Below are 144,179 nucleotides of genomic sequence, written 5' to 3' on the forward strand. Positions count from 1 at the left end.
GCTTGTCTTAACATATCATTCAATAATTCAGTTGAAATTTGTTCATCTACAATAAATTTATTGATTATTTATAACATTGAAGTATTGTATTCACGTTGTGCTGTGTATCACTTGATAATTGTTAAAAACAGTATTTCTTTTCTTTATTTTCTACAAGTTTTACCAGGATTAATCGATGTTAGTTTCAGTCACGTAACAACAGAATATAACATAATCCCATTATTTACAAAATAAATAATCATGGGAGCTCCAATATGAGTTTCCTAATGTTTTAACTATAAAATTCAAAAACATTTGCACATCAAAAATACACTTTTTTTGGATAACCTACCTTTTTCGAGTGTCGCAGGAAACATGGGGCACCAATATAACGTCGACTTTGGGGGAAAATAAATCACCATAAACCCAAAAGACTAGTCGTGGTAATATGTGTGGGCCATTTCTGCATTAATCAGTTGAATCGTCCAATTTTAATATACTTTATTATATAAAGTTTCAATTGTGTTCCAATAAATATGAACAATATATTTGACTAAAATATTTGAATGCAACGGAGCTGTATTCTGACCTTAACTTACATACCAAAATCCGGCTTTCAAGCCATACTGAATTCTATATATGAAATACTAAAGTAACTTTACTTTAATTGAAACATTTAAAACATGGCTAATAAATAAATAAAGTTACAAGTACCTGCAGCGCTGACTTTAGTCTTCCGCCCTCCTGATTATAATAGTGACCAGTGACTAACTCGAATAGTGAAATTATATTACTAGTAGTATATATATATATAGTTTATATTGCCGCGCTTTGAGTTCATGCATTTCTCATGCCATTTGAATATAAATATCTATCATTTAGATAATAATAAAGTATCGCTTTAACTTTCTATTGTACTAGTTTAAATATTCAGTACGTAAAGCACAACATAGCGTACAAAGCTATATAGATATAGGAAGATGTGATGTGAGTGCCAATGAGATAACTCTCCATCCAAATAACATTTTTTTTTAAAGTAAACCATTATAGGTCAATGTACGGCCTTCAACACAGAGCCTTGGCTCACATCGAACAATAAGCCATAAAGGGCCCCAAAATTACTAGTGTAAAACCATTCAAACGGGAAAACTAACGGTCTGATAGTCTATTTCAAAATACGCAGTGCAATCGTCAAGAAACATGAATATGAAAAATGAATATTATATGAATGAGAAACATATAATACTGAAAACACAAATAATATAAAATGCTTTTAAAGTACAGGTCTTCCTAAGAATCAAGCAAATGGTGATATAATTAAATTTTAATATTCAGTAAGAAATGTGGTTTTCATATCTATTTAAGTGTAAAATAAATCGTTGCCATGGTAACAGTGTTTAAACCATAAATCCAAAAAATTGCTGTTTTTCATTGAAAAATCTTGTTTTTCATCACTTTTTAAACATAAAAAAATCAATTTATATCTCAAATATTAATCTGATTTGGGATATAATATCATTTAACAACTTAAAAGAAAACAAAATGGATAAATATATCCGGTGACAGAAGTGTGAAATGAAACTTACACAGCAAATGACATATAACTTAGTCTCAAACTTAACATATATATTCGAATATGAGTACTGTCCTTTTTTGACTGGATTTGAAACAATTTATACGTGGTACTGTGGTAAGTAAGCTTTCATATATACCAAAAAATAAGCTGAAGAAAAACAATGACGAAAGAAAAATTAAGATCTGTATTTTTTCCAAAAAAGTCAACTATGTACATAAGTAAGTATCAATTATAACAACGTATATTTTCCTTCTATTTATAAATAGTTCAGGGCTATTGATCTATAGGGATTAGATTTGAACTGGAATCAAATATTTTTTTCCAACTATACATTCAGAAATCTTACAGTCGTAAAGTCGATTGTTCGTTAATAACTGTTGCTTTATCGTCAGTTTTTATGGCCTGCTTCTTTTTGGATTTCCTGTAATGTTGACGTATCAACCGAAAATATCTGACACCACAATTGAAAAGTGATTGTTGTAGGACGTCAAAATCTCGAACGGGACAGATTATCTGTCAAGCGGGACATTTTTCAATATAGCGATAAGGTGTGTTCTCAGATCAATGATGATTGAACATGAACTCTAAATTAAGGAAACTTCTGCTTTAAATCAACCATTCACAGATATATTTTAGTGATCCGTTCAGTTATTGTACACTGACTTTTCATTAACAAGGTGACAATAATGCCAATGGATCATGTACGTTTGTGGAAGCTTATTTTGAAAGTAACCAATCTATTGAACGTTGTGTTGACTATGAATTGGTAGTTCTACTGATCGTTGCCTTGTACATGTTGTTCACAAACCTCTTGTTAGTATTCTTAAGGTGGTATTGCTTTATTAAGGTGAGTATATATTTATAGATACATACATATCGATCCTTGTTACATATTGTGATCAATTTATATGGCAATCGTCCATGGCAGTCAGCAGGGTTTAAAAACATCAGGTGTTATACTTGTTAGTCATATGCATTTGTAAAAATATACTTTTTCACTTTTTTTTTGTCTTTTGGAAAATATTGTTTGTCCTGTATTTAGACACCTCTACCAAGAAATATAGTTTACATGTACACATAATAATATAAACATTGCTTTTTTTATCCAACGTTTGAACGTTGTTTTCATTTTAAACTTTATTATGTTTTTTGCTTGGCCTTGTATTCTATTGTCCATCGGGTTTATCTGATCTGCTCATACTATTTCGACTCTTTCAAATTGAAGAGTCTACCAGGTGTATTTAGGGGAATTTATATGGCCTTCCAGATACCTTTTTATATCCCTATTGTCACTGAGGAGACATCAATTGTCGAAATCCTGAAATGGTGTACAAATGTTTGCAGCTCTTGTTTTCGGTGCATTTTTTGATTAAAAGATCTGTTCAACTGACCAACTTCAGCAAGATGTTATTAGGTATTGCTAGTTGGAAGTCCTGATACAGCAATTTTAATTACAGAAAGAAAGAGAAGTTTACTTATGATAATAACATAAAATGAAAATTCAAGAAAATTCTTTTTAATAGTTTCATGAACTTTTGATGAATAGTTCATGAACTACAAGTGGACAAACAATGTTCATGAATTAAATTACTGATGAACAGTTCATTAACTCAGTAGTTCATGTGTTCATGAATGGTTCATGGACTGGTATGATTCATGAACAAATTCATGAATCATTCATAAAAAATTCATGAACAAGACATGAACTACAAATGGACAGGCTTGTTCATGAACTATAAAATCATGAATAATTCACGAATAATAAGAGTTGACGAACACTTTCTGTTCATGAATAGTTTATTATTCACTGGTTCATGAACATACTTGTCCATTTGTAGTTCATGTCTAGTTCTTTAACTGTTCATGAATCTTAAATGAACAATTCATGAATTGTGTTCATGAATTATTCTTGAATCATCCATGAACTATGCATAATCATTTCGCAGGGGAAGTTACCAATTATAATAATCTTATATGTAAAACGCGCATTTTATTTACATAAAACAACTCAACATTGACGCTCGAATCAAACATTTTAAAAGGTCGAATAAGATATCCAGTTGAAGGGCATTGAGGAATCAAAACTTTGTTGCTAAATTTTGTGTTTCAGCCTTTAATATCTGTAGTTCCGAGGGTACACAAATCTTAGTTTTTCGAAGAATTCAAAGTTTCAAACATAGTACCTTTTTAACGATAAAGAGACGAGGAATTCTGTTTTAGTTTAAACCAATTAGTTTTAATTCACAAGCAACAATAAGACACATTAAAGTGGTATGGGAGTCTAAAATAAAAATGATAGAATTTGTTCATACTTTGCCAAACCGTAGTATCTATTGATTTATAATTAAAAATATAATAAAATTGATAGGTCACCGTGCATTTTTAAAGCTACCGGCGGTGTCAAAATGACACATTTAGTATGGATTATACAGGGAAAAACAACATTTTGTGATTAGAAACTAAACGAAATGATAGAATTGTAAAATATATAAAAAAAAAAGAAGATAGCTTTCAGACAATGCATTGAGAAAATCAAAAGAAAAGATTAGTTCACCGTACGTTTTTTTTCCGGCTAAAATACTTAATAGGAAAATTCCATGAAGAGTCCTTCGGAAACTGTACTGTTTTAGAGTTACTTTCCCTTAAAAATGACAATATAAAAACATTTAAAATAAACAATCAAAAGTAATCAACATTTGTAAAAATACTTATATTTATAAGTTATATTCTTATTAACTGGTTCTTTAAAATGAAAATTCATATTAAATATCTGCATTCCTGCATCAAATTTTGCTAACTTGAAATATAGACCTTATATTCTCTAATTTTTACACCCATACCACCTTAAGAATACTAAATGAAAGTTTTTTTTATTATATATTATACATGATATTGAAATAGCTCAGTAATGGCTTATCTATAATGTCAAATTCAAATAAACGTCATTGTGAATGTACTGAATTCATCGTCATTTCGCTATAAAGACGGCTGGTGGCATACTTTTCTTGTAACTTCTTTAGTGTTTCAGGTTTGAGTGAACATGCTTCAATGCATTTACCTGAAAAGAATAAAATTTCTATGAATATAAAACGAATGTACTTGAAGCATATATTTGCTACGACAGAACGGCTGTCTCCGTCATTAATTGATCACAAAAAGAGTCATAACATACTATTCAACAAAATCTTTAATTTTTTCATCAAGCTTTGAATTTTATCAAACCCATGTTAACATATGCATTTTACATAAAAAGAATTATTCCATTTTGGAAGAACTTTAAAGGTGTTTTCTTTATAAATTGGATTTTTAAATAATAAAGCATATTCACCTGCTGAAAATGTTTGATAACGGTAAAATTTCGGACATAAAATGTGTTGCTGTAAATAACTGCAGTGTGAACGATACTTTATTTGACGCCAGTGCGTCCGTGGTTATAATTCAACTTGACATTATATAGAGAATAATACATGGCAAAATCAGTATCATATGTCGTATCATCCCAAGATACCAATATCAGCCAGAGGGCCTTTAGGCCCGAGGGATGATATTGGTCGAGGGTGATACGGCATGTGATACGGATTTTGCCATGTATTATACGCTTTATCATATATTTCAACAGAAGAGTATTATATTATATGAAGTGTTTTCTGATCCATAGCACTAGGTTACCTTCAGTTCTACTTTTGTCTTGTTTCAAAGGCATTAAAAGAACAACTCAATTACTTATTCGAAGCCCTGTTGTTTTTAAAAAATATTTTGTTTATGATTGTATTTATTTGTGTGTTTTGGACTTTTTATAGTTGCATTTAGTGTGCCAAAAATACGAAAACGTGACGTTCGTGACGTCACATACAATATAGAAAACTTGACGTTCGTGACATACCAAACAATGACTTCATTTAACAAATTGACCTATTTTGAGGAAAATTTTTCTTGAGCAAAAAAAAATTAAAACTGACTTTATGTAAAGTAAAAAGTAGGGGTGTGATAAAGGGTAGGGGTGCGATAAAGGGTATGCGATAAAGGGTAGGGGTGTGATAAAGGGTATGCGATAAAGAGTGCGCATCAAAGTTGGGCGATATTGATTAAACAACAGGCTATTTATCACATATACAAAACTACTGTATTTACTACTAAACATATGATAAATTTTTATATCTCCCCTGATTTTTATTCATGTTGTGTATATATTATGTCAAAGAAATTTATTCTTTCGCTGTATATTTACTTGTTGTTGTCTTTTGAGAGCTTCCAAATGATATTGCATAGTGTTGCTTTCTATGTTGTAATGTTACAATACTGTTGCAGGTTAGAGTGAAGGCATACACCTGTTAAAATGTTTATATCCGCGTTTAAATTTTTGCATATGAACCTGTTGTTCGGTGATTCTCATTTTTATATACATTTCTGTTTGCGTTGTAATACATTAGTCATTGAAGAACATTTATAGCTTGTTGTTCGGTGTAAGCCGAGGATCTATGTTGATGGCCGTAGTTTGACCTATATTGTTTACTTTTACACAATGTGACTTGGATTGAGAGTTGTCTCACTTTCACTCATATCACATCTTCTTATTTCCACACACTATTAAAACGCAAACAGTCATATAAAGATCAAATAACAGTCTTCAACGAAGACTTGTGTATATAAAACAAGTAAGATAACAAATCAGACTCAATGTTTAACTTTCTAAAAAAAAAGCTTCCCCAGGATAATATGTTTACCAATTAAATTTTGATACATACTTAAATCTTTATTCTTTTCTTCTGGATTCTGATCTTCTCTGTCTGCAATAAGATAAAACTTCGTTACTATTGTAAGTCAAAGAATGCAGTTCCCAAAAACTGTTTCCCTTTTTCAAAACTTCGAAGATCATCCTGAACGATTTTTCTTGGCTGACTTTTGTTGTCTTTACCAATTTGCAACCACATACTATAGACATAGAGTCATATGTTGATATTTCAAAAGTCAGAAGAAATGTTGAAATAAAAGAAAATCGAAGATCTGATTTTTATTATCTTTCATGCTTTGTATCAATAACTCCTCCATTGTTTCCGTCGTTATTATATTCAACGAACTAAGCATAAAAGATAATCACGACAGATCTCACCCTTTATGAGCATTGAACTCATTCCTTGTTTATTTTAGAGGGTCTCTAGCTGCTAATATTTAGTTATATTACATAAGGTGTATCACTCTCCTGTTCTTATTCGATATTACGATCACATGTTTCCAAAGAATTGTTTACGTATCCGAAGCCCTGTTTCTATTTTATAGTATATTGACCCCATATTTCTATTTATATGTATATTGACAGTCAATACAAAAAATATTGCTAGATTTAGAGTTAAAAAAATTGACGTCATCAAGTTACAAAAAATGGCCATAGAGGAAAGAGGGGGGATAGGACCTTTATCTGGACTCCGGGATCAGGTGTTTTTAAGCCCGGGTTTTCGGAATTGACCCTTTCAGGATCCGGGAATTCTTTATTCGAATTTCTGTACCTCGGGATTATATTGTTTTTAAGCCCGGGATTTCGGGATCAGGACCCCTACTACCCTCATTCAGGAAAGGCCGCAGTAGACACAATGAAAATTGTAAGTTTATCGGAAGGAGATATTAAGAATTTTATATTAAATTCAGACATTAAAAAGTTCAAAGAATGTTGACATTTTCAATAACATGTTAAAATTGTTTCAAAATGCAATTAAGACATACACAGAGAGAACATTGAACGCCATTTTCCTAATAATTTTACTCGGTTAATTTAAACTGAACAGGTTCATTATAATGTGTCAGTGGCCCCGTCAAAAGTCCATAATTGATCTTGATTTCTTGTTTTAATAGCCCGATTGGTGCTTTGTTGTTTTATTATGTCGATAAATGTCTGTATTATCATAACGTCAAGTGCATGAGATGTCAATGATAAAAATAATGCTAAAAATTAACAACAAATGAAAAAGTACTTACAGCTGTATTTAACGGGGAAACAAAATGCACTTCCTAAATCACTATGTGCAGTGCGAAATAGTTATCAAAAGTACCAGGATTATAATTTTATACGCAAGACGCACTTTTCTAATACATTAGTCATTGGAGAACATTTATAGCTTGTTGTTCGGTGTAAGCCGAGGATCTATGTTGATGGCCGTAGTTTGACCTATATTGTTTACTTTTACACAATGTGACTTGGATTGAGAGTTGTCTCACTTTCACTCATATCACATTTTCTTATTTCCACACACTATTAAAACGCAAACAGTCATATAAAGATCAAATAACAGTTTTCAACGAAGACTTGTGTATATAAAACAAGTAAGATAACAAATCAGACTCAATGTTTAACTTTCTAAAAATAAAGCTTCCCCAGGATAATATGTTTACCAATTAAATTTTTATACATACTTAAATCTTTATTCTTTTCTTCTGGATTCTGATGTTTTCTCTCTGCAATAAGATAAAACTTCGTTCCTATTGTAAGTCAAAGAATGCAGTTTCCAAAAAAAGATTTCCTTTTTTCAAAACTTCGAAGATCATCTTGAACGATTTTTCTTGGCTGACTTTTGTTGTCTTTACCAATTTGCAACCACATACTATAGACATAGAGTCATATGTTGATATTTCAAAAGTCAGAAGAAATGTTGAAATAAAAGAAAATCGAAGATCTGATTTTTATTATCTTTCATGCTTTGTATCAATAACTCCTCCATTGTTTCCGTCGATATTATATTCAACGAACTAAGCATAAAAGATAATCACGACAGATCTCACCCTTTATGAGCATTGAACTCATTCCTTGTTTATTTTAGAGGGGCTCTAGCTGCTAATATTTAGTTATATTACATAAGGTGTATCACTCTCCTGTTCTTATTGGATATTACGATCACATGTTTCCAAAGAATTGTTTACGTATCCGAAGCCCTGTTTCTATTTTATAGTATATTGACGCTATATTTCTATTTATATGTAGATTGACAGTCAATACAGAAAATATTAATAGATTTAGAGTTTAAAAAAAATGACGTCATGAAGTTACAAAAAATGTCCATGGAGGAAGGGCCGCAGTAGACACAATGAAAATTGTAAGTTTATCGGAAGGAGATATTAAGAATTTTATATTAAATTCAGACATTAAAAAGTTCAAAGAATGTTGACATTTTCAATAACATGTTAAAATTGTTTCAAAATGCAATTAAGACATACACAGAGAGAACATTGAACGCCATTTTCCTAATAATTTTACTCGGTTAATTTAAACTGAACAGGTTCATTATAATGTGTCAGTGGCCCCGTCAAAAGTCCATAATTGATCTTGATTTCTTGTTTTGATAGCCCGATTGGTGCTTTGTTGTTTTATTATGTCGATAAATGTCTGTATTATCATAACGTCAAGTGCATGAGATGTCAATGATAAAAATAATGCTAAAAATTAACAACAAATGAAAAAGTACTAACAGCTGTATTTAACGGGGAAACAAAATGCACTTCTTAAATCACTATGTGCAGTGAGAAATAGGTATCAAAAGTACCAGGATTATAATTTTATACGCAAGACGCACTTTTCTAATACATTAGTCATTGGAGAACATTTATAGCTTGTTGTTCGGTGTAAGCCGAGGATCTATGTTGATGGCCGTAGTTTGACCTATATTGTTTACTTTTACACAATGTGACTTGGATTGAGAGTTGTCTCACTTTCACTCATATCACATTTTCTTATTTCCACACACTATTAAAACGCAAACAGTCATATAAAGATCAAATAACAGTCTTCAACGACGACTTGTGTATATAAATCAAGTAAGATAACAAATCAGACTCAATGTTTAACTTTCTAAAAAAAAAGCTTCCCCAGGATAATATGTTTACCAATTAAATTTTTATACATACTTAAATCTTTATTCTTTTCTTCTGGATTCTGATGTTTTCTCTCTGCAATAAGATAAAACTTCGTTACTATTGTAAGTCAAAGAATGCAGTTTCCAAAAAAAGATTTCCTTTTTTCAAAACTTCGAAGATCATCTTGAACGATTTTTCTTGGCTGACTTTTGTTGTCTTTACCAATTTGCAACCACATACTATAGACATAGAGTCATATGTTGATATTTCAAAAGTCAGAAGAAATATTGAAATAAAAGAAAATCGAAGATCTGATTTTTATTATCTTTCATGCTTTGTATCAATAACTCCTCCATTGTTTCCGTCGTTATTATATTCAACGAACTAAGCATAAAAGATAATCACGACAGATCTCACCCTTTATGAGCATTGAACTCATTCCTTGTTTATTTTAGAGGGTCTCTAGCTGCTAATATTTAGTTATATTACATAAGGTGTATCACTCTCCTGTTCTTATTGGATATTACGATCACATGTTTCCAAAGAATTGTTTACGTATCCGAAGCCCTGTTTCTATTTTATAGTATATTGACCCCATATTTCTATTTATATGTATATTGACAGTCAATACAAAAAATATTGCTAGATTTAGAGTTAAAAAAATTGACGTCATCAAGTTCCAAAAAATGGCCATAGAGGAAAGAGGGGGGATAGGACCTTTATCTGGACTCCGGGATCAGGTGTTTTTAAGCCCGGGTTTTCGGAATTGAGCCTTTCAGGATCCGGGAATTCTTTATTCGAATTTCTGTACCTCGGGATTATATTATTTTTAAGCCCGAGATTTCGGGATCAGGACCCCTACTACCCTCCCTCAGGAAAGGCCGCAGTAGACACAATGAAAATTGTAAGTTTATCGGAAGGAGATATTAAGAATTTTATATTAAATTCAGACATTAAAAAGTTCAAAGAATGTTGACATTTTCAATAACATGTTAAAATTGTTTCAAAATGCAATTAAGACATACACAGAGAGAACATTGAACGCCATTTTCCTAATAATTTTACTCGGTTAATTTAAACTGAACAGGTTCATTATAATGTGTCAGTGGCCCCGTCAAAAGTCCATAATTGATCTTGATTTCTTGTTTTAATAGCCCGATTGGTGCTTTGTTGTTTTATTATGTCGATAAATGTCTGTATTATCATAACGTCAAGTGCATGAGATGTCAATGATGAAAATAATGCTAAAAATTAACAACAAATGAAAAAGTACTTACAGCTGTAATTAACGGGGAAACAAAATGCACTTCTTAAATCACTATGTGCAGTGCGAAATAGTTATCAAAAGTACCAGGATTATAATTGTATACGCAAGACGCAATTTTCTAATACATTAGTCATTGGAGAACATTTATAGCTTGTTGTTCGGTGTAAGCCGAGGATCTATGTTGATGGCCGTAGTTTGACCTATATTGTTTACTTTTACACAATGTGACTTGGATTGAGAGTTGTCTCACTTTCACTCATATCACATTTTCTTATTTCCACACACTATTAAAACGCAAACAGTCATATAAAGATCAAATAACAGTTTTCAACGAAGACTTGTGTATATAAAACAAGTAAGATAACAAATCAGACTCAATGTTTAACTTTCTAAAAATAAAGCTTCCCCAGGATAATATGTTTACCAATTAAATTTTTATACATACTTAAATCTTTATTCTTTTCTTCTGGATTCTGATGTTTTCTCTCTGCAATAAGATAAAACTTCGTTACTATTGTAAGTCAAAGAATGCAGTTTCCAAAAAAAGATTTCCTTTTTTCAAATTTTTGAAGATCATCTTGAACGATTTTTCTTGGCTGACTTTTGTTGTCTTTACCAATTTGCAACCACATACTATAGACATAGAGTCATATGTTGATATTTCAAAAGTCAGAAGAAATGTTGAAATAAAAGAAAATCGAAGATCTGATTTTTATTATCTTTCATGCTTTGTATCAATAACTCCTCCATTGTTTCCGTCGATATTATATTCAACGAACTAAGCATAAAAGATAATCACGACAGATCTCACCCTTTATGAGCATTGAACTCATTCCTTGTTTATTTTAGAGGGGCTCTAGCTGCTAATATTTAGTTATATTACATAAGGTGTATCACTCTCCTGTTCTTATTGGATATTACGATCACATGTTTCCAAAGAATTGTTTACGTATCCGAAGCCCTGTTTCTATTTTATAGTATATTGACGCTATATTTCTATTTATATGTAGATTGACAGTCAATACAGAAAATATCAATAGATTTAGAGTTAAAATAAAATGACGTCATCAAGTTACAAAAAATGTCCATGGAGAAGGGGCGCAGTAGACACAATGAAAATTGTAAGTTTATCGGAAGGAGATATTAAGAATTTTATATTAAATTCAGACATTAAAAAGTTCAAAGAATGTTGACATTTTCAATAACATGTTAAAATTGTTTCAAAATGCAATTAAGACATACACAGAGAGAACATTGAACGCCATTTTCCTAATAATTTTACTCGGTTAATTTAAACTGAACAGGTTCATTATAATGTGTCAGTGGCCCCGTCAAAAGTCCATAATTGATCTTGATTTCTTGTTTTAATAGCCCGATTGGTGCTTTGTTGTTTTATTATGTCGATAAATGTCTGTATTATCATAACGTCAAGTGCATGAGATGTCAATGATAAAAATAATGCTAAAAATTAACAACAAATGAAAAAGTACTTACAGCTGTATTTAACGGGGAAACAAAATGCACTTCTTAAATCACTATGTGCAGTGCGAAATAGGTATCAAAAGTACCAGGATTATAATTTTATACGCAAGACGTAATTTTCTAATACATTAGTCATTGGAGAACATTTATAGCTTGTTGTTCGGTGTAAGCCGAGGATCTATGTTGATGGCCGTAGTTTGACCTATATTGTTTACTTTTACACAATGTGACTTGGATTGAGAGTTGTCTCACTTTCACTCATATCACATTTTCTTATTTCCACACACTATTAAAACGCAAACAGTCATATAAAGATCAAATAACAGTTTTCAACGAAGACTTGTGTATATAAAACAAGTAAGATAACAAATCAGACTCAATGTTTAACTTTCTAAAAATAAAGCTTCCCCAGGATAATATGTTTACCAATTAAATTTTTATACATACTTAAATCTTTATTCTTTTCTTCTGGATTCTGATGTTTTCTCTCTGCAATAAGATAAAACTTCGTTACTATTGTAAGTCAAAGAATGCAGTTTCCAAAAAAAGATTTCCTTTTTTCAAATTTTTGAAGATCATCTTGAACGATTTTTCTTGGCTGACTTTTGTTGTCTTTACCAATTTGCAACCACATACTATAGACATAGAGTCATATGTTGATATTTCAAAAGTCAGAAGAAATGTTGAAATAAAAGAAAATCGAAGATCTGATTTTTATTATCTTTCATGCTTTGTATCAATAACTCCTCCATTGTTTCCGTCGATATTATATTCAACGAACTAAGCATAAAAGATAATCACGACAGATCTCACCCTTTATGAGCATTGAACTCATTCCTTGTTTATTTTAGAGGGGCTCTAGCTGCTAATATTTAGTTATATTACATAAGGTGTATCACTCTCCTGTTCTTATTGGATATTACGATCACATGTTTCCAAAGAATTGTTTACGTATCCGAAGCCCTGTTTCTATTTTATAGTATATTGACGCTATATTTCTATTTATATGTAGATTGACAGTCAATACAGAAAATATTAATAGATTTAGAGTTAAAATAAAATGACGTCATCAAGTTACAAAAAATGTCCATGGAGAAGGGGCGCAGTAGACACAATGAAAATTGTAAGTTTATCGGAAGGAGATATTAAGAATTTTATATTAAATTCAGACATTAAAAAGTTCAAAGAATGTTGACATTTTCAATAACATGTTAAAATTGTTTCAAAATGCAATTAAGACATACACAGAGAGAACATTGAACGCCATTTTCCTAATAATTTTACTCGGTTAATTTAAACTGAACAGGTTCATTATAATGTGTCAGTGGCCCCGTCAAAAGTCCATAATTGATCTTGATTTCTTGTTTTAATAGCCCGATTGGTGCTTTGTTGTTTTATTATGTCGATAAATGTCTGTATTATCATAACGTCAAGTGCATGAGATGTCAATGATAAAAATAATGCTAAAAATTAACAACAAATGAAAAAGTACTTACAGCTGTATTTAACGGGGAAACAAAATGCACTTCTTAAATCACTATGTGCAGTGCGAAATAGGTATCAAAAGTACCAGGATTATAATTTTATACGCAAGACGCAATTTTCTAATACATTAGTCATTGGAGAACATTTATAGCTTGTTGTTCGGTGTAAGCCGAGGATCTATGTTGATGGCCGTAGTTTGACCTATATTGTTTACTTTTACACAATGTGACTTGGATTGAGAGTTGTCTCACTTTCACTCATATCACATTTTCTTATTTCCACACACTATTAAAACGCAAACAGTCATATAAAGATCAAATAACAGTTTTCAACGAAGACTTGTGTATATAAAACAAGTAAGATAACAAATCAGACTCAATGTTTAACTTTCTAAAAATAAAGCTTCCCCAGGATAATATGTTTACCAATTAAATTTTTATACATACTTAAATCTTTATTCTTTTCTTCTGGATTCTGATGTTTTCTCTCTGCAATAAGATAAAACTTCGTTACTATTGTAAGTCAAAGAATGCAGTTTCCAAAAAAAGATTTCCTTTTTTCAAATTTTTGAAGATCATCTTGAACGATTTTTCTTGGCTGACTTTTGTTGTCTTTACCAATTTGCAACCACATACTATAGACATAGAGTCATATGTTGATATTTCAAAAGTCAGAAGAAATGTTGAAATAAAAGAAAATCGAAGATCTGATTTTTATTATCTTTCATGCTTTGTATCAATAACTCCTCCATTGTTTCCGTCGATATTATATTCAACGAACTAAGCATAAAAGATAATCACGACAGATCTCACCCTTTATGAGCATTGAACTCATTCCTTGTTTATTTTAGAGGGGCTCTAGCTGCTAATATTTAGTTATATTACATAAGGTGTATCACTCTCCTGTTCTTATTGGATATTACGATCACATGTTTCCAAAGAATTGTTTACGTATCCGAAGCCCTGTTTCTATTTTATAGTATATTGACGCTATATTTCTATTTATATGTAGATTGACAGTCAATACAGAAAATATTAATAGATTTAGAGTTAAAATAAAATGACGTCATGAAGTTACAAAAAATGTCCATGGAGAAGGGGCGCAGTAGACACAATGAAAATTGTAAGTTTATCGGAAGGAGATATTAAGAATTTTATATTAAATTCAGACATTAAAAAGTTCAAAGAATGTTGACATTTTCAATAACATGTTAAAATTGTTTCAAAATGCAATTAAGACATACACAGAGAGAACATTGAACGCCATTTTCCTAATAATTTTACTCGGTTAATTTAAACTGAACAGGTTCATTATAATGTGTCAGTGGCCCCGTCAAAAGTCCATAATTGATCTTGATTTCTTGTTTTAATAGCCCGATTGGTGCTTTGTTGTTTTATTATGTCGATAAATGTCTGTATTATCATAACGTCAAGTGCATGAGATGTCAATGATAAAAATAATGCTAAAAATTAACAACAAATGAAAAAGTACTTACAGCTGTATTTAACGGGGAAACAAAATGCACTTCTTAAATCACTATGTGCAGTGCGAAATAGGTATCAAAAGTACCAGGATTATAATTTTATACGCAAGACGCACTTTTCTAATACATTAGTCATTGGAGAACATTTATAGCTTGTTGTTCGGTGTAAGCCGAGGATCTATGTTGATGGCCGTAGTTTGACCTATATTGTTTACTTTTACACAATGTGACTTGGATTGAGAGTTGTCTCACTTTCACTCATATCACATTTTCTTATTTCCACACACTATTAAAACGCAAACAGTCATATAAAGATCAAATAACAGTTTTCAACGAAGACTTGTGTATATAAAACAAGTAAGATAACAAATCAGACTCAATGTTTAACTTTCTAAAAATAAAGCTTCCCCAGGATAATATGTTTACCAATTAAATTTTTATACATACTTAAATCTTTATTCTTTTCTTCTGGATTCTGATGTTTTCTCTCTGCAATAAGATAAAACTTCGTTACTATTGTAAGTCAAAGAATGCAGTTTCCAAAAAAAGATTTCCTTTTTTCAAAACTTCGAAGATCATCTTGAACGATTTTTCTTGGCTGACTTTTGTTGTCTTTACCAATTTGCAACCACATACTATAGACATAGAGTCATATGTTGATATTTCAAAAGTCAGAAGAAATGTTGAAATAAAAGAAAATCGAAGATCTGATTTTTATTATCTTTCATGCTTTGTATCAATAACTCCTCCATTGTTTCCGTCGATATTATATTCAACGAACTAAGCATAAAAGATAATCACGACAGATCTCACCTTTTATGAGCATTGAACTCATTCCTTGTTTATTTTAGAGGGGCTCTAGCTGCTAATATTTAGTTATATTACATAAGGTGTATCACTCTCCTGTTCTTATTGGATATTACGATCACATGTTTCCAAAGAATTGTTTACGTATCCGAAGCCCTGTTTCTATTTTATAGTATATTGACGCTATATTTCTATTTATATGTAGATTGACAGTCAATACAGAAAATATTAATAGATTTAGAGTTAAAAAAAAAATGACGTCATGAAGTTACAAAAAATGTCCATGGAGGAAGGGCCGCAGTAGACACAATGAAAATTGTAAGTTTATCGGAAGGAGATATTAAGAATTTTATATTAAATTCAGACATTAAAAAGTTCAAAGAATGTTGACATTTTCAATAACATGTTAAAATTGTTTCAAAATGCAATTAAGACATACACAGAGAGAACATTGAACGCCATTTTCCTAATAATTTTACTCGGTTAATTTAAACTGAACAGGTTCATTATAATGTGTCAGTGGCCCCGTCAAAAGTCCATAATTGATCTTGATTTCTTGTTTTGATAGCCCGATTGGTGCTTTGTTGTTTTATTATATCGATAAATGTCTGTATTATCATAACGTCAAGTGCATGAGATGTCAATGATAAAAAACTAAAAATTAACAACAAATGAAAAATTTACCAACAGCTGTATTTAACGGGGAAACAAAATGCACTTCTTAAATCATTATGTGCAGTGAGATATAGGTATCAAAAGTACCAGGATTATAATTTTATACGCAAGACGCACTTTTTCGTTTACATAAGATTCATCAGTGACGCTCATATCAAAACAGTTAACAAGCCATACAAGTACAAATTTGAAGAGCATTGAGGACCCTATATTTCAAAAAGTTTTGCTTAAAGACGGCTTAGGTAAGCTACTCCTTGAATAAGAAAATCCTTTGTCTAAAATAATCAGTTTTGTATATAGGAAATTTCAAAATGACCATATAATTGATATTCATGTCAACAACGAAGTGCTGACTACTGGGCTGATGATATATACCCTCGGGGACGAAACGTCCACCAGTAGTGACATCGACCAAGTGGTGTAAATAGGTATCAATGGTACCAGGATTATAATTTATACGCCAGACGCGCGTTTCGTCTACATAAGACTCATCAGTAACGCCCATATCAAAATATTTGAAAAGCCAAACAAGTACAAAGTTGAAGATTATTGAGGACCTCAAATTCTAAAAGGTTTTGCCAAAATACGGCTAAGGTAATCGACAAATGGGATGAGAAAATCCTTAGTTGTTCGCAAAATATCAAAGTTTCGTAAACAGGAAATTTAAAAAAAAAAATGCTTCATTACTCAAGTCGCAATATTTTAATTACATTGGTTTCACAAAATAATAAATGCACATTTACGTTATAGTATGTCTATCCTCTTAGATTTATTCAGTATTGATTTACAGATTTTGTCTCAAGTTCTGAGTTGTGTCTTTTATAGGGCCAATGTTCTTTTTTTTAAGTTTATTTTTTGTTAGACATATTCCCCGTGTTTCTTTGAACATTAATGGTATCACAACACCAAAATGGGAACTTTCTCTGTTTCGACATTTTGTTTAACATCATGTTTATGCAAAAAGAGGGACGAAAGACACCAAAGGGACAGTCAAACTCGTAAATCTAAAACAAACTGACAACGCCATGGCTAAAAATGAAAAAGACAAACAGAAAAACAATAGTACACATGACACAACATAGAAAACTAAAGAATAAACAACACGAACCCCACCAAAAACTAGGGGTGATCTCAGGTGCTCCGGAAGGGTAAGCAGATCCTGCTCCACATGCGGCACCCGTCGTGTTGCTTATGTGATTACAAATCCGGTAAATAGTCTAATTCGGTAGGTCAAATTCATGAAAGGGAAGGGGATTGTAGTTACGACGTAAGGAACATATCCGATATCATTTGTGAAACGGTTATTCCATAACGGTCAACCAACTCGTGATGGCGTCCGTAAAATTTACGAAGGGATGATTTCAACTTCACCATTTGGAACTCTTGGTTTAATAGCTTCCTTGTGAGCAGTAACCCTCTATCAAGAAAATCATGATAGGAAATGCAAGCACGGGAATATCGTATCAATTGGGAGATATATACCCCGTATGCAGGTGCTGCTGGAATGTTGCTCCAAATGTGACTCAGGCAATAGAAAAATAGTCACTAAAGGTATTCTTCCAAATGGCAGTGGAACCCTAGCCAAAGTGGGGCGTTCGTTTGGCTATGTGGGATGTACACATGCGCAGTCAAGTTAGCAAAAGACATTTAAACATCTGCTATCTCTACCACAAAGAACTGCAGATTCTGCAATATATATTTTGCTTGGAGCAGAAGCCATTGAACAACTCATCCACAAGGCAATGATTTCTCTATTCCTTAGAATTTCAAAAGATACAAATTCCATTGAGTACAAAATAGGAATCAGACAATTAGCAACAAAAGATGAGAACTCCAACAGCTGGTATATCAAAGTGGGTCATATTCTCAAGTCATATGGATTGTCCTCTGCGCATGAGATAGTCTTAAATCCAAACAAAAACTGGAAAAGATTGACCTATGATATGATAGATTCAACATGGAAAACAAAATGGTCTGAGATAGCTGAAACAAAATCATCATTAAATCATATGAAAATAAGCAAATGGAATTTCCGAAGTCCTAATAAGTGTTGGAGCAGTGTCAGAGACAACAAGAGAGATGTTGCTAAAGGCATAATTAAATCCAGAATACTTACCGGAACGTATAAAACTCAAAGTATAAACAACCGCTTTGATTCAACAAAATATGCACAGTGCAAACTATGTGTGGAAGAAACAGAAGACTATAAACATTTTCTTGTGAACTGCAAAAGCCTTAACTCTGTCAGGAAAATTCACCATATCAGACTCAAACACTTGTTGATTGAAAATCAGATCAACTACAACTACATCATTGAATCTGAAACGGATCTACTCCAATTGTTAATTGACAGTTCAATCAATCTTCGGATACCAAAATCTCAATTAGTAGATATAGAAAGAATTTGCAAAGACTGGATATTTGCATTACACACTAAGAGAGTAGAATTATTGTGAAATATACATAACAATTACACCCTGCATATTGACTGTAAGAGTTCAGAAATTCAGTGAAGGATAATGAACAATTGTACTTGACTCCTTACTGATGAACATCTCATCATCTAAAATTAGCTAGTGTCGGTCATGAGAATGGGTATAAATATTAACTTATCGTCATGGTTTATTAAGTATATGTATATTTGTTCCATTCCAACCATATAAAATTCAATAAAATAGAGAATTAAACTTGTTGCTAGATGATAATTTTAAATCTAAAACGAGCCTCAATGTTATAATTTGAACAAAATCATAAAACATGTAAAAATACATTTACAACATGAATTCATAGTTTTTTAGATTTTATATAAACATCTAATGAGGAACCTCGATTGATCTTAACTCTTTATCATCACTGCCATAGATGAACCTTAAACACATTTTATCTTTTAACAAGTGGACTCTTATAAACTTATTAACTTTAGGTTTTATCCCTTTTTTGAATTTTAAATCTAAACAGTGTTTTAACTTTGTGACAGTATGCTATGTACAGTGTAGGTACAAGTTTTTACTAAGGCTTTTATCCTTGTTATTTTTGTTTTACTAAAACTAAGTTACAAATTTAAACCTAACATTTTAATATTTTATAAATAACTACGCATTTTTAAAAATTTACCTTAAACTAAGATATTTTTTAATGCGGTGACCCTGCAAATAGAGTGGGCTTCCGAAGAAGAAGAAGAAGAAGAAGAAGAAGAAGAAGTTTGGTTAAAATGGGGAAATTACGTGCGATGCAACGTGTAGTTAGACAGTCACGTTCATTGAACACTAAGAACCCTTGTAACAACTCTTTGATGGGTCAGTAGGTAGTCTGTTGTATGACACATATCTAACATACGCCCTTTTGTCAGTGGCAGTACAAATATCCGACCTTCGTTCTAGCTGCTATCTATTTTAGGACGTCCCTATTGTATTGTGGCAATATTGGAATTAAGAGTTATTTATTAGCTCCCTTTTAAGTTTGAGCATATTTACATTTTATTTAATTACTATTGTTTACAGGAAAACTTTCACCTGTGTTTATGTACACAATAACTTTACTCCTTTTCTAAACCGGTTATTAACAGTTAAAGGTAAGATTGTGTTGGTTAAATTGCAAATCTTATTTCAAGAAAGTACCATTTGTTTAGTCATTTTGTTATTAATTATATACTGAATTCACAAAATTGTCCAGAATTCATACTTTCCTCGAAGGTAATTATCAGTATTCATTACAGCCATTCTGTTTACTATTACTGTTCTGGACCAATTCGTCTTTTAAATGTTTTGGCACTATTTAGGGTTTACACGTTAGGAATTGGGACTAAAATGGTTTAAATGGTACAATTTAAAAGCCCTACTTACAGTAAGACATTTGCCCCTTTTATTTAACTTCTGTATTGTTGTACAACTTACTGACATACTATTAGAATATTTATTGTGTATTTTGGTATGAAATAAATATGATTATTTAGGTATTATTTCTTTAAGACTTCCTTTCCTAGAATGCTGGCTTATACTTGTCCAAATCATTATCCGGTCAAGCATTAGCTTTGTCCTCCCAGAGAATTGTCCGTTACGTCGGTTGTTGTAGACACTTGTCCCCTAGTGTGACAAGGTTTCCAGGGCAGAACTGGTCTTCATAGTTTATGTAAAGAACCTGGGTTTATTTGGTTATTTCGTGGCTGCGCTAGCATTAAGTAAGAAGGTATCCAGGAAACGTTACTTCTACTTGCATGTTAGATCAGTCCGTTCACAGTATTTACTGTTAATGTGCTCTTCTCCTTAACATTACTGTAACGTGTAACCGGGCGATCAATGGATCCGTATCTGAATAAATCAGGATTTCAAGTGTTCAACTCAATGTTTCACCACAACCAGTTGTCCTATTCAAAACAATCAACACATTCATAAATGGATTCACTACGAAAAATATATACCCAGCACAATGCACATAAATCAAAATGTAAGGTGAAGTATCTCATTCACAACGCATAAACACACTGTATCATAAAAAAATATATATACACAATGTCACTTTGCAATCACTATGCAACATGTATCAGACCGATTTATTCACAATGTCACTAACATATTACTATACAACATGCTTACGGTCCTTTATTACACAATGTCACCATGAGATTACTTTGCAACATGCATCACACAAAACCACAGATATACAACTTCTATTTACAACGTCCACCAATATTTAATATCTCCTTGTTAATCGGCAATTAATTATAGGTTTCATAACGAGTGAGAATTAGATATTGCTTGATATCAACTCGAGTTATTTAATTTCAATATAATAATAAACGAGCCTGTGGCGAGTTTGTTATTACTATTTAAATTAAATAAAGAGAGTTGATATCAAACGATATCTAATTCTCCCGAGTTGTGAAACCTATTTCTCTTATGGTAAACATGCTTTTTGTGCTTAATAAAAAAAATCCGCGAAACGTCGACCCAGTCGCTTGAACATAACTGCATTGTGACGTCATATGTCCTGTTCGTCGTCAATCTTAAACATAAGACTTTTTTAAACATTGTGTACGCTTCAGAATGTAATAATATTTGAATAAGAATGTATAATAAGGTGAAAAGTTTGCGTATTTTCTATATTATTGAAGAAATCGCTTATCTCCGTTGCAATGGAGGAAATGTACATCATTGTGACCTTTAACTGTCAACAATGACCTAAAGAATAGCCAATGAAAATGCCGCAATATCGTTTCAGGAGGTTTCGTTGGCCAATCAAATTAACGCATTTTTTCGTATCACTTTTTCGTATCACACTCCGGACAGTGTGATACGAGAATTATCTATTCATGCGAGAAATAGATAACAGGCCCCAACCATAAGAGAATCACAATAACACAATGACACATTTACACTTGCACAATGCTTCAATGCACACGGAATATATATATAAACACAGCTGAACTCTCGCACTAACTATCCCTTTGAGTTCCCACACAATGAATATTATCCAACTGGTAAGGTTTATCACATTGCACTTTCACTAATACACTTCCACAATATTACAACATGCAACACCAGCAAGTTATAAACACCTTGTATTCTCACTAATACAAATCTATGAAGTATTCACACTTCCACATAGTACAACTTGCAACACCAGCAAGTATACACCTTGTATTCTCATCAATACAAATCACTTATATATATATATATCAGATTCACTTTATACATTGTATCACAATCACTATTGCAACATCCACATATAAATCCGAACACTATTTATATATATCCTTTGGAATCACTTATTTCACTCTACTTACCAGTTGGAATATTAAATCCTGATGTTATCACTTCAACGGTCCACATAAAACTGACAAAGTTTCTCTTGTCTTGAGCTGGCTTATATACTACCATATGGAACGGTCCATTATACGTGAAGGGGTGAAAATCAAGACTATACCAAAATTAGGGGTGTTTTAAGTAAAACATGGTGCTCCAACTATGGAGAAACTTATAAACATATAGAAATACAATTAACAGGGAAAGACAACTGCTGTTTCACATAAAAATAAATAAGCTATGGCCGATTTTCGTTACACTACCCACGCCTCAAAAATCATGCGTCCTCGCATGACTCCTTGAATATATCTGACATGCTGATAAATCATCTATCAAAGTGGTCATTTTTCATACCCAAACTCTTACCATAGTGCAGTCACTATTTCTATTGGACATATCTTCTGACCACAACGTCAGCCTACCAGTTTGTACATCAGGTCTTAACTGATGACATCACAAGGCACAACCCGTAGACACAAAGCCTACCTATGTCCTAATTCCTGTCAGCCATATCAAAACACATTAAACTTTCTTCCTATATAATAGTCACAGTATTTCTCTGTATTTCCGAATAAAACTGTTTAAAACTTCCTACTTCAAAATATCCCTATTTCCAACATGAAACTCTCTCCTATTACCGTCTGTAATTTTGAGTGTCACTACCAAAGAATAAATTTGACAAGTTCCTAACAAATTTTGCCTCTGCAGCGGCCCCAAGGAGCCTACTCTTATCGAAATCCACAGGAGGGGTCTTTTACATGCACAGGGTGTGACATTTTCCTGTACATTGGGCCTCGGATTTAACGTCCCCATCCGACGGACTCAAATTTAACTATGTATACTATTTACACTACAAAACTAGAAAACTATCTATATACACATATACAGTTACCCTTTCAAAATGCTTTCTCTTTTATGGCACATGACTACTTTCTTCCAAACACTACAGTATCTCTTATTAATTCAACACCATCCTTAATTCCTGAATCATTTTCCTTTTGCAAACAATAAGAAGCTGAATGAATAAAACTGTGACAGAGGCAATATTTCAATTTATCAATTTCACTTGATAAAAGTCCAATTTCCACCATTTTCTACCATTTCTATTTCAACTGACAGTCTGACTTAATGTTACTTCTTACTTAAAAAAAATGCACTATACTTTGACTACAAACACAACACACAAAAACTTTGAAAAATTCAACTGGTTCAATCATTTTCAAAAGTATTTACAGTAACGAAATCAACACAAGAAATCCCACCGCTGCCATCAAATTTGTAACGTGTAACCGGGCGATCAATGGATCCGTATCTGAATAAATCAGGATTTCAAGTGTTCAACTCAATGTTTCACCACAACCAGTTGTCCTATTCAAAACAATCAACACATTCATAAATGGATTCACTACGAAAAATATATACTCAGCACAATGCACATAAATCAAAATGTAAGGTGAAGTATCTCATTCACAACGCATAAACACACTGTATCATAAAAAAATATATATACACAATGTCACTTTGCAATCACTATGCAACATGTATCAGACCGATTTATTCACAATGTCACTAACATATTACTATACAACATGCTTACGGTCCTTTATTACACAATGTCACCAATAGATTACTTTGCAACATGCATCACACAACATAACTATTATACACTCTCATCCCTAACGAAACGAGTTTACCCGTACCAAAATACAATTAACCCATCAATTAGGAAAATTTAATACTCGAGGGTCAGAACTTGCAAACGACTCTAAAGCCCCCTGACAATTATTTAAGAAAACATTACTACATCTGACAAGTGCACTCCCTCGTGCCTGAACAAATCAAATCACTTTCTTGAGCTTTTGTATTTGGATGGAAAATACAAGGCCATGATTTAATTCTTCTTTGAATACATTGCGAACAGCTGCATTAACTCGTTTACGAGTCGAATTGATAGCCACCTGATTTTCTGCAAAGTGACAGTATCTACAAGGCAATATATCACTACATACCAAAGAGAGATTTGGCAATTACACATGTTATCGCATAATGTCCAACCTTATTTGCTCAATAAGCTCTTTTCCTCTGATTAAACCCAAATCGTAAGAACCCAAATGTATGATCAAAATTTGTGGAGGTGGATAACATCTATTTTTTTCTTCAACTGAAGGTAAAAAAAAATTCCATTTCATCCCTACTGACCATACCAATGAAAATTATAACCTTTTAACTGTAATCCGAGGTTTTAACCCCTGGTCTTCTCTTAATGGCTGCCCAATATACAAAAGATGATCACATGACCCAAACTTGACAGGGTTCTACAATGACAAGAATTCTTAAAAATTCTGTTTTGTTTAAACCTTTACAAAACATATTAAAATACAGTTTCGAAGATCTTCGAATCTATTAAATCTACCAAATCCGAATGTAACTCGTGTATACATCAGAAACCCAACGTCTCCACTTCTTAATTGCTGAATCCGAAGTCCCCATTCTGCTATAATGCGATGCTCTACCTATTCTAAACGAATGGTCTTTAACGTCACAAAAATACAGTGTTTTCTTAAGTATAGAAATAAACTGTAAACGAGTCAATTGAGACCTATTAAAATGTCAATACAAGGGTATGCCAGTAGCAGGATATTTAATTCCCAAAAAGGCACGCAACAGGCTCACATGATAAAGATCTGACTCTCTTTGAGGAATAACCAAAGTCGTTGAAATACCTCTCTGGTCAGCTTTCGAACTGCAAATCTTCAAATGCAATTCGTATTTACTATTTGAAAATTTCATTGACAAAATTGTGTGGGTTCCGATATCTGTATTCGTATCGGCCGTTAAATCACCTATTTTTAATAAAGCAAAACATGCAAGACTAAATTCAGAAGCGAACAGACAAGATTCATAATGAGTAGAGCAAACGGATGGGAGTGATCGTATAATTTTGTGCAAAATTTCTTAAGTACAATGAAGTATCAGGAGCGCGAATATCTGATAATTTGGGACTCTTCCATCGAACTCCCTCTAACATTTTAGAAACTTAAAAAGTACATGTAGTGTCAGTTACACCTAATAATTTATGCTTATGGCTAATCCCAAGCTAAGTATGTATTGATTGTAGATAATGTTAAACCATAATACGATAAGTAACCTATAAATTGAGTTAACACATCAATTTGTATAGGCCATGATACATTTAAGTCATATTCCTGGCTAAACTTTGCTATTTAACGACTCTAGTGCTGTCGAGTAAGTTTTCTATGTATTTTTCGCCATCGAAAAATGTACCAATTTTCCAACTTCCACCTCTTGAATTTCCATAGTAGGCTTGGCATTTGAGTATGTTCCTTGTCTGCTTGTGGTCCTAACTGTCTGAAGAGCTGCCAATGACAACGAGACAAAGCGTCATCAATTACATTCCGGCTACCCGAAATGTGCTGAGCCTTTATCAAAATATTATGTTTGAAGAAAATAAATACAAGTTTTCTTACTAAAATCATTACTCTAGCATTTAGATGATTTTTTATTCAAAATTATTAAAACTGACTGATTGTCAATATTGAACAAAAACTTTATATTCGCCCCCACATTGAATAGCAACGACGGCTGGAAAAAAATACAAAAACGTGATGTACAGTGGAGATCACTTCTAACCTCTCATTAAATCTGTCAGAATCTGTCAGGAGAACTGTTCTAGGACAGTACGTAGAACTGTCAGCCTGACACCTTTTAGTCAGTTCTAGGTTAGAACTGTTCTAGCTAGAACTGATTTGGTCAGTTCTACCTAGAACTGATTTGGACAGTTCTACCTAGAACTGATCCTGACAGTTCTACCCTAGAACTGATTTGGACAGTTCTACCTAGAACTGATCCTGACAGTTCTACTCTAGAACAGTTTTAGTCAGTTCTACTTCTAGAACAGTTCTGATTACAAATTCTACGGCTAGAATAGATTTATAAATTCTACGGCTAGAATTGATTTATAAATTCTACGGCTAGAATTGATTTATAAATTCTACGGCTAGAATTGATTTGTAAATTCTACGGCTAGAATTGATTTTTAAATCCGACGGCTAAAATTGATTTATAAATTCTACGTCTAGAATTGATTTATAAGTTTGAAGAACTCTTTGTCTAAATATAAAGGCTTCGGCAAAATAGCGATTAATATTATAAAGAGTTTTGCTATTTTGCCGGTTTTATTTCAAATTTTTCGTCGACAAGAGAACATGTTGAACCCCGTCATATTCTGCATGTATATGTGGCTGTTCCAAGTCTGGAGCCTGTTATTCAGTGATTTTCTTTTGTTGATGTGTTACATAAATTATGTTTTTCTTTCATTTTTGAACATAGATTAAGCCGTTAATATTGGGAAAAAGGGGGTGGGGCATTTTTATTTCAATTGTATTACATTTGTCATTTGGGAAGTCAGGATGGCTCATTTTACATAAAAAAATTATCTGACCTTAATCTTTGTGTAATATGTTATTCTGGCCCAAACCACCAGGGACGGATCCAGCAGTTTTAAAGGGGGGGGGGGTCCCGAACTAAATGGCCTCATTCAAATGCATTGATCGTAAAAAAAGGGGGTCCCCCACCGCTCTGGATCTGCCATTGAGCCACTATTAACTTAAACTGATCATATTTGATTTCATCATATAAATCTAAATACATTTAGCTGCAAACTGCAGGAATCCAGTTTATCTTTAGGCAAGGATACCATTAATGATTTCAAAATTTTATTTGCACTCAATTTATAGTACCTAAGCATGTCCTCTTTTTATTTAAAATATTGAATTGTAAACAAATGTGATATCTTATTACAAGTAGTTTTCATACCTCCGACGGACCTGTTATACAAAAATCTTTTGACCGCATCAATCTAAACTGACCTTATTTGCTCTTTCTTCCTGCAAATCTATATAGCTGCACAGTAATTCAGTTATAAATTTAGGTCAAGAGGGACTGTAATATACAAGTTACAGCAATATTGGAAAACAATGACCTCAAAATTTTGTTCACATGAATTTAAAGTGCTAGCATGACCTCTTTTTATTCAAAGTATTGAATCGTAAACAAATATCAGTAGTTTTCATACTTCAGACTGAGTCGTGTAATAACATGAATAAAAAATATTTTGACCGCACCAATCTAAACTGACCTTATTTGCTCTTTCTTTCTACAAATCTGCTTAGTATATAGCTGCACAGTAATTCAGTTATAATTTTAGGTCAAGAGGGACTATAATATACAAGTTACAGCAATATTGGAAAACAATGACTTCAAAATTTTGTTTGCATGAATTTATAGTGCCAGCATATCCTCTTTTTATTCAAAGTATTGAATCGTAAACAAATATCAGTAGTTTTCATACTTCAGACTGAGTTGTGTAATAAATTCGTTTGACCGCATCAACCAAAAATGACCATATTTTCTTTTTGTTTATGCAAGTCTATATAGTTGGACAGTACATCTGTTAGAATTTTAGGTCAAGAGGGACTGTAGTTCATAAATAACTGCAATATTGGAAATCAACAACCACAAAAAAACTTTCCCATTGATTGAGAGTGCCATCATTTCCTACTTTTATTCAAAATATCGCATCAGAAACAAACATCAGCTAGTTTTCATACCTCAGACAGACTCATGGAACAAAAATATGTGTCTGGGCAACAACAACCCAACCATAGAGCAGACAACAACCGATCACGATGGATTGTATAATTCAAATGACAGCGTGTCCTCTTTTTATTCAAAATATTGAATTGTTAACAAATTTCAGAAGTTTCGTTATATCAGACTGAGTCGTTTTAATAACAAAATTTTTTAACCGCATCAACCAAAACTGAACATATGGGACCTTTTATAGCTTGTTGTTTGGTGTGAGTCAAGGCTCAGTGTTGAAGGGCGTACATTGACCTATAATGGTTTACTTATTTTTAAATTGTTATTTGGATGGAGAGTTGTCTCATTGGCACTCACCACATCTTCATGATCTTCCTATATCTATATATTCTTTATCATGTAAATATATATGGCTTCATTGTAAACCAATAATATTTCTAAGTCAGGACAGATATTGTATGATAAAGAGGACACCAAATTTTATCCACATCAGAGCGCCATTATTTCCTCTCTGTATCGATAATATTACTATTTAAGGAATGACTGTAATATTTTTTCTGTCTATGAAGAAAAAACATAAAAAATTTGGTGCACACTGATAAATGCGCGTAGAGGGTTTTTTAACAGTGTGCACCACATTTTTTACGTTATATATATACATGTATAATATAATAGACAGAAAAAATATTACAGTCATTTCTTATAATTTAATTCTAAATTTCATTTTAACAAAATGTTTAAACCTTGGCAAAACATAAAAAAACGTTGATGATGTTACGTTCACATGACTAACTTATGTCTATGGGTGTTGATAACAAAATAACGTCAGAAGACCCGTTACATCCAAACTTAAATTATTAAATATTGAACCGTCACAAAAGTGACTTTTAAGTCAGTAGTTCATGATGTTTTTTTTAAACAAAACTATTTAACGGCGTAATCCAACACTCACATGACTGATTCATATACTTTATTTTAAAATGAAAAGTACATGTATGAGAAGTTCTCTTCTTAGACTTGGAATAGTATACTGACTATACTGGTCATGTATACTGTTAATATATAATTTGAAGAAGGACAAATGATTGGTTTTGTTTGTAGCCTAACGTCCAGTGGCAAATATTTCATTTATGTTCAATCGAGTATATTTTTCAGACTTTCAGGACTCCCAGATATTATTCATAATCGTTATGGATAAGTTTGGCAACGAGCTAATGCAAATGTACATAGTTTTTTTTTACGTTTTACAACACTGATTTCATCCATCCACTGTACAATTTTCGTTTGAACATTTGTCAAAACAGAATCCTAAGTCATGAATGTAAATCCAAGGCAAACAAGGTAAATTAAGATTAAATTTCCATGAATTAAATGCAGAGTTATATTTATGAAGAGACTGTTAAACACGGGGAACGAAGAAACGTAAACAATGATGTTTCATTTGCAATCTTATAAAAATATTTCTCCGATGAGTTGGATAACCTCCTATCCACTTCGATATTTGTACATGTAAATTTTGATCAGTAAAAATATAGAAAAATCCGCTATTATATATAGTAAAGTAATTGGAACTGATTTTTTCTAAATTCTAAAGTGCCCTTTCTGCAGTGACGTCATTTAGAACTGTTCTTCAGTCCTGACTGATTTGGTCAGTTCTGCTGACAGTTCTACAGTTAGAACTGATTTGGTCAGTTCTACCTAGAACAGTTTTAGACAGTTCTATCCTAGAACTGATCCTGACAGTTCTACCTAGAACTGATTTAGTCAGTTCTACCTAGAACTGATCCTGACAGTTCTACCTAGAACAGTTCTAGGGTAGAACTGTTCTAGCTAGAACTGTTCTAGGACAGGTTAGAACAGTTCTATGACAGATTATTCTGACAGTTCTAATGAGAGGTTAGAACTGATCTCCACTGTACCTCAAAAAACCGTTCTGACTCCACTCTCGAGGCCAACAAGCTTGCAACCATTTGCCATCAAAATAAGTCATCATCTTTCATCTCAAAATAGAGCGAAGTATATGTCAAGCTTCCTTTACGTTGCAAGTTGCATCAATTAACCGACGACAAAATGCCATTCCTGGAACAACGACCTAACAAGCAAAGTGCAATAACCCAATAAGCAACTTTACTTTTTTACAACCAAGTATAACAGTAATCCGTTGTTTTATCTCGATTAACTTACATTTCGGCAGCCGGAGCTCCATGGCGATAGTATCAAATTCTATGCCCAAAAATATTAAAATCTCACCTGGTAAAACTGTTTTCTCTTCTGCTAAAAAGACCCCCTCCCCCACACCATTTCTGGCATATATTAGTAAATGTTTTCAATAAATTGGCACACGGGTTCTTGCCTGCTTCTCCGGCGAACAACAAATCATCTAAATAATGCAGATATTCTTAGATTGGCTGCACTTTGCCGTATACTATGCAAAGCCGTGGACATTTTTTCGAATAAGGAACAACTGAGACCTGCCCCGAAAGGCAAATTACGGTCATAATAAAACTCATCATCAAATTCAAAACCCAACTGATCGAAATCATTTGGCCAAATTCGCAACAATTTGAAGGCGGACTTTACGTCGGCTTTGGCCAATTAAACTTGTGTTTTTCCTAATTTTTTAATCATCTCGACCGCATCATCAATACTCGCATAACGCACAGAAGAAAATTATCGATCAAACAGAATTACCAGTAGGGGATGAAAGATTCAACACTAAGCGAAATTCTCCGTCAGTTGTTTACGAAATGAGAGCAAGGGGGGAACAGCGAAATGGAGGAAAAGTTTGATGAGAAAATGGACCTGCAATACGCCAGAGCTCAATTTCTTTATTCAACTTCTTCCTAGTGGTCTCTGTATTCTTTAAAACACTTTTAGAAATTTTACAAGTTAGTGAAAATCTAGGCCCAGCGTTCATCTGATTCAGTTTAAATTCAAATTTAAAGCAACACGTAACTCTGAATCAATTCGGAGGTAGCAGCTATTTCCGGATAATCCAACAAACATTCTTCGAATTCACAACATTGATAGGGGAATTTTGTAATTTATATAAATCTGACCAAGTCAAACCGTCTAACCTTTTTAAGTTCTATAACTTGTAACTGGGTGTGTCCAATTACATTTTGAGCATTTGTGATCAAATTTGCATTTTCTTCCAAACGTACAAAGGCATCGGTTGAAATTCCGACATTTTTGGCGAGATTGAAAACGGCTCCACTGTAGCCACAAAAATTGCTCTGGTTATAAGGAGTCATCCCTTGAATTCTACCAGGATTGATATCCGAAACCTGACGAGATTGATAACTCGAGGAGGAATGAGAATGAGAATAATTGCTCATGACTACAGACGATGACTGACTGACATTCCCCGTCCCCACGCACAAAACCCACAATTCCTGATCAATGACACACCGGGAAGATGACGGAAAGCGCTCTTTTTTTAGACGGTACTGATCATCGTGCACGGCCCAACCGTTATTTGTACCCCTAGACGATGTTAATCGAATGCTTTACATAGATACCAAATACTCTTGGCTTCCATTTGATATCACTGAACATGATATATGTTAATATATATATATAATTATATATAAGGCATGAATATGGTGTTGATTGCATATAAGTTAAATATTTATCGTAAAGGATCGTAAGATACAGTCACAGAATAATTGTGTTCCTAAATACATCTAAACAAGACACCTATTCGACATTTCCATCGATTGAATCACCAGTGAAGGTGATACAAGAGTGAACATACATTTTATATTTATGAATACTTTAGATATCAACACAGCAACGTTAAATCTATAAATTTGCAAATCTTCCCCAGCCAAGATTCGAACTTGTGCTATTGGGATATCGATACACCGCCTGCACTGTGTGTCAGTCTTATTAATTCGGCCACCTAGCATGAACTAATAATTCAAATTTCAATGGCTCAGTGTTACCTTTCCTTGTCTAAAGAATCTAGAGTTAATTTGTACTACAGTACATGTATATAAATGAACAGTTGATTAAAATCAGGAACGAATAAAATGTTGGTCATTCGTCCATTTTCAGCTAAATTCTGCACGTGTTAACCTTTATTACGTTATATAGATACAATAAATAAGCGTTGATGCTTAAACAAGAAACCATGATATCGAATGGCGAATGGTTTTTTTTTTTATGAATCAGCGATTATCCATTGTCTATAACTTAAACCATTATTGAAATGTCTTATAAAAATTAAAGCCTTTTCTTAATCATGTCAATTAGAAGATATTGTAAGTGAGTTTGGATATGTCCAATGATGCATTAATAATTCTAAGAGCACAATAATGAGTTAGAAAAATAAAAATATAACACACAAAATCAATTCAAACTACATGTATAAGGCATCCGAATACTATCTTGTTTATAAAATAAGACATATTTGAATTCGTTTCCAATGAAATTTAAAAAAAAAGAAGTGTAGAATGATTCACGATTTTCTCGTACTATTGGAATTTGCGAATAATCGTTTTATTTTGTAAAATTTTGTAGTAAAACATATGAACTCATACTTTATTTTTAAAACAAAAATGGACAAATAGAATTTTATAAAAGACATTATCGTTTCAAAAATGTGAAATTGCCAATAAAAATCTAAGAATAAATGGTAAAGCTCGTTATAATAACAATAAAATGTTCTCAAACAAACTAAATAACAAAATAACAAAACAGGATACCTTAAGAATAAGAACAATAAGATAATACAATGATTCGAACATAAACTGATTGGTAACTTTAACTCATCTGTCTAAACTATGCTAATATCGTGGCTACCAACTTACACTTTACAAGTGCCTTTTAGGCATATATAAGGGACAAACCCTGTGTGTCCGTTGTACCGATAAATATCATATGTTAATTTATATATATGAAATAGACGTCTTAATTGTAACTCGATGTGTCGATGTCATTACACCCCAGTTCTATTGTTATACTTCATAGTTTCTATTTTAACGTGTAAATTGAATATATCTACTATTACGAATAATGGATTTTGACCATGGACTGACAAGCGGGATTTCTGTAAGCCCCTGCTTCTACATCCCGCAAACATAGTCCATTGTTAATCGTAACAATAGAAATAAATTATTCTTTAAATAGCATGAACATAAGAAATTACTAATAGTGTTCACCACAAATTGTTTCAAGATATTAAAGATATATTTTAGGAAATTCCAATAGCGAAAAAAAAATCATCTATTTTGAATGCAAAAAAAAATCCTTTAATTACTCCTTTGCTGAAAGTATTATTTTTCACCCAAGTAATATGTTTCTATTTAAAAAAAAAAAAAAAGAGGAGGGGTTTCTAACTCTCGGACCCCCTCGTTATCCTGTGGCCGATAGTGGTTCCGCGGGTTTGACCCAATTTAAAAGATCGATGTATTTGACAGATTGGAACCCCACCCCCTTTCTGTTGAGTCGGGAACTCCCAAAAGAGAGAGTTACGAAATATTAAATATGCATTTTTGTATGCTTAGCGTGTCTGGTAGTCGGATTTCTATTGCAGACACACTTATCCCTATATAGGTCCGAATATGAATGTTTATTTATTCTCGAGAAGAGGGAGTTTTTTTTTCTATAAAACCATAAGATAAAAATTATAGTTATGAATATCTTTATTAAACTGATACAGGTAAGTACTTTGGGTAATAATATTTCCTTTATCTTTTGTCTCTTCTACCAAATCCAACGCTTGCCAAAAAATGTCCGTCTCATACCCTTCCATATTGACAACTGCATGCCAGGACCATGCCTTTTTTTGTTTGACCTTGACTTGCTGATCCAGATTAACCTTAGGATTTTAATTGAATATGCAAAACAATCTTGACATTGGTAAAATATACTCATTTGTCAAAGTTTGAACGGAGATAACCAAAAACGTTACGAGTGGGGTTTCATGTAAAAAAAATTAAAATCTTATAAATCATGGTTTGAAATTGTCAATAAAATATATGCTATCGTTTTTGTTGTCTTTTTTTCATTTAATAATCAATGTTAACAATAAAGAGTTTAGAATTGGGTGTAAGTTACTTATACACCTCGGGAGACGGCGTGTCTGGATCAAAAACCTCGTCGGCCGGAGGGGTTTGTTATCCAGACACACCGTATCCCGAGGTATATAACTATTACGTCAGTTATGCTAGATTTAGGCACATACTTACAAGCCCCTCGATATAAGTTTCATATTATATACCTTTCTATACACTAACCGACACTCAAAGAAAGGTTCGATGTCCAGTGAAACAATTACAAAAACTAAAGTAATTTTTAAAATAAATTCTACTAGTTAATAGAAATCATTAAATAAGTCAATTAAAAAATAATGAAATTAGGCACACAAAGGGCACAATTACATATAATTTGGTAAGTCTATTTTAGCGGCAGATGTTAGAAGCGTTGATTCTAGAAAAAGAATCCACAGTTAATGAATTGACTGACGTCACCCCAATGGATTAACGGTACATATTATACAATGGATTTTCTCCGAAAATGGTTTGGTATTTATACGGCTGATTATATTGTCAGATTGATAAAGTTATATAAAAAGAAAATGTGGTATAATTTCAAACAAATGAAACAACTCGCCACAGAAGACCAATGACATAGACATTTACAACTATAGGTCACCGTACGGCCTTCAACAATGAATAAAGCCAATACCGAATGGCTAGCTATAAATGGCCCTGAAATGACAAATGTAAAACAATTCAAATGCGAAAACTAACCCTCGAATTTATGTACAAAAAATGAACGAAAAATAAATATGTAACAAAACGACAACCACTGAATAACACTACTGACTCGGGACATACATACAGAATATGGTGGGGTTAAACATGTAAGTGGGATCCCAACCATCTTTCTTACCTAGGAAAGTGGTGCATCATTACAACATAAGAACGAATGGTCCTTTTACAAGTTTACAAATACTACACAACTAGTCAGTGATAACTCATTTTAGATTATTAGTACTTACTACGACAATTATATATGCTATTCACGATATGAAACAACACATTCAAAGGCACAGGAAATCTTGTGCTATAGTCCCTTATGATTGCAAATCTTCGGTACTTCCACAACCTGTCAGAATTGTTCTGTACCTCCTCAAATCGGTAACTGAAATAATGATAACTATAAATATGAATCGATATCAAAATAAAAGATAAGAAGATGATGCCAATGAAACAACTCTATACCAGAGACCCAGTAACATTGACATTAACAGTTATAGTTCACCGTACGGAATTCAACTATTAGTAAAATTAATAACGAAATGTCAACCAATTTTACAGGTGCAATATTTGGATCTGAATCTACTTACCCTTCCGGATCATCTGCGATAAGCCCCAAATTTTGATGGGGTTTGTGGGTTTAGTATTTAGTTTTCTTTTTTGTGTTATGTTTACTATTATTTTTCTGTTTGTCTTTTTATTCTTTAGCCATGGCGCTGTCATTTTATTTTAGATCTGTGAGGGGGACTGTCCCTCTGGTATCTTTTGCCCCTCTTTTAGTCGTATGGGTACATCAGTTTTGTTAAAATTGCAACATAATGAAATAATCGATATTTCAAAAAGGTAACGTTCATAAACGTACGTTCACAATCATCTTATTGTGACCCTTCTTGGATACATGCTTTCAACATTTCACGAAAGTTTGAATTGATCGGTGAGATTACATTACCTATAAAGCGGAACATGACTTTGAGAGATAATGATAGATTTTTATTTCTTATGAAGCAGATCGCGCATTAAAAACACGAGTCCGCAATGGTTTCCATTGGTGTCACGAACCTAAATTATATTCAGACAAAAAATGACGTTGAATCAGAGTGGTTTCATGCAAAGTGAGAATTATCCCTATTTCAAAACAAAAATATCAATGCGATAGAGTTTCTAGTTTAAATGTGAAAAAAATTAAGAAAGGAATGCATATTTGTTCAAAGGTAAGATGAGTCAAATGTTATAAACTTTGGTTAGAGTGTTTGGGAATTGGTGGTAATTTAAATACAAAGAATGTTTTAATAATTTTTTAAAATGTAGTTTTATCATGTTTTTTTTTTTTAAATATAATCATAATTACGTGACTATTTCCATGCTTCATGTTTTGCAAAATTGTCAACCACTGAACTACAAGCTCCTAATTTGGGGAAAAGAATATGGCGTTTTAAAGTGTGCTTTAGCCGTCTCAAATCTGTATACGTTACAGTGATATAATTACACAACATAATGACAAACAGTCGCATTCAACAAATGTAACTAAAAAACCGGTACCAGAAAAAAAAAGATCAAACACAACCAACCAACTTATTTCTGACACGGTATAGGCATTCGCGACAGAAAAAGGTGGGACGGGTCTGGTTTTGTAGCTGTCAAAACAATCTGCTTGTATGACAGTTGTTTATTGATTTGTTATATTGAAAAATTGAGCCAGCAACCCAAATATACATGATAAGATAATGTGACAACAATTAAGATTCACTGTGTTTATACACTTCTCAGTTGATTGATACTAAATAATTCAACAGACCAAATTGATATAACAAAGACGCAAAACAAAACGGTGAAATGATGCACAATCTTTGAAAAGTCATTACATACGAAAATAAAAAGGTAGTATTTACCTAAACAAGGCAATGATTAAGTTGAACAACAGGAGATTTGATATCAACATATACATGGCTGCTATTACCATAATGGCCCAATCGTACTCAACACATCTCTCCATGTCTGGGTTGCTTTCCCATTCTGATTCAACAGATGTACAAGTACCATTGCTATTTGTTTCTCCTAATGAAACAATACAGTGAAAGATTTATGAAACAAAATGCAATGAAGTTTGGGAACCCACTAGTTAGTGTCTTACTTAAAATTAACAACACATGTTGTAAGTGTATGCGTCATGTAGTAATTTTCTTAGGTTGTATTTCATCATACGGCATGGCTTATATATCTCGTATAGTGTTGCAAACGTTAGGTCTATTTTTTCATTGCAATTAGCGATTTACATTAGAAATGTACTTGATGAGTTGGTCGCTGTTATTTCAAAATTAAAAAAGATTAATTTGATCATATGAAAATGCTCTTTTTCATCAATAGAGATTATTTTATGTTTTCAAAATCTGTTATTCAAGGGCAGCAATGAATCCAATTACGTAATGGTATATACTGATAACTGTATGGTGCATCAACATAAAAAAACACTTTTATTTTGTTTTTTGAATTCCTACTGAAAGCTATTTCTTTGTATAGATGTTATACATAGAGAGCTGTAGATACACTTAGATTAGTGCATTTACTTTATCCACTTCATATGGAAACAAACAATGTAAGAACAGGTTTTAAGTTTCATTTTTCACTTTTCTATAGGCTGATACTAATACAAATTATCGAAGATACTTGTGAGTGTGTGTAATACTTGTTGTTCAATCATTAAGATCACACATTTGTAATTACCTCTCAACTGGTCTAAAGACAATTCACCATAAAGTTGCCAATAAGGTAATGACAAAATCTTCCATATTCGCCAATGCTCCATGTCAGCTCCATTTTGTGGCCACATATCACGATGGTTAGGATACATATTGGAATGGTACATAACACCAGCACACACAATAAAAACAATCAGGATCCAACTAAATTGGAGCAGCTCCTTAAGCTACAACGTGTAGTGTAATGAGTTATTAATAATGAAAACATAAGTATTATTATTATTTGTTTAAAAATTGTTTTGCTTAAAACATCGTAAAACATAAATACAAATGTATGCACATTCCTTTTTTTCTATTGTCAAATTCGAAGTACAAATTTAAAAAATAAGGCGGATATTGCTGCCCATGTAATACATGTGTTTCGTGTACAAAAGACTTATCAGGTACACTCGAATAAAAAAAAAATGCTAAAAATGTCAAATAAAGTGAGAAGTCGAAGTGCATTGAGGACAAAAAAAATAGAATCCATAGATATATAAACATACCATTTTGCCAATCATTATGAGTTTAAGGCCAAAATATTTAAGGACCATTAAACTGTGAAAAAATCTCATATAGATAAGAAATAATCCAAAGCTGTAAAGTCGAATTTCCATACGCTGGCCACCATTAAAAGTTCGAACAAGTACAGCAGACACTAATACTGAGTATAACATCAATGCTAGAACATTCCAGAAGTTTGTCAGGTAACAATACAGACGAAACAATTTACGAGGGTGGTGGGTTCCATTTCTTTTCATCGTTATCACAATGTTTCTCTAAAAAATCAAAAACAAATACTCTGATTATGACCTACACTAGGAAATTACGAAAACATGGTTTTTCTCGTTTCTCGTTTTGTTTATATAGATTAGACTGTGGTTTTCCCGTTTGAATGGTTTTACACTAGTAATTTTGGGGCCCTTTATAGCTTGTTGTTCGGTGTGAGCCAAGGCTCCGTGTTGAAGGCCGTACTTTAACCTATAATGGTTTACTTTTTTAAAAATTGTTATTTGGATGGAGAGTTGTCGCAATGGCACTCACACCACATCTTCCTATATCTATTTTATCAGTTGTTATTGGACATTTATATAACTTCAACTTATTCAACAAATGCCTGGTACATTTTAGCTGCACATGATTAAATACGTCTAAAATAATGTATCATCGAAAGGCATTGGTATGCCGATAAGTTCTTCCACTGTATCGAGTTTGATGCGATATGAATCCATTCGAAACAGTTTAGTTTTCAAATTTAAAACACAAAGCTCGTTGAGTGTTTTAAATATAGTAATTGAACTGTTAAAAGTTGATAAATATCGTTTTGAATAAGATCGGGTGATGGAATATATTTCTGTAATGATTTTTAAACGACATACAGACACATTTAATTCTTTCAGTCGTATAATCTGACCTTATATGTGTTCTTCTATTTGACGCCGTCACACATGTTGTCCTTTTTTCATTATATCATAATAGGAAATTCAGGGGAAAACAAGAAGATTTCACGCCTTTAAGAGAACTGAGATCACACGATGATTTAATAAAATTATCAGCATGTCAGGAAAGGATAATATGGTTTAAAAATTTAAAAAAAAAGATACAATTTAAAAAGAATTCGTCCTCGCATGTATACACATGAAAGCATTTAGAGTATTCAAATAAATAATTAAATCCCATACATTATCATGGCTATGTTATAGGCAACTTTTCAAATCAAAAATTTGCATAATACATACGATTATTTCCTCAACAGCATCTGCAATTATCCAGATATATAGAACCAGCTCATAAACTCCTATATCATTAAAAGTTGTCATGCCTTTTACGTTAGATAAGAGGAATGCACTGTAAGCTATGATTATACCTAGCATTAAAAGCTAAGAAAGAAAGAAAAATATTTCAGTTAAAGAAAATTCTATTTGAAATATACTGTCGGATTTTAAAATTTTATGATTTTTTTTATCATCTGTCACTTTTCATGCTTTCCATTCATCTTTCCGTTTAGAAAAAAATCAATACCTGACTTACTTGGAGATAATTAAACACACCGGATCATTAATATCGTATGAGTTTATAAAAGCAAAATTTTAAATCAGAGCATGATTGCTTATTTTTTTCTTATTCGAAAAATATTTCTTTGACTGCATGCCAACTTTGTAATTAAATTTTGCATTTTCTTATTGCCAAGACTACGAAATGACTATCTGAATCTGATAATAATAATGTTCCTGTCGACATAAATGTATGTCAACGTGGTGTTTTCACGTCAGAATCTCCTCATAAAGAACTTACAACAACGGCATAACTGTCAAAACACAGTGAACTTGGTAGGACAGAGCACATAATCGTAAGAACATAACAGAACTAAAAAGATACATGAACGAACTGGCTGACGTAACGCGAATCGTTTAGGCGTTGGTTACAAATGGTCACTGTATTAACGTTCATAGATTAGGAGGAATCGAAACATATGTTTAAACATAAAACGTTTCGCTTTCATCTCAACTTTCAACCTTCGAACTTTAAACTTTAATTTGGCATTTATCTAAAGAAAGACATCTATTTATATATATATTTTTTTATGAGTATTGAATCTTTGAAAATAAAGTAATTAAAGTATATTTTGGTGTTGTGTTTCCGTAAGTACTTTATCAGACATAAAACACATATTTTATACAAGCGTTATGCATACTTTAACCAAATAAATTGATATGACTAGCATCATTATCGTGAATTCAGTTGTTTTGTCATTATGTTTCTGTCAAGACAAAATACTACTGTCATTGCCTCAAAAGAACTTGTATTTTAAATACATTTATTATTATCCCCTTGCAATTATACCAGAATAAACATGTATGTGAATAACTATTTCTGAATTTTTGGCCTGGCAAATGACAATTTTAAGATTACTTATTTTGAGATTAGTCAGGCTTTTTTTCAAATCATAAGACTGATGATCAATTCTACGTTCTTCTTCTGCTTTTTTGAAAGACGTAGTCGAATTCAAATAGAAAATGAAATTGTTAACACTGGATATTTACTGGAACTTTTTTGTTTAAAGCTATAATTATTAGTGTTGCTCAATACGGAGGAAACTAAAATACAAATATCTCAAAAGCAAAGTATACATGTAAATCTTAATTTGTTGTTTATTTTGGTTTTCTGTAGAGTTTTCCTGCCATAAAATCAATAGTGTTTCGAAAGTATTTTACAAAAACGTTTCAAAAGTCTCTTTTGATATTTGCAATAATTCAATCATGCATGTTCTATGTCAATGTTTACGTCGTATCTCATTATATAGATTACGCTTGATACAAATATGTATCACCACCCATTTGAAATTACGATAAGATAGTTTATAAATGTTCAAACCTCTTAAGATACAACGGAGACAAACCAACAAAATAAACCAAAAGTTAGCGAATATCATCATCTCTAAAAGGAACGTAAGGTATGCATGCATTTCAAGCGGACCAAATTCTACACATGACAGACGATTTCAATATTGTAAATCTAATGATCAAAGAACGCAATTATATTTTGGTAGTGAGTTTAGACACCTAATTATTGCATCTCTCAACCAACACGGAATTGTAAATGAAAAACGCATAATGAAGTCCATATAATATGAACATGCACTAATGTACAATATCAATTAAGATGTGTGAACGCAATACGATATAGCATTGAAACTGGCAGTTGTCAAATGGATCAGTATTTCATATGCATCTGCAATTGAGGTCATCAAATCTAGTATGTAAACAATTAATCTATGTAGTGATATTGTACATGTTTCAATGTCTTACAAGTGACAAGTAACTAAATTTCAAAAGCACTACGTATGTTGGAAATGGATTTTTACTCTAGAACTTGCACCTGAGAGGGCTTTTCGGGTAATGCTTAATAAAAAGAAAAACATCTCACATCGTAACCGAAACATTTAACCAAATTAAAATTATTTAAATACGTCATTGCTCTGAAACGAGTAAACAAACATATCGAATTTTACGATATGGGTAGTACCATTACCGACTAACGGAAAAGAAATTTGTCAAAGGGGAACGTTGAAATCATCACCAAAATACATATATTCAACATGATAGTTTGATATTTACACCTGTGTATAAACAAATATTTTGTTTTTTAATTAATATGTTTTACTTTGAAATATAATGTTTAAACAGAGCACAGTTTTGTCGTGATAGATTTAAAAATTGTATTCGAATTTTTTCAAAATAAAATTCCTTTACTCAAACGGCCAGGCTTAAAATATCTTACTTTTCACTCATAACGAAAAACTAAACGTTTCTTTTCATTAACCTATATGTAAAACATAGACCTACCATATTTTCATATTAAACATATATGTGTTGTCCCTTATTAAGACTTCAAACGAGATCATGTATTTTCCTTATATTGTGTTCAGTTTAAATTAACTAAATACTACATGTCAAATAGATACAAAAGGCGGCTTGAATTTGCATTTAACAAATACATTCATTCACAACATCTTACATAATGGATTAAAAATATCATAGCTGGTGAACTCCATGCTGCAAATGCACTGGAACGACGAACCAAATTCTGTAAAATAATAAAGATGAATTTAAGGACAATTTTTCAAAGAATATTTGCCATTTATAAAATTTTCAACCTCATGCAAAACTAATTGTTAATGATAAAGTAAGAAGACGTTTTATGACAGAACTGTCCGCCAAAGATTACATTTAGAAGATAAAGCAAGAATATGCAACATAACAACGGTATTCAGTAATGCCAACATGTAAAAAAATAATTGCCCTTAAATCATTTAACACATACATATAAAAAGGAAGATGTGGTATGATTGCCATTGAGACAACTATCCACAAAAGACCAAAATGACAGAGACATTAACAACTATAGGTCACCGTACGGCCTTCAACAATGAGCAAAGCCCATACCGCATAGTTAGCTATAAAAGGCCCCGATAAGACAATGTAAAACAATTCAAACGAGAAAACTTACGGCCTTATTTATGTAAAAAAAATAAACGAAAAACAAATATGCAGCACATAAACAAACGACAACCACTGATATTAAACTTTATTTGCATTTTATTCGATTTTGTAACTGATTTGTTTCGAATCTAACAAACATACAACTGCTCTTTTAATCTACTATTTTCTACATTTAAAAATGTCTGTACCAAGTCAGAAATATGACAGTTATTGCCCCTTCGTTTTATGTGTTTTACCATTTGATTTTGCCATTTGATTAGTGACTTTCCGTTTTAAATTTTCCTCTTGATTATACGTTTCAATATGATACTGAATTAAAGTATATAACTATATGTAAGCCTTATTTGAGTCTGGATTTTTAGTATTGGTATTTTTATCTAATAGAGTCATGCTGATTATTTTTTTTTTCTGCTTTCAAAACATTTTTGTTTGAACCCGTGGACCTGGAACTTATCAATCATAGGTCATAATAATTTTTTGTAAAACCATAGGGCCTTGAATGGAGTATTTCTAATCAACAGCATTGTCCTATATTAGTTTTATAAATAAAGTTGAACTCTTTGATTCGCTGTTGTTACGTCATGCCGGCTGAAAAATAAAAACTGTACCTATACGACTTATTTTAAATCCAGATTTGTAGTATTCGTATTTTTATCATATAACGTCATGCTGATGAAAATATATACTACATTAGGGAACAGTGTGACAATTATGGAATGAAGTAGTGTCAACCCTGTGATTATGAACTTATATACAGTAAATACTAAATACACCGTTAAGTGGTGCGCCTGCAAGATGCGGAACGTACAAATAAGGTATAACGTAACAGATGAATACACTACTGGTATCGATATCAGATGTGACCCGGAAATTGTTAAATATTGGCAATATATATTATGTGGAAAACAAAAGGGTCTGAAATGGTTTAATTTTTTAATTAACATCATTGTCTTGTATAAGCTATATAAAGTTGAATTCTTTTTTTGTCGTTTTTACCCCATGACGGCTAACAAATCGGCCCTCCTTATTTTAGTAACAAAATAGCTGATAAAAGAAACAATAAAAAAACACAACAGAAAATGCATGCGTCCGAATGTGTTTTTCTCTCTGCATTGACCCAGGATAAGTGTTTTAAAATAAATCATGACTTTCTTTCTTTTGTTGATTTTGTTACACAAAAATCTGCTAGGATTTCCCCCAAATACACAAAAAGTTACAACATCGTCATTCAATGACAGCAATTCATTTATCTTATACTGAACACTTCTATGATAACCTTTTTCCAGATTTGTTTTTTGCTGATCAAATGTTTAATGTTTGGGTTTTTTTCGATTTATAATAGTTTTGAAAATAATAAAATTTATGATTCAGCATAAATTCGGTTATTAGTGTAAGCAATGTGTGTCATTGACCGTGTTACTTTTTGTCTAATGTGGGTTATCACTTATCCGATTGATCACGCGCAGTATGACTGCGAATGCAATCTTTTCAATAGCTACATTCAACAATAGCAGACGTATATTTATTTTGAGGAATTTAAAAAACAGGAATTTGATTGTTTAGGTTTTTACTACTTCTTTTTCAACTCGGAACTCAGGTTGTATATCTAATATTAGTTTCCCGTATTAATAACGGGATGTTTTATTTAAATATGAATGTTTAAAAGCAAATTAAATTTCAATTAATTGATTATTTTACATGTTTTTATATTTTGTCTTATCCGGAGAGGTAGCGATCGGCGTCTTGTATCAGATTCTTTATGTTAATTAAGTAGATATCTGTATTTATTTTATTATTTTTATTTATTTCATTACCTTTGACTCCGATCTGCAAACAAATTCACTCCGGCGGTCACAGCTTATTATTTTTATGTTATTAATTTATTTATGTATCTACTTAATATTTAATTGTTCTTCGTGTTTATATCTGAGTTTATATCATCACTTAATTACTTAATATTATGAAGCATCGTTAAAGATTGTATTTTGATATACCGATGGTAATCTGTGACAGTGTCTGTCTTTATTACGAGCTTTAATACATTCAGACTCCATTATATGAAGTTACGATTATCATAAAAGTTGTGATTTGTCAAATGTATAATATTCTGGTACTTAATATGTGTATGCTGGCGTTATTACCTCGTGTGATCTATTTTTAGTGGCTTATCATTTGGTACATTTAATCAGCCTCCTGGCACGTGTAACATAGATAAGGTTGTTTTTGTTTTCGTATACTGACCGACATTTGCGTAAAGTAACCCAAATATTTGATTTACGACATTGAAAGGTTAATGTACTTGGTTATAGGCGTCAATGAACTTTTTGAGGTCGCTTTGTAATAAAAACTTTATTTATAGTATTATAAAAGTAATGTGGTTTGTTTGTTCAATTATATTCTTATAGTTTTAGTTAAGATGAACACTAGAGTTCAAAAGAAGAAGCGTAAATCCACAACCAAAACATCATCATTAGAAGCTGCTACACAAGAAGACACACCGCCTCCAATGGTGAATACAGTGCAAGATACAGATGATAATATCCCTTCTACCTCAGGAGCAGTAATGCACCCAGTTGTCACGAATCGACAAGGTAATGACGGTAATTTAATGTTCATGCAAACACCGTCCTTCTCGTCAAGCCTTGACGATGATATTACCTTACATGTTAATCAGAATTTACGACAAAAAATTCATAAGGGCGAGTATGTCGATTTGGCTCTTTTATTGCATAACTCAGTTATTGATCATGACAAACAAAATGTCACTTTTGAGCAAGGACAACTAGTTATAAATCCAGTTTCGCCCCAAACAAAGATTACAAACATCGAAACTTGGTCCGATGCCTTTCTAATTTTTATGAGTATATATTGTTCTGTGCATCCTCATAAATTCCAATAACTTGTAAAGTACATGTCTTCTGTCCGAAAAGGTGCTAAACGTCATGGGGGTATCGGTTGGAAATACTATGATGAACAGTACCGTTTGAAAAAAGCTCGAGAACCAAGTGGGTCGTGGGGTAAATTGGATTCGGAATACTGGATGTGGTATATGCAGTCCACATCGGTTCAACTCGAAGGCCAAGCCCCAAATCAAGCCTCAAATAGTCGTGCTTTATACACAAACCAAACAGCTACTACATCAAGATGTTACAGTTTTAATTTCGACGGTGTGTGTAACAAGCCTAATTGTATTTACAACCATTCTTGCTTGCGTTGTGGGCTGCATCATCCAATTATAAGTTGTTATAAGCAAAACCAGTTTCAAGGCCAAGTGTCAAATCAAACTAGGAATGAACCTAGATTCAATGGTCCAAGATTTACTAGACCAAGGTCTTATTTTCGTTCCCCACGACCAAATTACCAAAGACCAAATGGACGCTTTATGGGAGCTAGGCAGAACACCTATTAAATTTGCTTGTTTAGAAAAATACTTAAGATATTACCCTGACTCAAAAACTTCTTTATTGTTATTGGATGGTTTCAGGAATGGTTTTAGTCTTCAATATTCCGGTCCTCGTACTCCTTTTATTTCAAGAAATCTCAAATCAGCTGAAATGCTTAAGATAGAAACGCAGTCGAAATTAAATAAAGAAATTACTTTAGGTAGAATGTGTGGTCCTTTTATAAATAGGCCTATATCAACCTTGTGCACTTCACCAATTGGATTGGTTAATAAATCCGAAGGGAGTTTTCGGCTTATAATGCACTTGTCTTTTCCAAGCGGTTGTAGTGTCAATGACTTTGTGGATCCCAATGAAACATCTGTTAAATACACATCATTTGACGAAGTAATTGACATGGTGTCATCTCTTGGAAAAGGGGCCAGACTTGGGGTCCAGGACATAAAGTCCGCTTTTCGTCTTTTGCCTATTTCTCCAGGTGATTTCGATTTACTTGGAATATATTTTGATGGTAATTTTTATGTGGACAAATCCCTCCCATTTGGTTGCTCTATTGCTTGCGCCTTGTTTGAAAAATTCTCTACATTCTTGCATTGGTTGGTTGTTTCATCTGCTGGTAAGCATTCAGTCAAGCATTATTTAGATGATTTCATATTCGGCGGTTCTGCAAATTCGGAAGACTGCTTGGTTCTAATGAACACATTTACTGAGCTTTGTAATGAGTTGGGCGTGCCTATAGCTGAGGACAAGACAACACATCCTACAACAAGATTAACTTTTCTTGGCTTAGAAATAGACACAGTTGACATGGTCGTTCGTATTCCAGTGGCCAAGCTTATTAAATTACGTTCTCAACTTCATCCAATGACAATAAAGCGAAAGATTAGATTTAAGGATCTTGAGTCGCTAGTTGGGTTATTAGCTTTTTGTTCACGTGCGGTTCCATCCTCTAGAGCGTTTTTGCGGAGATTTTATGATGTTATTGCATCATTTAAGGTCAAAAAACCATTTTTCTCAATTAGAATAACCTCTGAAATTCGAGAGGACGTCTTGGTATGGTTAGAATTCTTAAAATCTTTCAATGGAGATTCTTATATTATTGGTCTAACTTGGACAGATAATGACATTTTGCAATTATATACTGACAGCGCAGGCAACGCTGAACTTGGTTGTGGATCTTACTTTAACGGGAAATGGGCACAGTTCAAATGGCCAGATTCGTGGGTCGGATTACACATTTTTCGGCTTCATATCTTGACTTACATCTAGAAATTGACAATGAGGGTCGGTTGAAGACAAAACTTTACGACAAAAGAGATGATTTCAGCTTTCCAATTGTGAACTTTCCATTTCTAAGTAGCAACATTCCAGCAGCACCTGCATACGGGGTATATATCTCCCAATTGATACGATATTCCCGTGCTTGCATTTCCTATCATGATTTTCTTGATAGAGGGTTACTGCTCACAAGGAAGCTATTAAACCAAGAGTTCCAAATGGTGAAGTTGAAATCATCCCTTCGTAAATTTTACGGACGCCATCACGAGTTGGTTGACCGTTATGGAATAACCGTTTCACAAATGATATCGGATATGTTCCTTACGTCGTAACTACAATCCCCTTCCCTTTCATGAATTTGACCTACCGAATTAGACTATTTACCGGATTTGTAATCACATAAGCAACACGACGGGTGCCGCATGTGGAGCAGGATCTGCTTACCCTTCCGGAGCACCTGAGATCACCCCTAGTTTTTGGTGGGGTTCGTGTTGTTTATTCTTTAGTTTTCTATGTTGTGTCATGTGTACTATTGTTTTTCTGTTTGTCTTTTTCATTTTTAGCCATGGCGTTGTCAGTTTGTTTTAGATTTACGAGTTTGACTGTCCCTTTGGTGTCTTTCGTCCCTCTTTTACAAGACATAACATTTTTGGAACTCATTCCTATACTTTTAGCACTTTGTATATGGGCTCCTCTTTTGAAAAACAGTAAGATTTTGTTTCGAACAGACAACATCACGTTGGTTGATATACTAAACAAGAGAACATCGAAATCAAAACGGGTAATGTCAATAATTCGACCATTCGTGTTGCGTTCCATGAATTACAACATTCAGTTTAAGGCAAAACATATTGTAGGTGCCAAAAATAACATAGCTGACGCTCTCTCTCGTTTTCAGTTAGAGAAGTTCAAAAGGTTAGCACCATTGGCGGAGGATACACCAGAAATAATCCCTCAGGAGTTCATAGACCTGATCTCCAAGGTGAAATTGACCGACTAATTGTATCAGTAGTTGCACCGAATACGTCGAAGGTTTATCAACAAGCGTTACGGTCATTTAAAGAATTTAGGACCTTGTTCCAATTTGAAGATCTTTGGCCTATTCCATTACATCACATAACTAACTATATTGCCTATATGTCATTCACTGGAACTGCGGCCTCAACTGTTAAATCATATATCTCTGGGTTGAGTTTTTTCAGTAAGATTAACAACTATACAGATTGCTTTAATACTTTTGTTGTCAGAAAGCTCCTCGAGGGAATGAAGCGTTCTCAAAATCGACCAAAGGACGTAAGGTTACCCATAACACTTGATTTATTGTTAAAAATTAATAACGTTCTACCTGCTGTTTGTCATAACGATTTTGAAACTAAACTCTTCCAAGCTTCGTTTTCCTTGGCCTTTTTTGGTTTCCTACGTGTTGGCGAACTAACCGCTGATCATAAACACGCCTCAACCCAATCCCATGCAATTGAATATAACGACATTAAAATAAATCTATCTAGTATTGAAATCCGCTTACGTTCATCTAAGACTGACCAGTGCTGTACTGGAACCACAATTGGTATTGATGTTAGGCCAGGTGATGTTTGTGCCGTTTTCGCTTTACGTAATTACTTAAAAGTAAGACCAAATGTTGCTGGTCAATTGTTTTGTCATTTTGATGGAACTCCTGTCACTAGATACCAATTTTCCGGAGTCCTTAAAAAGTCACTGAATGTTTTGGGTTTAAGTCAAGGAAAGTATAGTTCTCATTCATTCAGGATAGGTGCTGCCACAAGCGCTGCCATGAACGGATTATCTGATTCTGAAATTCAGGCTATGGGTAGGTGGAAGTCTGATGCATTTCGTTCATATATTCGAATACAACAATGTCTATAACTGTTAGATTTATTTTTAATTTTGTTTAATGAACTTGCAATCACTTTAGTGTGACTAACCGCTATTTAAGAATTGCAGGTTCACCAATTACAATTTGGATTGTTGGTTCCTCCTTAGTGAAAAATGCATTTGTTCAAGCTAGAAGAAGACCAGGTGGCATTAATCTTGGCCTAGATCACATTGGTGTTCGGCTGTGGTGGTTAGGTAAAAGCGGAATGCGGCTTAAGGATCTACTAAATAGGATCAAGCTGATGCTTAGATACAAAGAACCCCCGAACTATCTAGTTATACACATGGGGGAAATGACTTAGGAGAAATTAAGACAGGAGTGTTACGTAATAGACTAAAACATTATGTAAATAACATTACAGAACTTTTACTAAATACAACATTGGTATGGTCACAAATTTTACCAAGACTCACATCGCGTTATTCCGCTAATATTGATGCAATGGATAGATCCAGGCAGCGAATAAACAGCTTTCTAGCAAGTTATATCATTCGCCACGGGACATTACATACGATACCCAGATATATCTCCTAATTCTACATTTATATGTCAAGATGGTGTACATCTGACTGATATTGGTAATTACATTTTTATAAAGACAATTCAAGGCGCTTTAGAGGCTTTTCTTGTATACTCACCACACACTTTTCCCGAACGTAAATCATGAACTTTTAAGATATTCATTTGAAGTCAGTTTTTATTAGATATGTATAGCTCTTTTATATCTTATATAATTATTGTATTTGGCCCACATCTTTTACGCAGCTCTATCCGCTTGGAATGGCGGTTGACCCGTCAGTCATTTATGACTGCCTTGGTCAATTTGGCACATTTCGCTGCGTTTACTTTAGATCGTCATTTTGTCGCATATTTCAATTAGCATCCAAAACATTTGATATTGGGGGTCTCTGTATCCCAGGACCCACCACACAAAAAAAAATGAATGTCTGTATTCCAGGATTCATTTTATTTTATTTTATTGGAATGCCTCATTTATTGTAAATATTTAGTTATCTATCCAGTTAGTTATCTAGTTATCTTTTGTAGTCTGCCAATATGAAAGGTGACTACGTTCATTTAATTATCTATCTGTTTGCTATATATATATCTTAACTGTTTATCTAGTTATATGTGTTTATAATTTTGTAGTTTGTAATAAAGCTGTGGCCAAATACTGCCAAAACTGTGTTTCTGATATTTGCGCATCAATAATAATAAAATTTATGATTCAGCATAAATTCGGTTATTAGTGTAAGCAATGTGTGTCATTGACCGTGTTACTTTTTGTCTAATGTGGGTTATCACTTATCCGATTGATCACGCGCAGTATGACTGCGAATGCAATCTTTTCAATAGCTACATTCAACAATAGCAGACGTATATTTATTTTGAGGAATTTAAAAACCCACCCACCCACCGCTATATGTTTATAATTTATTGAAAATAATAAGCAAATAACTTTTCAGAGTCGATGGATGACTTCGGTCACGTTAAATACTTTGGTCTGCTGCTCTTTCTTGCAATTGAAACTTATGTCTATTTTATATAGACTAAGACGGCTTCATCAGGCGATGGAAAGCAAGTTAATGGAAAAGCTAACATTTGCCCTTTTGTGTCAGGTGAGCTAATCAAATAATAATCAAATGTGTGTTATACTATCATATGTGAAATTCTTCTTACTTTTTTTCACCAAATGCATTAATGGTTAAAACGAAATCTTTTAATCAGGAAACTAAGGACAAGTTCTCCAACACGACTTATTATGATAAAACTGATCAAATAGCATTGTTAATGAATGCAATACAAGTGTTTTCAATGGGTAGCTTAACGGTCAATAAGCTAAATATGCTTCAAAATATTGCATTTTTATTGTGTTATGATATGATTTAAAGGATATTTTCTCCACAATTTATTTTATTAAGCAAACGGACACATAATAGCATAACAACACAAAGACATGGTTACAAAGACACATAATGGTATCATGCATGGTTTAATAATCAAGCCATTTGAAAAAAAAAAGCATTCCTTACTAGTGAACTAAAGATATAAAAGGCAAACTCGAAAACAAACTGAAAATGCAATGGCAAAAGCAACAAATGACCATACGAAAAAAAACACGGAAAACAAAAGTTTAAGCGACACAAACTCCATTAAAACAGGTTTCGATCTCGGATGCACCGAAAGGGCAACATAAGGCACCTATCCTGCTGTCCATTTTAGTTTAGTATGGTGATAAGACTTTTTTTGACAGGTCACATTCGATGCACGGAGGGCGTTTTTGTTTGGTTTGACGATTGGAAAATATTCATTGTAATTTCAGATAAATTTATTCTATAACTATCACGCAACTGGTGTTGGCGTCCGTAATTTTTTTTCATGTATGATTTCAATTGGAATTCTGGAAGTCTTTGTGTAAAATCTACCTTATAAGCAGTAGCATTCAAGCAAAAAGTGACAGAAAACGTAAGTTCGGGATATCTTATCAACTGTGAGATATAAATTTTATATCTAAGCGCTGCTGGAATTTCGTTAAAAGAAATGGAATGATAACAAAATAAGGAAGCCGAAATCAGCTCTTACACAACTCGATGTACGTCAATAAATACATGTAGGGCAGATTTAATGGTAGCTGTTGTTGATAAGGCTTTTTGAGAAGTTTATAAGACCTCCCGCGTAATTACAGCATATATTTATGTTTTTCGTATAATTTGCAATAGCGCACTGTTGAACATTTGGTACTTCTCTGTTATCAGATAATATAATATTTTGTCTGGTTACTTATTATTCATTGTTAACAGGAAACATTTTAATATTAACGCTTTTTTATCACAAATACGAATGCACAAAACCACCAATCTTTACATGAAGTATCTAGTTTGTGTTATTGATATCCCAATTCCTCATAATTGCAATATTTGTTAATATATCGAGAACGAATATTGTTAAGTTTGCTGTCATGTATTGCATACGGATGCACAGGTGATGCGGCACCATTAATTCACATGTTTTTAATTACTGATACACTGAGCTACTAATTTAACAAAACATATTTATGTTAAGTTTTCTGTTGCTTATTCAGTGGAGAATGATTTTAGACACTGATTAGACGTCTAATATAATACATGAAAAAGGTATAGAATGAAACTATTGTTGTATTGAACTTTGAACAAATCAATATGGGACACTTTTTGTAGATTTGAGTCGCCACGATTAAAATCAAAAACAGAAAAACACAGTTTAGATTAACGAGTATTAACGTGTCTTTCCTGATAAAAACTGAGAAAACTCCATTTTTTGACATATCACGGCTTAAACTAGAAAATTGTAGCAGAACAGAAACTGACGGACAAAATTACCTTCAACCAATCAAGCCAATTTGCTACTGCATCATTATACCACACTCTATTTAATAATCTCTGTACACATGGATGTCCAACCACATCAATCATCCCATTATCAAAGGCACATTCTACTGGAGCAACACGAATTCCCCAAACTTTGTCTTCTGTATTCACCAAACTCATACAGTCCATTTCATTCTCTTCATACAATGAGTCCATCAGGAAAAGCGCTCGTTGTTCAAAAAGTCTGGAATTAATTGTTCATTCCTTTTGCTTATTTGAAATACAAATGTAAATAAAGATCGAATAACAAGGAACTGTGGTGAATCAGATAGATCTAGATTATAGAGGAATTTAGTTGGGATTTGTATGATAATAATACATCTCCTTGTACATGAAAAAGCTTTTGACTGTATGCGGATTTAAAATTGGACATAATCGTTGAAATCAAAAACTCAAGAGTTTGCATCAGGTCTCATGATTATCAAAATAATGGAGCATTGAACAAAATATTGACATATACATATTTAACGTACTTTTTGTTTTTATTTGGGATACATTAATTGCAAAAAGCAATTGATAATTATACTGAACGTATTTACAATTGTTTATGTCATTCTTAAGCTTTTTGACAATCAACAATCCAATTGAACTTGGTAGCAATGTGGCCTATTATACATCATGAATCTAATTGGAATTGAAGGTAAACTGTTGAACCCAATTTACATTTGTCGCATAGTTCATTATCAGCACTGTTATAACAAGTCAGGCGACCATATGGAGACAGGAATATTTCAAGGCAGTATATTAACGTGTTGCTTTATTTTTTTAGAGCACTTTGACGATAACACTGCTGGTTGACTATCTTTCCCGGAGTATATCATCACCACAGTATTCAGTACTTGATTTATTTAAAATGTATGATTTTAAAATTTGTAATTAAGAGCAAAATTAAGTTTCAACTCCATCAGACAAAGTTGTCCTTATGTGGGTTTGGTTTTTTTGGTTTTTTTGTTGGTCATATATATAACTCTTTTGGTTCTTAAACGTTCTCGGATTTAACATATTAGACTTAGAGCATTCCTGATGAAGGTAAATCAAGAGAAGCGCGTCGAAAGCAATAAATGATTTCTTTTCTTCTTTTTTTGTCTGTTTGTCAGGTAATTTTCTCGATCAGCCTGCCAACAATTTTGTTAGCTAAAGACACAAATGTAGATGTTGCTCAGACATAATTAAACGTTGAAACATCTATGCACTTAAAAAGCGCTAACATATAGTGCGTCGAAAAGCAGTTAAAACTGTTAGAGAACTATGAACGAGTCTGTTTAAAATTACCTTGAGTGTTTCAGTAGATCATTATTGAGTTTTAGATCTTTTGCAGCATTAACCTTTTCTGCCATTGTGTTCAATATGCTGCTTGACATTATTGCTGTTACTGCAAGAAATAATTATTGTTCGTGGATTAACCATAAATATGGAGGTAATTTATTGATGTTCATCAAATATTTTAAGTTTTCAGGTATATAATTAAGGTAACAGTACTGTGGTAAGCTGTCGTTTAAAGGTCTTAAATCCATTGCGAGAAAACAAATCTGGGTGTCATACTTTAATAGAGTGAAATACATCAACTATAACAGGAAAACAAAGGAACAACAGGAACCTTGGGTAAAACGAAACGAAACGCCAACATACATAGAAACGAGCTATTGGATAACAACTAGCATTTATGCTCTGGGTCAGTTTGCACTTGCCATTATTGCTGTTACTGTACGAGATAATTATTGATCGACGATTTACCATATATTTGTCATTCAGCATCCGTTTGATATTTGTTATATTTCTCTTTGTTATTTTATTGTTATGCATGGCTTTGTCAGTTTATTTACGACTTTTGAGTCTGCATGTCCCTCAGGTATATTTTGTCGAATATTTAATGTACTTCGTTTAACTGTATGTATTTGCAAATCGTCACGACTCGTTGAAAATTGGCCTTGTCATATTGAATACATTAAAAGAAGAATCACAACGAATGAATAACAACAAATATATCGAATTATATAACCATAATCAAGTTATACTTACGCAGTGGGTTTTCACACTTTGACCAAAAAATTGAAGCTAAGTTCTCCTTGTTTGCAAATATCGCCCAAGCTAACAGATCGTGATATGTGCCTTTTAATTAATAAGAAGTAGAACAGTTTTTTTATTTTGAAAAAGGTTTGCAATTTTTAAATGTAATGATCAAAATGAGTGGCCTAATAATACTAAGGTTCTCATAAGACAGCTACTAGGTTGATAAGTCTTATGAATTTGAACGCGCGTCTGGTGTATCGTATTACAAGCCAAGTACCTTTGATAACTATTTTCACCACTGAGTTGATGCCACTACAGATAGACGTTTCCTCTGCGGGGGAATCACGAGCCTTGTAGTCAGTGACGACATGAATATCAAACATGTGGTAATTTTCATAAATAAACTGTTGTCAAAAATATGAATTTTACCAGATTTATTTATCCCAGGTAGAGATTACTTTAGCAGTATTTAGCACAAATTTTTGGGAATATCCTCAATGCTCTTCAACTTTATACTATTTGGTCACCTTACTATCTTAATATGCGTGTCACTGCTGAGTCTTATGTAGACAAACGCGCGTCTGACATATCAAATCATAAGCCAAGTACCTTTGATAACTATCAACATTCAATGATTTTCTGTGAAAAGATAATATATGTTCATTTTTCTATTCGAGTTATAGTTCCTGATCAGAAAAGTACATCTGTATGCGTATAATTATAAAAATATATTAAAAGATTAAACTACCAGTTGTCGTCTCTTTACTGACACTACAACATGAGGGTACAACTGAACATCCTATCTTTGCCTGTTCAGAAATATCTAAAATGAAGATACGACATGATATGAATTTTCGCGACATGTACGCATGCTGAAACATTGAGTCAATTTACAAGACCTTTTATGTGCCATCACATAATGATTATACGTTTTATCTCATCACATAATGAGTATACGATTTATCTCATCACATAATGATTATACGTTTTATCTCCTCACATAATGAGTATACGTTTTATCTCATCACATAATGATTATACGTTTTATCTCATCACATAATGAGTATACGAGTTATCTCATCACATAATGATTATACGTTTTATCTCCTCACATAATGAGTATACGTTTTATCTCATCACATAATGATTATACGTTTTATCTTATCACATAATGAGTATACGATTTATCTCATCACATAATGATTATACGTTTTATCTCCTCACATAATGAGTATACGATTTATCTCATCACATAATGATTATACGTTTTATCTCCTCACATAATGAGTATACGTTTTATCTCATCACATAATGATTATACGTTTTATCTTATCACATAATGAGTATACGTTTTATCTCATCACATAATGAGTATACGTTTGAATCTCATCACATAATGAGCATACGTTTGAATCTCATCGCATAATGATTATACGTTGTATCTCATCACATAATGAGTATACGTTTGAATCTCATCGCATAATGATTATACGTTTTATCTCTCTACATATAATGTAAGTACGGTATACTTCATTAAACAAAACTTTCTCAAGAAGTGCATTTAAAATATTTGAATTAAACTAGATCTTTCATTTTTTTACTTTTAAATTAGCTGAGTTCAGTTTTTAGTGTCTGCCCACTTTTTTTTTGGTTTGCCTTTCTTGTCATAGTTTTATCTGTCACTGTAAAACCAAATATCACAGACATATTTTCATATTTATAACTATGTGGCGTAATTCAATTTTTGACCGATGAGTTTATTCGGTTGAAACCGTAAGCTATGAAATTATGACATGTGCGTCTTTTTATACGAATAATTACGGGAGAAATGTATTATTTCCTGCATCATGAATTACATTACAGTTCTGATTTTCGGATGAAGTAAAAGAGATAAACAAAGTCTTAAATGTCTTTAATGATCACCAACACAAGATCTACAAACAAATAAGCTGTTGAATCCTAATGACAGTTCTTGCCCTTTAAAGGCATTTTTTCCCAATTATTTTCCATATTTGCATACAATTTTAAAATCTGTAATAGATGAATAAAACATTTATTCAGCAAACATTATTTACCTTTCGGGTAATGAAGAAGTTTTTGACATATGTTACGCACGTTATGTAGTATATCATTCACATCTCGACTACTGCAACTACACGAATTTGTATCAATCTTTGTTCCGTTACATGTATATGTGCATGTCTGTTTCTTGTCGTCCTTTTTCTTAATACAGGTGCACCATATTCCTTTACAACATTTTTTAGACACTCCCTTGAAAAGGAAATCAACATATTATGTTCATCTTTATACAACAGTACAAATGAATTAGTAATGTATACGTTTTACTTTATAATCTATGACAACCAAACTTGGTTTATTATCTCGAGAGATTATCCTTTTAACACTTGAAAAATGGTGAACTTTCACTATTAAATCATAAGTTTGATTAAAAAAAACCTTTAAGTCATCCAACAGTTATAATAATTATATATATAAACAGTTTATCATGACTGTAAATCTACAAAAGAATCGTAACAGAATAAGAAACGTTTGCCGAGTATAATTTCACTTATTCGTGAATGGTCTGGTAACGGATTGTGAAAATCATTAGATACAAATCAATTGCAAAATTTGTAGAAATATATATTGTATTATTAAAGCCTCGGTCACACCTTATACCCTCGGTCACACCTTATAGCCTCGGCCACACCTTACCGGATTGCTCAAACGGACGCCTAACGTATAACTTTTTTTCAATCCGTTCATGTCCGTTAGACGTCCGTTCTTATTCGTTAGGCGTCCGTCCATATCCGTTAGGCGTCCTTTCGTTTTATCCGTTGACGTCCGTTCTGTCCGGTGGAAATTTTTAGGCATGTTCCAAACTTTCAACGGACGTCCAACGGATAAAATGCCCGTTACACGTTCGTTAGGCGTCCGTTTTGTACGGTACTCGTCCGTTTTGTTTTCGTTATGTATTCGTTACGTGTCCGTTATACATCCGTTGGATGTCTGGAAGATAAATTCACCAACGGACTTCTATCGGACGTTTAACGGATAAAACGGATGTTGATCGGATGAGAAACGGACTTCTACTGGACGTATAACGGATAAAACGGATGATGAACGGATCTGAAACGGATAAATGCCAAGTATTGGTATGGCGGGTTGCTTAAGGTTCATGATTTTTTTATTATTCACAATCGATTTTAGAGTATAGGCACGTCTTCACAATCAAGCAGTTCTTATTCATGTCAGTCACTGCCCTTTGGTGGAAATTTGAGGAACAAACCAATACCAGTAACACAGAAACATTTTGAATATTTATGCGATTTACATGTATTATTATTGTCGCCTTTGAATTTTCCATATATATTATTCATTCGTTTTATCCGGTACGCTTCCGTTAGGTGTTCGTTTTGAGCGTTACTCGTCCGTTGGATGTACGTTCGACATCCGTAATGTCCGTTTCTCGTACATTGCATATTCGGTGTGTGTCCGTTATGCATCCGTTACACGTCCGTTTTGTCGTTGTTCTCCTCTTATATTTAATGCGTTTCGTTCGGTTTTGGTTTGTTGCCCCGATTTTGTTTTTTGTCCATGGATTTATGAGTTTTGAACAGCGGAATAATACTGTTGCCTTTATTTATTTGGTCAGTACATCAATGTACTCCCAACGGATAACATTTTTTCAACGGACAACTTTTATTTTCATCCGTTAGACGTCCGTTCGTGCTATCCGGTAAGGTGTGACCGAGGCTTAACAGGCAGAGAAAAAAACATATCTGTCAAATAAACTCAATTTTTCCGAATATTCTGCGCTAAGGAATGAAAAACAAATACAATACAGTGTTGTTTTTTTAAAGACAATAGGCGACACATAACTTTATTGAGAAAAACAGTTTGAAATATACGTTGGTTACACTCTGATACATGTAAATCGTGATCTTTTTGAAATTGAATATTTTGTTCATATAGTCCATTAAGTGGACTTTTGCCTTTAACAGGTTTATATTAAGTTTTTATTCTAAAAGCAATCATTAAATAAAACTTTTTATAACGAACCTGAAAGCAATTCACGACTGGACAAGATTGTATAATTTTTTGCTAATCGTTGAATGCCGTATGATGAAATATCATATGATAAGGGCTTACATCTTGTCATTTGGTGGATAGTTATCTGTTAAGCAATCGAACATTATCGTCGTGATCTTAATATCTTTTATAATTATTTATGATTAATGGGTTTTTTACCATGTATAGACGTACTTAAATTTGATTAATCCTTTTAAACTACACTATCAAAATAACAAAAAAATACAGCAACACTTTATATATAAGTAGCATGTGTTTCCATGTTCACTCACAGCGGAAAATGTGTCTCAAATTTTGAGATTATATTTAAAACAAAAACTCAGTGTTTACCGTAATTTGTACACCGATAATCAGTTTGACGTATATTTCTAGATAATAAAAGAACCCCAAAATCACTCCGTAAATATTTCCGTAAAAAAATATTGTGATATTTTTTGTGAATATATCTGAAAATACTTTTTGTGAAGTAGCAAAGACTATTTGTTCCAGACAATATGAGTATTTGGGTCGTACGCGTACGGTCCGGACCGTATACGTATACTCGTATGGTCCGACCATACGCGTACGGTCGGACCGTATGAGTTTACGCGTATGGTCCAGTACATGTTATTGGATCTTATGGGTTAAATCTCAACATGCTAAACAAAAATTTATCAAAATCTTTTTTTTGTAGTTTTACAAATTGTTATTATTACAATTAGGTAGATGGAGAAAATGAACAAACAAACAATTGAAATTAAATATTTGTTTAACTGTATATCTGAATCCTAATTTGGTACTCTCGCCGAATGTAACATTTGCTACCACAAGTAACGGTATATTTTTACATTTACATGACTGAAGTTCATGCATGTTCCGGTCTTCGCATTTAATTTTTTTGTAAAATTGCTAAATATTCTAAAATAATTGACCTCCCAAATTATGTTTACTTCCAATATCTTCAATTACAGTGATCCTAATTCAATCAATGCACTGGTCGACATGATAAATACAAGAGATTAACACATTTAATTTTTTAAATAGTTAAAATATAAAGTTTTTATTTCAATTACAATTGAGCTTTTTTATATTAATTTGAGAGTTAAGTTATGTTGATCTGTTATATGCATTTATATATAGTAAACTTGACCAACTTCTTAATATTAGTCAGATCGTACGCGTACGGTCCGACCGTATGAGTATTTTGAAAAAGTACACATACGGTCCAGACCATACGCGTACGGTCCAAATACTCATACGGTCTGGAACATAACAACTATTTAATAGTTTAATGTGTTTACATAATTAAACCAATATATTTGATTAGTTAATTTTATTGGATATTATCCCTGGGTATTCCGTGGTAATTTAACAGAGAAACTTGATGATCTGCTGTACACCAAGTTTAATTGTTAAACAGCAATATGTGCAATAAAAAATCAATTAGAGTGTTAATAAAAAATACATAAATCTATACGTGGAACGAAAGAAATGGGTCATGTTAAAAATAAAAAAGACAAGGTTTTGTGAATTTAGGTGTGCAAACTTAAGAGTAAGGATGAAGATACTTTTCTGTTCATTTGATACAAAAGAAGACACTTACTGCACTTTCTACATATTAAACGGTTTATTACGATTATGTTTATTTATGAAATACATCGAAAGTCAATTTGTTCAAGTTATTCTGCCGGAAAAATAGATACTTTAACTTTACTTATTGTAAAAGAAAATGATTATTCTAAGATAATCTCGAGTAGGTGTGTTATTTGCTGTCAACGTGCACAGTTGTTGTTTGAAAAGCCAATTTGATTTTTTTTTAATATGGCAGCAGAGGCATATCCTCCTGTCACACAAATGTGGATACGTAAAAAAAAAGCATTTTAGAAATAATATGCCTCCGCAGCGCTATTCTGGATTGACCTTTATCAGGAATGCTCAAAGTCGAATATTTCAAAGGTTAAGATGTACAAAAATACGAATATTTTGTAAACTTTACTACAATTAAATTGTGCTAGATTGAATATGGGGAGACATTTGATTGATTAACTTCCCATGATGGTTCTTTTCTAATATGCAATGAAATGTTAAGTGAAATTTTTCTATAGTACTGGACAGAATAAAACTTTTCTCATGCCAAGTATTTCGTTATTTGAATCAAAGATAAATAATCCCTGGCATAGATTACCATAGCCGTATTTGGCATAACTTTTTGAAATTTTGGATTATCAATGCTCTTCAACTTTGTACTTGTTTGGCTTTATAAATATTTTGATATGAGCGCAACTGATGAGTCTTATGTAGACGAAACGCGCGTCGTCTGGCGTACTAAATTATAATCCTGGTACCTTTGATAACTATTTCTGCACATTTTCTTTTAAAGTTAAAATGTAACAAAGACTATAGGGGGAAATCAATGGTGGTATGACACCTGAATAATTCGACTCATTGAATCCGTATTGATGTGAACTTCAAGTTAACCCCTAAGCTTGAGATTGATAACAAGTGAATTGTGTGTGTAAAGTTATTCAAAGGAAGAGAATGTCAACATTTAAAGTGAAACAAAGGTACACTATTTGATCATGATTGACTGATTCGATCCACAAAGAAATCATTCTTATACATGTAAAAGCGATGATAAACATTCATTTTTCATATATAATATGAAATTAATTAGACCTAGAAAAATCCAACAGCACGAATATGCTTAATCAAGTATATTTATATGAATGTTTACCACGCTTTTATATAGATATGGTCATTAGATGACTTTAGAGGTCAACTCGATAGTTTATTAGATGGCGTCTAGAATAAAATACACACGAAACGAAGCTACGAATTTTAATGTCCTTGCCGTCCACATTGGTTTTTTTTAGACTTTTAATAGTTTGGATGAATGTTTTACATTGTTATAAATCAAATATTAAATTTTTATTAAAATCGGTGAACATGAATTTGACAGCTAGTGTCCTTTCAACAAAATTCTACATTTGTAGAAGCTAATTATCAATGGAACAAATCAATATGATAGCAGACACCACAGATATTAAATATATTTTATATTTAAATAGCCTTTGTCTTTCAATCATATTCTGCAATGTTCCAAACTATTACAGCTATATCTATCAAATATATAATATACCTTCTGTTTATTGTGTATAACTATTGTACATAAAAGTGTGTATAACTCATTATTTTGTATATGTGCAAATAAAAGGAAATTCGTTATAGAACAAAAGAAAAACTGCTGAATTTATACGATTAAATGCAGTTAAATTTACGTTTTGATAACAGTCTTTTTTTGTATTTAAATAGATATTCGTAAAGTGTGATTTTTTTTTTCTTCATTTCATGAATAATTAGATTATAGTTTTATTGTAATAATGGTGTTTTTTGTATTAGAATAGTGATTCAATTTTAAATAAATGTTAATCTGAAAATGATCGCGCTGATTTAAACAGCTCTTTACGAACTTACCATAATTTCATCAAGTCATTTTCGTTTATGTAATGCATTTACCGTCTGCATTATATTCAGTACTGTTCCACAAATTTGAGTACAGTCAATTGTGTTCACTTCAGTGTATTTTAGAACTCAGTACTATGTATTTACTTGTAAAACCAAGAACATATTGAATTATCTATGAAAGCTACGGTTTCCCACTACATGGTACTTAATTGACTTGAAACATGAAAACAACACGTCAAATACTTGATTGGAGTGAAGTCCAGAATTGAAGAATTATGATCAAACTTACAGAAAAAGAGATATAATTATGTACCGCAGTATGACAGGTATCATAAAAACTGTAATAAATTGGCAGACGTATAAAACTTGTTAGCTAATAACATAAACAAGACAATATTAAAAATGTATGAATTCGACAAAACAACAGTAGGGGCATTATGTACACAATATAATGATTTAAAAGACAAAGAACAAATGAAATAACAGAAAATTAAGGCGCAATACGATTAACCAAAACTGTAAAATATAATTTAAAGGCTTACAAAATGTATGGCATGAATCCTTTTGCAGTCTTTTGCATCACATCCTTCACATTTTAAAGTCTGAAAAAAACATGAAAAACATCCAGTACATTATTCAAAATTTATTATGATAATTGTGCTATTTTGCATGTTTCTTTTTTTCAAGAAAAATCAATCTGATAATTGTCAGTATATAGTCATTTTCATAATAGTGTGTGTTATCTATCTGCTTTAAGTAAATGCTCTATAGCGCCGGTTCTAGTTTTATCAATATTGTTTCCTGCGTGTATATTTGACTGTATAATTGACGTTATATCACAACACTTTGTTGGCAGTAATAAACACACACCGTTTGACAGGAACATGCAATTTTGGTTTTTTTTATCCTAAAATTATGCGCATTACTCGCACGTTTACCATTTACCTTGCGAACATAGACCATATTATTCATGATTGCTACTTCCCATTCGTTTGATAAGTGTGAACGTTTGATTTTGCCATTTGATAAAGGGTCGACATCCGTTTAGGATTTTCTTTGGAGTTCGGTAATTTTGTTCTTTTCTTTTGTTATAACCTAACACATTCAAGAGGAAAATATTCAAAGGTATACAGCGCAGTTAATATACAAGCATATGAAAGGTCAAAATTAATTGATGTCAATGATTATGGAAATCTCTAATTAAAAATCAGATAGTTCAAACAGCTAGTATAATACTTGTGAAAAAGAGATACAGATACTTAAGGTACTGTACATTCAAACTCGCAAGCCAAAAAAAATAATTCAAAACGCCATGGTAAAAAAAGAAAATAAGAAAATACACTAACAACTGTATATACACATCATATAAAACTAAAGTCTGACAAACAAGGCCACCACCAAAAACCAAGGTGATCTCAGTTGCTCCAAAAAAATAAGCAGATTAGTATAGTTCGGGGACACAAACTACTAAACACAAGTTATGAGGGTTATGTAGGTTACATGTCCCGTATCTCATATATTCATACAGTCATTTTTGAATTGTTATGACAATAATTTAAAAGTCAAAATCATTGTAAAGTTTCTTTAACGATTATCATTTAATGGGATAACACTTTCCTATTATGAATGTATATAATCGATAATCGTAAAATTCGTTCTCATGGACGCAGAAAAAAATCCAATCAAAGAAAAATTCCGACCAACCATACAAATATTTCGGACCGAAGTTCTATTTCATAAAAACAATGGCAGACATTATCTGTTAACCAAGCTCTGTTGTGTACCTATAAATAAATTAAATTAAATTTTAGAGGATTTCAACACAATTTCATATTACAGGCCTATGCATGAAATCGTTCAAATTATAATGGCATATTGTTATCTAAACTGTTTTCCAAAATTGATCGCCCTGAAGATCATACAAATCATTTTATTAAAATAAAGTATGTCAATAAAGGTTTTGATTTTGTAAATATTGCCGGTATTTTTAACGACCATTCTGTAAAAGAACAAATTCCTGGATATTTTGATAATACTGAACTCCTTCTTATTTGTTATATTTACAAAAAATCTACCCGGAAATATGCGTTTAATTATAACCAATTGTGTAAAGATGTAAATATCATTGAAAATACACCTATGTCATGTACTTGTAGTAATTCCGAATACACTTAAGGCCCAATTTGCCATGTCATAACAGGAGACCTTAACATCGTTCGCGACCGAGAGTTAAAATCATTCCTTAGTAAAGCGCAAAGGACCTAAATATCTTCCTTTGTCAATTATTTATTGGAATGAGTGTCGTAATATCATCCACGACTCACTCCGTACCCACTGTTTAAAATGGGTAAAACGGGAAAAAGCTGACAAAATTTCTTTGGATTCTTTTTTTAATTCAGTAATGAAGAGTTGCTTTTCGAAAACAACATTTTAAAGAACATTTTACTACACCCATAAAAACCCTATTTCGCGTATCAAACATAAACTTAAAGAATTAGCCATGGACTTTGTTTTAGTTTTGGCTGATAAAGCGGTTTATAATATCATTATTTTTTACGAAAATTTTAAATTGAGGTTCTGCAAAAGGAAATCACGAATTCACCAACTTCCAACTGACTTCATTTTTAGAAAAAAAAATGGAACAAACACAAACTGTAAGCTACTTCTTTACAAGCAGAAACAAATACAATGAAAGTCCCAACTATGTACTGGCTTCCGAAGCTACACAAAATAAACCTTACAAATATAGATTTATTTCATCTTCAAGCCACTGTTCCACTACTTAACTGTCTATTCTACTTACTAGTACATTTGGTACAATAATAAAACTTGACAATAAATTCTTCAAATAAGGCCTTTGAAAATAGAGGAATTAATTACTTTTGGAGTGTCAAAAACTCGTTGGAAGTACTTGAAAAATTACATGCATATATTGGTGATTTTAAATCTGTTCAAAGTTATGATTTTTCTACCCTTTATACCTCTTTTCCTCATATTCTTATTAAGAAAAAAATCACATCCCTAATTAACTGGGCATTTAAAATGTCAGAATGCGGGTGCATATGTTCAAACTCTTTTATGTCATTTTTTAGTAGCAATTAACAAAAGAACTGTGTCAATTAGATATGCTTTGAAATCATATATACGATTGAAATTTTACTTGATAACATCTTTGTTCGCATTGGCGATTCCGTATATCGTCAAGTTATGGAATTCAAATGGGTCTAAATGTGCACCACTTATTGCGGACCTGTTTTTTGTGTTGTTATGAGTAACAATTTATGACTAAAATTAGCAAAGACCCATCGAAACAACATTTGATACAAAAATTTAAGAATATATTTAGATATTTGGATGATATATTGGTTCTCAATAATGACGACTTCAGTATGTATACAGAAGAAATATATTCAGTTGAACTTACTTTAAATAAAGCTAATACTAACAATGACCACTTTCCTTTCCTCGATCTTGATATATATATATCATTAACGGGAAGCTTAATACAAAATTATGATAAAAAAGATGATTTTTCATTTCCTATCGTTCATCATCCATTTTTAGAAGGTGACGTTTATATATCTCAACTTGTACGATATGTTCGTGTATGTAACAACGTGTTGTATTTTAGCGAGAGAAATTTATATATTACTGAAAAATTATTACACAAGGCTTTCTATATCACAAACTATAGTCAAAACATTTACTAAATTTTATCATCAGTATAAGGAAATAATTCGTAAATATAACTGAACATGTAGACATCTTATACGTTCAAGTATTTCACATCCAATCTTTTATGGCAATATTCTATACAAAGCACAAAAATGTCAGTATTCACCTCAAAAACTTATAAAACCTTTAAACAGACTTATTATGAAAGGATTTAGTTACGATACTGTTGTCGGGTCATTAAAGGTTGCATTTTTTGGCTTTAATATTGATTCACTTAAAGGGTCTTTGCATAGGAACTAAACACATTTATTTTAAAAAAAACAGTTGTTGGCATGCATGACACGGGTTATGTTCTTCTCATATATTTTATAATATAATGATACTAGACCCCTAACGGGAGAGATTGTGACTGATATTCATATGATGAAGACATAATCTTTCAATCAGTTTAATTGAGGTCTGGAGCTGGCATGTCAGTTAACTGCTAGTAGTCTGTTGTTATTTATGTTTTATCGTAATTTTATTTATTTCCTTTTGTTACAAGTTCTGACATCGGACTCGGACTTCTCTTGAACTGAATTTTAATGTGCGTATTGTTATGCGTTTACTTTTCTACATTGGCTAGATGTTTAGGGGGAGGGTTGAGATCTCATAAACATGCCTCCCCCCATTTGCGATTTTGCGCCTCTCCAAAGCCTCTGGCCTCTGTCTTGTAATTGAAGTTTCATGTGTATTATTCGTCAATTTCCAGTACCAGTATACATAGTTTTTAATGGACCAGCTGAAGGGCGCCTACGTGTGCGGGAGTTTCTCGCCACATTGAAGACCTATTGGTGACCTTCAGCTGTTGTCTGCTCTATGGTCGGGTTGTTGTCGCTTTGACGCATTCATTATTTTCTTTCTCAATTTTATATGAAATACCTGATACTTAAAAAAAAAATTAAAAAAATACAGCACTATAGTATGTCAATGAAACAGCAGTCTACTTTAAACAGTAAAATATATAAAGGTCAACATTCAGTCGTACTCCATTCACAAATGTGAACATAAAATTAGAATCTCAGGCTCTATAATGACGCGGCTTTTTAAAATAAAACGCAAAGCAAATCAACGTTCATTATATACCTGAGGTGTTCCCTACTTAGAACATGAACCTATGGCGAGGTTAAACTTTTTTTCTACATTCTCTATTTTTCCACGTTCTACTTTAAACCTGGGTCAACTACTTTCTTTATCACACCAGTAAAAAAAATGTACAAAAAAGAGCAATTATTAGAAACACAGGAATAAGGGAAAACACTTAACTCTTAACTTTATGCTTAAAAGATCAAAACAGTAGTATAAGCCTGAGATAATTGTTAAAAAATATTTAAACGCTTTCTAAAAGAAATGATAATGATAATATTAAGATAAACTAATACGTGTGCGGGAATTTCTCGCTACATTGAAGACCTGTTGGTGACCTTCTGATGTAGTTATTTTCTACGGTCGGGTTGTTGTCTCTTTGACACATTTCCCATTTCCATTCTCAATTTTAATGTGTCCTTGCAATAAGCCTAATTATATTGCTTATACAATTATTAAACTGTAAGAAGATAAAAGAGGATGTAGTATGAGTGCCTATTAGACAATTCTCCTTTTGAGTCATAATATTAAAATGTAAACCATAATACGTTAAAATACAGTTTCCAACACAGAGTCTTTGCTCACTCAATACAGCAAGCTATAAAAGGTCCCAAAAGGATTACTGTAAAGCAATTCAAATGGGAAACCAACTGTCTAATCTGTATACAAACGAGAAACTATAAAAGACTACTGAACACCAGGTTCCTGACTAACGACAGATGCAATAAATTGCAGCGGGTTTAAACGTTTGGTCCTCAATGCTCTTCAACTTCGTACTTTATGTGGCCTTTTAAACTTTTTTTGGATTCGAGAGTCACTGGTAAGTATTTTGTAGACGAAACGCGCGTCTGACGTATATACAAAATTAATTCCTGGTATCTATGATGAGTTTATTTACAACCACTGGGTCGATGCCACTGCTTGTGGAGATTTATTTCCCAGAGGGTATCACAAGCCCAGTAGTCAACACTTTTTGTGCTTACACGAATTGTCATTGATATGGTTATATTTATAAATTAACTGTTTACAATTTTTTTTTTTTTTGTAATAATGAGGCCTTTCTACCTCAGGCATAGATCATCTTAGCTGTATTTGCATGATAACTCAATCAAAAGACATATTAACATAAGTGAACATATTAAACTCAACGCACGAATTTGGTATATGACACAATGTAAATACAGAATCAATAAAATAAGGAATCAGATGTTAAACAATTTCAGATGGTCAACCACAACCTTGAACAAAATGTCACGATATGGAATTATGTACACAGGTAAATGAAAATAATTTTGTTGCAAGGTATACTTCTTCTTGTCTCCGTATGAGTCTCCTTTAATTAGAAGCATCACCGTGAGTTATGGCGTGTAAAGGAGGACATTTGTATCGGTACAGATTAATGTGAACATTTGCCTACCCAATTCCCAGGCCGTGACGGGTCTTATTACCAGTATACAGTATAAATAGAGAACGGAAATGTTTAAAAGAAAATTAAATGATTTTTTTGTTTACAGTACGAGAACAGATGTGAAAATTTATAGTCATATCAAAGACTGGTATTGCCTTTTAATCATCAAAGAAAAAGATTACCCACTTTTGATTCAGGGCGGTTAAATTATTTATATGCGTTTGCAAAAATAAAAAGTTTATTATCAAAATTCGATTGGTTGGATCCGTTTACATTACCTATATTTTTTATTTAATAAAAATCCTAAATAAAAAATTACTTTTTTACAAATTATTAAACGAATTGGGGTATAATGATATTCCTTCATTTACAATGTATGTCTTTCTTCAATTAAACCACGTTAATTAGTCCAATTCATGATACTAATTGTTTATATTACCTCAGCAAACAGTCGGCTTATACCATTCCAATCAAACATTACTCCACGTTGAATAAGTGTGGATACATAGTCTACTCTATTGGCAATGATTGCCTCCAACAAGAATAATCTAAATTCCTATTTGGTAGAAAACACAGATTAGCTTTTTAATGTTTTTTTCAGGTTTTTTGGAATTATGTGTTGACCGTGTGTCTTTCCCTGCGCAAACAAAACTTTTTATTACTTTTTGCGACCAAATTCCTCAAATGAAAGTTTCTTGGACGATAATTGTATTGTAGGTATACCATATTCATTTCATGTCAAAATCAATACTTTCAATACAACAATATTTGCTTTAAATAATGAACAGTTATTTCAAATTATAATGGAATATGTTATTTGCATCAAATTTTAAACAGCTTAGATATCTTAATGAATGATATTATCTAGAAGCAAACAAATCATCCTAATTTCAGGTTTATAATGTTATATTTATAAAATGATAGTTTGTTTCCGAAATCACCACTCATTTGATTTTGCCAATATTGCTACTGACTACCTGTTTCTTAAAACTCTGTGTTGGTTTTTTTAATTTATGACCAAACCAATTGCGTTTTTTTGCCTATATGTATAGTTTTATCTGTTTGCTTTATTATCTTATTTCTGATGGCCTGTTGCATAGTTTACATTCTAACTTAACAACTGGTTAAATTATCAATCTGATAATTTTTGAGAAATATGTTTTTTTTAATATCTTGTACCTAAATCAATTCTACTGTAGTACAATTGATAAACTTTTGTTTTCGTTTGTATTTTGGGTACGTTATAGTTAAATCAGCTCTTCGTCATTGATTATAGTTATCAAAGGTACCAGTACGCCAGACGCGCGTTTCATCTACATTAGAGTCATCAGTAACTCTCATTTCAAAATATTTATAAAGCCAAAACAAGTACAAAATTTAAGAGCATTGGGGATTCAAAATTGCAAAAAAGTTGTGCCAAATACAGCTCAGGTAGTCTATGCCTGGGATTAAAAATGTTATTTTTTTCGAAAAATTGTAAGGTTTTGTAAACAGGAAACTTATAAAACATAACCACATTATAAGACTGTTTTTTCTTTATATTGTTTGGCCGTGCACATCACTAAGTAGGGAGATGTCTAGAAATGTGAATCTGTTGCAGTTAAATTGGTAACGAAGTTAATGTGTTATGTTCATGACCGAGCTTGTAAATTCAAGAAATCGTTGTTTCAGTACCATATAGCTTTTTTAGAAATGAAAGCCGAAAGATATCAGGAGGACATTCAAACTGATAAATGTAAAACATACAACGAAATGGCTTAACACGAACACCACCAATGGCTAAAAAAGACCAGACAGTAATAACCACATATCTCATATAAGAACATATCCGTTATCATCTGTGAAACGAAAATTCCCTATAAATGGACAAGCACGCGTGATGGCATCTTTAGAACTATAAAGGGAAGATTTCAACTTTACCTCTGAAACTATTGATTTAATAGCTTCCTTGTGAGCCTCGCCCTTTAGGGAATTCATTATAGTTATTACTAAACCTAAAACATCGTGTCAACTGGGAGATATTAACTCTGCATGCAGGTGCTACTTAAATGTTGCTACACGGAAATAGAAAATTCACAATTTTGAAGCTGAAAAGGGACACTTTTGACGTATTACAAAGTTAGAGTATTTTTAAAGTTATGCTATTTTTTTGGTATATTGTCTAGACTAAATTTATAATTTATCTCAAATGTATATACACCTCATCCTTGCTTTTTATTTCCCCACTTTCTTGTATATATTGGTATGCTATGTAGAAGTAAAGTGACAGTGAGCCAGGCGTCACATGGATATGTTCCATAAAGGTACCATTGGTTCCTGTAAACAATTCTATAAGTAGTCTTGTATCTATGTTAACACAGTTTAGTTTATATTTGCAGAACGTAGAAGATGTAATATGATTTCCAAAGAAACAATTCTCCACAAGAGACCACATGACACAGATATCAACAACGATATGTCACTGTACGGAATAAACAATGAACAAACCCCATGCTGCATTGTCAGCTAGAAACGACACAAAAATGACAACTATGAAACAATTTAAACAGGAAAACTAACGGCCTTATGTACATGTATGTACAAAAAATTAACGACAACAAATATGTAACATATCAACAAACGAAAACTACTGAAATACAGGCTCCTGATTTGGGACAGGCACATGCATACATAATCTAGTTCAGGCCACTTACTACTCATCAAACGATATTTTTTTCGTAGTACTTGTGCAATTGAATTCTTTATTAGACGCTTATCATGACGAGTTAATAGCTGTTCAAATAAGTGTTAGATACAGTTCCCTAAATGAAAATTTAATACATAAAAGACTGTTATGTATGAGCATATTTCTTTAATAAAAAATATATATGCACTCTTTTCTTATCCTTTTTGAGTAAAAATATAAGCAAGTTTAAAGTTTTGAACAATAATTAATGTAACGTTCGAGGTACATTCAGTATGGGGTAAAGGTTTGTTACACGATAATAACTTTGTGAAACTAGTACTTTTTATATAGTTTTATAAAACTTTATCAGAATCTTTGAATGATTTTAAGAAATAATGCAAATGTTTTTGGGTTGTTTTATTTTGTTCTGGTTGTATCTAATAGATTGACTGCATTTTTGTTACAGATATCAGTTACAAACAGTCTGCGATTGAATTTTGGCTTAGATATGATAGATTTTTAAAAAAATTATTGAATCATTATTAAACTTTGACACGACTTAATTGTCAAGACTAATACTTACAGTTACAAAAAATTATTTTTTGAGTCAATATTACACTTTTACATTTACAGCATCAATCGCAGGTGAGACACATGGAACCCCAAACCATGTTTGTTCCTTATTCGTAAATGTAAGAAAACAATAAATTAACCTATCATGGTTTAATTTTTAAATTGTTATTTGGATGGAAAGTTGTCTCATTGGCACTCACACCACATCTTCCTATACCAATAAATGCATGATACTAGCTAGTTACCAAATAAGACACCACTCTTGACCAAATGACGTAAATGATAGGTCACCATACGGCCTTCAACACATAAGCAATCAATAAATATGATATACAGGAAAAACAACAACCAGTGCACCACAGACTTAGACTTTATGTGTCGTTCCCACAAGATAGTTATCTCGTTCTTTCATACGTGTAGCCGCATAATGCCACAGTATTCTCGAGATTCGGAGATATCAAATAAATAATCGTTACAGTTATTTTGGGAAACAAAAAATTATCAAAAGTAGTCGATTTTTTTTTAAACGTCAATGTAAAAAATAAATGGTCATGCACCGGATATTACAGTTCATGTCATTTTGCAATTATTTTTTTCACCGTTATTCGTAATAAATAATTTTATTTCTAGTTTCTTGTGTACTATTTGGAAATGAGTATGGCGTTCATTATCACTGAACTAGTATATATTTGTTTCAGGGCCAGTTGAAGGACGCCTCCGGGTGCGGGAATTTCTCGCTACATTCAAGACCTGTTGATGACCTTCTGCTGTTGTTTTTTTTCTATGGTCGGGTTGTTGTCTCTTTGACACATTCCCCATTTCCATTCTCAATTTTAGGGTTAAAGATTTGCTGAAGGGTTTGAATGACTTTTTTTAAATTTCTGAAGCAAATGTATGGAAAGCCACAGTGAACACCCCGATTATTATTTTTTTTCCTTAGAAATACATGGATACAAATAAATCTTCGGCTTTGATAATCCCGCCTATTATTAGATTTAAGACGGTTAAGGTAGCACAATACAAAGATTTTTTTACTTCCAATCACTAACCTTTGGAATGCTGTAACTTTCTTGTGAATGCATAGAAAATAATAAAAGAGATTTATATAGATAGATAAAAGATAAACCTTTTAGATAAATGCAATATTTTTATAATACAATCATTATGTAATCATTTATTATGTAATAAGTGGCAAAATCTGGGTAAGTTCATTTGAATGAATTTAGCTCTATCATCTCTTTAACTATACAGAAAATTTTAACGCAATTTTAAACATCACATCATGGGCTTCAAAAGGGTGTCTCAAATTGTCTTCATGGTATTCCATTCTCTCATAAATCTCTAATTAGTGAAAACATCATAACCACATAAAAGAAGATAATGTTTAATTAAGTGTAAAATTTGTTCTATACATTCTATCTGCAATCTGAGACACCCTTTTGTAGATAATGGCCATAGGAACAACATATAATAAAATCAACCCTCTAGGGATACCTATGCAGAAGCTTATTTCATTTGAAAGCGGAAATTTGGTGAAAAATATTTGAGACACAGTTAACATTATAATTGGTTACATAATTGTTGAATAATACTAACATTGTATGAATTTGAAGGAGTAATCTGTTAGCTATCCAAAACTACCACTTTTATAAATTTTCAAGCATTATTAGGAAAATTACAGCATTTTAAAACTTGGGAGTTGGAGTTATAAAATATTTGTATTGTGAATGTATCAAAATTTATTCAGATATTATTATGAATGTCAAGAACGTGTCTTGAAATATTCAGACATTTGTTTTAAAAAATTCAAGAATGTGTCAAGACATATTCAGATATTATTAAGAATGTCAAGAATGTGTCTTGAAATATTCAGACATTTGTTTTAGAAAATTCAAGAATGTGTCAAGACATATTCAGATTTTATTAAGAATGTCAAGAATGTGTCTTGAAATATTCAGACATATTTTTAGAAAATTCAAGAATGTGTCAAGACATATTCAGACACAATTAAGAATGTCAAGAATGTGTCAAGACACATCGGGATAAATTTAAGACAGTCAATAATTCGTCGAGATCAATTACACTTATTAGAGGATAAATAAAGTGTCGAGAAACTTTTAGACAATATTAATACTGTCATGACTTATTTCAGGAAAAACCAATAACTTGATTAGACAAAAAGTGAAATCATAAATATACTGAAATACGAGTTAAATTCTAAACGGAATGTCCCGAGTCAAATTCAGACTTTGTCATTGTTGATCTTTTTATATTTGATATCAAGTATGTTTGTTAGTTGTTTAATAAAACATAAACGAATATTTGAATGTTAAATCTTTAAAAAAAAAATTAGGACGTTAGTGTTAAATCCCTAATGATATTTCATGATGTGTTCCCTTTATTGGTACATTTCACTATAATTTGGACATGTTTAAACAGTTGAAGCATAATTAATGCATAGTAAATATCTGATTATCGAGAGTACTAATTAAAACCAGTTTGCGAGAATAATTAGTGGTGAGTACAAGTAAAAGAAAAGAAGTATCTTACCCTCAGTCTTTACGTTATTCATTGTGACTGTCTTATTCTTCATTTTTCCATTTGAATTCTCTGTTGATTCTAAAAAGTATTATATTGTGGGATACATTAGGTCAATGGAATAAGGGTTTGAATAAATAGATAGAGAAAACAATTGACTAATTCAAGCTTCGACAATGATTTTACTCTCAGTCACACAAATATGTATGCTTTTAGTAAGTATTTCTGTTTTTAAATATATTATGTTCACAGATCCATCTAGCGTTCCTGATGAATTTACCCCATTTTGAAATTCCGAAATTAGGACATATAAATATCTTATACAATCAGCAAAAATACTGTCAGAAGTGCTATTTATTAGCAACCTCTAAAAACCAAGGGTCGCTAGGCACCGTTTCAAAAGTTTTTGACAAATATGTCCATCCCAAGATCAGTTTTGATTATTTATAGTTAGTTACAATAGTATGTAAGAACACATGTTCATGTGCTGTTTAAGTTTACATGTAATCTTATAAGTTTTGGTGCGCGATAACACTTACTTATAACACTAATAAATAAAACATTTATAACGAAAATAAAGTAGTTACAAATTATAAAACTTGTATATTTGATATGTTTGTTAACAAACACACACTATAATAAAGAATATTGTCATTCTTTTAAACGCGTAATTTGTTGTTATGAATAAAAACAACAGTAGTACGCCAGTTTTCCAAAGACTTAAATTGATTTAGAGAAAACAAAGCAGGTTTACAATCAAAAACCGAGGGAAACATATCAATTATAAAAAGAAAACAACAAAACAACAGGAACACCGATGTGCGCCAAAAACAAACGCCAACACGCATATAAACGACATATTTCATAACAACTGCTATATTCAAATGAACGTATGTTTTCATTTTAAGCGCGTGTAATACAGAAATTTGATACAACAATCTTAAAACATCAAAACCAAACTTACAACTAAATGTTTAAAGAGCTTAAAATCATAATCAGAGAATGGATCGTATTTACATCATTTAAAACTTATCTACTCCAGATCATATTATGGCTATTCAATCCAAAAAGCAAATTCGGACAGTTTTACTATCAAACAGATCATGAAGTCCTTCCTAACAGTATTGGTATTGATGATTCTAAACTATAACAGTACATTCTAGAACAATTATATGACCTGTCATTTTTACAGTTAATGAACTTCTGTGTATATGGCATCTTTGTCATCACCTGGTGTGTATCAAATCAACACGACGGATATATACTAGTCACATTACCTGAAGATATGTGAAAGCAGTGAAAGTACTAGTAAAAGTGATGAATTGAAACCGGTATTATCTTTTAATATTTTTCTTATATATATGTTACAGTAAATAGGTGAAATTAGGAATTACATGTAATTACTAAAATTTAGGAATTCCATGTAATCCCCAATGCACTTAGGAAATACAAGTAATTCCTGAAACGGCCCAGTTTTTACCAGTTTTTAATAATTTTAAAATGAATTTTTACACCTATTTACTAACTGTTAAAACAATGTTTTAATATGGTCAGCTGATCAAAAGTTATGGTAATACCAACTATAGAACATCAGTAAATACTCTTTAAAAGTGATTAGCCTAAATGTACCTTTTTGTCATAGGAGCATTAACTACGAGATATACAAAATAAAATTTGATTTATTTTTGTTCAATCATTAATGAAAATGATAAAGTGAAATTATATTTTTAGCAATCAATCTGGTACTGGTGCACTTGCAAGTGAAAAATTGGACCTCAATTAATACGTTAGCATGTGACATACAATTCAACCCCTAGCTGGAGATAAATTACCGATGTATTCAGATTTAAAATTGTAAGGTTTCGCGGAATCAGTATCTCGCCTACTTTTGCTGTTAGTCGCAGGCTCAACAAAAATGGGAAAAAATATTAAAAAAAATCCTCCAGAAACTATCATTTGACAAGTACTGTAAGAAGCTTCTGTTCAAATTTAGTTAAAATCCAGGATGGTTTATGAAATCTTATAAAAGTTTAAAAAAAAACTGCAGAGTGTATGTAATATTAACTAGTGAAAAAACGAAGTCCATTTATAAGGAAGATATGACAATGGATTTTTTTACAAACTTTACTTATGGGTATTATCCAGTCCAAGCTTGGTAGAAATCCAGGATATTTAGATAAATTATTAAAATTCTAAAAACTTCAACCACAGTGTGAATGTTATGTTAACTGACATAAAAACTGAAGTCCATTTATAATTAAAATACGGAAAAATTAATTTTATTTTTACAAAATTTACTTCTTGAAAATTATCTTAGGATCATAACCAAACTTCTGTTCAACTTTAGTAGAAATCCAGGATAATTTAAGGAAGTTATCAAAATGCGAAGACCTTTATGAGAATTTAAGAACAATTAAGATTATTCAACCAAATTTGACATTATCGAATGTCTATAAGCAAAACGAGGTGACAACGTTGCCTATGAACTTCTCACAATTTAATGCATTTCTCAAAAGTGGATTGATATCATTGTCTTGCATGCTGAAAATGATTTTTAGGGAGTTTCAAAACTGTTAAAAAACATTTTCCAGTTTCAGTTCACAAAAACTAAATAGTCTACACTTTTGATGTGCCTTATATTCCTTACTCCTTAATTAAGTTAGCCCGAAAATACGTACCCTTTTACTTTCTTATTTGGTATCTTGAATTATATCTTTAATTTTATAACAAAAATATCAAGTTAGTAAATAGCTGTAAAAATGACAAAAAAAATCAGTGAATAACAGTAATCACTGAAGCAACTAGTAAATACATATAATTACTAAATTGGCTAGTAATTACAAGTATTTACTGAAATGTTTAGAAATTACGTGTAACTCCTAATTTAACCTATTTACTGTTACATATATACATGATATATATATATTCTTATTTTGCGCACAGCATGGACAAAATCTAAAAACTTTTATATATAAATTATATACATAACATATTGGCCACTAGTTAATTGTTTTCTGTTTAGTATAGAAGTTGATCTTAAGATCCATTTTGCTACATCGTGTGATCAATTTTATTTGGCAATCGCCAATGACAGTGAGCAGGTTAAAGAACATCAGTTGTTTGTTCTGTTAATCAAATGCATTCGGAAATTTTGTGTTTTTCCCTCGCCGGGATTCGAACCCATGCTACTGAGATATCGTAACACAAAATCGCCTGCACTGTAGCTGTCCCGCTGGATCACACGACCACCTGGGCTTCATAAAAATGAATTCTCGGTGGTCGGGTGTTACCTTTCCACGTCAGTTTTAATCTAGCGTCGTACTACAGTACATGATATATTAGGCATGGAGATGTTATTTTTTCAGATCAGCTAAATTATCTAAAGTAAAGGATCCTACAAATTAATGTAAGATACAGTCACAGAAAATTATTATATTTATTAGTACATCTGAGCCAGTGACAACTCTACAACAGATTTATCCATCGGATCACCAGTAGTGATGGTGATACATGGCTGTGTACATTATGTATATAGAATATAAAAACATATACAACTCGTCTAAATATCAACCCAACAATGTTAGATCTGTAAACTTGCTTTAACAATGTTTTTGTTCTTCCCTCACCGAGATATCGAACCCATATATATATATATATATATATAAACGAGTCTAAATTGAAAACTACGTTCAAACCTATATATATATATATAAATAAAGTCTCTGAATGATTGTATAATAAAAACTCTAAAACAAATTCCCATACGTTTCGGCCATTACGGCCTTCTTCATTGGAATAAATTACAACATTGAAACAACAATTACATCACTTGGATACATTACGTTATAATAACTTTTATGACGTTCATTTGCCGCGTTTTTCGCTTTTTCAATATAAAATGCCATCCAAACTCTGTAAAAAATTAATCACTGAAGCAACTAGTAAATACATATAATTACTAAATTGGCTAGTAATTAATTAAGCCATCCAAACTCTGTAAAAAATGCTATACCATATGGACTCGGCATTCGTGTCAAAAGAATTTGCTCAACAGAAGAAGATTACAAAACAAGAAGAGAAGAAATAAAAACGCACCTAAAAGAACGTGGATACAATAACTCGTCCACTGAAGTTCAATTGAAGAAAGTCGACAAATTAAACTGAGAAGATCTATTAAAGTACAAACAGAAGAAAGAAAACAACAGGGTACCTTTAGTAATTACTTTTTCCAATGCGCTTCCAAATGTACATTCCATTCTTAGAAAAAATCTTAAAATTTCAATCCGAAAGACTAAAGAAAATATTTCCCGATCCGCCTATCGTGGCATTTAAACGTGATAACAACATAAAAGACATCTTTGTACACAAAAAGCATAATTTATTATTTTATAAGCAAACTAATGGATGTGGACCATGTGGTAAACAATGTGCACTATGCTCACATTTAAATGAAACCAAGGTATTTTGTGACAACAACGGCAAAGAATATACCATTCAGGGACAAATAAATTGTAAAACCGTAGGCGTGATATATGCGATTAATTGTACAAAATGTGAAAAAGTTATATATGTAGGACAAACGGGTGATACACTATATCAACGAATGCTATTGAACTTTTCAAAAATACGAACAAAGAAAACAGAAGATCCAGTAGCCAACCATTTCATTCAGAACAATCATTCACTAACAAATTTAAAAGTTACCGCCATAGAAAGAGTATTTGGGACAGAAACTTACAGAAAAACTAAAGAAGCCTTTTGGATAAAAAATAATAAAAACTCTAGAACCTGAAGGACTCAACACAATGTATAAACGATGATAAATATATTTATATTGAAAAAGCGAAAAACGCGGCAAATGAACGTCATAAAAGTTATTATAACGTAATGTATCCAAGTGATGTAATTGTTGTTTCAATGTTGTAATTTATTCCAATGAAGAAGGCCGTAATGGCCGAAACGTATGGGAATTTGTTTTATAGTTTTTATATATATATACAACTCGTCTAAACATCAACCCAACAATAATAGATCTGTAAATTTGCTTTCGCAAATGTTTTGTTCTTCCCTCGCCGCGATTCGAACCCATGCTACTGAGATATCGTGACACGAAATATATATATATGACTTACTTTGTATTTCCTTCAATGACCATACTCTGATAATTGCTTTTACTACAAAATCTTCCATTTGCTCATTTTTTGTATTGTTTAAGTCAAAAATTGTTATCTGAAAGAAAAAAAAATATCTCCTACCGAAAAGACCTAACAATGAATAATAGTATTACATTTAAAGATGTCTGATTACTTTTTTGTTTGCCATATTATTAGATAAACAGTTTTCCGTCAAACATGATATGAGTGATACTGCGTTGTGGAGGCTTTATTATTGTTGTAGTTTTCAATTCTGTTTTAATGAGTGTTCGCAATATGTATACGCTTCATATTTGCTATGTTGTTATTAATCTTATCACATATTTGTTATGAATACATTAGGTTTTGCATATGCAATAACCTCAAAATTGCCCGGGGCAAAAAAAGACATATCCATATTGTGCCCTGTTCCTAATGATGTGACGTCATTGCATCCTTAACAACACGTTTGTGATAATTTGTTTAATATTTTACCTTTTATGTATCATAAAATTGATATAATTTACGTTTTTTTCTCTTTTCTGCAGAACTTAAATATGTGATAAAAAGATTATAACATGTCTTTTCCATATTGGCCCGGTATCATCCCTCGACCCATATCGGCCCTCGGCTAAAGCCTCGAGGCCGATATGGGAGTCTCGGGATGATACCAGGGCCAATATGGAAAAGGGCATGTTATAATCTATACATATATCAATTATGTATATCAGTAAAGTGTAAATGAGTTATACTTACAACGAAATTACAGAATTTGAATTATTTCTTAAATTTGAATCATGTGTATTGAAATTTTTAGTTTACACGCGTGTCAATTATATTTGGCGAATCAAGTAAATAACACAACACTTAAGATATTGTTGAGAAGCTTTTTTTTTTTAATTCATTGTCGATCTGATAATAATCTAAAATTATGGCCAGATGAAAAGGTGGATATCCACAATTGTTAACACGAGAAGGTATTTTCATTGAGGGCGCAGCTCGCAGAAAAAAATCATATTCTAGAATGGAAAGTACATCTGCACTACTATTGTTTTCAAAAGTTAAAATATAGGGTTGTTTGGTATATTTTCAACGTTTATATGCCCCGAACTTCAAAGAGTTTAAACCAACGACTGAAGGATTACGACAGATTACAATATAAACAATATGCATATGTATATTTACTTGTAAGATTCCCTCTAGGAGATGAAACATAGAGATCTTAAATGGGAACCAGTATGTAAAAAAACATTTAAATACCCCAAAAGAGGCGTGTTTTGAGAATAAGTTGTATTTACAAAGTGCAAGTAGATTTTGAGAAATGATAAGGGTTAAAAGTCAATTATTCGAAAACCGAAAAGCCAAGGATTGGAAGACATCAATTTAACAAAGAATGTTCCTTTCCTATATAATGGACAGATGAATTTCAAACCCTAGGTTTTACACGAAATGCCTTTGAAGAAATTGTTTGTTCTGAAAGATCAGAAACCTTTCATTGATCGTTTAAATTAGAATTCGTAATTTACTCGCAATAGCAAAAGCTTATTTATATCATTTTATCTACAAATGTACTAATATCTTATCTATTTAAAATTCAACGTGACACAGACTGGTTTTTATAGAATGGCATTTTAGCGAGGGGGGGGGGGGGGGGCGGGGGCGTTGACAGCCACAACTTTTACAGTACAGCTGTTATCCCTTCGTATTATGTGGGTAAAACGATTTCTGTCAGAACATGACTCCAAATGAAAACATGTTTCGAAAACATTCATCTCCATTTTGGATTTAGAAGATTTATCAATGAGCAGTGGGGAACTTGAGTTTTTATACTAAAAAGCACCCCTTTTTTATAGAGAAGAGTAATCTGCTTGGAAACGGGTCAATGGTATTTTCAGTCCATTTAATGCATTTCATATTAGAAAAGAGTTTATTTGGTTCGATCTGTTTATCAAAGTTTACAGAACGAGTATTCGTTACAAATATTGTTACATTAAAGGCATACGGTTCATCAATGATATTGTAGATAATAAAGAACTTTTCTCTCATTACGCTTTTAACCAAAAAAACAACCTAAATTTTACTTTTGTAGTCATTCTATCTATTACATTTTTATTACCACGTGACTGGATATGTTATTGAAAAGGTTTGAAAGCATTTCAAACAAATATTCTTAGCTGAGGATAATCACATATTTTTTTATTCTATTTTAAATCATTTCAAAGCTGGTATGATTTAATCGTTTTTTATTGTGTATACTAGACACCTTTTTATACCTATAAATGTATTCATTCTGTTAAAAATGTAATCAAATATTATAGATCATTATATAACAACATTAAAAGTCTTTCATAATTTTAGAAATATTTCTTTATAAAGTCGGAATTCTCTACATGTTCATGTTGCTGAAAGTAAGCAAGTGTATCTGCTACGCAGTTTTCATGATAAATAACGCCGTGGTTTTGTTCTTTATTAAAAATTTTGAGTACTCTTTACTTCCAATTAATGATGCATATTAAGGGGTATTACATATGTTAGCACTGTAGTCACTTTTTTGGTCAGGAAAATGGTGCGTTTTGTTTTTTCCGCATCCCTTTATCTATAACTACATTGATCCTGATAATTAATTGACGATTGTGTATATAAAGTTGAACCTGCAGAATTCAAATGAAGAAAATGGGTTTTTTTAAAGAATTTTCAAACTTTTGATGTAGTAAGGACAAAAAAAGGAATAAAAGACAAAACTACTACTCTACATTTTACTTACTAGGTGACTGTACTCCTGTATTGTCGTCATTCTTCTTTGCAATTTCATGTACTCGTCTGAACGCATATATAAACCTAATAGCAGTGGCGCGTTTATTTTCAGTATTTTTTCCTTATCACTTTAAAAGAGTTCAATATAATATGAATGACATGTAGTCAAATAATAATGGCAATTTCCCACTACAAGTACATATAATGACAGTTATAAAGTTCAATGTTCAACACGTTGGGAATATATGGACACGATTGATACAATGAGAGATTTTCTATCTATATTCTTATTTGAAATCGGTATTTGTTTGCATTTCGTTGTATGTAGTAATAGACAGTTTTAACTTTGGTTACAACCTAATTAGCTTATGCCAGCCCTGAAATGTTTTTACTGCTCTGTGTATGCACTGTTTGACTTATGATAATCTGATGACGATAATTTAAGAAACATACTTTATAACCATGTCGTGTAATGTTGTCATTCTAATGTTACAATTAACACTGCCATTAAAGAGGGCGGTTCGGCATGCCACAAAACCAGGTTTAACACAACAATTTTTCATAAAATGCCCTGTACCAAGTCAGAAAAATTGCTATTTTTACATTATAGTTCGTTTTTGTGTGTGTTACATTTCGCTGTTGTGTCGTAGTTCTCTTATATTTAATACGTTTCCCTCAGTTTTAGTTTGGAACCTGAATTAGTATTTTTTTCTATTGATTTATGAATTTTGAATAGCAGTATACTACTGTTGCCTTTATATATCATATTAAATCTATATTGTATTGAATCTTGTAACTGAAGATAACAATATATTGTAATAATAATCAATTATATTATAGGATTAACTGCCTTTTTAAAGGAATGTAGTGTTGAATAAACTCGACCAATTCACACACAAACACATGAAAGTTAGACATGATATGTTTTATGAGTGACGTAGTTCAGTTAATACACCAATCAATTCCCTTAAAAGGGCGATTAATCCTTATTATTCTTTAGAAATTGAGATAGGGAATATATGTTTCCACTATAAGACTTTGGAAAAGTCTTCCTTTGAGTTTGCAAAAATCCCCAAGTTTGGGTTTATTTAGAAGTGGACTGGAAAAATGTATAGAACCGATGATATATGTTAACCTTTTCAAACTTAATATAAGCCATTATCAACTTAGAAATAATGCTAACAACCTTAAATCGCATTTGTTTAATCAGTTCTTATTCGAGAACTCTTTTTGTGCAAACTGTAACCACCCTGTTGAGGATAACCAACATTTCTTTTTTGTTTCCCCTAAGTACAATGATATCAGACAGATCCTTCTTGATTTCATTTAATCAATTGCTGATAATGTTGACAAAAATATTGAATTATTACTTATTGGAAACAGATTATTTTCATATGATATGAATATTTCTATTTTTAAACTGTTCAGAAATATGTCAGTGACACTCAACGTTTTGTTTGAAAATAACTTTAGTTTTGTTTCATATAGTTTTATTTTTTTATTTTTTTCCCTCACTTCCAAGCCATATATATTTACACATATTTCTAATGACTTAAAAGGGATATTTGCATGTTTCAAGATACTTTAAATAAATGATGAGTAATTGCCTAAATACTTAAATATACTTCGCATTTAGTAAGTAACACTGTTAACATGTATTTGCTCATGTATACTCATAAGTAGCATGCATTTCCCACTATTATACAGTTGTTATAATCTAATTATACTTTGTACATGCATCATGGTGTGAGCTTTTTATAGGCTGTGCCTGTTGCTTAATCCTTTTCATATCTTAAGAAATATAATATGTTTAAAATCAAATATTTGTCAACACTCGTCATCTCTATCACGCGTAAATTGTATAATTATGTTCTAAATAGGCCTGGCGCATGGATTTATTTATTGGTAAACGCAAAAAATATGAACTCAATAAAATTTGCTTTCTGATAAAAAAAAAATATATTGCAAAAACTCATTCAAATTTGTTAATATCTGTTATCATTTACATTGGTTGCGAAAAGAAGTTTGGTCAACGTCAAGATCAACTACCGGAAGTCCTCTCGATCAATCATATCAACGTATTCCTAAATATGCAAATCATATAAAAATTATGCTAGTATAATGAAGACTTCTTCGTGTTGTCGGCAGACATCCACGATGGTATCATTATCCCGGTAGTCACCAATTCTGTGTTAACATGCAATAAGTTGTTTTGTTTGTTTTGTTATTCGAACTATTTTGATCATGTAAAACTTTAACACTTACATAGGTCTTGACTCATCTAAGTATTCAATTATAAAATCTACTGCCTTTCCAGAACCTTTTATCAACAAAACTGGAATGTTTCGCTCAACAGCTAATTTGATCTGATGAATAGTAGTTTTATCACCTTCAACAGCAATCATCAAAACGGGAACTCTCATTTTTATCAAAACTGTAAATGACATATAATTTTTGAAAAATTCAATACAATTTTGATAAAACGAGCAACCAAATAATTTAAAGTCATAAGAAACCTCAAATAAAAAAAAATAATGCATATGTTTTTTATAACTCAAAGGATAGTTTTAATTATAAAACTTATGTACATATACCTTTTTCTGAAGAAAATTCTTTAATTTATTCATATTTAGAAGAAGTTTACTTTATTTGAATTGCTTCCTTCCAGCAAGCAATTCCCCCGAAATATTTACCGTATGCAAGGTGACCTCAGTGTGACCCATCTCGTAAAAATCCGGTGACCACAATACGCATGGATGTCCTTATTATCTGAATTTACATGTTAAACACGTGCTCAATTTCCATGCTTTTTTGTTTATTTTTCGTCAATTGTTGACAAACAGGTAACAATTGTTAAACTTCGGCTTCAAAACACGAACTTTAATTACCTGCCATATTTTCACAACAACACTGACCGATTGAAAAATAAATTGACGATTTTACGAAATTTACACGAAAAAAATGATAAATTCGAGCACAGAAGACTAAGTTCATGACGTTTGTATGCCTTGGTTCAAGAATTGGAAGAACATTATTTTTCACCGGTCACTCGTTTCTTATGACTTTAAAAGGATCAATAGGTATGAACAAAAAACAAATAGTCCAATATTTTGACACAATTGATCACTTTATGGTAATAGCATGCAGCTTTTCACATTGTTAGTTATTATAATGATAAATATTTTTGGATATAAAGCCATCTGAAAGAAATTTTTAATGGCCGCCAAAATTAAAAATGGCCACCATTTGTCAAGAGACTGTCCTATTTGTTTGTTTGATGGATCCCTTTATTACAAAAGCATACAATTTGGCACTGTGATAGCCATCTACATAATTTCTATACTGGCCGCCAAATACAAAAAAAGGCTGGCAAACATAAAATAGTCGCCAATAGTGGTGATTCTTATACAATATAGTTGTATAATTAATCACTCTTCAGTAACAGCATGACATTTTGAAAAGAGGTATTGATAAATTGGACTTCCTATAATCTAAGTTTTACTGTGCATGTTACTTGTATTTCTTCATTCTACATTGGCTAGAGTTATAGGGGGATGGTTGAGGTTCACAGAGCATGTTTATCCCTGTCGCATGTTTCGACTGTCCCAAGTCAGGAGCCTCTGGCCTCTGGCCTTTTCAGTCGTTTTTTTATAATTTGAGTACATTTATATGTTTTGGAGTTTATCATGATGTCCTTTTTTACTGAAATAGTAGATATTTTGATTAAGCGGCCAGCTGAGGCCCACATCTGAATGCAGGATTTTCTCGCTGTTCTAAAGACTAGAAAGTAGCCTTCGACTGTTATCTTGTCTTTGGTCGGGTTGTTGTCTCTTTGACATTTCCCATTTCCATTCTCAATTTTATAATGCTTATAAACATATTTGGATATTGATCCATCTTTAAAAAAAAAGTTTAGGAAGTCAATTATACCAATATATTATAATTAGACTTTTGACTGTTATACGGCTTTTTAATGGCTTCAGATTCAAAAGTAACATTATGCAAAATTCATGCTTTACACCAAACGTGTTAATATATTGTAGTTGTAGCGTCTTATTTAAAATACTACAGCTTTTTAATAATTTAGCATTTCATAAGCAGAAAATTCACAGAAAAGGGAACATACGTATACTCATCAATAATAATTTATTTCAGCATACATGTGATGCCTACTTTAATAGTGTTTTACATAGTGACAAAATGTTTCCCAGCAGTACATGAATTAAATTCGATGCAGTGGTTGTAAAAACATACCAAAGATCAGTATGTAGACAAAACATGATTTAATCTATATGTAAACATTGAGTTTTACCAATTGGAACGTAATTATGTTTAGTTGACGTGTGAATTACACTAACACATGTACAACACAGAGTTTATGTCAATATGAACTCGGCCTTAATTTGTTACCGGTGATGTGAGTTTCGTTTGAATAGAGTTGAGACAGCTAAATCAAATAAAAACTGAAATACCTTTATTAACCGAATTTCTTAAACGTAATGTAAAAAAACAAATACAGTAATCTACAATTCCGGGTAAAATGAAATTGCTGTAATTATTGATTCCTATTATGAACGGAGAACACAACTGTGAAAATACCTCAAAGTGCTGACTAAAATTCTGGTAAAGTATAATTTTCGGGGACCAATCCAACATGGATGATCATGAACCCCCAATGTAAGGTCAAATGGGAATGTTGATCCACTGTTAGCGATCTAGTAGACACTTACTTAACACTTGTACTATATGTTTCTTAAGACAGAGTGTAAGACTTGCCTACTTCGATGGCAACTGATACTTATTGTCGTATTTTCAAGAAAGGTACTGTTTGCCCTTCCCATGCATCTACTTCCAAATTTATGAACTTCCTCTGATGCAGAAAGCATTGAGCAGTATATCATTAAAAGGTTCACCCAAGATACCAGTATATCTTTAGAAAAACATATTTAATAGGACGTTCAAGCAGTCTTGCAAACGTCTGATCAAACTGACACTAATCTAAATGTCGGTAAAAAACTGTTTTTTTTCAAGAGAGGTATTCGAATTTTTCATCAGCTATATTAAGATTTTTTAACCAGATAATTCAAGTGTTAAGGCTGCACTAGGGACAACTATGTCATGGTCCAGCTATCCTGCTCTATGATTTTAGATGGGAATAAACTACTTACGATGTCTCCTTTTCTATCTCTGTTTTATTTGCTTAATCCATTGCAGTAAAACATTCATTGAACATATTTCAAAGAGCATATGAAAGCCAAATTATGGTCGAACTACCGTTGCGGCTTTTGACCAACCACTTTTTATAGTAGCAAAACTAATACAATTGTTGATTTAAACTAATATTCAGGTGCTATAAAAAAAAATCTATGACACAAATGCGTACCATTTTATTTCATGTAAGCTGCACTGTCATAAATTATCACCAATTGTTCTTTCGTTAAGTTCGTAATTGATCGTGTAAGGATAAACAAAAATTAAGAAAGTTTATTTCTTTACTACTTCTAGAGATGTTATCTAAATTGGGGCAGTATGTATGAGATTGGAGTTAAATTGTTACGTTGATAGGTTCATCCTTGGTCGTGGCGTTATATATCCAAGTCAATAGTATAAACCAATCTTTGGAGTGTTTTTAAAATTATTTTCTTTATACATTTTTTTGACATGAGCGTCACTGATGAGTCTTATGTAGACGAAACGCGCGTCTGGCATACTAAATTATAATCCTGGTACTTTTGATAACTATTCTTAAGTATCGACAGCATGTCAGCTTCTAATTGGCGCTATATAGGTTGATTTCGCTACATTTTACCGATACAAAACATTTTGTTTTGATTAAGAGTTAATTAAAATGATGGCAAGTAGAGGGGGGAAAGGAAAGTAACTATTTTTGTAATTTGAAAAAAAACATTACACAGAAAAAAACATCCCCAAACTTCTTCTGGAGGACGAATATGAGACAACAGATCCATGTATTACTAGAAATGAACAAAAACAATGTTATGAAAAAATTTATACTAGTTCTAACCCATGGTTACTTGAAACTCACAGGAGAACATCCATTCAGCATGATAATCCTTTTATTACAAAACATATCGAGGAAGAGGTGGGTTCCTTGTGAAGGACCTTTATCAGTACAGGAATGTCTGTCTTCTCTTAAACATAAGAAAAACTCTAAATCACCTGGTATAGATGGATTCACTGTTCAGTTTTATAAAAAAAAAATTGAATGATATTAAATTACCTCTGGTAAGATGTTTAAATGAGGCTTTAGAATATGGAAAGTTCTCTATCACTCAAAGACAGGGACTCATTACATGTAAACCAAAGGGGGGTAAGTCAAAATTTTATCTAAAGAACTGGAGACCTATCACACTGCTGTGTGTAGACTACAAGATAGCTACAACCAGTCTAGCAAATAGATATAAAAAGGTCTTAGTAAACATAATTGGTCAAACACAAAAATGTTTTCTTAAAGGTAGGTATATAGGCGAATGTACTAGATTTATTTATGATCTGATGGCAAATACGGAAGAAGACGACATTCCTGGACTTTAAAAAAGCTTTCGACACAGTCGAATAGTCTTTTATATATGAGGCTTTGCAGTTTTATGGCTTTGACCAGACATTTATAAGTTGGATTAAGGCATGCTACCGTGTTGCCTCTAGCGCAGTGTTTAATAATGGTTATAGTTCAGAATTTTTTTCATTAAAAATGGAAATTATTGCAAATAAATTAATAGATAAAGTTCCTGGTTTTTGAAAAAGCTTTCGACACAGTCGAATGGTCTTTTATGTATGAGGCTTTGCAGTTTTATGGTTTTGACCAGACATTTATAAGTTGGATTAAGGCATGCTACCGTGATGCCTCTAGCGCAGTGTTTAATAATGGTTATATTTCAGATTTTTTTTCATTAAAAAGGGTGGTCCGTCAAAGGAATCCTCTGCCTCTTTATTTTAATGCTAGAATTAGAAGAGCAGCTGTTAAAAATGACCCTAATGTTGCGGGTGTAACAATTAATGGCTCTGAATTTCTGTTGAGTCAATACGCTGGTGATTCTTCTATAGACCTGGATGGTGAACAAAAAATTTTACACTAAGTCAAGAAGGTTTACTTTATTTCGCAGAAAAAGGTAATCCATTTTTGCATGATATCCTGGTAAATTTTCCAAGTTAAAATAAAGCTTAAAGCTAAAAACAATACTGAAATTCTGACCCATTCCATATGGCTGAATCCGAACATCAAAATGGATGGCAAGATGATTTTAAGGTTCAAATATATTGAAAATAGTATATTCTTCATTAATGATCTGGTGTCAAATAATAATTGATTATTCTCATATGATAAATATTTAAAAAAAAAAATGATATCAATACTAATTTTGTAGAATTTTAAGTGCGATTCCAAAGAGATGGAAAAGTATAATAGAAGCTAGTTTAAAACTGGAAATTATTGCAAATAAATTAATAGATAAAGTTAAAAGGGAATCAAAATGTTGTAAATTTTTTTATACTTTATTTTTGGAGGATAATAAAATGATATCTTTATTTTCCCGTGAAAAATGGGAAAGAGATTTTAATAGGCAGATTGAGGATTGGAATGCTATTTATTCCATGCCCTGCATCATAACCAGAATCTCTTTTTTACAAAACTTTCAATTTAAGATTGTTTATAGGATTCAACCATGTAATTTATTTTTATTGAAATGTAAATTAAAAGAAACTTAAAGAAAAAGAAACTGAAAAAACAAAACCAGTTGTTGGCATGACACGGGTTATGTTCTTGTCATATATGTCTAAATGGTATGATACTAAACCCCTAACGGGAAGGATTGTGCCTGATGTTCATATGATGAAATCATAATCTTTCAGTCAGTTTAATTGAAGTCTGGAGCTGGCATGTCAGTTAACTGATAGTAGTCTGTTGTTATTTATGTATTATTGTCATTTTGTTTATTTTCTTTGGTTACATCTTCTGACATCAGACTCGGACTTCTCTTGAACTGAATTTTAATGTGCGTATTGTTATGCGTTTACTTTTCTACATTGGCTAGAGGTATAGGGGAGGGTTTAGATCTCACCAACATGTTAAACCTCGCCACATTTTTGCGCCTTTCCATAGTCAGGAGTCTCTGGCCTTTGTTAGTCTTGTATTATTTTAATTTTAGTTTCTTGTGTATAATTTGGAAATAAGTATGGCGTTCATTATCACTGAACTAGTATACATTTTTTATGGAGCTAGCTGAAGGACGCCTCCGGGTGCGGGAATTTCTCGCTACATTGAAGACCTGTTGGTGACCTTCTGCTGTTGTTTTTTCTACGATCGGGTTGTTGTCTCTTTGACACATTCCCAATTTCCATTCTCAATTTTATTTGTACTTTTTCTTAAAAAATTAAAGAAAATATTTTTGGAAATGTAATGTATCACAAAACTTCTGGCAATCCGTTATAGACTGGATTAAAAAGTATGGCATGCTTTGCCTTTCAGTGCAAGAGAAGTCATTTTAGGTGTGTGAGGAATTTGTTAACAGAAAAACAGTATATAACATTTTGTTGTTACTCAAATATTATATATACAAATGTAGATGTAAAACATATCCCGCACAAAATATGGTGGGGTAGAATATTCAAAATATTGGATTAATATAGAAAAATACTCTGTATGTTTCTTAACCCCTGTATAAAAAGTAAAAAATGGATCAGAAATGGCATTTGTAAGAAGCAGCTTTTATTTTATTTTTTTGGATAATTCACAAAATTATCAGCATTTTTTATATGTTTATCTTATTATATCCTTATGACTTAATTGATTTATCAAGACTTAGTATTACTTTATTTTTTATAATGTGTATCGAAAACTGTAGTATGTAATTTCACATGTTTCATCATCAAAAATAAAATAATTACAAAAACAAAAGTTCATTACAAAATATAAAGTAAGCAGCTGCAAGTTATGTTATAAGAAAATTTGAATATTCCATACCTGTATCTTTTGCTTTTGACAATAATGGGGTATACTCTTCTGAAAGTTTTTCCATAAATTGGCACAAATATTTGTTGAACCATCTGTATGTTCTTTTGCGATAATCTTGGAAATTCGATTTCAGAATGAAACACCAATCTAATTCTGGGAAATTTTGCACGCATGTCTGTCTCAATAAAGTAAAACAATTTAATAATACATAAAATGCATGTTTACCTGAATCAAATATGTCCTACAATTAAAAAGCCTGTTAAGTGTTTTGCTATATGTATATTGTAACATCTGTGTTGTTTGCATATAGGTCGAAACGAAAGGGAGTCATCTTGACAATGGAACGTATTGAAAGAATGGCATATCAAGTATTGAAGAAAAAAATCAAATCATCATTTCTTGCGACAAGTATTCAGATAGTAACCGATCTAATCTATCGCGGATATGGACATGCACTAAGAATAAGAGCATCATATTTAAAATACATAAGTTTAGTTTTTTAAAAATATACTGAGATTTTTTGCTTTTTTGAATATAAATTAATGAGTGCACCCTTTCTATGTAAATATGGAACATTTCAGGCTACAAATATTCAAAATTAAATTATTAAATGTATACCTGTTGACGTGTTTTTGTTGGTTGTATTGCGATCATTGTGTTTTTGTTAATCTCATCTCCTTGTTTCGTTGATAATGACTTTTCTTTGAATGCATCATATATCAGTTTGCTAATACCGCTATTGCTTCCTCGGAAAATAACCCAACTCTCTAAAAACATCATTTTTTTTTTAATAAAAAAAAACCGAGTAAATCCAAACATCGTTTTCAAATTAGTTAATATTACTCCTATCGGGTAAACTGTTGTGTAGTAATTGTCAAAGTAACACCTCTTTTGTGTGCTCTTTGTTAGATTTAACTGTATATTTATTCCAATCTTTTAGTCAGGTGTGTTGTATGTCTGTGATATATGCAAACACATATATAAACCTGTTATGTCTGTTCAAGCCTTCCAACCAATTTTACCAATATAACACAATTATTAAAAAACTGTTTTTTTCCGCTGGCAGGTTTGGCTAGCCTTATAACCAGATTTTATCCACGATGTGCTGTACTCAGTCAGGAATATTGCAGCTCTTTTTTTTTATCTTTTTTTTTTAAATCTTTTGATTGATACATGCAGCGTCTGATTTTGTGAGGTTTTATAAACTTCCTCTTTCTGATGTTGCTTAAGAGTTTTTTTGTTTATCTTTCTTATACGGGAAAACTTTGCTTGTAAACGATAATACGGTATTATAAATTACCGACGTCAGTGCAATCGGGTGGAATACCGTAAACCATTTTCAATACATTCAGATATTTGCATGTTTTTTTCAATTATACTTTCTTAATCATTTTAGTACAAAGAAATATCAATACTTACTATATATACCACGTTACCAAAACAAATAACACTAATATCAAAAAAACGAAACAGTTAGTAAAGGTATCAATATATATTTCGGAAAACAGATATTTGTCATCACCATAAACATAATGATATATGAAAAAACGTTTCAATTTATTTTCAATTATTTTACAAAATACGTAACGTTTTACAAATTTAAACCGAACTACGCTTGTATGATTTAAAAAAAAAATCAAAGTTGACCTAGATTCAGGGTTTCCACTGGCGGTCGCCATTTTCGCAATTTGCGAAAAAATAACAATTGTGGCGATTAAAATTTGTCATTGGCGAAATAATTTGGCGAAAGAAATATATAACGATTTATTTTCAGCCATCTTGTTTATTTACTTTTTTCGGGTTTCTCTGACTTTGCCGATCAGACAATACTCGGAATTCACCTTAAACTCGTTAAGATTTTGACAGAAAATCAATAATCGGCTGATTGCATTCATAGCTATCGACATCAAAGGACTAATTAATAAAGGTGTTGATTGTATGATATGACAAAATGATATAGTTAAATGGCTTTTGTCATATGTCACAAAAAGGTTTCTTAACCACTTTGCGACGCACATGTTTGAAGCAAAATTTATACGCTTCCTCTCCTTTTTTTGTATGATAGTCCAGAAAAGAAAATTGTTGTTATGACGAAAAATGTTCAAAAGCAAGAAAGGTCTCTGATTTAAAATTTATCATTTAACTTTCATATAAATCATTGATTTGAATGGGTACTTCAAAGTCGTTTCAGTGATACACGTGTTTCAAGCATATACTTTTACTTATTTCCGATGGTCTAGAAAAGAAAACTGTCGTTATGAAGAAATCTATTCAAAAGGTTGACCCGAAAGTAACCCTTCAATGTAATGACTACACCTTACACAAGGTATAAATTCCAAGTGATAAAATGCTTTGTTTTGTTGTAAAAACCGCTACTTACTGAATGTGTGTGTGTGTGGGGGGTGGGGGGGGGGGTGCTGAAAAAAAGGAAATTTTAAAAGAAAAATATATTTGTATTACTTGGCGAAAAATATATTGTTTTGACGAAAGAAGTGGCGAAAAAAATAATTGACCCAGGGGAAACACTGCCTAGATTACATGCAAGTATTTACAACAAAATCTGCAACCAAAATTAATAAAAATGTGCTATTTGAACACTGGTTTTCTTTAATTTCAAATTTAACGAAAGTTAAAAATTTATAACAACAGAAACGTCCTAAATGAAGGTAACTGCTCGACTTGAACCACAGCTTTTCATTGATCTAATTTGGGGCAAATGTTTTAAACTTTGTTATCTAAAATATTTTCAAGGGTATTTCTCTCCTCTCTAGACAAATATACATACAGAGTCATGAAGAAGACTTATTCAACATCACATCTTTCTTGACTTGGACAAGTTGGAAAACAAACTGGTGGGTTTGTCCCATTGACTTGTTGATTTAAGATAAAACATATATACATTATGGAGTTGGCCCTGTATAACCACAAGCTAATCGATGAAAAACATAGACAGAAAGGCACACACATATTAAGACGTGTATAATACATAATATTTGAATATCTGAATGGTACGACAAACTAACAAACCGCTGATATGCAAGATATACCACTACTTCCAATCTTCTACTCATCATGCTCATATGAACCGAAATGAAGCTGGCGAGGAGGCATACAAAGTTTAAAAATTGCTTAAAGTGTATAGTTATTGAGAATTTTTAAAATACTAAGGCTTTCTATCTCAGGTATAGATTACCTTAGCTGGATTTGGCAAAACGTTTCGGAATTTTAGTCCTCAATGCTCTACAACTTCGCTCTTTATTAGGCCTTTTTAACTTTTTTGCATTCGAGCGTCACTAATGAGTCTTTTGTAGACGAAACGCGCGTCTGGCATATATACAAAATTAGGTCCTAGTATCTATGATGAGTTTATTAGTCCCATTTTATCTAGACACAAAATTGCAAAACAATAAATCGATTATTAGATTTTCTTTGAAGTTCCTTTTCATATTCTTGAATAATAGGAAATGTCTTTTTGTTATGTTTTATTCTCTTTCACCAAAACAAAGCTTTGACGTAATACGCGATGTTCGTACATGTAAGCGTAACACAACGTCGCGAATATTTCGTAACGTTCAAACAACATTTCGATTGAAAAATTGTGTTTAAGCAAGTGCGACATTTGGAGCTTTTTATATAATTGTCAAAAATTGATGTATTTTAGTTTTTTTGAAAAATTAAGAAAAATAACATTTTAAAAAATCATAAAATCCAACCTTATAAGAGCACTGATAAGCAAATAATTGGCGTAAATTTGAGTTAGAGTTTTTTTTTCGTAAAAAACAATAAAAATACGGTGCGACAACCTTGTAAGCCTTTGAAAAAGCTCATAAATTACCATATATTTTTTTCAGGATATTTTTCTTTAAATTCATAAAATTAAACAAATTAACATTCATGTAATAAATACAAAAACTAAACTTTTTTCCATTTTAGACAAATGTTTTTTGATTTTCAAATCTGGAATCCCAATTGTTTGCCCCGTGGGACAGATTTGCCCTTGTAGTATGGAACGCTTTTATTTTTTGTGACGTCATCATAACGTCATAAAAATGTATTAAAGACTGAAGGAACCATTGTGTTAAATAATGAAAAAAAAAACGTTTTTCAAAATATAAAATAGTTTAGACTAAAATCAAAGGTTAGTTAGTGGTTACAATTTATAAAATATTTTACGCGGGACAATCTAAAAATAGCCGCCTTTTTCAACATGAAGCTTGTCGCATGCAGCATTAAACATAGTTTCAAGAATTATTGTTTTCGTTTTTATTCTAAAAAAAACATTACTTTTTGAAATGCGTACAATTAGCAATGAATATGATATCACAAAATTATATATTTTGAACTTTCATCTTGCCAACTACATCGATTTTCCAATGAGGTACAAACACCGCGCGTAACTTCATTATATTGTGGCTTTCTAATGATATTTCACTGGATGACTATACAGAAAAAAATTGTCTGACCAAAAAAGGTCATGTTTTACATTAGACTTTGTCAAAATAAATAATTCCTTTCTTAAATAGTTTTTTTTTTAACAAAAGTATTTGATTAGGGCACACAGATTTCGTTCTATGATTTTCGTCTGAAGCTGTCAAACTGTATCAAAACACCATAAATGTAATTATTTCTATTTTTTTTTTTATTTTGTCCAAAAAAGAACTAACACTTCACTATCAAATTATTATTAGGATAAAGCACGTGCGGTTCTTTTTAAATTTGCTTTTAATCTCTAAACACTGCGCTACGAATACCTATGTTCTCGGATCTAATAACATATTGTAGCAAAACATAAGAAAAATACCGAAAGTCGCTGAAAATTCAAATCGGAAAGACCATGATCAAATGGCAAAATCAAGAGCTCACACAAATCAAACGATTGGAAAACAACTGCATATATATTTAACTTGGGACAGGCATTTCCTTATGTAGCGTCTTTTATCTTATATATTCGTTGTCGCGTCTGTTCTCGAAGAAGTTAAATTGAAACAATTTTTGAAAGCAATGAAATTGTAAACACATTATTGAAATCTAATGTTATCGATTGCATATAAAATAGGGTGTAATAGTAATGTAATCGATTGCATTTTATAAGCAAAGTAATTGTAATGTAATCGATTACATTTTAAAGTAATCGACCCCATTCCTGCTAGGGGAGATCTCTGGTGGTCAGGAAGGGTAAGCAGATCCTGCTCCTCCACATGTGGCATATGTCGTGTTGATGTTATTTAAAACTTTGTTAAATAGTATAATTCGATTGGTGACATTCGTGAAAAGAGAACTGGATTGCAATTACGACATAATGAACATATCCATTACCATCTGTGATACGAATATTTAGTAACGGATTAAGTAATTCCAAACTAAAATCTATAAATTTTCACTCGAAGGGTCAATGTGATATCGTTTTCATATACTAGTTGAGAAGGAAAATAAAAGATTCTTTATAATATATTTCTACATTTTTCAAAAGTTTTATGTAATTTCAATAATTCAAAAAGTTATTTTTTCTTTATTTCTTTCATTCTTGTATTTACCGAAGAGTCTGATTTTGTGCATACGTAATGATAGATTAAGGTTATGCGTAATCATGATTAATAATCACATGGGGAAGAAATGTGTTTCGGTTACGAATTACAAGAATACAAAACTCAAAAGTGTACATGATATGCACCATATATTGGTTTTAGAACAAAGTGCTGTGACCATTCATCTTCTGATACCAATTTCTATTAGTACGGAATACCTGAATACTGAAATATGCATCTGCATAAAAAAAACCAGCATACACATACGAAGGCTTTCAAGAACTGATGTCACCCTTCAACCCCTTATATAGCTATTATTTATAGGTCAAAAGTGTGGTAGAGGAACGTTAGGTATAACGATACAATATGTGGCATAATGTCGTGTACTGAATTTACGGATAAAATTAAAGCTAAAATATGCATAGAAATAGGAATGAGGCATATGTAGGATTTCCAGAGGATGTTTTATTTCAGATATGACGTAAAGATGGCCTGCGTAATCATTAAAATTTGAATGTTTTTAAACAAGTTGAACGGTTTTTAAATCAAAAGGGATTCTTGAAAATGATACAAACAAACTGCAAAATATCGGAATTTTTTCATATTTCATATTGTCTCATTTTGAAACAATATGAAATCTTTTGATATTTTTACGCTTTACTACGAAAGTCGGTTGGTGTCAATGGGAATTCGTTTTTATTTATTTCAATTTTTTATAACGACTTAACTGGGTTGTGTTTCTTTTTTAAGTTTTATCTTTTATCTTTTATCCTAAATTATTTAGGACATTTGACATTTGTTTGTGATAGTGTTGCCTTTGAATAAACTCATTTTTTGAAATTGATGCATTTCGCCAAATTTTTTACTTGAGGAAAATTTATAGAAAATGTTTTTATCTACGGAAGCGATTGCGGAAGCGTATTAGCGCCACACATTTTTTTTCTTTTTTTTTTCCTATGTTTGCGTTATAACGCAAACTAAGGTTTGCGTTAAACGCAAAGGTTTGCGTTGTAACGCAAAGGTTTGCGTTATAACGCAAAATGTTTGCGTTATAACGCAAAGGTTTGCGTTATAACGCAAACCTTTGCGAAATAACGCAAACATTTGCGATATAACGCAAACCTTCGCTTTATAACGCAAGCCTTTGCGTTATAACGCAAATATCTTGATTTCAATTATTCATTTAGTTTTGTATATTTTTCCGTCTGTCATTCATATCGGATGTGATTTTCTAGTAGATAAAAAAAGAATCATACATACAAGGCCAAATCATTATAATAAATATGCATAGGAATAATGGAATAATTGAAGTGCAATTATACTTAAATTAAGACTGATTTGTGCACCAGAAAAGTATATAATTAAACAAGAAAATAGATATAGTTTAGTTTATAGTCATATTTAAATTGAAAGATCAAAAGTAATGTCAAACCATTGTGAAACCTCCAAGTCAAATAGACAAAATGATCTTTCTGCTTTAAAATGAATTATTAATAAGAAAACATTTTTTTAAATCTCAGAATATGATCAAGATTCTCTGATAGAAAGTCATTGAATTTTCATTTCAATATAATGAAGTATTTTTAAGATGCTTGGGTAGCAATTTGAATAGAGAGAACATAATTTTATTAATAAAACATCTTCATTCTATACATTTATTGCCAAATGGTAGCTTGTTTGAATCTAACCTACTTTACACAGTTCTCAAACGAGAGCTTACTTTAGAAGTATATTTATATTCGGTTATACCTATATTAGCGGGGTTGATTTTTTTTTAAATGCTCCGTGTTGAAGACCGGCCTATGATGTTTTACTTTTACGAATAGTGACTTAGATGGAGAGTTTTCTTATTCGCACTCATACCACATCTTCTTATATTATTCTGCTCATTATTAGTCATTGATATGATCTAATTATTCAAGCATTTTACTTTGCAATTACTACAAAGGTGATAAACTTTATTATATACAGCCTCCCCCATTAATAACTACTGTTTCCTTTGGATCTTAAATAAGAAATAAGATAAAAACAAATGTTTGCGTTATAACGCAAAGGTTTGCGTTATAACACAAAAGTAGGAAGAAAAATTAAAAAAAAATGTGTGGCGCTAATACGCTTCCGTATTTATCCTTTAATTTATTCAATTTACTTATTAAACAAATATTCTAATTAATGATAATATATAATAATACTTATTTTCAATACCTTTGACTCCTTGTATTAATTGCAAAAGTCCAGATGTAAAAGCTATTGTATTCCATGGTTTTGGAACATAACTCTCCGAGTCTCCGATTATTGATAATACTAGTCCTGGAAAACAGTTGTCAGTTCCATCAGTAGCTGATGTTAGTTCTTTAAGTTTACTTAAAATTGGACAGACATCTTTACTCGTGATGTTGGGTTTGTTAACTATTATCTCGTGCCTAAAAAACAATATTTCAATTAAAGTTTGTTAGAAACAAGACTTATTGCTTATCAAACAATCATCAAAAAAGAATCAGAATGTAAAATGTTAAAGTAAAACAACTACACAGAGAACAATATCTATGTATTCATTCAATGGGATTAGATATGTGGCAAAAGCAAAAATATATTGATCAATCGGAGATAAATCTTTTGCAAAGTTACCTTTGGTTGTTAATGATAATGTAAAAGTTTTGTTATATACATTAAATTTGTTAAAAACTTTACATAAAATAACACATGTGTTAAATTAATAATCAAATTTCAAATTGACAATTCGGTTTTAGCTAGATAATTTTATTATATTGTAAAATTATGTTTGCGTTAAAATAAAACACATACACGAACTTCAATTTGATTAGTATCCGTTTAAAATTATTTTAACAAACGTTTTTGCAGGATGTTTCAATGCACACGTCATTGACACGACACACACATTATGTGCTTACCTTAAATTGATGGCACTCATTGCTTTATTGCTACTGTTGTCGGTACACTAACGTAATGAAATCCAATAACTACAATTTGTAAAGTAAACAATACGTATTTTAAATAGCCTGATTCAAGTTTGTTAAATAAAGGATTGCATTTGAAGCAAACTATAGTCTTGTTCAAGTATAAAATACAGAAAATACTTTTGCATTACAGTAAATTTAAAAAAAATGACCATATAATAGATAAACTTGTCAACAACGAAGTGGTTAATAACCACAGAATATAGACGAACACGTAAAACAACCTAGGTCAGCACATAGTACAGTGCAGCCGAACCAGGCATTATATGGCACACGACGACGTGTTTTGTACATATTTAATGTAAAAGTATATTGAACAATATATTTTTGGAATCAGTATCAAGTAAACTATCAAATAAAGCAGGAACAGATATATTTAAAGTCGGAAGTAACAATTTATCTCTCTTTTTTAGAAATAAAAATGAATAGAAACTATATATGATTTGGAATCAGTGTATAATAAGCTATTATTTGACGCTGAATATGATATTTCAAACTGAATTTTCATAGTTCTATATGAAAATTGATTTTGATGGGTGGAAAGACCTTCAATTGTTCTATCATGAACAATTGATTTTTTAACGACATTTCCTACAAAAAAGTATACGACATGTTAAAATGATATTCGGTATCTATAGTATTGGTTGACCAAAAGCTATCTTGTGGTTAAGGCACGACCCAATGACATTTCCTTTATAGCGGTTATTTCCCCTAACAATAAAACCCCTGTTATCATTCTAACACCAAACCTATAATCGGTAAGACAAAAACGAAGAGTGGATTTTTTTCAGAACCTTACCTTGGTTCATCGTTACATTTGGATCGAAAAGATTCAACGACTCGTTTGTATGGTTATGCCCCTTTAAAAATTAACCAATGTCGGTTGGCAACTTGAACTCAGAAACCGTAAGTTGTAACCACCTACGATCTTCACCAATGATCATCAATTCACGTCACCATGAAAATTGACCTAAGGTCAAAGGTCAAGCTCATGACCTAGATGTTGACCTTAGTTTGTTATTAGACTTACTCAATAACTGTTTAACATGGCTGATAAAAATGTTCCGGAGAAAATGTATGTCTTTGCACTATCTACATTTGCTATGTTGGGTCTTAAACATTTAGACCATCTGTAATGGACCTAGGACCCCAAAAACAGTTTTTTGGGTCCGAATAATTATTGTTTGCGTATAACTCAAAAGACGTTAGAGCTAGAACGAAACTATGAAAGGCAAAAATGTTCATCATGATAAGATCTACAAAATAAGGTCAAGGTTAAAGGTCAAGGTCCCTAGCAACTACAAAAAAACACTTAGCAACCATATATTTTTGAACTTAAAAAGCTATGAATAATATAAATATGAAATTATATTCTGGAAATGACGTTTGTGTCCCTAGCAACGATATATAAGTCCTTCGCAATCACTTTTTTTAACTTGAAATACTATGAATAGTGTATATCACATTTTTAAACTAGAAGTTATATGTTTATACTTATGAATGTTTTTTGTCCTTAACAACCACTTATTGTAGATTTAAAAGTCATAAGCAATCATATATTTTTGAACTAAGATGGCTATCAATAAAAGAAAAATGGTAAGACCTTTCATTTGATCATGAACAATTGACTTTTTAATCTAAGTATACATTTCCTAAGTCAAGGACCTAATGTTCACTGGTTGTCGGCTGTTGATGTGGTTTTCAAGTTTTTCTCGTTTTGTAATATAAATGAAACCATTGGTTTTCCTGTTTGAATTGACACTTGAAGCCCTTTATAGCTTGCCGTGCGGTGTGAGCCACGGCTCCGTGTTGAAGAGCGTACTTTGACCTATAATGGTTTACTGGTTTACAAATTACATACCACATTTTCTTATATCTATAATTATCAATATTCAGACCAAAAGGGAAATATATTGATTTTTTAACTAATTGAATCATTATATTGACTGCAGTATTCATGTGGATTGTAGTCTAAGAGTTGAGTACTCACGATTGGTGTTATGGGATTGAAGTATCAACTTTCTTACCCTTCCGGAGCACCTGAGATCACCCCTAGTTTTTGGTGGGGTTCGTGTTGTTTATTCTTCAGTTGTGTCATGTGTACTATTGTTTTCTGTTTGTCTTTTTCATTTTTAGCCATGGCGTTGTCAGTTTGTTTTAGATTTATGAGTTTGACTGTCCCTTTGGTATCTTTCGTTCCTCTTTTGAATGCAATCATATTTACATTTGTTTGGAAATCTTTTGTGTAAGGAAAATTTCAATTCGTAACTAACTCTTTAATTCTTCCTGGTTTTCAACAGAACAAACAAGAGGCTCTCGAGAGCTTGTGTCGCTCACCTGATTCTACTTTGGTTTTGGATATCATGAAAATAGATTAAAATGATAAAATACACCCTGGTAATGATTGTGTCAAATTTGTTTCAATATTTGCCAAATAATTTAATCAGTAGACGACGTTTGTACAGTTTACAGAAATCACAACCAAAATTCATTTAAATTGTAGAAAATGACTTTATAATTTTTTTTTAACTCCAACAATTGACAATTTTGCTCATGATGTTTTAGATGTAGATCCAGTTTTCTTGATATTTTTGCAGTTTACAGTTTATCTCATATTTCAATCAATAAAGACAAAAATGAGAATGGAAATGTGAGACATATAAAAGATACAACATCCCGACGAAAGAGCAGAAAACAGCCGAACTCCTCTATTTGATCTTCAAAACAGACAGAAAATCCCACACTTGGAGGCGTGTTTCAGCTGACATCTTAACTCCGAAATAAATATATATAACTTATAATAACAACAAAAATTATAAAAGAATTTTTTTTAAAGAAGGCAAGAGGCTACTGACCAGCCGAGAATTCAGCACTTCAGTGAATATCAATGATATGGTCAGTGTTATAAATAAACTGTTTGCAAAAGTATACATTATAAACGAAATACTAAGTTTTTTCTTTTTATCCTAGACATAAATGACCTAATACGTATAAGGCACAACTCTGTTTGGGTCTTCAATGCTCCTTAACTTTATACTTGTTAACCTTTCTACCAATCATTACTGATGAGTCTTATGTATACGAATCGCGCTTCTGGCTTATCAGATTATAAGCCTGGTACCTTTGATTACTTTTGGGACATGCGCAAAAATGCGGCGGGGTTAACATGTTTTTTTGATATCTCAACCCTTCCCCTATACCTCTAGCCAATGAAGAAAAACAAACGCACAGTTATACGCACAGTACAACTCAGTTAAAAAGGTCAGAGTCTGATTTCAAATTAGGTACCGATGAAACAAAATGACACAGATACATTTATTTACAAAGAACTACTAGAAGTTAATAAAATGCAGATGAAGATAAAGGCAACAGTAGTATACCGATGTTCAAAACTCATAAATCGATAGACAAAAACAAATCCGGTCATAAACCAAAACCGAGGGAAACGCATTAAATACAAGAAAATGACGACACAACATTAAAATGTAACACACACAGAAACGAACTAAGCATTAGACAAAATCCGATGCGAATTACAAATATAACACCAAAACTAAATACATGAATTTGGGATAGAAAAGTACTGTGTCACGTCTTATAATAATGTAAATTCACACTCAAATATTAGAGGAAACAAACCAAACTGCTTGAATGGCTGTGTCTTTATCATATGAATATAAAGCACAATCATTTTTGTAAGGGATTTAGTATCACAACATCATAACATATATATGAGAAAAACATAGTCCGTGTCATGCAAATATTTGCTTTTGAATAAATGTGTTCATTTCTTATGCAAAGACCCTATAGGATCACTAATATCAATGTCAAAATATTCTAATTTTAATGACTTGACAACAGTTCTGTAACTATCTCCCTTCTTAATAAGTCTGTCAAAGGTTTTTATAGCTTTTGATTTATATTCCGACATGTTGTGCTATGTAAACCATATTACAATTAAAGTCATAAGAAACCTCAAATTAAAAAAAAATATGCATATGTTTTTTATAACTAAATGGATAGATTTCATTATACAACTTATGTACATATACTTTTGTCTGAGGAAAATTCTTTAATTTGTCCACATTTAGAAGAAGTTGACTTATTTTTAATTGCTTGCTTCCAGCAAGCAATTCGCCGACATATTTTCCGTATTCATAGTGACCCGAGAGTAAAAATCCGGTGACCATAATACGCATGGATCTGTCATTGAAATAAACAAATATCTGATTATACATGTTAAACACGTGCTCAATACCCATGCTTTTTGTGATTTGTTTACTATAAGGTGACAATCGGTAAAACATGGATTCAAAACACGGCATTTAATAAGCAGACATATTTGTTAAATCCTAACAAACAGAGAGAAAAAAAATTGATGATTATATGATATATTTGCGAAAATAATGATAAAATCGTTTACAGAGGACTAAGTTTATGATGTATACATGCATTGGTTCAAGAATTGGACAAACATTATTTTTCACCGCTCACTCGTTTCATATGACTTTAAAGATTGGATGTGAAATATCTGAACGTATACTAAGATGTCTGAATGATGATTTATAATTACGAATGATGACCTTTTACAGATGGTAAAATTTAGTAAATGTTTTGACTAGTTTGTGTTATCAAAAGCCCTGGTGTAATAATTGTTCATGAATACATAAATTTCTCGGCAAAAATCTAATATGTTGTAACATACACGAGCGGATCGTACAAGTAGAGAATGACTATGATAAACACCATCAGACGGTGACAAGGTAACGTCGTCACAGAAAAAAAGGAAAGGAAATGAAAGATACGTGTATCAGCATATCATAAGAAACATGTATGTCATGTTTGGTTTTTATTCAATTCAGTGCGCGATAGAAACAATCTTTTTTATTTCCCATTAGTCTTTTCTTGAATGATGGTTTGGTTCATTAAGGACATTCATGCCATATTTTGTTTTATTTTATTCAGTTCTAATTAAAACGTAAGTATGTATTTCCATTGGGTGCTAGCGTTAGTGTATTTTACATAGGGTCCTTTGTCACGATTAAATGTTTTTTTCACACATCGTTGTAAATTTAATGGACTTTTATGCAACTATGGAACTGTCATATAGGTGAAATAGTTATCAAATGTACCAGGATTATAATTTAGTACGTCAGACGCGCGTTTCGTCTACATAAGACTTATCAGTGACGCTCATATCAAAATATTTATAAAGCCAAATAAGTACAATGTTGAAGAGCATTGAGCATCCGAAATTCCAAAAAGTTGTGTCAAATACGGCTAAGTTAATCTATACCTGGGATAAGAAAATCCTTAGTTTTAGAAAAATTCAAAGTTTTGTAAACAGGAAATTTATAACAATGACCATATTATTGATATTCATGTCAACACGGAAGTGTTGAATACTGGGCTGGTGATACCATCGGGGACGAAACGTCCCCCAGCAGTGACATCGACCCAGTGGTATAAATCGGTATCAAAGGCACCAGGATTATAATTTAGTACGCCAGACGCGCGTTTCGTCTACATAAGACTAATCAGTGACGCTCATATCAAAATATTTATAAAGCCAAATAAGTACAATGTTGAAGAGCATTGAGCATCCGAAATTCCAAAAGATTGTGCCAAATACGGCTAAGTTAAAAATATTAGGAATTATTATAAATTAAGGAATGTATCTCCCTCATGCACAGCTCTGATTCCTTTTACGAATTTGGCTATACTTTTTGGACCTTTTGGATTATAGCTCTTCATCTTTTATATATGCTTTGGATTTCAAATATTTTGGCCATGAGCATCACTGAAGAGACATGTATTGTCGAAATGCGCATCTGGTGCAACAAAATTGGTACCGTTGATTTTATTAATCTATGCCTTGGTTCAGCTAGCTATAAAACCAAGTTTAATTCATCATAAAATGCCTGTACCAAGTCAGGAATATGACAGTTGTTGTTCATTCGTTTGATATGTTTGAGTTTTTTATATTGCCATTTGATTGCAGTTTTCCGTTTCGAATTTTCCTCGGAGGTATTACCAATATTATTTCAACTGATCAGGCGGAGCTTAGTTTAAATTTGCATAAGGACAGTCTATTTAAAGATGTGAGTGATAAGGATGATTACCGTTATAATTATAACTGATTTCTAATCACCTATCTGTGTCATCAAAGGAATTTACAATAGAATGACTGGACACTTCATTGATGAGTTTATTCTAAAACACCTATCTATAGATGGACTGGTTTATTATGAGCGAACCGGTTAAACTCCGCCCAGTCAAGTGAAATAAATTGAGTAATAAGTATTTTTGTGACATTACCTATTTACAATTAGTTCCATGTATTCTTTATTGATTGATAGGCTCCAAAAAAAACAACTTTGACAGCCTATTTGGAACATTTATGCCATGTTTGGTTTTATTCATTCAGTGGTTCTCTAAAAGAAAACATTTGTATGTAATTCCCATGTACTCTAAGTCCCCTGATTGCGGCCACAAAACGTGTTCAGCATCACATAAAGGTCCAAGACCACAATTGTTTCGTATTGCATTTCTTATAAAACATAAATAAAAATAAAAAAAATCCAACCTGCGCTTTCTCAATGAAATTTTTACAGTATTTTGTACTACTTTTGGGACAAATCATATCAAAATTAAAGAAAAGTTCATCGGCTCTAACTCTAAATATGGACAATTTTATGTTTAGGGCGTCTTGCAATCTTTTGACAGATTCCGAAGTGCTAATTTTTAACCTTTTTCAGCTGGACCAAATCAATACTTTCTTTAAACAGGCAGAAATAAATTTGGAAGGGGTTTAAAAAATGGCAAGTAACCGACTGTCAAAACTAGGGACTATATTCGTGAACAACGAAAAAATCAAGGGACGACAATTGTGGTCTCGGACTATAAAGACCATTTATGCCATGTTTGGTTTTATTCCATTTAGTGGACTCTCTAGAAGTAGTTTAAAATATAAAAATTAACAACGACGGACGCCGAGTTATGAAAAAGGTTCACTTAGCTCTTCGGTAAAAAAATGGGAATATTGATTTATTTTGAAATCGAGGAGATAATAAAGCGATGAATTTGTATTTACATATGTAAACTGAAACCAATTAATTAATTTATTTGTCTAAACAAAGCACAATGCTGTCATCGCATTTTTCGTCCCTCTTTGAATCAATGTTTCCTCCTTTGCATAAATTGCAACGATAGGTAATTGGTATCTGACAGTAACAAGCTACCGGTTCGTGGTACAAACAATGCCCAAATCAAACCGTCTTTCTTCCTGTTTTAATCGATCATAATTATCCAAGATATTTTTAAAGCTCATATGTGGCTTCAAATGAATATTTGTGAATAAAACATACATTTAGCGTTTTGCAAATAACCTTTAAATAGATTTATGATAAATTTTTATTTGATTTGACAAATTATCAATATTTGTTAAATCCTTAAATCAACCTATATAATATGAATAGCCGTTTTAAATGCAGAATAATCGTCTCTCTTTAAAAATACATTATTTGAACATGTAAAATTATATCGATATCTTTGTATTGTACATATAATCACCATTCGCTCAGTGTGTTCAGTATGCTTATTGATCAACATGTAAATTTAACACTCGTCTTGTGGAATAGTATGCGGCCGAAGCCATGTTCTAGATTTACCCTAATAAAGAACAATCAAAACTTAATATTTGATATCTAAGGATGTATTAGAATCAGAACAGTTAAAGACCAAAAAGGACATAACTTAATAACCGAATACATACATGTATATGGTCAACGCCAGAGGGAGGTGAACTCTAAGTAACTAAACTATCTCGAAAGTTTTTTTCTGACAATTTTAGAAATGTTTGTTTTAAATTATGTCAGTAATGTTACAACTAACCATTATCATTTTCCATGTAATGACAGAAAAATGATATTTTGACAAAACTCAGGTTATTCCGCTTGTACATGTACTAAAAAGAAAAATAACTAAAGCACTAAAATCCAAGGAAAATTCGAAAGTACCTAAGCAAACGAATGTATACAATGTAACAGCTGTCATATTCCTGACATGCATTGCCATTTTCTTCTGCAGAAAATGTGGATTAAACTCGGTTTTATAACTAGCCAAAACTCTCACATTAGAATATTTGAACATATGTTATAAAATTGAAAATGGAAATGGGGAATGTATCAAAGAGAAAACAACCCGACCATAGATCAGTCAACAGCAGAAGGTCACCAACAGATCTTCAATGCAACGAGAAATTCCCGCACCCGGAGACGTCCGTCAGATGGCCCCTAAACAAATATATACTAGTTCAGTGATAATGAACGCTATACTAATTTCCGAATTGTACACAAGAAACTAAAATTGAAATAATACAAGACTAACAAAGACCAGAGGCTCCTGACTTGGGACAGGGCGCGAAAATGCGGCGGGGTTAAACATGTTTATGAGATCGCAACCCTCCCCATATACCTCTAGTCAATGTAGAAAGGTAAACGCATAACAATACGTACATTTAAAATTCAATTCAAGAGAAGTCCGAGTCTGATGTCAGAAGATGAAACCAAAGAACTTAACTTGTTTGATTCTGTCATATTAAAACCATTTTTGTATATCTGTCAATAGATGCATAGTTTCTACAGATAGGACAATTCTATTTTATTCAATCTTGTTATCACAAGGTAATCAACTCTAGCAAAAGGTTTCTTACAAATGAAAGTTTTGACCATAATAAATTATTGCACTGACATTTCGGTAAAGGGAAGATAAATTATATTTGCGGCTTCGGAAACATCTTTTTCATAAAAGTGAGAAGTTTATCTAGCTATAAAACCAAGATTCGTCCACCATTTTACAGATATAAATGCATGTAACAAGTCAGGAAAAACAGTTGCTTTTAATTCGTTTAATGTGTTTGAGATCTTAGATTTTACCATTTGTAAAGGCTTTCCGTTTTGAATTTTTCTTGACGTGGGGTATTTTATTTTTTTCAAGCGATCAAAATCATCACTGCTCTTTGTTGTTTTTACATTTAACCAAAACAATATATGATGGCGGCTTTATATTTTGGGAAACATCAGAGCTATTATTATATCTAGAACTTATAACAGCATTATCTGCTAGTTTTTTTTCGAACATTTAAAATCTTGCTCATCAAAATACCTGTCTTATATATTATATGCTCTCACATTTTTATTTGGAGAAGAGTACCGGTTAGACCTGCATCAATGTCAAGATATTCTAATTTGGTAAAATTTTCAGAATTTTTTGTTCGAGCATGTACGCATTTCATTTGGAAAAGAAATATTTTGTAAAGGCATATTTGTTATTTTAAATGAATAATTTATTGTTAACAGATTGTTATTTAGAAATATGTAGATTTACAAACTTCGAAAGTTGCATTTACGTTTTTAAGAGCGAGGACTGTGTGAGCTTAATTGCAAACGTGTCTGTTCTTGTTAGTCTTATACGACATTTTAGATATGTGCACAATAAATAAGATTTGCCTCGTTTTCTGTCGGCTTTTGTTGCAATGCAAATGTGTAAAAATTGCTACAATGTTACATCACAAAATTAAATTGATCTAACTAATAAAAAAATCAAATATTACCATCATTATCGCAGTTGTTAACGGTTAAAAGTGACAAACCTGACGTTTTGTTTAAAAATATTTCTAAACATACTTACATTAACTGCATAGTAGACATTTATTAAATGCGCACTATTTAATCTGTTTTTAGAATTTATATTGATTCAATTTTGCAACCAAGGTCCTCTCTCTTATCAGATATATGAATTAACAAAGAGGGTTAGCGTAAATCTAAACAATTAGACACATTTTTAAAGGGAACATTCAAAATGTTTTTGGTGTTTTTACATGATTGCAAAAAGTAAACGGGTTGAAGAGACCAGCTATATAATCAATACATGTTATACCATATACCTTCATGATATCATATATCTTCTTTTCAATGACGTGAGTGACATTTTGTCAAATAAACATTATAACTTCTGCAAATATTGTCATAGTGAAAAAAACAAATGCGCAAATGTAAAAAAAACATCTGTTCGCATTGTTGTTGAGGAATGAACACAGGTATTAAGTAATTGTGTTTACGACACGTGTACATTTTGCTTTCATTTGAAAAACACCTGTCAATATTTGAAAAATATTATATGTTTATCTTGCTAGCTAGTGTATACATCTTGCGCAAATCAAGAGTTCGATCAACATACTTATAAAAAAAATACGCTTTTAAAAAAGGAAACGTACATGTTTGTTCCCTTATTAACGCTCCTTTGTCAAGAAAACAAAATCTATATCCAAACATTAAATTATAAAAATGAACATCCGCTATGATTGCCAATGAGACAACTATCCACAAAAGACAAAAATGACACAGACATTAACAACTTAGTTTTCTTTTGTTTCCAAGGCGATAAAACTATGTATTTATGGTAAACTCTACCTAAATTGATATGAAGTCATTGTATATTGGTGATCTAATATTGAAAATGGTGTGACATCGCAGAGCAAATTATGTGGAACGTCTTTCAGCTCAGTCTTTGAATTAAAATTAGGATTGAAACACATGTTGATATAGATAAAATAACAAAAATTCCAAACTCCAAGGAATTCAAACCGATAGGTCTCTAATAAAATGGCAAAATTAAATAAAACCTTAAACACATCAAACGGACGAATAACATAGCCCATTGAAACAATTATTACAAAATTTACCAAAACGACGTCTTACCTACCAAATATAATATAAGAAGTACTGGTGATTCATGTTAAAAAGCTGACCTCTTATTATATGCATACACAAGGGCAGAAACCATAGCGATTACCTTATATTACAGGTATATTTTTCATAAAAGTTGTACGATTGCAAATGAGACAACTCTTCCCATGAGACCATATGACACAGATATTAAAATTGAGAATAAAAATGGGGAATGCGCCAAAGAGACAACAACCCGACCATAGAGCAGTCACAGCAGAAGGTCACCAACAGGTCTTCAATGCAACGAGAAATTCCCGCACCCGGAGGCGTCCGTCAGATGGCCCCTAAACAAATATATACTAGTTCAGTGATAATGAACGCCATAATAAACTCCGTGGTGTAGTAATTAGTGCATCGGACTACTAACACAAAGGTTTCTGGTTCGATTCCCGTTTTGGATGACAATTTCAGGAACTCAATTTTCGGCTCTCCCTTGACACCATTTGCGAGTATGGTACTAAGGAAACGATGATAGTTCGTCGGAAGGGGACGATAAATGGCTGACCCGTGTTAAAAGAGAGTCATATCTCTTGCACGTTAAAGACACCCTTGTAGATTTCGAAAAGGAGTAGGCTAATGCCGCTACAAGGCAGCACTCGCACCCACACAGTGGAAAAGGATTTATATAAGTTGCAAAACTAGTTTCCAAATCCACTCGAAATAAATATGTTTAAACTAAACTAAACTTAACTCCAAATTGCACTATTTAATCTGTTTTTTTGAATTTATATTGATTCAATTTTGCAACCAAGGTCCTTTCTCTTATCAGATATATGAACTAACAAAGAGGGTTAGCGTAAATCTAAACAATTAGACACATTTTTAAAGGGAACATTCATGATGTTTTATTTTGTTTAATATGATTGCAAAAAGTAAACGGGTTGAATAGACCAGCTATATAATCAATACATGTTACACCATATACCCTCATGATATCATATATCTTCTTTTCAATGACGTGAGTGACATTTTGTCAAATAAACATTATAACTAATGCAAATATTGTCATAATGGGGAAAAACAAATGCGCAAATGTAAAAAAAAACATCTTTTCGTATTGTTGTTGAGGAATGAACACAGGACGATAAATGGCTGACCCGTGTTAAGAGAGAGCCATATATCTTTCACGTTGAAGACACCCTTGTAGATTTCGCAAATGAGTAGGCTTATGTCGCTACAAGGCAACACTCGCACCCGCAAAGTGGAAAGGGATTATTATAAGTTGCAAAACTTGTTTCCCAATCCACTCTAAATAAATATGTTTAAACTAATAAAGGTAAACTCCAAATTGTACACTTGAAACTTAAAGTTAAAATACTACAAGACTAATAAAGGCCAACATGTTTAGGTCATCGTGCAGCCTATTACAATGAAAAAAGCCAATAAAAGGTGCAACAGAACAATAAAATCCCTACACAACAGAATAAAAACATAACGCATATGACCAACAACAACATACAGTAAAAACAATTACAGATTTCAGACTTGGGACAGGCAAATTTATACAAAATGTGGCGGGAATAAACATGTTAGCTGACGTACAACATACCCCTGATACGTGGGACAGTGGTTTCATAAGAAAAATATATATACAAAAAAAACAGTTGAAAAAGCCATCAGATGGATACAAATAGAAATAAATCTAAAAATGAGTGGACGTGTCTGGGTACTTATACATCCCAACAACAAAAAGACATATAGTTTACCTCCAAAATAGCCCAAAAATAAATATTTTGCCTGTCCGTAATATTCATTTGGAACTGCAAAACCTTGAGGGAATAAAATATCAACATAAGAGTCTTTGAAGCCACTCTGTTTAAAAAAACATTTAGAGGTCGTAGTACGGTTACTAATAATGTGTTCCAAAAAATAGTATGTCCTAATTTTATAAAAAATGAATGGTTACAAAGGGACATTCAAATTCATAATTCGAAAATAAACTGACAAAGCATGGCTAGAAAGAACAAAGACAAACAATGTTCATGATAACATACGAACAACAACCTACAGTGCAAGAGATAAAATGACGCATATATTATATAACCGTTATTCCTTGTACATTGAGAATACCAATACCATGTTTTGATTTGAAATTTTCCAAAATGATAAAAAGATAAAACAATTAAAAAAGATTAAAATCTAATTGTTAAGAAAAAGATCTATTTTGAAACAATAGAATAAAATTCGGTTAAAGAAGTTAGTTACAGCGTCAAATGATAGCTTATTGTACACAGATTTCAAAAATATATAGTTTCTAATCATTTTTTTAAAAGGGAGATAATTTGCTACTTCCGGGTTGAAAAATATCACTTCCGGTGTTATTTGATAGTTTACTTGACACTGATTCCAGAAACATATACTTACTTAAGGTCACTTTTGGTTGGTTTTTCCAAGGTCATATGGCTTGCAACCTAATGTTAAACGTTCCATGGCTTTATAATGCATATGTATGAAGTAAAATAAAAGGTTAAAATCTGAAACGTCAAACTTAACTATGACCTTGACTTCATTTTGAAGGTCATAAATCAAGGACCTCTAATCAAAAGACACTGCGTCTTTATTATATATTGTGAATGAGTAATATATAGATTCTTACATTGATACCAGTGGATTGTCGAATTTTTCCAATCTCGATAGGCGGTTCGGACTTTAAAATTGATAATTCAACTATCGAGATTTGATAAATTCGATAATCCACGAGTAACTATTGTTAACCGAAAATCCCCTTCGAGTGCCTGTCACATTGCACGAAGTTGTCAATTTCATTAACAACTGTTAGCATATTTTGATTCATCCAGATAGCTAAAATGGTCATGACCCTGAAATTCATCCAATGATCTTCTGAGATCACCAGCAACCACACGTTGATTATTTTGTTTATACAATGGGTACGGAATAGAATAAGTTTTCATAGTATTAGAGAAATATAGATTGTTCAACTGCATCGAGTGTAATACGATATTTATCCACTCGAGACAGTTAAATTTTCAAATTTAAAACACGAGGCATGCCCGTTTAAAATTTTAAAATTTAACTGTCGAGAGTGGATAAATATCGTACTACACGAGATTTGGTGGTGGAATCTGTTCCGATTTGTTTTCCGTATGCAGTGAACTCAATGTGAACTTTCTCGTAAATATCCTGGGATCGCTATACGCATGGATCTGTCAATGAAATAAATTATAATAATCGTATCGTACATGTAAAACACGTGCTAAATATACATGCTTCTTTGTTGATTGTTTACTAAGTTGACAATCGGTAAACTACGGTTTTCAAAACACGACAATAAATTAGCTGCCATATTTTCAAATTATTACAGACCGAGAGATATATACTGACAATTTTACGATATGGATGCGTAATAAATGGTAAAATGATAAAACTCGTTCACAGAATACTAAGTTTATGATTAATACAGCCATGGGTACACTAATTGGATGAGCAGTCACTTGTTTCATATGACTTTAGAATAAGAGAAAACTCTAATATAATGTTAGCGTACCTTTTCAGCAAAAATGAATGTGAAACATCATGTCACAACTAACAACTTAGTGAAACTATGGTGTGTATATCTTACACTGATTTTTTAAAAGAAGAGAAAATCAGCCAAATTTTAAATTTTGAATATGACCTTGACCTTTGACCTCTGACCTTGACTTGATTTTCTCCTCAAATCAAACGATTCTAGGTATCTATCACTTATATTTTATTACTTATCAAATGTTAAGGGGAATAACTCTCATATGGAGTTTCCCGATAGCTTTGGTCAAAATAAAACGTAACATCATGAGAATATAACGAGCATTTTGGAAAAATAAATGTATTGCTTTCTTTTATGGTTGCGAATGATGCCTATCTCTTTCGGTGGGATTCTTGAATAAAAAGCAATTTACTACCATGTAAACATATATGTGCAAAGTTCAACAGGTCTTCGAATATATACATGCGTTTGTAACGTGTGTTTCCGATTTTTTCATTTAGTAGAACTAAAATAGCTAAAGTAATGCATTATTGATTGACATTTTTAAGTATTTATGTCAACAAAAATGAATTCTGCAAGGTGATATTCAAATGATATACTAGTATTCCTTTTATTGATAAATATTTGATATTGAAGTGGGCAAGGAAGAGAGATTTAGTATGAAAATTGACAAATCAGCGTTAAAGAGATTAAATTGAAGTTATAGGTCAAAGTCTTTTTATTTATTACATTATGAAAGGCATAACCTTGTCAATGAGATAAATCTAACGTTATTGAATTTCAATGAAATTTGTGCATAGTTATTATTGTTTAAAATTACAATACTTTTAGTTTTTACATAAAGTACGTTTTCGTTACAAAACAAAAAATCGACTGGAGTAAAATAGCTTACAATAAATATTCCTCATATTGACCTATTTTCAACTGAATTATATTTTTGGAACTGCAGTCTTCCATATTTAAGTAACTTGGAACAATAGTGAGTATTTGAGTGCATGTTTTCAAGTTTTAAAATTAAAATCAAGTTAAATGCTGTTGATATGCAGTTTACATATTCTTTTGAAAAAATATGTAAGATTACCATTTTGAATGTATAATTTGTTTGCTATTTTAATTTTACGCATCCTAAATTATCAGCCGATTTTTTATTTATCATTGCAAAAAACAATTTACGTCCAATATGTTTTATTTCAGATGAAATGATTAAAACTTTTAACATCTAAAAGATTGAAGAATGTCGACAGTTTCCGCCGAACCTGGTCTTCAAGGCATAAAAATTTGCTCAGTGCTCGGAGCACAAAAATCATGCTCGAAACATGAAATGCAGCAATTGGATTGGTTGATTTTCGAGTCTGAGTACAAAAATCATGCTCGCAATTTTTATGACCGTGAGACCGCATGTTTGCATTGTTCCAACATTGTTGTATCTTTGAATTATATGCTTGTTAAATCTTTGAATTATAGACAATCAAAATGAGTGGGGAAAAAATTTGTACTCAAGACATTCCGGGAAAGACAGTGTAACTGATATTATTTATAACACTACAGTTATTTAATGATATATATATGTATAATTGTTTAGAACATAAAAATCATTATAAATTTAATTCTTTGATAGGAACATCAAACTAAGCGTCTGTGTGTCAACCGAAAAATTAAAAAAGGAAACATCGGTGGTATATATATATATATAGCGAAATTAACAATACTATACGAGGGTCAACGGAAGCAGCTTCTGACGACCATGGAAGGTATTTGCCGGGACTACTATCTGTTATAGGAGATTCTGAATCATGGAATACGACAGAATTTAAGTCGGGACTACTGCAAACAGTAAAAGGGCAAAGAGTAAGCAAACTATGATTTATTCTATTAGAATAGTTGTTTATTAAAAACTTATTCAAACTAGTGCAAATCAATTGTTTTTTTTGTTAAATTAATGTGTAACTTATTTATCTTAATTCTTGGCAATTCAACCCTTGCTTGACCTAATGTTTTTAAAAGAAGAACGACGTGTGATTGCCGATGATCTCAGTAGCTGAATGCATAATTTAACAGGTCAAAACGATCATCAAGACAACTCTCATGATGAATCGAAATGAGTAATAACACGGGTAGTAAGGTCGTCATATCGAGCAGCGTTTAGTACAGTGATTTTGACATAGTTTGGATAAATTTTGCATGACGGTGTTAAGTGTTTTTGATGACAATCAATGCAAAAATGTAAACATTCCGATATTTTGTATAAGGGTTTGATTAAAATTGACAGCTTTATGTAGACATCTGACTTGTGGAAAGCACTCAATTGGATTTTTGTTATAATCAAATATGAAAATGTATTTGTTGATCATAGGAGAAAAAGATTTTCATATAGCTTCTCGTGAATTCCTGATTTATCCGATATCGGTAGATACTTTTTCGCAAAATCCGATAATCCACTTGTACAAATCTTTAACCCATTTAATTAGTTTACACACAAAATGGCCATATTTTCCCCGTCGTTCGAACTAGGCCTTAGATATTTGGCATGTGGATGTATCATCAGGAGGTTAAGTGTCTTGCATCTTGAAGACCTTTTTGTGACCTTCAAATGTGACCTCAAAGTCAACTTTATGCTGGGTTTGATAAAAATTGACAGCTTTATGTAGACATCTGCCTTGTAGAAAGCACTCAATTGGATTTTTGTTATAATCAAATATGAAAATGTATTTGTTGATCATAGGAGAAAAAGATTTTCACATAGCTTCTCGTGAATTCCAGATTTATCCGATATCGGTAGATACTTTTTCGCAAAATGCGATAATCCACTTGTACAAATCTATAACCCATTAAATTAGTTTACACACAAAATGCATAAAAATATAGGGCAAGGAACAAATAAATTATCAACTACATTGTGTATAATTATGTATCATAATTAATGAGTGAACAAAAGCTGTCTTCCTATTGCGTTATTTAAGGAATGACTGTAATGGGGTTTTTTTTGTCTATGAAGAAATATTAACATTAAAAAAATGTGGTGCACACTAAATAACGCGCGTAGCGGATTATTTTAAGGGGGTACCCAACACTATACCCAAAAAATATCCTGTCGTTTATTTTTTCTTAATTTTATTTCATTGACTAGGCCAACCTAAACATCATGTACTTTTTTTTTTAGTTTTGAACAGTAGGTTAAAAGATTTTGCAACTCAAATATGGCATCTTTTACATACTAGTATCGGCCAAAATTGGAAGTTTCTGAAATATGGGTATAGGGTTAGATTTGTTAAAAATTCAAAAATTTAATCCTAAATTGACAATAGCATAGCTAATAATGATATATGAGGTCAATATTAGGTCACTGATACCTTTTCTTGTAAGTTTTTTATTCCGAATTTAAAATTTTCCCATAACTTTAATAAGGGGTATCAGAATCAGACCCGAAAAGTGAATGATGTGCTTCTAGTATTTGAAGAAGATCTTTTTTTTTTCTAAAAAATGTGTCGTTTGCTTTAAACAAAAACAATAAGCATTTGAATTGCTATACAAGTCGGTTGTTCTTGCAAAATCTTTTTTAAAATTTGACCGTTAGATTTTTTGGTATCTAAGTTTAACATACGCCCTACCCTCAAAAAGGAGCTTAACCTATTCAAAAAGTACGTAATGGCCATATTTTTCCCGTCTTTCGAACTAGGCCTTAGATATTTGGCATGTGGATGTATCATCAGGAGGTTAAGTGTCTTGCATCATGATGACCTTTTTGTGACCTTCAAATGTGACCTCAAAGTCAACTTTATGTTGGTTTTTTTTCGTTAAAAACACAATCATGTAGGCCATAACTTCTTTGCCTTTTGACATAGGCCTTACATCTCTGGCATGTGGATGTATCATCATGAGGTGATGTGCTTTCTTAAAATGTTGACCTTCATGTGACCTTGAACTTTGACCTCGAGGACGATAACTATGCACCAGGTTTTATGTTATTTCCAATAAACAGATCAAATAATAGTTATTTCTTATAATTTAATTCTAAATTCTATTCAAACCGGAGTAGTAAACCACGAAAACACGTTGATGACGTCACAGTCATATTACTAAATTATGCATATCGGCTAACAAACAACGTCAGCCAATCAGAAGACGCGTTACATCCCAAATTTATTTATATTCAAATAATTGTTAGGTCCCTAATTCATAAATGGCGCAAGTTCCATATCAGGAAAGTCGCCTCCAAAACATCAATATTATAATTACAGTCCCTAATGCATTCAAAAGAAAAATATAGTACTACTAACACCTGTTTCTTTGTAGAAAGCTGGATTTTATATAGAGGTAACAAAGATGGCGTTAGCTCTCTGTTCGATATGGCACTAAACATGTAAAAGGCAGCACACTGATAGACGACAACAATCATAATCAAGAAAATGAAAAAGAAAAAAAGGCGGAAACCAAAAAGTAACGTTAGTCGCAATTAAACCATGGATTATATTTGTTATTCTCGTGGTGTTTTGTCTGATGCTTGGTCCGTTTCTGTGTGTGTTGCGTCTCGGTGTTGTGTCGTTGTTCTCCTCTTATATTTAATGCGTTTCACTCGAGTTTAGTTTGTTACCCCGATTTTGTTTTTTGTCCATGGATTTATGAGTTTTGAACAGCGGTATACTACTGTTGCCTTTATTTAAACCGAAGGAGGTACAAATGAAACACTTAGTTTTATTCAACAATTTTAATTTTGTAAAATTTGTTACATAAATTCTAAAACCTTCAACGGGAATGGAAAATGCGCTAATCAGGATGTTTGTAGTGGTGTCAACTCGGCCAATACAGAATAACTCGGCCAATATAGATTTCTTTTGTATTTGGCGAGTTCTGATCTGGTCAATACAGGTTTTTGGAACGTCTCTTGTTTTTAGATCGAAAGTCACGATAAAAACAAACTGAAAGTAAACAGTTGTTTGGACTAAGACGCCGTTTTCACTCAAGTTTTCATTTATTCACCATAAACATATTGAAACGTTCAGTATGGCATATATTTCAGGCTAAAAACGGTCACGATTTTGAAAGCAGACGATAGAATTATTTCCGGTTTGGGAAACGAGTAGATAATCATCCTAAAGTTCATTTCTTGACGACCTCATATATAATTTCACGATGGTACGACTATTAACTTCCGCTTCTCATGTATTGTAAACTATCATTTTTTTTGAAGACCGAGATTTGGATATTTCCACTTCAAAGTAAAAATGTTTATCTCTTGTGAAATGAAATAAAAAATATATTGTTACACTGTAGTTAATTAATTAAGATACTATTACATGTATTTTTGTATTGGCCTTGTTATTGGTCCTCGGCAAGCTATATTAGGCTTCGGCTTTGCCTCAGGCCAATACAGCAAGCCTCGGACCAATAACATGGCCAATACAGATAACTCACGTAATAGTATCACCAGTAGTCAGCACTTCGGTGTTGACATGAATATCAATTATATGGTCATTTTATAAATTTTCTGTTTACAAAACTTTGAATTTTTCGAAAAACTAAGGATTTTCTTACCCCAGTAGATTACCTTAGCCGTATTTGGCACAACTTTTTGGAATTTTGGGTCCTCAATGCTCTTCAACTTTGTATTTGTTTGGCTTTTTAACTATTTTGATTTGAGCGTCACTGATGAGTCTTATGTAGACGAAACGCGCGTCTGGCGTATAAAATTATAATCCTGGTACTTTTGATAACTATTTACACCACTGGGTCGATGCCACTGCTGGTGGACGTTTCGTCCCCGAGGGTATCACCAGCCCAGTAGTCAGCACTTCGGTGTTGACATGAATATCAATTATATGGTCATTTTATAAATTTTCTGTTTACAAAACTTTGAATTTTTCGAAAAACTAAGGATTTTCTTACCCCAGGAGTAGATTACCTTAGCCGTATTTGGCACAACTTTTTGGAATTTTGGGTCCTCAATGCTCTTCAACTTTGTATTTGTTTGGCTTTTTAACTATTTTGATTTGAGCGTCACTGATGAGTCTTATGTAGACGAAACGCGCGTCTGGCGTATAAAATTATAATCCTGGTACTTTTGATAATTACTTATTAACATCCGCTGTGTATCAACAGTTCTAACATGACGTCCTTCAAACGCTTTGAGTACACACCCGTGGTAAAATATGAATATATTTCATGGGCTGTTCCCATTTTACCCCCACGTCATATGTTTTTTAATGAATGAGCGACTCGACGTCATAGAACAATGACGTCAGAATATAAGCAGTTTACGGGAAAATACACGCTTGTGAAACGGAAAATCATCACAACAAGGAAACGTTAATAAATGATGCTAAAATGAGTTATATTAGCCGTTTTTGTATATATATGAGACATATAAGTACAATAATAATTAGATTCATCTAAAATTATCTAAATATGTTAATTTAAATAGTTTAAGCATCATCATTTATTCGGTTTGCTACGTTATTTTACGTCAATTTAATAGTGCGTTTATATATTGGAACGGCAAATAATGCCATCACCTAGAGCGCTTCGATCCAAAATAATTGCCGTATTTGTCCTATTAGAATCGAAATAATTCATGGGGGCTTGAATATATCTAGATTTTACCACGGGTTGTCCCTTTATGCCGATATGTGTCATGAATCCATCTGCTTCCTTTGTTTAATATTCACATAGACCAAGGTGAGCGACACAGGCTCTTTAGAGCCTCTAGTTTTACACAACGTTGTCAACATAGGGGATTCTTAGGGGTACCAACTGCCTCTCTATAGGCTAATTTTCTTCTACTCGATTAGACCATTTGAAGACGTTTTCTCAATGTATCATTTACTACTAAACTTTCTGATACAGTATAGGCGTTTATAACACCATGAACGTTCCCGGAGGTATTGTTCATAATAACATGTCTTCCGTCTTTCTTTTTTTTTTAATTTCTATTTTATTTCCAATAGTCATTGCAGGGTTTGTCCTTCATTGGCTTAAACTTGTTTTTTACTTCCAGATATCTTGTACCTTTTCAGAACGCATGCTGTAGTATTTGGTATAGCATCGTTTGAAGGGTTATACATGACAGCCAGAAACCCTGGTAGATGGATGATATTTTGTAAAGTCAACTACCATTTTAATCGTGAGTCATATTGTTATCCTGATTGAGAAGGCAACTGTAACATTAAAAGAAATAAAAAAAGCAGAATCTGATATATTTCAAAGTTAAATCACAAAAATACTGAACTCCGAGGAAAATCCAAAACGAAAAGTCCAAAATCAAATGGCAAAATAAAATGATAAAACACATCAAACGAATAGACAACAACTGTCATATTCTTGACTTGGAACAGACATTTTCAAATGTAGAAAATGGTGGAATGAAATTGGTTTTATAGCGCTAAACCTCTTACTTGTATGACAGCCGCATCCCATTCACCACGATGCCTGAACAAAACATGCATTATGGTTAAAGTAGTCAAAATATGGGTTCAGCAGTCATTACGGTTTCACAATCTCAAAACAAACAAATATTTAACAACAAATCACAAAAAGCATCAATCAAATTTATAAATGGAATAGCAGCTTTTGTAAATGTGATGCCCAGACCAGCAGTTTTACCACCAGCTTTAATAAGAAGGACACGTCGTTATTACATAGCTGTTGAGGAAATTGTTTGGGACTACATACCGTCTGGTCGAGTGTAGGCGAGAGTTGGTAAAGGTTCAACTGAAAAATAAAGGTAAGCTTAACTAGTGAAGAGTGTTGCCTTTTTTAGCTCACCTGGTCCAAAGGGCCAAGTAAGCTTTTCTCATCACTTGGCGTCTGTCGTCCGTCGTCGTCCGTTGTCGTCCGTCGTCGTTAGCTTTTACAAAAATCTTCTCCTCTGAAACTACTGGGCCAAATTAAACCAAACTAAGCCACATTCAACATTGGGGTATCTAGTTTAAAAAATGTGTGGCGTGACCCGGCCAACCAACAAGATGGCCGCCACAGCTTAAAATAGAACATAGTGGTAAAATGCAGTTTTTGGCTTATAACTCAAAAACCAAAGCAATTAGAGCAAATCTGATGAGGGTTCAAATTGTTTATCAGGTCAAGAACTATATGCCCTGGAATTTTCAGATTGATCTGACAACCCGTTGTTAGGTTGCTGCCTTTGAATTGGGTAATTTTAAGGAAATTTTGCTGTTTTGGGTTATTATTTTTAATATTACTAAAAATAGAGATAAACTGTAAAAGCAATAATGTACAGCAAAGTCAGACCTCAAAATATACTAGTCAACAAAAGAAACGATACACGACTTTGAAATAAAATTTATCAAAAAGTATTAAATATAAAACAAAATGAGATACAATATTTTAAAAAATTGTCTAAGCAGTGTTCTCCTTTTTTCACTTAGGTAAGGTGGGTGTTTGAAAAAAACACTTGCAACCGGGTGATTGTTTTCATCATTTTCAACCGGGTTTATTTTTTTTTCAGTTTTACTGTGGGTTGGGGTCACAAATAGAAGGATAAGTATTGTATTCATATTTAATGGAATTGAACCATTCTTCTGCTATCACTGCTAGCCTTTCATTAAATGATTTGACAAATTAGTTTTGTGCATTTCGGATAGCAGATCATAATGACTTTTTTTTGGTGATGATTTAAAATTTTATTAATGAGTTATTGAGTATTTTTGTAAAAAAGGGGGAGGGTTTACATGTCGCACCCTATCTCAAAAACGATTTATGATTATTGCTTAAAACATTACACATGTCTTTGTTATATTAATCTAAAGATCTATATACTTTTTGATGATGATTCAACATTTCATTTTTGAGTTGTTGAGTATTTTGTAAAAAGGGGGAAGTTTTTTTTACATGGCACGCCGTATCTCAAAAATAATTTATGATTATTGCTTAAAACTTTAAACACTTCTTTGTTATATTAATCTAAAGATCTGTATACTTTTTGGTTTTGATTCAAACTTTTATTTTAGTGATATTTAGTTTTTTGTAAAAAAAAAAAACAGGGTTGGGGGTTTCACATGTCCCTCCGTGTCTCAAAAACAATATATGGTTATTGCTTGAAACTTTCTCAGAAACAATTTATGATTATTGCATAAAACTTCCACACAAGACGTCAGGCGTATCATGCGATCATGGCCAATTCTTCAGCGGTTTGCAAAATTATAACGATTGACATACTTTGGTAGGACATGTTATACACCATTGTAAAGATAAATCAATTTAGATTTACGATAAAACAAGCTTTAGTGGGGTTGACAGCCTATAAAGCGGCATATAACGGAACTTCGTCACCACCTAACATTTTTCTAAAATGCAAGTTAAGTACCTTGTGTTATAATAAGGTATATAGGAATTTTTTTTCTGAGACAAGTGCCTGTGTAATGAGCATCAGTTTATAATCTTGTCGGCATTGATTCAACTTAAAACTATTGTCTGATCGGTTGTCAGGTGGAATTTTCGAAAATTCATAAACATTTAAAAAAATATCTAATTAAATATTTCGTGGAATGGAAGACTAGATTTTTTTTAGTGTATGAAGACTATAACCCCTAGCTAGTTATCACACACAAAAAATTAAAAATTTTCGAAGATATGAATTTTTATCATCCAACTTGAAAGACTGTCGTCAAGTACTTTCAGTAAAAAAATAGCTATTCGAACACACATTCTCTGTTTTTGTGACTCATTAGATAGGTATTTTACTTGACCCATATATTTAAGAGATAACTGTATTGTATTTGAAGCTTTAAGGACGTCCATCGGTAGTTTTACTGTCGCAAATTTAATTTACCTGGCGACGCGGAACAATTGTTTCAAAATATTTGCATTATAATTTATCTTTTAGTACTGTGATTTTTTTGTGTTATAAAGTCAACCTGTAGCTTTAATATATAAAAATGATAGAATCTGAAGCGAGACGATGTATGAAATATTCTTACTTTGTACGATATCAAGACAAAATACTCAACTCAAACACGCCCTAACATAAAAAGGTGTACTCGATTTTCTCTTTTCGATACAATTGCTACCCCTTTTTTTGGAATTTTTCTTCAGTCACATAATGGAAGGGCAGACACGAATATTACTAAACTTATAGATTGATATGTTTTCCGTCCTTGGTATTTTTTTTTTAAAAATCGGAGGTTATGCATTTTCTTCATCCAACTTGTAAGGTACCAATGTCGTCGACTTGATATCTAATTGTTCTCCTCAACTATGCACTAGATAAATTGAAAACTTATGCAAATGGTGTTTTTAAAATAAAACACCTTGTAATTGAGAAGAAAATTGCAATTTTGTTTGTTTCTATTAACCTTTAAAAATTTTGTCACTATAGTAAACAATAAAGTAAACATTTGTCGCCTTCTCTAACAAAGAGCTTCGATCCTTTTGTTCTATTTCAACCTGGTTTCCAACTGTACAGTAATTTCGTACCCCCGATTTCGTACCCTGGTAAAAACCATTTCGTACCCTGACCATTTCGTACCTCATGGAAGACTAATATTAATGCCGTTTCGTACCATATGGAAGATTAATATGTATGTCATTTTGTACCTCATGGGAGATTTATATGTAATACCATTTCTTACCTCATGGAAGATTTATATGTAATACCATTTCGTAACTCATGGAAGATTTATATGTAATACTTTTTCGTACCTCATGGAAAATTTATATGTAATTCCATTTCGTACCACATGGAAGATTAATATGTATGTCATTTCGAACCTCACGACGATTTTTTTGTAATACATTTCATACCTCATGGAAGATCACTATGTATGCTTTTTGTACCTCATGGAAGATTATTATGCTTAATCAAACCAATTATCGGTCTTTTTAATATTGTTATGTCTAAATGAAAAATTTTATTCAATATGTTATATTTTAAAAAAAACAACATTAAAATCATGAAAACTATACAAAAATATAATACAAAATAGCTTACATGTATTAAGCCCATGAGGTACGAAATGGTAGATGCATTTAACCCATTGGGTACGAAATTGATATTATCGTGGGTACGAAATGGTAAATAATGGGTACGAAATGGCAGAGATACGAAAAAGCAGAGGTACGAAATGGTCAGGGTACGAAATGACTTACCAAATGTTAAGCCTGGTATAAAAAGCTCAAATTATTTTTTAGACTGGTTGAATTTTTCATTTCTTTGTATTGATAGGGAATCGGCTTCTACATACTGGTCAGTTAGGATCTCAGACAGACGGTATGGTAACCAGTAATAATGTTGACACGTGTAATCGACCCCTGTCCGTGTCTGTTCCTGTCCTTAAGAGGATTCGCAGATTTTATATAGCAGCGGACAGCGGTAGATGTTATCTGGGATTATGCAACAAGAAAAATAAATATTGTGACAATGGGGGATCTCACAGATCCAAACACGTAAGTAAGGTGATATCATCGGTCAATTGAATTTAACGAATGGATTAAGAAAGCTTTCCATATGCATTAAATTAAGGAGGTTATTTCTAATTGAAGATGTCCAGGAACTTAACATTATTTAGAATATAACATGTGTAATGACTGGTTGGTTTTGGTTACAAATATTGAAGAGCCCCAATGTAAATAGATAACACGATGACTATGAACCGAGAAACAACCAAACAATTAATTTGGGTCTATTCAGTGTGAGAATGATTGTAATTTTGATTATTCATCAATTATGTCTTTTGTACTTTAAAACATGACGTTTTTATTTAAGGCCAGGGAATCTTTATGTTCGTAATAATGAGATGCTCATAGGCACACAGTATAAAAAGACTGTATATAGGTAGTCCAAATAATTATGACGTCTGGCAAGTCATAATTTTTGGACTAGTGTATAGGGAATTCTAGGATGGAGCATTCTCAAGACGGGTACAGCGTACAGAAAAAGATACCATCTTGGAATACTTGGACCATTTATTAAGGCAGCAGTTGGAGATGTCATTGTAGTTTTAAAAAATATGACCTCTTTTGATAATTTGATATACTTGAAGAATCTACCACTGGATAATGAAATGTCTAAAAACCTACTAAATGGTGTAAAACTAGGAGATGTAAAAAATTACAGATGGCAAGTTACAGAACGATCCGGTCCTGGTAAAAATGAGCCCAACTGTGTTGGATATCCATACAATACGACTGTTTATCCTAATAATGATATTGCCACGGGTCTGATTGAACCGTTACTTATTTGTAAAAGATGTGTTTTTGATGTTTATGGCAACAGAATGGACAAAACAAACAGAGCATTTGCGTTAGCTTTTGTTATCTTCAATGAGGCTAACAGTCATTACTTTGACGACAATGCACAAGAGAGAGCTCCGAACAGAACCGATCGGGTGACTCTATTTTCCAACAATCAAATATTAAGTTTAGTATTAATGGATTAATTTTTTCTAATATACCAAACATAGAAATGATGGAAGGGGATACAATAGCATGGTACACGTACTCGTTTGGTTCCTTCCTAGGAACACATTCAAATCATTTTCATTGACAAACTTTTATCAAAACTTCCGCGTTATCTTTCCGGGATGATGTAATTCGTGTGGTTCCAGGATCATATGAAACTGTAGAAATGTTTGCAGATAATGCAGGAACATGGTTCGTTCATTGTCATTTAGGGTTACATATGTCCGCTGGTATGCTAGCCATGTACACGATTTTACCAAAGAATTAGAGAGGCCCCTTGAATGTTACGTATAGCACGAATGGGTGGAGCTTTGAGAACTCGGAACAATATTGAGCAAAGATTGTATTGATATTAACCAATAAATTGTGTTATACTCCACGTAGCTATGTTAATGTCCTAAATATAGTAACACAGCTATAAGTTGTGCGATGTCAATTTCATCATAAAGAACTTTTCTGCAATCAAGGGTTCCTAAAAGGATGAAAAAAAGTTTGAAACTAGTTTTACAATTTAAATAGCTATCAATGTATTAATTTAAGTTGCAGTTTATAAAGAATATTGAATCAATGTCAGAATAATATAACCTTTTTGTATTCGGCGCAAATCTTGTGAAGAGCTAGGTAGAACCTCGCCCTTCCCCAGTTTCTTAGTCTCATACTAAAAAGTTTATATTTTTTCTAACATTGACCTAATAATGCAAATATTAGGATGAATATGCTAAACTGATTGTCATTTCGTTTATAATGTTTTCTCTCATCAACTGACATCACAAATTGTGATATACAAGGTGCACATGTATATTGTGTGTATTTATGTAGACATCCTTTTTTACGTCAGTTGTCTTTCCGCCTAGCATCCATATTTAATTGTATTACTTCAAGTGACAAACTTACTTGTGTGTGTGATATAGACACAAAGATATGTGGTATCAGTCGGAAACCAGGTTGAAATAGAACAAAAGAAGCGAAGCTCTTTGTTAGAGAAGGCGACAAATGTTAACTGTATTGTTTACTATAGTGACAAATTTTTTAAAAGTTAATAGAAACAATCAAAATTGCAATTTTCTTCTCAATTACGAGGTGGTTTTTTTTAAAAACACCATTTGCATATGTTTTCAGTTTATCTAGTACATAGTTAAGCAGAACAGTTAGATATAAAGTCGACGACATGGGTATCTTCCAAGCTGGATGAAGAAAACGGACGAAAAACATATCAACCTATTAGTTCAGTAATTTTCGTGTCTGCCCTTCCATTATGTGACCGAAGAAAAAATTCCAAAAAATAGGTAACAATTGCATCGAAAAGAGAAAATCGAGTGCACTTTTTTATGTTAGGGCGTGTTTGAGTTGAGTATTTTGTCTTGATATCGTACAAAGTAAGAATATTTCATACGTCTTCTCGCTTCAGAATCTATCATTTTTATATATTAAAGCTACAGGTTGACTTTATAACACACAAAAAAACCAGTACTAAAAGATAAAATATATGGGTCAAGTGAAATATCTATCTAATGAGTCACAAAAACAGAGAAGGTGTGTTCGAATAGCTATTTTTTTACTGAAAGAACTTGAGGACAGTCTTACAAGTTGGATGATGAAAATGCTTATCTACGAAAAATTCATTTTTTTGTGTGTGTGATAACTAGGGTTTATAGGCTTCAACCAATAGAAAAATCTAGTCTGCCCTTCCATGAAATATTTAATTAGATTTGTTTTAAATGTTTATGAATTTTCGAAAATTCCACCTGACAACCGATCAGACAATAGTTTTAAGTTGAATCAATGCAGACAAGATCATTAACTGATGCTCATTAGCTAGTTGATACATTTGTAATTTAAAATACAACTGACATATAAGGATCGTACTGGTGCAATGTGGATACATTAATCGGTTTCCAAGAGCAAAATTGGTAGCGCGTCATCCCTACAATGGCTTCCATTTCTACGATTGTGAAAATGAACTGGCGTAATGGGGAGATAACTTTGACGAAGTAGGTTCCTGACTGGTATGATAGTTAATTAACAACTAGCCAGTAAACTATTGAGATACACATGAAGATATGTGGTGTGATAGTTGATGAAACAACTAGCTAGTAAACCATTAATATAGACACACAGATATGTGGTTTGATATTTAATGAAACAACTAGCTAGTAAACCATTAATATAGACACACAGCTATGTGGTATGATAGTTAATGAAACAACTAGCTAGTAATTTATTAAGGTTAACACGAAGATATGTGGTTTGATAGTTAATGAAACAACTAGCAAGTAAACCATTAATATAGACACACAGCTATGTGGTATGATAGTTAATGAAACAACTAGCTAGTAATCTATTAAGGTTAACACGAAGATATGTGGTATGATAGTTAATGAACAACTAGCTAGTAAACCATTAATATAAACACGAAGATATGTGGTATGATAGTTAATGAACAACTAGCTAGTAAACCATTAATATAAACACGAAGATGTGTGGTGTGATAGTTGATGAACAACTAGCCAGTAAACCATTAAGGTAAACACGAAGATACGTGGTGTGATAGGTGATGAACAACTAGTCAGTAAATCATAAATATAGACACACAGATATGTGGTATGATAGTTAATGAAACAACTAGCCAGTAAACCATTAATATAGACACAACGATATGGGATATGATAGTTAATGAAACAGCTAGCCATTAAAACATCGACCCTTACTTATAATGAGTCAGACGATGTACTGATACATATAATCGAATGTTATGCAGGTTTGCTTGATTGGTTGTTGATTTCTCGACACCTAGTGACAAATAGGTCTTGCAAATTCAGGACGCAAATTATAACAATAATTCGTGATAGATTTTCGAGTGTTTGTCGACGAATCATACCTACTTACAAATGATTTTCGAACGTACACATATGGAACGCCATAGCTGTCTTATGTGTCTTTTTTATTGCATTTCTATTATAAGATGGTGCTTTTCTTTTATAAGATGGTGCTTTTCGATTATAAGATGGTGCTTTTCTATTATAAGATGGTGGTTTTCTATTATACGAAGGTGCTTTTCTATTATAAGATGGTGGTTTTCTATTATAAGATGGTGGTTTTCTATTATAAGATGGTGTTTTTCTATTATAAGATTATAAGATGGTGCTTTTCTATTATAAGATGGTGGTTTTCTATTCTAAGATGGTGGTTTCCTATTATAAGAAGGTGGTTTTCTATTATAAGATGGTGGTTTTCTATTATACGAAGGTGCTTTTCTATTATAAGATGGTGTTTTTCTATTATAAGATGGTGGTTTTCTATTATAAGATGGTGGTTTTCTATTATAAGATGGTGTTTTTCTATTATAAGATTATAAGATGGTGCTTTTCTATTATACGAAGGTGCTTTTCTATCATAAGATGGTGTTTTTCTATTATAAGATGGTGGTTTTCTATTATAAGATGGTGTTTTTCTATTATATGATTATAAGATGGTGCTTTTCTATTATAAGATGGTGGTTTTCTATTATAAGATGGTGGTTTCCTATTATAAGAAGGTGGTTTTCTATTATAAGATGGTGGTTTTCTATTATAAGATGGTGTTTTTCTATTATAAGATTATAAGATGGTGCTTTTCTATTATAAGATGGTGGTTTTCTATTATAAGATGGTGGTTTTCTATTATAAGATGGTGGTTTTCTATTATAAGATGGTGGTTTCCTATTATAAGAAGGTGCTTTTCTATTATAAGATGGTGCTTTTCTATTATCAGAAGGTGCTTTTTTATTTTAAGGTGCTTTTCTATTATAAGGTGATTTTTTATTATAAGGTGCTTTTTTATTATAAGGTGCTTTTTTATTATAAGGTGCTTTTTTTACGGAAGCGTATTAGGGACATAGAAAAAATAAAATTGGCAGTGAACTTTTTTTTCAAAGTCGAACTTTTGACACTTCAAATCTTAAAATTTCGACTTTAACTCGAAATTTTAACTTTTTTTAGCTTGAAATTTTGACTTTATAAAATCTTGAAATTTCGAATTTTTCTAAACTCGAAATTTCGACTTCTTTTACACTCAAAATTTCGACTTCTTTTAGACTCAAAATTTCGATAAAAAAAAATCTTGTTCTTGCCGAAGAATAAATAAAATATGTTCACGTTCAAATACATATTTCAAGTCTGGACTTCAGATATGTGTATCAAGACAACCCCGCTATTCCGACACACCTATATTACGACATACTTTAATTCAACAGTCTAATATATCAAGACAAGGGTTAAAAGTTGTGTTATAAGAATGCAAACTTCCAAAACTAGAAAACTGAGCAGCTCATTTGTCGTTCTGAATATGCATGGCATTTTTGGCTACTTGATATACCATTGTTTAAACAAGGCAAAGTCAGTGACTTGCTATTGGGATACAAAACAGCCTTTCATACGTTTTTTGATTGAGTTAAGTCTGCTAATTGATATTTTATCGTATGTTTTTATATGTTGTGATGTTATGCTATTGTTTCAGAAAAAGGGAGAAGGTTTGGGCCCATTAAAACGTTTAATCCCGCTGCAAATGTTTGCACCTGTCCTAAGTCAGGAATCTGATGTACAGTAGTTGTCGTTTGTTTATGTAATATATACGTGTTTCTCGTTTCTCGTTTTGTTTATATAGATTAGACCGTTGGTTTTCCCGTTTGAATGGTTTTACACTAGTAATTTTGGGGCCCTTTATAGCTTGTTGTTCGGTGTGAGCCAAGGCTCCGTGTTGAAGGCCGTACTTTAACCTATAATGGTTTAATTTTTAAATTGTTATTTGGATGGAGAGTTGTCTCATTGGCACTCACACCACATCTTCCTATATCTATTTGAAACAGTGATGCTAAATGTCCTCAGATCTGACGATACTATAATAGTGTCGTGGAAACTAAAACATGGAATATGGGGGGGGGGGGGGGGATTATGTCCACATGCATGTTCTTTACGAATGATTTCTTCAATATTATAAATGCAAATCCATATCTTAATTTAAGAACAAAACCAATTTCTGAATATAAATATTACAAGATGTGTGGATGTCGCTTTAATAATTTGCGTCCATGTCTACTCCTTCTAAAATTGTAATAACTGTGTTTGAATACTAACATCAAAGTTTTAAAAGTACTTAGAAAAAGTCAAAATTACGAGATTTCAACAGTCGAAATATTGAGATCAAAGTCGAAATTTCGATTTAAAAAATAAGTCGAAATTTTGAGTTTAAAATATGTTGAAATTTCGAGTTTAAAATAAGTCGAAATTTCGAGTTTAGAAAAAGACGAAATTTGGAGTTAAAAAACATTAAAGTTTCGAGTTTCAAAATAGTCGAAATTTTGAGTTTAAAAGAAGTCGATTTTTTGTAAGTTTAAAAGAAATCGAAATTTCGAGTTTAGAAAAAGTAAAAATTTCGAGCTTAGAAAAATTCGAAATTTCAAGAGTTTAAACAGTCAAAATTTCAAGCTAAAAAAAGTTAAAATTTCGAGTTAAAGTCGAAATTTTGAGATTTGAAATGTCAAAATTTCGACTTTGAAAAAAAAGTTCACTGCCAATTTTATTTTTTCTATGTCCCTAATACGCTTCCGTAAAAAAAGCACCTTATAATAAAAAAGCACCTTATAATAAAAAAGCACCTTATAATAAAAAAGCACCTTATAATAAAAAAGCACCATATAATAAAAAAGCACCTTATAATAGAAAAGCACCATCTTATAATAGAAAAGCACCATCTTATAATAGAAAAGCACCTTCTTATAATAGAAAACCACCATCTTATAATAGAAAACCACCATCGTATAATAGAAAAGCACCTTCTTATAATAGAAAACCACCATCTTATAAAAGAAAACCATCATCTTACAATAGAAAACCACCATCTTATAATCGAAAAGCACCTCCGTATGATAGAAAACCACCATCTTATAATAGAAAAGCACCTTCTTATAATAGAAAACCACCATCTTATAATAGAAAACCACCATCTTATAATAGAAAAGCACCATCTTATATTAGAAAAGCAATAAAACAGACACATAAGACAGCTATGGCGTTCCGTATACACACATTGTGCAGTCCTACACCTTTCCTAAAAAATCACTTCATAATGATTCCAACACAGTTCATTTGATTGTCAGACATTACACTTTCAATGTGTGAACTTCTCTCTTACTGTATGATACTTTTGGTAATGACACCCCCCCCCCCCCCCCCCCCCATTTTTTTCTTATAAAATGAACCGACCCCTCAGCTGCTAAATAATGACTGTTCCTTAACCACTAATTATCCTGTTCTCCCAAACTAACGAATCAATCATTCAGTACACAAGCAACGGCAATGAATAGTATGAGAAACTCAAGATCTATCTATAATATAGAAAACACAAATAAGCCAGTTTCGGATAATATAATTGTATCCTTCATCAGTATTAATATCATTATTCTTATTCACAACAGAGCCTGCGTACAGTATTTAAACATCCCAAACTCTCTCTCCCTCTCTCTCTCTTTTCTTTGGTTGTCCAAATTTTGGTTTACTTCTTATTAATATTCTTACTTGTGGAAACAACATGCTTTTGAAAATATCACCTTTTAAAAACAAATTATACAGGTCAACCAAACATTTGGACAACCAAAGTAATCAACGAACCAAGTCAAATAAATTATTTATCAGTCAAAATAATATTGTTATATGCTAACCAGTCAATTGTTTTCAATGAGAAACATGCCGTAAAAACCAAGCATCTTTCTATACAACTTGAGCGTCGTCTTTATCTGACATCTCTCCAACATGCTTATATACAGAAAACATCTATCTCAAACTGAAGTCAATTTCACAAAAATACTTACGACTTAGATTTATCTAAAGTATATATAATGAATTGTTTATGACTTACGATCAATCTTAATCGTAAGTTGTTGAAAACTCAACACGCTCCACTTCTGCCGACTGTGAGCTTACTCAGACTGGTACCTAAACAAGCTCCTCTTCCGCCGACCGAGACAATCTGGTAACTAAACAAGCGTCACTTCCGCCGTCTGTGAGTCTACAATGTTTGTTGCTAAACATTTAAAAGTTCCTACATCATCCTTTGATGGTTTTAGTATTTGAAGCTTCAGAACCTCGTGCTCTGAAGAAATAGTTGGTTCATCTTTTGTTAGCATGTAACGTGTTTCAAAGGGTTTATAAGTTTTTGGGAATCCTAACGTTTTATTCCAGGAGCCAATGCGTTTTTCTCCCATTGACCATTCAATATAATAAGTTCGTGGTTCAGCGTTTATGATACATTCTAACGTTGTTTTCTTGGTTACAACGTTATCGTGGGTTGTTGTATTGACTTCTATCTTCACCATAGGTTTGTCTGAAATATCAAAGTTAACCAACAACTATAAGTCGTATACAGTGAATTGACTTCTATCTTCACCATAGGTTTGTCTGAAATATCATAGTTAATCAACAACTATAAGTCGTATGAAGACAGGCAACATCATTGCTCGTAAAAAGGAGGAAAGATTAGATAAAAATGAGGATTGTTATTAGGATCTAAACGTAAGCTCATAATATTTAGCTTCACATAAAAGTCAAGGAAATATGTTATTTATCTCTTGTGTGCATATATTGACTCGCTTTGGATTTCGAAAATTTTGTGGTGTATCCCTTATTTTTCGTTTTTTTATTCAAATTTATCAATTAATAAGAAAATAACTACCGAAGCGTAAATGAATTCTACTCGACACGATGTTGCCAAGTAAATAAAGGCAACAGTAGTATACCGATGTTCGAAATTCATAAATCGATTGAGAAAAATAATAAATCCGGGTTACAAACTAAAACTTGTAAACCAGTAAAGACAATTTTTTTTTATTAAACGAGTATTTGGTCAGTCTTGAATACAAATGTACCTATTATATATTTCTTCCTTATTTGATCATCGTCTTTACATGTATCTATCTATTATAGTTTTTAAGATGTTGCAAGCACAAAAATGTGAGTATTCACCTAAAAAGCTACCAAAACCTTGAAACTGACTTATTTTAAAAGAAGGGATATTATATTTAAGATACTATTGTCAGGTCATTAAAGATTGCATAGTTTGGCTTAAATATTGATTCTCTTAGAGGGTCTTTGAATCTGAATTAAACACATTTATTTTTATAACAAGTTGTTGGCATGACACGGGTTATGTTCTTCTAAGGGAGGGATTGTGTCGGATATTCATATGATGAAAACATAGTCGTTCAATCATTTTAATTGAGATCTGGAGCTGGCATGTCAGTTAAATGTTAGAAGTCTATTGTTATTAATGTATTATTGTCATTTTGTTTATTTTCTTTTGTTACCTCCTCTGAAATCAGACTCGGACTTCTCTCAAACTGATTTTTAATGTGCGTTTGTTATTTCTACATTGGCTAGAGGTATAGGGTGATGTTTGAGATCTCCAAAAAAAATGTTAAACCCCGCCGCATTTTGAGCCTGTTCCAAGTCAGGAGCCTCTGGCCTTTGGTAGTCTTGTATGATTTTTAATTTTAGCCTCTTGTGTATAATTCGGAGTTTAGTATGACTATAAAATGAAGATGTGGTATGATTGCCAATGAGACAACTATCCACAAGAAACCAAAAGGACACAGACATTAACAATTAAAGGTCATCGTATGGCCTTCAACAATGAGCAAAGCTCGCATAGTCAGCTATAAAAGGTCCCGATATGACAATGTAAAACAATTCAAACGAGAAAACTAACGGCCTTATTTATATAAAAAATGAACGAAAAACGAATAGTATGTAATGCATAAACAAACGACAACCAGTGAATTACAGGCTCCTGACTTGGGACAGGCACTTACATAAATAATGTTGCGGGGTTAAACATGTTAGCGGGATCCCAACCCTCCCCTAACCTGGGACAGTGGTATAACAGTACAAATTAAAAACGAACTATAAAAATCATCCAACAACCAATAATTTTAGTGTAAATACATAATAAACAGCCAGAGAAAAACATGACCTTGTGCAATGCCAAGTTACAGGTATTGAAAGATTGTAGATCCATGAATATGTATATGTATATAATTGTTTATGGACCAGCTGTAGGACACATTCGGGTGCGGAAGTTTCTCGTTGCTTTGAACACCCATTGGTGGTTACCTTCGGCTGTTATCTGCTCTGTGGTCGGGTTGTTGTCTCTTTGACACATTTACCATGTTCATTTTCAATTTTATACAATAAAGTTGAATTCGTAATCAAAAGGCAATAAATATTGCAAAAAATTGTCGAAAGATTCCAGCAAATTTAATGTTCTTATTTGTAGATTGCTGATTTTTTTCGCAGTTAAATTTTTCTCGTTTTATATCATAGTTTTGAATATAATACGCAAAATTAAAAAAAAAACTCTCGAGAAATTCGTCATTTAAGGGCAATAACTCCGATAAGATGTCGTCTAACAGCTGTTTTGTGTGTATAGACAATACTGAGATCTCATTATTTTAAACGCCCCATAAGATTTAATCTATTCAAACATGTAGCAATTTTCAAAATAACAAACAAAACTTTAATTGTTGATTAACACCTAATGAGTGAGGTCATCAGAAACATTCTTGGAAATAAATACCATAATAATGATTATGGTTCACGATTGGTTTTTATTGGCCAAGTAGCTTTGTTAAATTATTATATGTTTGTTAAGGTTAACAGACGATGACGACGGACGATGACAAACTTTGTAACCTGCCTTAGGACAAGGTGAGTTAAAACATATGTTGGGTTGTGCTCTGGGAGACATATATTGTGTTGTGCTATAGAAAAACTGATATTGGGTTACTCTCTGGAAAACAGTTTCTTAAGTTTGTGTACACATTTTACATCATATACTTAACTCGCGAGGCGTCAAAATCCTTGTTTAGCGACCAAATCTAAGCTATGCAATTAAACCTCTGCTAGGAATCACAGAATTAATTACAATAAAGTACGAAAGTTAACACAATTTTAGCTATGAATAAAGGATTTTTTGTTGCTTTACGTTAAGTAGCAAATATTTCATGCATGTTCATGCCAATAAGCTAATAATCTATAACGTTACTAAATCATTCTTACGTATGACAATGACATCGAAGTCCACTGAATTGTTTCCCTTGGCATTTGTAACAAAACATCTGTATATAGCAGAGCAATGTCTGGTTATGTTCACAATAGATAATCTGCTTCCATTTATGCCTAAAAGATGAATAGGAATAGAAGATTACTGCCACTAAACACAATATAAATATATTATATACAGTAAAATTGCTGCCACACAAAACAAATCATGTATTTTAAAATTATTACATTGTATATATATATTCAAATGTAACATGTGAATACTACTGCCATACAAAACAATATAACATGTATTCAAATATACAAAATACCAGGATCATGATAGCAAGGTTTTTACTTATCCTTAGATGGTATTGCTTTTATCACACTTGAATGGTGTATTAAGAGCATATGTATTTTTTTCCTCACACTTTATGTAAGGGGACTACATTTATTGTTTAACCTTATATCAATTATGTACAGAATACATATAGGAAGATGTGGTATGAGTGCCAATGATACAATTCTATATATATATATCCAAGTCACAATTTATGAAAGTAAACCAATAAGGTATGGTCTTTAACACGGAGCCTTAACTCACACCGAACAGCAAGCTATAAAGGGTAAACAAATTTTATTAAAGTGTAAAACCATTCATATGGGGAAACTAATAATCTAGTCTTAACGAAGAAGAAAAACAAGAAACGAGGAACACTTTTGAACCACATCAACACACGACAAGATCAGACTCCTGACTTAGGACAGTTTCAAATAATTGCAGCGGATTTCAACGTTGTAATGGTACCAAACCTGCGCCCTTATCTGAAACAATGGTGAAACATCACAACACGCTATAAAATATCAATTGGAATGGCTTGCCTCAATTAAAAACGTAGTAAAACAAATGAACACACATTGGACGAATAAATTTGATCTATCATGATACAGTGTAAGTACAAAAATGTACAAAGTTGATAAAAATAAGGGATATAAAATTATAGTAAAACTGTAAAGTAATTAGGTCTGAGAATTCACAATTTTTAGTTTTCTGTGTAAGAATTTGTTTATAATTGTTTTCCTTGTCCTTTCCATTATGCTTTATCACAAAGATTTAGTTATCTAAAGCTTATTTGGCCTAGTTAATCGACATTTCTATATCAAAGTATGGTTTTGTGCAATCTAGCCTTTTCAGCAGACTTATGTGTTCAATTTACTATGTGATTACATATTCCTGTACTGTTATGAATTAGCCGATATATTTTTGTTATTAATATACAATGTATGGTGAATATATAAAGTATACGTTTTTGACTCTCACCGACAGGTAGGTCTAATCTGTTGTCATGAATGAACCAGTCTATCTTGTATTCAATGACTGATTCCACCTCGCACCACAGTTCAGCAGAACTTCCCTCTTTAATCATCAGCGTTATATTGGAATGGTTTACAATAGTTGGCTTCTCTGCGAGATCAAAATTACAAAGAATATTATCGCGTGTATACAGATTTGAATAATTGAAGAAATAGATATGTTTGTATAATGTTAATCAGGACTTGTTATTCATATAAAAAGATGTACATGAGCACAATTTGTAAAAGTATAAAACCATAATAGGTCAAAGTATGTCAATCGTCTGTCATAACAAGAGGCTTATTTTGGCATGGAAAAAAGTGTGAATGTTTTAACAGTCAAAACTGCTAAAAGGCTAGGATACTTACGTATAATATTTATGTCGGTTCTTATAATTCACGTTGGCAAAGATTTCAATCTGCTTCCAGGAATTCGATCATTGATTCATAGGGACCTTTATAATTATCTTTAGTAAAATGATTTTTGTTTGAAATAAACTCACTCTGTCTGAGCGTCCAGCTAATGCCGGTCGTAACAAAAATGTACCAATGGTCTCCATGCCTAAGTGTCCTGATAATAACAGTCGGTATAATGGTCGGTACAATTGTTCGCCCTGTCTAAGTGTCCTGATAATAACAGTCGGTATAATTGTTCGCCATGTCTAAGTGTCCTGGTAATAACAGTCGGTACCATTTTTCGCTATTTCTTGGTGTCCTGATAACAACAGTCGGTACCCTTGTTCGCTTTTTCTTAGTGTCCTGATAATGACAATCGGTACCATTGTTCGCCACGTTGTCTTAGCGTCCTGATAATAACAGTTGGTACCATTGTTCGCTATTTCTTAGTGTCCTGATAATAACAGTCGGTATCATTGTTCGCCATGTCTAAGTGTCCTGATAATAACAGTCGGTACCCTTGTTCGCCATGTCTAAGTGTCCTGATAATTACAGTCGGTACCATTGTTCGCTATTTCTTAGTGTCCTGATAATAACAGTCGGTATCATTGTTCGCCATGTCTAAGTGTCCTGATAATAACAGTCGGTACCCTTGTTCGCCATGTCTAAGTGTCCTGATAATTACAGTCGGTACCATTGTTCGCTATTTCTTAGTGTCCTGATAATAACAGTCGGTATCATTGTTCGCCATGTCTAAGTGTCCTGATAATAACAGTCGGTACCATTGTTCGCTATTTCTAGGTGTCCTAATAATAACAGTCGGTACCATTTTTTAAGTTCCTGACGATAGCAGATTATACAAGTAAAAATGTCCTCTGTCAGGGGTCCTGAATCGTATTCAGTTAAAACATACCTAGTTATATCCGAAATGAAATCTTTTGAATATTATTATAAACAAAAAAAGTTACAGTCTTCTCTCAACGTATTAAATTTGTCTTTCTTGCGTATTGAAATTAAATTCAATCATGCAGATACTAGAAATATTAATCTGACAGATACAGAAATATCAATTTAACATGTACTGAAAACAGATACTAAAGATGGAATTCTTCCAGATACGCATACTGAAAATGTCAGTTTAAAAGATACAGACATTACTATTCAATTAGAAATCGAAATAAAATACTTTTTTTTTAAATCATACAGATACAGAAATGCATATTACTATTTTTTAAATACTAAAGTTACATAAACACAAACTATTTGTAAATCTAAGATGCCAGTGAAATCAATTTGAATGGGCAAATAGTAAGCCATAATAAAACAGATAATCTTAGTGAATATATTTACCTATAGTCTTTAACTCAACAGCCTTTATTTTTCTGTCCTGATTTTTATTAGTGCAGTAATATATTCCAAGAGTTCCTGCTGAGATTTTTTTAATTGTAAGTTCTATTTCCCCATAACTATTTTTTTTAACCTGGTAATCATTATTGTTCTTTATTACTGTTGTACCAATTGAAATAACATCATTATTACCATGAAACCAAAATATGTGTTTGTCAACCTGTAATACATTTTTTTTAATACATCATATTTGAAAATTGAATATTTTGGGACATAGAAAGAACAGTGAACCCGAAAGTCTTCTGAAAACCTTAAACAAAACGTTATAATTTATTGAGAGCATAGTTTTATATGAGCTCTAAATTTTAGTCCTATACATTTTTTTTTATCATTTAGTCCTAACATATTAGAGGTTATATCCCATCTGTGATAATGAAACTTATGCAATACTTATAACACAGTTATCCTTTAATGTAACAGCGGAGTTCCTAGACATACACAAATGTAGCAAACTCAGAAAGCAATTAGGCAACATTGGAAAAGTTAAAAAAAAAACTGACTTTCTCTAACAATAACTTGCCATGATGCAAACTTATTATCAAGCAAATATTAAGTAAACTAGTGTTAAAATCTAATTATTTAATGATTTTTCTAAGTTCAAGGGCCATAACTCTGCATAAAATCATCAGACCAAAATTCAAACTGTAACTGTAACTTGCCATGATAACCCTATTTCAAATCAACATACCCCCAAGGGTGACTGGGGTATAGAAATATGGTCACTTGGTTTTCTCCCGACCGGCAGTAAAACGCTTGCCAAAGTGGGGCGTCCGTTTGGCTGTGCGGGATGTATCAAGTTCGCAGTCACGTCCGGTCAGAAGGGGGACGTTAAAGCCGATGCCTCGTGTAAAGAGAGTGCCACGCTCTTTGCACGTTAAGAACCCTTGCAGCAACTCCTTTTGAGGGGTCCGTAGGTGGCCTGTTGCAAGGCAAAATTTCTGTCCCTCTCCAATATACCCTCCTTTTCCGGTGGCAGTCCAATTTTCTCCGACCACCATCCCTGATGGCCTCTATTGTATCAACCTACCTATTGTATTTATTGTGAACTTGTTCTCGTCCTGAATATGCATGAAATATTTGCCACTGGACGTTAAGCAACCAACAATCAATCAATCAATCAATCAAATCAACATCTTCAAGAATGAAGAAAAAAGGGCGGAAAACTGATTTGCGAGACTGACGGATGGACAAACAGACAGATAGAATGAAAACCTAAATTCCCTTTCGATTTCCTCGATGGGACTTATAACGATCAATGTGAGCAATATAGTTTTAATTTGTGTCCGTTCAGTGATTTAACAAAAAAAGTATTTTTGCTGCTAACAACTTTTATCTTTTGAGAGGAATACTTGTTCTACAGTATATGTATTGTAATAAATGTTGTGTTCTATTGTAGCCTCTATTAACGGTACTAATGTACTGCACCAGATGATTATTCCGACAGTTAAGGTCTCTTTAGTAATAATAGACGCAAAAAAAATAAAAAATCTTATTTCTAATACAAACGTTGAAAAGCTGATTAAACCAAGCGGGCCAAAAGCAATACCAAACCCGTGTTGAAGACCGTACTCCGACCTATATAATGATTTTAAACTTTTACAAATTGCGACTTGCATGGAGAGCTGTCTCATTGGCACTCATACCACATCTTCTTATAACTGTTTATAAATACCACAACGATATAATGAAGCCAATAAGTGTATACAAGTAACATGGTCACCTAATCAATACCTACCTGATCCTTCTGCCTTGTACAGGTAATTTTCACATTCATATCAGACAAGTTAACCAAGATAGGCAAAGCATCTTGTCCTGTTATGTTAAAAAAAATATCATAGTTTTAAACAGTTCATGAGAAAATGCTCATCAATGTAATGTTTAGTTTTAAAGAGAAAGATATTTTAATGCAACAGTAATCCATATATACTAGTAACTGGACGACATAGAGAGGACAGCAATCCGACGACACTTGTAACCGAACGACATGGAACGGACAGCAATCCGACTACACTTAACTGCACGACATAGAACAGACAGCAATCCGACGACACTAGTGACCGAACGACATTGAACAGATAGCAATCCGACGACACTAGTACATTGTAACTAACCGACATCTAGAGGACACCAATGTGATGACACTAGTAACCGACCGACATTGAACGGACAGCAATCCGACGACACAAGTAACCGAACGACATTGAACAAACAGCAATCCGATGACACTCAGTAACCGTACTTATCGGTCGTCCCTCTGTCTATATCACTCTGTTCAGCTCTTAATATTATTCCGTATCATGTCGTTGTGACGTCAAATACGTTGACCCGGCCTTAAGAGTCATTCTCTGTAAGCATCAAAGGATTTCAAAGAAAATGAGAAATGCATACTCATGGATATCCTTTATTTTCAGATCATGGGTTAGTAATGGTGCACTGACAACAAAAATAATAATCATTTAAAAATTTGAAGTGTTGGTTGCCATGGAAACAAGTTGCTCTAATTTTGGTTGAAAAACGCCAAAAATGCTCGATGAAAACTCCATTTTTACCTTTTTTTGCCGCTTTTTTCCCAATACACTGGACACATCTATCCCCAATTTTCTTTTGCTCTTCAGCTATTACATATTAGTGTTTCAAAATACATTTGAAAGTTTCGAAAGTTTTTTCATCTAAAGTAAAAAATTTGAAATTCAAAATTTGATGTTTTTCAAAAAATCAAGATTTGCAAAAAATCACAAAATAACCCAATTTTATGGCTTCAAAATTTTTTTTCTCCAGATTTTTTGGCATAAACGAAGATGATCATTATAAAATATTGCATATGATGCATTCTTGACAAAAATATCTCAGAGGGTATATTTTTAAAAATTTTTTAAATTTTGTTTGAAAAAAGGTCACTTTTGAATTTTTTTTTTATTTTTTTTTTATTTTAGGGAAAAAAATCCAGGCATAACTGTTATTATTGCAATCCTCATCATATCAGATGATTAGTTATGATCAAATAATAACATGAAAATAAACTACACACATTCTGATACCTTACATACATGTAGTCAATGAAAAAAATTTAAAATGAGATATAAATATCATGTTTTTTATACGAAAAATGACAAAAAACAATCCTTCTAATGATATTGTCTTAACTTTTTTCATACATTCCCTAATTAGACAACTGAAATCTACATTTTGCCAGCCAGTTGTTGGAAACTGGTAACTTTATAATGAACGACAGAATTGCAAGCTTTCAATTATCTGCCTTTTCTTTCAACATAGTATGTGTCGCAATTGTTTTCTGATAACCATACTAAACTATTGCTATCAAAACTTATGTTTCGATAACTTGACGTGATGGAATTAACTTGCATTATTAATTGTGCTATTGATAATGACAACTGATCTCTGTCAAATAATGCATACATTTGTTGATCCAAATACTATAATAGGTTTAAATCCAACATAGTAAGATTAAGATATTGTAGTTTTTATACAGAGAAATATTTTTAATTTCTTCAAAATTAGTACAGCAATGATTATAGTAAGATAAAAAGTAAATGAAGCAAAGAATGAATAACGAGTCAGCTAAGTTGTTATAACGAGTGAAATTAGCTAAGTCGTTATAACAAGTAAGCTAAGTCGTTATAACAAGTAAGCTAAGTTGTTTAAACAAGTAAGCTAAGTCGTTAAAACAAGTTAGCTAAGTTGTTAAAACAAGATAAATATGCTTGTTCGTTATAACAACTTAGCTAAGTTGTTTAAACAAGTAAGCTAAGTCGTTAAACAAGTTAGCTAAGTTGTTATAACAAGATAAATATGCTAACTCATTATAACAACTTAGCTGAGTTGTTTAAACAAGTAAGCTAGGTCGTTAAAACAAGTTAGCTAAGTTGTTATAACAAGATAAATATGCTAAGTCGTTATAACGACTTAGCTTAGTTGTGATAACGACTTACCATATTTATCTTGTTATAACAACTTAGCCAACTCGTTTAAACAAGTTAGCTAAGTTGTTATAACAAGATAAATATGCTAAGTCGTTATAACAACTTAGCTAAGTCGTTTAAACAAGTTAGCTTAGTTTAAAAATAAAACTCTACCCTGACACTAACCGGCTTCCCTAGATTTGTTTACCCTAAATCAGACACATTTTCCCTCGGACACTAACTTCGGGGGAAACATGGTGAACAAATTAACATATCTCCTTTGGGCCAGGGAACCAATTGTAATTTGTATAATATTTAATGTTGATTCTGGTTGGTGGAGAAGTAATATTCAGGACATCTAATTGCATCCAAAACATCTCGAAATATCACAATATTGCTGAAAGCGGCATACAAACCATCTATCATTGTTAACCTAGTTAATTTTATAATGCTTTAAATGATAAATTGATCTTTCAACCTTTTCAAAAATTAACAGTGGGCAAATTTTACATTTAATCTTCAGTAAAATTATAAATTAAATCTACAGATATGAATATAGAATACAAATTCATCACCGGGCTCCGTCCAAATATGGCGATTTTTAGGAAATTTTTACCGCAAAGTGAAACATGAAAGCAATGGGTTTTTTCCGTTATTTAAATAAATTCCATTGGACACATATAATGACCTTGCTTGCATAAAGTTATAATAAGACATAATTGAGGGATGTTGAGAGTGATGCAATGTGTACTTGGTCCGATTGTGTGGCAATAAGTATTGAGTATACAATTCATAACATTTTGTTTAGGTAAACTTACATATAAGTTGGAGAACTGAATTGAAAAATTTAGAAATTCTTCTATATGTTAAAGGACATATAACTCGCAGTCTGTGCACTAAACTACAAGTAAAATTCTTCTTTTCCAACTAAACTTTTTTAAATAATTATTCTTCCAGCTTGTA

General features: G+C 32.1%; 4 protein-coding genes across 8 annotated transcripts in view; 1 reads left to right on the forward strand and 3 right to left on the reverse strand.

Annotated features, from left to right (window-relative positions):
• Window positions 1-8,825: 8,825 nt before the first annotated feature.
• LOC134716435 (transient receptor potential cation channel subfamily M member-like 2) lies at window positions 8,826-39,904 on the reverse strand. The gene is made up of 11 exons (XM_063579432.1): window positions 39,258-39,904; window positions 38,025-38,297; window positions 37,505-37,706; window positions 36,673-36,838; window positions 35,026-35,168; window positions 15,538-15,600; window positions 14,054-14,116; window positions 12,570-12,632; window positions 11,086-11,148; window positions 9,425-9,487; window positions 8,826-8,977 (listed from the first exon to the last, which is right to left on the reverse strand). Exons 1-11 carry the CDS (start codon window positions 39,390-39,392, stop codon window positions 8,826-8,828), a joined length of 1,386 nt encoding a protein of 461 aa, XP_063435502.1. The 5' UTR covers window positions 39,393-39,904.
• A 2,114-nt stretch (window positions 39,905-42,018) lies between these two features.
• LOC134716436 (transient receptor potential cation channel subfamily M member 2-like) lies at window positions 42,019-109,213 on the reverse strand. The gene is made up of 18 exons (XM_063579433.1): window positions 109,082-109,213; window positions 99,326-99,394; window positions 98,619-98,836; window positions 91,507-91,655; window positions 90,898-91,063; window positions 84,183-84,351; window positions 81,928-82,045; window positions 79,164-79,260; window positions 74,044-74,112; window positions 70,456-70,571; window positions 68,695-68,811; window positions 62,590-62,649; window positions 56,587-56,782; window positions 55,260-55,334; window positions 54,521-54,610; window positions 53,774-53,873; window positions 52,454-52,685; window positions 42,019-42,105 (listed from the first exon to the last, which is right to left on the reverse strand). Exons 2-18 carry the CDS (start codon window positions 99,343-99,345, stop codon window positions 42,019-42,021), a joined length of 2,079 nt encoding a protein of 692 aa, XP_063435503.1. The 5' UTR covers window positions 99,346-99,394; window positions 109,082-109,213.
• Window positions 43,897-49,985, forward strand: LOC134714737 (uncharacterized). Of its 3 annotated transcripts, XM_063576245.1 has the most exons (3): window positions 43,897-44,118; window positions 44,927-45,112; window positions 48,099-49,129. In XM_063576245.1, exons 2-3 carry the CDS (start codon window positions 44,938-44,940, stop codon window positions 49,082-49,084), a joined length of 1,161 nt encoding a protein of 386 aa, XP_063432315.1. In that variant the 5' UTR covers window positions 43,897-44,118; window positions 44,927-44,937; the 3' UTR covers window positions 49,085-49,129. The 3 variants fall into 3 exon arrangements, 2 of the variants coding, with proteins under 2 accessions (XP_063432315.1, XP_063432314.1); XR_010106569.1 differs by lacking the exons at window positions 43,897-44,118; window positions 48,099-49,129 and adding an exon at window positions 49,155-49,985 and having other exon boundaries at window positions 44,125-45,112; XM_063576244.1 differs by lacking the exon at window positions 43,897-44,118 and having other exon boundaries at window positions 44,125-45,112.
• Window positions 109,214-132,722: 23,509 nt separating the features above from the next.
• The window catches only part of LOC134714738 (contactin-1-like), an 18,843-nt gene continuing 7,386 nt past the window's right edge, over window positions 132,723-144,179 (reverse strand). For all 3 annotated transcript variants that reach the window (XM_063576246.1, XM_063576247.1, XM_063576248.1), the window contains 5 exons: window positions 141,032-141,108; window positions 139,240-139,456; window positions 137,462-137,605; window positions 136,159-136,278; window positions 132,723-133,429 (listed from right to left, as the gene is read on the reverse strand). In XM_063576246.1, coding sequence (XP_063432316.1) covers window positions 133,083-133,429; window positions 136,159-136,278; window positions 137,462-137,605; window positions 139,240-139,456; window positions 141,032-141,108 — 905 coding nt within the window. In that variant the 3' untranslated portion in view covers window positions 132,723-133,082. The remainder of the gene's footprint in view (window positions 133,430-136,158; window positions 136,279-137,461; window positions 137,606-139,239; window positions 139,457-141,031; window positions 141,109-144,179) is intronic.

The sequence above is a fragment of the Mytilus trossulus genome, chromosome 4, assembly GCF_036588685.1.
Source record: "Mytilus trossulus isolate FHL-02 chromosome 4, PNRI_Mtr1.1.1.hap1, whole genome shotgun sequence".
In the NCBI taxonomy this organism is placed as follows: Eukaryota; Metazoa; Mollusca; class Bivalvia; order Mytilida; family Mytilidae; genus Mytilus; species Mytilus trossulus.

What these genes read in the sequence shown, in the direction of transcription:
- LOC134716435 (XM_063579432.1), bottom strand. Translation starts at nt 39,392, where the DNA reads ATGCTAGGTATAATCATAGCTTACAGTGCATTCCTCTTATCTAACGTA. An exon ending in TTAATCATTGCCTTGTTTAG is followed by an intron (nt 35,169 to 36,672) that starts GTAAATACTACC and finishes TCATTATTTCAG; the next exon opens with TTACCGATTTGAGGAGGTAC. An exon ending in TATGTATAAAAATTTAATTG is followed by an intron (nt 14,117 to 15,537) that starts GTAAACATATTA and finishes ATCTTATTGCAG; the next exon opens with AGAGAAAACATCAGAATCCA.
- LOC134714737 (XM_063576245.1), top strand. Translation starts at nt 44,938, where the DNA reads ATGAACACTAGAGTTCAAAAGAAGAAGCGTAAATCCACAACCAAAACA. An exon ending in AGTTGTCACGAATCGACAAG is followed by an intron (nt 45,113 to 48,098) that starts GTAATGACGGTA and finishes TCTCGTTTTCAG; the next exon opens with TTAGAGAAGTTCAAAAGGTT.
- LOC134716436 (XM_063579433.1), bottom strand. Translation starts at nt 99,345, where the DNA reads ATGAGTGCCATCAATTTAAG. An exon ending in ATGAGTGCCATCAATTTAAG is followed by an intron (nt 98,837 to 99,325) that starts GTAAGCACATAA and finishes ATTGTTTTTTAG; the next exon opens with GCACGAGATAATAGTTAACA. An exon ending in GATCTACTGAAACACTCAAG is followed by an intron (nt 52,686 to 53,773) that starts GTAATTTTAAAC and finishes AATTAATTCCAG; the next exon opens with ACTTTTTGAACAACGAGCGC.